A 144179-nucleotide genomic window follows, 5' to 3' on the forward strand; every position below is an offset into this window, starting at 1 on the left:
AGTTGGACCACCTATCTGACTCGGTGGTTGAAAATTGAATTCAGCCCCTGGTGGCATCTCTCAAATAGGCTCTCGGTTGTGGCAGGTGTCCTTCTGTTGGCCTCAGAGGCTGATGCCTATCGGGTGATCATCCCGCCCAATTTGCACCACCACATCCTTTGCTTGCTACACTGTGGGCACTGGGGGATATCCCATATGAAGACATTGGCTTGCTGGCATGTTTATTGGCCCGCCATCAATGGCGACATCGAATGCTTGGTCTGCGGGTGTACGGAGTGTGCCATCACCAAGCCAGCCCTTCGCAATCATTTGCATCCTGGCCCACACCTCACCGGCCCTGGAACTGCATCCATCTCAATTTTACGGGCCCTTTCTTGGGAACACTGTGGTTGCTCATTGTGGATGCATACTCCAGATACCCGTATGTGGTGCACATGGCATCCTCCATGACTGATACCACACTGAAGGTCTTGGCTCAGGTTCTCACCGTTGAAGGGCTGTCTTTTACCTTGGTCTCAGATAATGGCCCACAATTCATGGCAGCCTTCTTCCACACATTCTGTGAGGCCAACGGTATCAAACACATCCGCATCCTTCCATTCCATTCGTTCTTCAATGGCACAGCAGAACAACTAGTTAGGAAGTTGAAACATCAGCTGACAAGAACACTCAAATCATCTGCCATCATGTCGGTCCTTGCCTTTTTCCCAAGCACTTATTGTACCACACTGATTGATGGCCATAGTCCAGCCAAACTCCTCCGTGGACGGCAATTGAGGACTCTGCTCCATCTGCTGACACTGTCGCCTTCTGAGTCCCACTTCTGACCTTCTTAGTGCTACACTCTGGGCACAGCTGTGTGTGCCTGCTAGTATAGGAGCAAGGCTGCTTGAACTCCTGCCACAGTAGTCGTGACCCATGGGCAGCATGTGATGTCAATACCGACACAGAAGGGGCTCGAGTGCCACCACCATAACCAACTCTGGTCTTGTACCCCTTTGTGGCACCTCACATCCTCCAATCCCCAGCCTCCTTCTGGTGTGCACGAGGCCCTTGAATCAGCCCCACTGCTGACATCCACTGGCTCCCCCACCCTTATGCACAGGTTCTGGGGGGGAGGGATCTGGTGTCGGAAGGCATGGAAGTTGAATGCGTGCTAGAGGTTATGGACCTGGGTACCCACCAGGGGTCTCTGTGCTCAGGTGCGCGCCTGCACCGTGAGCCTTGTTGTGCGAGTGAGCCACTTTCTTACCACATGAAGTCCATGGCCAGTCATGTTTCCCATGATCATGTATTTAGGCGGCCACACGTTGCTACCCCGGCAGTCTGGTACTCGCCATAGTTCACATGTGAATCTCGGTCGTACTGCATTCCAGTTCCATGTGTTGAGATACATCCTGTTGTTGTTTGGAGTGTTTCTGTGTTGTTGTCGTCTTGCCATGTTTATCACCTTAGTTCTTGCTTGCTTTCCAATGTCCTGTCAGTCATAGTGTCTGTCGAACCCCACTTGTTCATCTGTCCTGTCTGTTCGTTGTCAGCGATACCTCCAGCAGCTCTGCTGCCTGGCACCTTCACATCTCCATTCTCTGCCATGCACCGCTCACTGGTTGCTCATGACTATAACAATTTTGAGATACAAAAATTCCTGCTCATGTAGTGTCAAGCACATTGGAATCTTCCTTAATGGTAAATTCCACATGGGCACATTTGCTCATCATCCCCACAGAAAACATACATCCATAAGTATAGTGGCACTAACAGTTCATTTTTAGACACAGTATTTCCAAAAATGATATAGTAGTCAAGAGTCAAAGACAGTAAGCAAATCTGACAATGGAAGTATCCCAGATTGAATGGCTAAAATGGAAAAAAAAAAAAAAATATTTTTGACCCACCAAGGTCTTTACTTGTGAAGCTTTGCATTTGTGTACAATCAATGTTTGATCTGAAAACTTCAGAAGCACAAGTTGTTGGACAAAGAATACTGTGTGACCAGCAGATTCTCAAGGGATATCAGTGAAGTATTTTTGGCAAAATCTAAATATTTGATAGAATTATATATGTTAACACGTGCAGCTCTTAAAGAGTTGTATTTCACAAAATAAAAATTTCTGTGTTATAATATACTCTTCGCTTACTTGTCACTGAAATGCAAATGTGGAGTTTCAATTGAACGATTAAAGACACAGTGTAAGGGAACAGTGTGCACAGTTGACAAGAGCAACATCTAAAAATGCTACGTACATTTTGGTAGATCCACTCTGAAGGCGTCCAACATCAAAATCCACAATGATCACATTATGAAATGATGCTACAGAAATGTCTACTAAGTGGCCAGACTTTGCTATGCATGTGACAACATAGCTGTACATCATGGTGCAACAGGTTGGTTGTAGGTAACAGAGTGAAAACTGATGATAAAATATTTGCCACCAAGAAACCGTTTGGTCTGCAAACCCATTGACTTTGAAAAAGAGCAAATTGTTATGAACTGGCGCCCAGGAATGAGCATTTTGGAAATGGTGAAGCTGTTTGCGTGCTACTGTCATGAGTATCTATAGAAAGTGGTTGAAGGATGGTGACAAGGTGTTGTTATGTCCTCCACATCATTACAGAACGTGATGAGCCCATGCTATAAAGTAAGATAGGCAGTGAACTGAGACAGACCTTGACAAAGTACAATGTTGGTGCAGGAAAAAGACAAGTGCTTTGGAGCATGTCTTCCCATGTTGACGTGGTGACATTGTCAATTACAATTGGAGTGGGCATGGGATTGTGAAGATTGGACCACGGATCAATGTAAATGTGTCACTTGGTCACATGAATCACATTTATTGCTACACCAGGGTGATAGTCATGTCTGGATAAGTTGTTATTCAGGTAGACAGCTGCATGAAACATGCACTGTGCCATGGTTGCAGGTTGCTGGGGGCAGTATTATGCTGTAAAGGACTTTCACTTGGAATTCCATAGGACCTGTGGTAGTAATTGAAGACAGAATAACAGCAGTGGGCTAACTGTAAGTTAATATGGGCCACCTGCATCGCTTCATGCTTGGTGTCTCACATGACAGTGATAGCATCTTCCAACAGTATAAGGCAACAACTCTCACAAGGCCATAATTGCATTACAGTGGTTTGAGGAGCATGATAGAGAACTCATGTTGGTGTCTCTGCCACAAAATTTATCTGATTTAAGCTTGATGGCTCACATCTAGAATGCTGTTGGGCACCAGCTCAGCACCCCGAAACCAGAGGCCCATAATTTACAGGAAATGAGTGACTCGTGCATAGCCCTCTTATGCCGCATACCTCTGGATCCTACCAACTACTTGTCGAATCCATACTGCACAATCCTGCTGCTGTATACCTTTCCAAAGGTCGACCAACATGCTACTAAGCAAGTGGTCATAGTGTTTAGACCGATCGGTGTATATAATTGTCTATTACACAATATTGTTTCTCCAGTACATATGCATCTGTAGTCATTAGACCTGTTAACTTCCAAACATTTATTGTACACAAATACAGAATTTTACACACAACTGACTTTGATGGGTGATAGGACAGTCTCACTGCCATATTTTAAAAGCATTTTTATTCCTTTTTAGTTGTTTGACTGATGTGCATCCCCTGTAAAATCTCCACTCGCACTCTCATCAATTGAGTGGACTGATTTAATTAATTGTTGAAATACTGTGCAGTAATATGAACTACTGACATGGCTTTATACCCACAGATAAGGATTGCCCCTTTCATATAATAATGATCTGGCACCTAAAGACTTTTAAAGTTTTAAAACTGAAGAAGCTGTGTTAGTACTTTGCTAACAGTATTAGTGTCTACAGTAACCTATTGTGGATTCATGAAAACTACCAGGCCATCATATAGTATAATAAAGAATAGCATCTTGATGTCCCAGGTAAAATTTAGGATGGATACAATATTACATTAACAATCAAACAGTATGAAACAGGTTTTACTTTGTGACTATGTATTAAAGAAAGACATGAGTCCAATGAACTTTTCTGCAAAAAGAGATACAAAGGCACTTATTTATGTAAAATATTTATTTTATAGCTTTAATAAATATCACAATTCTGCATTTCTGTTTTTCAACACAGCAGATATATACAAATTAAAATTAACACGACTGCCTATGAGTTTCACATGTTAAACCACTTTAGTAATAATGTTGGTAACTTCATCAAACTTTCTGCTGCTCAGCCGCATTTGTCATCATACTTTCTGCTGCACATTCTTCTGTTCTGAAGCTCTTTAGAGGAAGAACTTTTCACAGCCATGTATTGGATACAGTTTTGATTTCATGTTTCACATAGTTTCTTTGACTAACTACATGACTGCATGTGTCTATAATGCACCATGATTTTTAACTTTGAAATTGTCAGTCTTCTTTGATGGCAAAATGTAAAATTAACTGAAACCTAACTGGTTATCTGTTGGCTCTGTTACTTGAGGCAGAGCACGGAAGACAAATGCACATTGCACTTTACACACATGGTCTCCAAGAACAGCTGCATGACTGAAAGATCTTGCAAGATTGAAGCAGTTGCCGATCTTCAGAGACTGGCAAATTGGCTGTCAAAATAAATGTAATATTAGACATACAATGCAATGTAGTGTTGATTATTCAGTGGAAGAGTTATCAAATTAGCTGCAGATATTTTAAGTTTTTTACATTTTATTTCACAAGTGAACAAGTTAAGCACATTCAACTGTCATGTGTTGTGAAATGAACAGAACGTAGTCTCATTTGCAAGACAAAAAGCAGGTCAAACAAGTACAGCAACTGCTTGGTGTAGTTTTTCATAATGCACATCATGTGTGGTTGTGATTAAGTAACATAGCATCCATTCTTCACTGCATGATAAGGAGAAGAAACTAGATATAGACAAAGGTAAGTAAAAGAATCTTCACAAGACTGTGATTGCTTGGCAGAAAAGCTCAAACATGAATACTAAATGAGATTTTCACTCTGCAGCAGAGTGTGCGCTGATATGAAACTTCCTGGCAGATTAAAACTGTGTGCCCGACCGAGACTCGAACTCGGGACCTTTGCCTTTCGAGGGCAAGTGCTCTACCAAGGAAGTTTCATATCAGCGCACACTCCGCTGCAGAGTGAAAATCTCATTCTGGAAACATCCCCCAGGCTGTGGCTAAGCCATGTCTCCACAATATCCTTTATTTCAGGAGTGCTAGTTCTGCAAGGTTCGCAGGAGAGCTTCTGTAAAGTTTGGAAGGTAGGAGACGAGATACTGGCAGAAGTAGGGCTGTGAGACCGGGCGTGAGTCGTGCTTCGGTAGCTCAGATGGTAGAGCACTTGCCCACGAAAGGCAAAGGTCCCAAGTTCGAGTCTCGGTCGGGCACACAGTTTTAATCTGCCAGGAAGTTTCATGAACACTAAGTCTGTCTGGGACTTTGTTCTTTAGATGATGCAGGTGATAGAATACTTTTGGTAGAATGAGCTCAAAATCTAGGTCAAAGAAGGTAACATGCATAGGGAGAATATCAACCAAATTATGAGTATAAATGGAATTCCAAAACAAATTGCTTAACATGACTGAAACAAAAAAATCAGAAGTAAAAACAGGATTTCATTTCTTTCCTTGATGCAAATAAGTCAAATGGTTACCATACCCTCTAGCATTTTGATTCATTATGTTTAAGACGTCACCAGTGACACAATAGAATTAAGCAAGAAACAAACTCTATTACCCTATGGACTTGTTTCCATTTTCAGGCATCAACAGTAATAATGAAAAATACTGTTGCAAGGTCATGTAATTGCAGTTTAAACACAGAGTTACTTGTAATTGTCTGTATTTAAGAGAGAGAATTTTCATGGACTTGATAGCTATTCAGTGAAGTTTAATTTGATTTTTTCTGTAAATCTGTTGATGAGCAGATGATGTTTATTAATCCTAGTATCTAGAATAAACTAGAATTCACAACAAACATGAAAAACTGACCAAGTAAAGGAGCTAGTTTTACACTCTTTCATTACCAAAAATGAAAGTTAAGCAGCTGTAATCGCTCCTCTGAAAGTTCTGTCTTTATTACTAGTGGCTTGGCTGTGCCAGTTCAGTTGTTATCTACAAGGCAGAGGATGCAGAAACAGCAAAGCTGGTTAAACCATAGTTTCCTCACTGTACAACAAGGCCAAAAACCTCATGTGACGCAACTGGGAACCTCTTGTAGATGTGTATGATGCATTACACATAATGAACAACACTTGACAGACCATACTGTATTCAAAAAAATCTGTTTTGCAGAGTGTCATAGTGACCAAGCAGTTGCTTTGTCAGACTGCTAGACTTATCTAATAGTATAGAAAAGAAAAAAAGTGCAGATCTAAGAAAATCAACATGAATCTATATTGAATGAATAAAAATTTTTATTGTTCCATGGTGAGAGTGGGTGATTACAAGATATCAGTCTCTTAATGGGCAGGAATATTGGAGATGCTGGCTGGTGAAATTTTCTTGAACTTGCCATGTATATGGAACATGAGCAGTGAATGAATTATTATAATACTCTCAGTGAAAGAGTGAATCCAGATCAATTTACAGCTCAAATCTATGGCGTTTTTCTCCATACTTTGTTAATTAACAGACCAGATTTTGACTTACACAAGTCAGGTTTGTTGTGTTTCTTGTTGGATGTGGCCCAGATATGTATTATATCTGGTATAATCATAAGAACCTATTGCAATTAAGTAGAAATGCATGCAGACATACCCCTTCCGTAGTGCATGTGCACATGACACAAGGAGATATTCTTTCAGCTGTCCCAACATCTATTGTAGTGTGCCCAACATTGCATGAAAGTCTGTCTTTCCACAGCTCCAGGTCTAAAGATGGCAATGCACTGCATTTCACCCTGGGGTTCCTGTTACAAATATTGTACGTATTACTTGTTTGCCTCTTACAAAGAAAATTCATTAAATTTTACTACAGTAAAAGGTGCAAGTTATTCATACTTACAAGAAAGGTTCAGTTAAGTCAAGTACAGATCGCTGAATGTAGTCAGTATTCTCAGCATTATCGCATATGAGCTTAGCAAGTGTTGCTTTTCTGATCTCTGACAACTGGGCTTCTGTAAACCGCACTAAGGGATCATCATTTTCATACCTGGAAATGTTAATGAAAATTACCATAAAATGTTGGTTCTAAACTTCAGTATTATAATTACTGGAAATGCATGACTTACCAAAATCTATCACACCGTCTAAGTAATCTGAACTGGTGTCCAATAATACAGGCAAAAGTGGGTCCTACAACTCCACCGACAAGAGGAGTCTCAGCCAAGCCACCAGGAAATAAATCGATATCATCCACATGCAGATACAGCCGACGAAGCCTTTCGACTACTGGAGATGGTATTTCCCGTTTCAGGTCATCAAAATCACGGGCTAATGACAGGTTACATAGTTGTCGATACTGGTTGTAACCAGGTATACCATGATCTCTACCTGAAAAGTATTGGAAAGCATATATACAGTTGTCTAGAGTTTGCTTCTTCATTTAAGCTAGGAAAAAATATTGAAGTCTCTATAAAGTACAAACAGTAACTTTGTGTGTACCTCGTTGTATGTTAATAGCAGCTAGATCCATCCCGGAGTATGGCATACGTCTGTCTTCAAACAAGTGGTTTGTAACTTCATTTGTTATGAACTGATCAAGTGTTTCCATGGGGGTTGCTGCTAGGCCTCTGATTAGATCATCAATCATTCCAGCTTGATACAGTACATCGGGATTAAAAAAAGTATCCCTTAACCGTACACCAGGTCTCCTCTCCACATACCCTGTATCCATTCTGATAAGTGATGGCCGTAATAAACTGTGCCCAAACCGGAAAGCAGCAGCCGCAAATTCATTCACAATTGTGGCATCACATGTTGGATCATAACCTGAAATTTGTAGACCGTTAAGTTATCAGGTGATACATGATACTTTGTAATACTTCTACATGCCATTCAAAGTTATAATTAGCAATTATGATGTGTTCACTGTGTTGTATTTTCCTACCTTTGAAATAGCCTTCTGGTTCAAGGGAAAGCCCATGTTTATGTAACCCTTCCCATCCAAAGAGACGTGGAAGAAATTCTCTAAATGTTATATGTTGAGTAATGGCTGACAATATACGTCGTGCAGTATGATAGAGTTTTTCATCATTCCAATGTGGATTCAGAATAGCAAGTCGATCAGCAAGTCTGTTGTGCTCTCTTAAGAAAAGTGTATGTATTGCTGCAAGTCCAGGCTGTTCACTTGCCCTGGCATCACCTGTTCAATACCACAAATAATTAGCCATTGCATGTGCATTTAACAGCATTATTGCAATGTACAGTAAGATAAGGGATTTCACTTTTTACAAACTACTCTTTTGAAACTGTGCATTTAATACACTTTCGTATGCTCTGAATTAACTAAAAAATCACACAACTTTGTAAGCTAAGAAATAAAGAAGTATCACCTGCTCGAAAACAAATTTTTGTTGTTGACTTGCATTCTGGATGTGTCGTGATCTGCGGTAAAAGTGGTTTACCTCGATTTGGATTTTTGGTTACATTCATCTTACCACCAGTGAATGTCCTAAGAGCATTAGCATCACAGACGTCTGATCCATATACAAAGGAAGCATCAATGTATGCCGTCACCTGGTTCAGCTGCTCTCGGTACCCTGTTTGCACACATACAAATTCTTCTGTTTTCATTATGTAATATTGAGAGAATATTAAACATTAGCAGAAATGTAGATAAATACCCAGTGTTAGCTGTCCAGGCATTGAGCGTGTAACAGGAATGCACATAGCTTTCCCAGTGGTAATATTTACTTTAGGAAAGTAGGGGTCCCCTTCAGGTACTGGTATGGGAAAACACTCTGGATGGACTGTCTTCATGGCATCACATGGTTGGCAGTCTAGAATGGATTCTCCAACAAATCCTTGAAACACACATTACAATAACATGTCATAAGTTTGATGACACTTCTTTACCTTTCACAGGTATCAATGTATATATTGCTACATACCTTTCTAGTTTCCATTAGTAGTAAACAGTGGATGAACACGGCTACTGAATAAGGTGTTTTATTTTTATTTTTTAAAATTATTGCTTTCAAATACCAATTTACATAAATCAATGTCCTTTATTAATACTACGTAATCATAGCTTTCATTAACACTAGTCAGTTGATTTAGGATCCAAAATCAAGCCATTATTCATTTGATTTTAAATTTCCAAATTTTAGGAACAACCATAGATGTACCTTAACAAAATATTTGGATCTTCCCATCTGGTACTAATTTTCATGAATTCCAAAGATAGGAACTTTCACTCCAACACTTCTTCACATTCCAACAACCTCTTAGACTTAACCTCTATTAGTGGCTGTTGTGTCAAAAGAAAGGTTGTAATTATTACATTCAAGCTAATAGGTGTGAAGCGGCTAGTTCTTCACACAGAGCACTTTCTGAGGTACAGATTCTAGAGCTTTTAGAGGACTGATGTCTAAATGAAAATGAGAGAGAGAATGATTTTGACAACAATGATTTTGATAATGACAGTGATTAATTTGTAAATCATCATCATCTACATCATCTCAGCCTTTTCACACATCATGTGGGGTCAGTATTGCTTTGCTGGAGCCTTCTCTTCCATAAATACCTATCCAGTGCTGCTTCTATGAGCCATCCTTTCTCCCATAGGTCCCCTGCTACCTTGTCTTTCCATCTCAGCTTCTGTCTTCCTCTTCTCCTTGATCCTTCAATTTCTAGATCTTCACCTCTTCTCCCCACATAGTACTCCCCTCTTCTCTGCACATGTCCATACCATTTTGGCCTACATGCTTGTATCTTCTTCCCTATGGGCCCCACTTTCACTGTCCCCCTCATGTACTCATTCCTTAGTCTATCCTTTTATGTCACCCCCACTCATCCAGCTTAACATTCTCATTTCTGCAACTTCCATCTTTTTATCTTGGGCTGTTGTAATTGGCCATGTTTCTGTACTATACAGCATTGCAGGCCTCACCACAGATTTGCAAAGCTTTCACTTCGTTCTGCAGCTAACCTTCTTATCACACAGTACTCGGTTCAGTTTCCTCCAGTTCATCCATCCACTATTTATCCTGTGCTGTATTTCGGTCTTCAGTCCTCCATCACTTTGCATGCAAGAGCCTAGGTATTTAAATTCCTTAAGCATCAGTTGTTCTCCTTGCAGGTTAATATATAGATCTTTGGCATCCTTTGTACACATGTACTCTGTTTTCTCCCTGCTAATTCTCATTCCCCTTTCCTCTAGAGCTTTTCTCCACTGTTCAAGCTTGTCTTGAAGTGCCTCCTGGGTGGGTTCATAAATTACATCATCATCGGCAAACATCATGCTCCAAGGTGCCTCTTTTTTCACGTCTTTGACTAGTACATCCATGCCAAGGTCGAAGAGAAATGGGCTGAGAGGAGATCCCCGATGAAGGCTTACTCTCACTGGAAATGCCTTTGTTGCACCTGCACTGCTCCTGACTTGTGTCATTGCACCTTCATACATGTCTTCTACCACCCTGATATTTTTTTCTGGCAGGCATTTACTTCTCAAGACATCTCCATATCTCTTGCCTTGGCACCCTGTCATATGCCTTCTCAAGATCGATAAAGGCCATGTACAGTTCAGCTTGTACTTCTCTGTGCCTCTCTATCAGTTGCCTTAGTGCAAATATTGCTTTGGTTGTTCCTCTTCCCAGCACAAATCCAAATTGTTCTTCACATACTTCAGTTTCTAGATGCAACCTCTTCTCAATTATCCTTTTCCAGATCTTCATTGAGTTGGACATCAGTTTTATCCCTCTATAATTGCCACAGTTTTGGATATCCCCTTTCCCCTTATATTCATTTGTAAATAAATAGAGTGAAATGATGATCAAAACAATCCACCCTGAAGAGTTTCAAAATTTGTCACACAGTAAAAAGTTTTGTATTGTATTGCTTATGTAAGTAAATTTGAATGAAAGAGTACTTTTTTTTTTTAGTGTATAGCCTAATTATTGGTCAGGGGCCTCATGTTTCCACAAAGAGACTCACACAATTCTCTGTGATGTGCTTGCTGCCGAAGGGGGAGGGGGGGCAGTAGTGACAATTTAAATAAGGATGCATGTCCTTATTACAAAGTGCAAAGGATTAATACCCTTCCTCCTCATTTTTCATTATGATTATTTTTTGTCATTATGTTTTAACACATTTCATTTATATGTCACATTTAAGTAATTCCTTTACTGTTTTTATCTTTACATCTCTGTTATCTACTTCCTCTCTTTCTAATTGGACTTTTTTGTCCCTCCAAGTGGTTAATTACCCTGTTCATTTCTCTTCCTCCTGATTTATCTGTACTTCTTACTCTGTCCTGAGCATCCCTAGAAAGACTGTGCACAGTGCTCATCAGTGTGCTATCTCTGAGCTACATGCTCTGATACCTCCCCTGTCACCTTTGACTACCCTTGTTCTCACTACCGGTGGGTCACTCTCGTTCTGAGGTCTGAGTGATCTGCCCTTCATTTCTAACCTTTCATACCCTATCCCTCTCTCTTCTCTGAGGAAATAACTAATATTTTCAATAGTGTCATGTACTTTTATATGTGTACTGGCAGTACTATTTACCTCATCTCCTAAAGGTAAGAACTCACCAACAGTTCTGTCTCATAATTTATCAGTTTTCTTGGTTGAATTTTTCTTTTGATGCAATATATCTTTTTAAAACTGATGATGATCATATGATAAGAATGAGAACAGAAACTAATAACATAATATCTTTTATTGTGCAAATCTAGAGAGAAGAAGAAGGTTACTAAATTTAAAAAATTAAAAAAAAAATAGAAATACTGGGAATAAAATAATAATCTAGACTGATGAGGTGATGAAAAGGAAATATTTTGCAGTTTTGTTCAGAGAGAGAGAAAGGTTTGTGATTCTACTTGAAAAGCAGAAGAAAGGTTACTGCAAACATTGATATGCTGGTGCATAGAACATAACAAACACTTAAATTGTATAACACTAATATGGGAAAAACAGCGAGGATAAAAATAAAAAAAATAAAAAAATGTACAGAAGAATAACATATCCATAACTTGGTGTAGAAACTATTGTACTAAGGGCACTCACCTTTGTTGACAGGTGTGTGAGTAAGATCATGATCCAAGAGCTGACCAAACTGCATGAACATCAGAGAGTATTTAACATGTGGTTGACTAGTGTCAGGATGAACGTTCACTGAGATAAGACGTGGACTAGGCAATGGTTTTCCAGTAACTGACATAGCTCGAGGACTTCCGACACCTGAAGCCAAAACAATAATCTCACTTTGTTTTTGAAAAGAACAGTGTAGCCTATTTTGAAAGATATGCGAAAGTAAATCATATTTAGAGATTCATTAAAAAAATTAAGTTGCAAATCAACTGTGAAATTTGCTATCTTATTAAATAATGGTCTAAATCTGCTTAGCGTGACACTGAGTGGCTTTAATATTTATTAATTCATTTTTCATGTACTAAAGAACTCACTATGCAGGAAAACCTTCAAGAAAAGAGAGACATAACTGTCAGAAAGACTCCCCTACACTGTACTGGCAATTTACTACCATATAAATGTTACCCTTTTTCTCAGGTTTATGTATCAAGTTCAAATTTATATCACATTAAGCTCTATGGTCCCTTAGCTGTATAAAAATTTTATGCTTCTAAGTCAATTTACTCAAAAGATATGGCCATTTATGTCACATATTTTGATATTTGAAAACTCACTCATCAAAACCTATAAGGTATACTTGTTGACCTAGAATCATGAAATTTGGCAAGAAGCAAGGTTTTACAGTGCAGCCAAAGGAAAAACCTTTGAGCACTGTAAATTTGCAATTATAGCACATGAAAAAAAATTTCTGTTATTTGTTACTAGACTCAGTGTCTGTCCGTCTGTCTGTTAAGATCCCTTTTTCTGAGGAACAGGGAGACGTATTAAGTTGAAATTTATGTCACATACTAAGGTCTGTACGCCCTTGGTGGTATTATAAACGTTAGCTTGTAAGTCAAAGCAATCAAAAGGTAGGGTCATTTATGTCACACATTTTGATACTCGCAAATTCACGCATCAAAACCTGCAGGGTACTTCTCGTTGACCTAGAATCATAAAATTTGGCAAGAAGCAAGGTTTCACTGTATAAGTAATGGAAAAAATCCAAAAACTGCTAATTTGTAAATACATCACATGAAAAAATACTTCTTTTTTAACTATATATGACGGTAGTATCTGTTCCCGAAAGAACAGTTACCGTCGATGACCATGCAGCTTTGCTAGAAATGAAATGATAATTAAATGGACACCCTAGCTGCAAGCAGGCGTTGATACACTTCATGGGGGACATGTTGAAAATGTGTGCCCCGACTGGGACTCGAACCCGGGATCTCCTGCTTACATGGCAGACGCTCTATCCATCTGAGCCACCGCGGGCACAGAGGATAGTGCGTCTGCAGGGACTTATCCCTTGCACGCTCCCTGTGAGATCCACATTCCCAACATGTCCACAACACTACATTCGTAGTGCGCCTAATAGCTGTTTGCCCATCATACTCATTACTCGTGGAGGATTAATCTACCAAGTCCTGTACGAGTTCGGGCATAGCGTGTGCGTTCGCACGAGAAGGTTAAAGGCCGGGAACCCATATATTTTTTAACTATATATGACGGTAGTATCTGTTCCCGAAAGAACAGTTACCGTCGATGACCATGCAGCTTTGCTAGAAATGAAATGATAATTAAATGGACACCCTAGCTGCAAGCAGGCGTTGATACACTTCATTGGGGACATGTTGAAAATGTGTGCCCCAACCGGGACTCGAACCCGGGATCTCCTGCTTACATGGCAGACGCTCTACCCATCTGAGCCACCGCGGGCACAGAGGATAGTGCGTCTGCTGGGACTTATCCCTTGCACGCTCCCCGTGAGATCCACATTCCCAACATGTCCACAACACTACATTCGTAGTGCGCCTAATAGATGTTTGCCCATCATACTCATTACTCGTGGCAGATTAATCTACCAAGTCCCGTACGAATTATCAGTCATCGGTCTTGAAACAATCAGTAGTTCTGCATTCAGCATGACTGAATCTCAATGGTGAAAGTCTAACATCAAGCAAGGAATGATTGTATTGTTCAAATAATGCACTTTGGAATTTATCCATGATCAGATAGATATCCAGGAGTAATTGCTGCACGTAGATATAGCGTTCCAAGTTGTATGTGAAAAACACAATCGAAGATCCAAGTTATCATTTCCTCACCATGTGTTACACTTATTATTGGTGTAGTGCCTTTTTGAAATGAAGAATGAGATAATTCATAGATAATCACTCAGTAATACTTTTAAGAACATTGATTTATGTACATATACTAGTGTCATCTGCAAGAAGGAAGGTCATTTACATATATGTAAAACAACAGTGAACCTAAGATCGAGCATTGTTGCCCTTTATTATGAGAAGAAAATAGATAATTCTAATAATAAAATAAAAGCAATTTGGAGCATTGTGAAAAAAGAAACAGGAAGAGATACAACAAGTAAAGAAGATATAAATAATATCAGATATGAAGGTATCCTAGTAGATAACCCCAAAATGGTGGCTGAGATTTTTAATAAACACTTCCTATCAGTAACTCAACAGATTGGTTGCAAGCCCAATGATGATGAAGCTGTAACTCTTTGTCAAGCCGTATATTCAAACACAATTTCAGAAATGCACCTTAATCCTGTCACTGTAGAAGAAATTCAAAAAATCATCATGTCTCTAAAAAGTACGAATTCTGCAGGGGTTGATAATATATCTAGTAATTTATTGAAATATTCTTGTGTGTGGATAAGGGACATTCTCTGTCATATTTTCAATGCTTCCCTTCAGAAAGGTGTTGTTCCCAGTAGACTTAAGTATGCCATTGTGAAGCCCCTGTACAAAAAGTGTGATAAAGCTGAACTAACTAACTATCGACCTATCTCTTTGCTGACAGCTTTCTCCAAAATTCTAGAAAAGCTAATACATGTAAGAATTACTGATCATCTCATGAAGAACGGAGTTCTCAGCAAGAGCCAGTTTGACTTTCAAAAGGGCCGTTCAACAGAAGACGCAGTCTACGCACTTGCAAATGAAGTCCTAGAAACTCTTAATGGAAAAAATGCTAGCACTTGGTGTCTTCTGTGATTTATCCAAAGCGTTTGACTGTGTTGATCACCAGATTCTCTTGCAAAAAGCAAAATTAGTAGGAATAAGTGGTGTTGCAGGCAATTGGCTACAGTCGTACCTCCAAGACAGAAAACAAAAAGCTGTGTTGAGTAGCTCGGGTGGAGTATGTGACACTTCCTCAGATTCTGAATGGAGTTCCATTACATATGGAGTGCCCCAGGGCTCAATTCTTGGGCCACTACTATTCCTGATTTTTATAAATGATCTACCATCATTTACAAGCCTGCCGTGTAAATTTACATTATTTGCTGATGATACCACAATTTTTATGAGCTGTAGAACAGACAACAATCTTGAGGAACTCATTAATCACATACTCTCAGATATGGTTAATTGGTTCAAGGTGAATGGTCTCTCATTAAATTCCAGTAAGACCAGCTTTATTCAATTCTGTACAAAAACAGAAAAAGAGAGAGAGATAAGTGTGACATGTGGTAATCAACCAATAGTTAGAATGGAAACAACAAAATTTCTTGGAGTGCACATTGACAAGAAAATGAACTGGTCTTCACATATTATTGATCTCTGTAAGAGGCTTAGCTCTGCTACCTATGCTTTACGGGTTGTCACTACATGTGTTGAACCTACCACTGCAAAAGTGGCATATTATGGCTATTTTCATTGTCTCATTGAGTACGGAATTGTTTTTTGGGGCAACCAGCCATTAGCAAGGAAAGTGTTCATTGCACAGAGAAATAGTTTTCGTAATCTTAAAATATACACAACTACATGCCAATATATTTTTTCTCTCATGTGTTTTGTTTGTAAAAATATAGATGTATTTCAACCAAACAGTAATTATCATGAGCATAACACACGGAGGAAGAATGACATACACAGTGAACTCAGAAATTTGAGCTTGGCACAAAAGGGTGTCCACTACACTGGAGCAAAACTCTTCAATGCTCTTCCTCCCGAAATAAAGGCAAAGATTCATAACAATAGTGAGTTTAAGAAAGCTCTAAAAATATTTCTGCTAGAAAAAGCTTTTTACAGTCTAGATGAATTTTTAACTAAATAAATTGTAATATTTTAATATTATATAATACAAGTTGACATAATGCCACTATGAATTTTATTTAACCTGAGCTCTGTATCTGTGTGTGCTCCGTATCTGTTTTCTGTAGTGTTTTAATGATTCTAAGAAAATATGTATTTTCTTTTTCTGTATTGCTGCCCAAAGAATTTACTGTATAAATTTTTATATAATTATGTACTCAAATTTCTGTATATGCTATAAGATTATCAGATTGTATTTGTAAAAAACTGACTCGTTCCACGTCCTGGTGTATCCAACACAGTTGGACCTATGGAACATGAAATAAATCAAATCAAATCAAATCACCCTGTAAGTGATTACTCCCAAGTCAGAAGAATATCTCCTTCTTACACTGGTTATACATTTCCATCTGCTCTACTTAAAATTTTGCCTCTTGTTTCAAAAAATAGATATCTGCTTTGAATACCGTCATGATAAGCCGGAGGTAGTAAGCGAGCAAATGCTCTTAAGGATTTTCCAAGTTCTGGACGTCGGAGATTGTTACACCAGCCAGTAGTACTGCGATATCGGCTTGTGTGATCACATGGTAGAGTCTGCTCATCACAGCGGAATACGCGTGGTATCTCCAGAGTCTCAGAGAGGTCAACATTTGGCAGCACAGCCATCAACTCTCGCAGATCATGTGGTGCTACCAAGCTGCGCCCTGACTCTTGATCTTGAAGTTGTCTGTAATTCACACAAATTATTAATCTTACCCCAAAAATGCAAAGTTTCAGAAATGCATTTCATTAAATTTTAGAAAGGAAGCAGAAGTGTGGCTTGGATCTAACTTTTATAGTGATTGTTTCTAAATTCTCACAAAGATAATGTAAGGCATTTAGTATTTGTACTTCAAATTAATCAAATGCTCATACTTTTTCAAAGATAATGTAAGGCATTTAGTATTTATACTTCAAATTAATCAAATGCTCATACTTATTCACAATATGAAAATAATGGAGGAACAGTTGCTGAAATACACACATCAAAAAAAGTTTAGCATCACTCTGGTTCAGAACTCCTGAAGATAGACATTGACTGTGTACACTGTATCACAGACACAGTCCCTCTGACTGTTCAGAGATGTCACTAAACCCTCCAAAGATGTAAACAACAATGCAAAACTGTGCCTATTAGATGGAGGCGGTCCAACAGCCGATCAGTTCCAGTCATTCCACCAGGAAGGAGGTACAAGGCTCATGTTGCCTATAGTTCAACCATGCCTAGACGGTCAATACTGCGGTTCAATCACATCCGCATTGTTACTTTGTGCCAGGAAGGGCTCTCAACAAGGGAAATGTCCAGACGTCTTGGAGTGAACCAAAGTGATGATGTTCAGACATGGAGGAGATAGAGAGAGACAGGAACTGTTGATGACATGCCTCGCTCAGGCTGCCCAAGGGCTGCTACTGCAGTGGATGACCACTACCTATGAATTATGGCTCAAAGGAACCCTGACAGCAACACCACCATGTTGAATAATTCTTTTCATGCAGCCACAGGACGTTGTGTTATGACTCAAACTGTGCGCAATAGGCTGCATGATGTGCAACTTCACTCCTGACGTCCATGGCAAGGTCCATCTTCGCTTCCATGACACCATGCAGCGTGGTACAGATGGGCCCAGCAACACCCCAAATGGACCGCTCAGGATTGGCATCACATTCTCTTCACCAATGAGTGTCGCATATGCCTTCAACTAGACAATCACTGGAGACGTGTTTGGCGGCAACCCAGTCAGGCTGAATGCCTTAGACACACTGTCCAGCGAATGCAGCAATGTGGAGGTTACCTGCTGTTTTGGGGTGGCATTATGTGGGGCAGACGTATGCCGCTGGTGGTTCTGGAAGGCACTGTAATGGCTGCACAATAAGTGAATGCCATCCTCTGACTGATAGTGCAATCATATCGGCAGCATATTGGCAAGGCATTTGTCTTCATTTACGACAGTTCATGCCCCCGTCATGCACATGTGAATGACTTCCTTCAGGATAACAACATCGCTCAACTAGAGTGGCCAGCATGTTTTCCAGACATGAACTCTATCAAACATGCCTGGGATAGAGTGAAAAGGGCTGTTATGGACAACGTGACCCACCAACCACTCTGAGGGATCTACACCAAGTTGCCATTGAGGAGTGAGACAATCTGGACCAACAGTGCCTTGATGAATTTGTGGACAGTATGCCATGATGAATACAGGCATGCATCAACACAAGAGGACATGCTAGTGCAGGCTGTTCCAACCGAGCTCCAGGGAGTCGGAGCGCTCATTGCAGCAGCTTGGAGCCTGCGTGGAAGGGGAAAGTGAACTCGCTACCCCCTGGCCACATGCAGTGGCAACTGACACAATAATCCGTGTTCAATGATAGCTGTGACTAGCTGCGGGAGCCCTGTACCTCAATTAAGGGGGACAGTCATCTGCAGTGTGTTGTATGTCATAATGTATTTAATTGTGCGAAGAGGTACAATATACAACGGCATTATACACATCTTCACACAGTGCACTACGATCAGGTAGAAGGCGTTGCACGCAGAGAACTGGTAGCCAGGCTTAAGAATGACATACCAGGAGACGTAAGTTTAAAAACGGTTTCGTAATATGGAGGGTATCAAAACGTGCAACATAGTTAGTGTTCTGTAATGCGTTTATAATTTTCAGGTGCATGAGAGCGGAGAAAACACTACTGAATTAGCAATTCGAGCAAGCTACAGGGTCGCTCACATCATTGTGACGAGTGACAAGCCATTTTCGGTGGGACCACTTGTTTCGCTAGTGCTTGACGAAAGCACCGACATATCGGACTGTCCTCAGCTTTTGTGCGTGGTGTCGACATGGAGCTGCAAGTAACTGAAGAACTCTTGGATGTGGTACCACTCGATTACACTGCAACAGGACGCGACATTTTTGAAGCTGTTTGTGAATCAGTGGACAATATGAATTTGCCGTGGGATAAGCTCCATTCCATAGTGGCAGACGGTGCACCACAAATGATCGGGTGTCACCAAGGTTTTGCTTCTTGTTTGAAAAATAAACTCGGGGACGAATTCGGGAAAGACATTTTGACTTTTCATTGTTTTATTCACCAAGAGGCACTTTGTGCTGAAACAGTAGAGCTAGGTGGTGTCATTAAAGATGTCGTGAAGTGTGTGAATTTTGTGCTGCGTCACGGTATGAATCATCGCCAATTCAAAGGATTCCTGAAAGATATGGAAGCGGAGTATGGGGATATACCTTACTACACTACAGTACGTTGGCTGAGTCGGGGAAAAGTTCTTGATGTTTTCTTTGCCATTCTTCAGGAAATATCCCTTTTTCTCGAAATGAAGAAATGTGTTGTCTGAAAGATATAAAATGGATATCTGACCTGGCATTCCTAGCTGACATAACTATGCATCTGAATAATTTAAATCTGTCATTGCAGGGCAAAGGGCACCTAATAGTTGACATGCACGACCAGATCAAAGCGTTCATCGAAAAGTTACGTTTATTTGAGAGGCAGATGAGTAATGGACATTTAACGTTCTTCAATCTTCTTGCTTCTTTAAAACTACCTGAAGGTACTACTTTCAGCGATTACCAAGCTCATCACGTCGTTTGTAACATGATTCCGAGACCTCACTAGTTTGGAAATGGAACTTAAGGTGTTCAGCACTCCTTTTTCAGTTTCCCCCGATGGCTTGTCATCGTCACTTCAATTGGAGATTATTGATTTGCAAAATTCAACTTTTTTGAAAGAGAGGTACTACAACACGTTGGATTTGTCACTACGGTATCATTCATTACAGCAAAAAATATTTCCCAAGCTTCACAACAATGCCGCTCAGATCATGTGCATGTTTGGATCTACATATTGTTGTGAGAAACTTTACTCAGCAATGAAAAGAGTAAAAAGTAAGGAACGATAGTTTCTTCAGGATGCAACAATGAAGGCCATCCTTCGCATTAATGCTGCGAGCACTTTGACACCTGATATTTCCGATCTTGTAATGAAAAGAAAATGTCAAGCTACAGAGGCCCAATAAATTTAGTATGCAATTTCTTGTAAAACAGTCATTTCTTATTTATTTCCTGAACATCGTATTTCCTGGTGTAGCATGTCACCACGTCTTAGCAACTAAGAGTATGAGGTTGTCGATCTTGTAAGACGCAGCTGACATATCAGAACGCTTGCCTTGTCGTCTGCCTCAGCCAGCCATGCTACATGCCAGCCCACTTGAATGGTCACAGCGCACAGCGAGCGACATGGCTCCCTGGAGCAGGGAGCGCTCCGCGGCTCACAACGGAACCGACGAGCTGGAACAGCCGTGCTAGTGGGTATCAGAGGTACTGGTGTGTACAGCAATCTGGACCACCATCTCTGAATGTATTGCTGAATGGTGGTACATCATGCAATGTGTGGTTTTCATGAGCAATAAGAAGGGCGGAAATGATGTTTATGTTGATCTCTGTTTCAATTTTCTGTACAGGTTCCGGAACTTTCGAAACCGAGGTGATGCAAAACTTGTTTGGATGTGTGTAGAAACAACTAGGGTAAATGTGAATGATTTACAAATTGAATACAAAAAAAATCAATCTTACAACACTTTTTAAGACCACTTACACTCCAGTTGGGAGATGAAAAAGCTTGCACAGGATAGAGTAGCATGGAGAGCTGCATCAAACCAGTCTCAGGACTGAAGACCACAACAACAACACAACTCCAGTTAAGAAGCAGGTATAAAATAAGATATGATGTATGAGCTACCTTTTTAGCAGCTCTGCTATGTAGCTTGCCCTCTGAATCTCTCAAACTGGTTCCTTCCATTTGCTTCCTGTAATTTCTTTCCGATTATTCCTTCTTTCTTTCACTTACCAGCTGCCTGCATCTCATTACTCGTTATATAATCTCAGTCTAGTGACACTTCTGTTTCCTCTCTCTCTCTTTGTTTAGGATACTGTATGATCTTTCTTTGCCTGTGTATCCTGTATAACATTTCTTTACTTTTCCCCGTTTACCATCCATCTTCTTCAATCAATGAAGAAGCTGCTAAGAAGTTTCCAAAATCTAGAGAGTCAACACTTTATTTTTCATTTAAATTCCTGTTAGGTCCACTTGAACTGTTTCTGTTTCAGTAGTCAGTTAGTAGGTTTTCTTTCCCTGGCTCACAAAGAAATATCTATTTATCCTGATTAGTACTCAACAGTCTTGGGGGGAGGAGGAGAGAGATATTACTGAGAGTGGAGGAAGAGAATGAGTGGTACAAAAGTTGGTGACAGAAATTGTGCTGTGGAATATGTAACTGGGTTGGTACTTCAGTGTAAGTTGCTGTAATCCTGTATGTAATACTTGGATATATATCATGGCACCAGGCCACTGGTGCATTACACTTCAAATATTCTGCCAATGGCACCTGCATTGGCTGGCACCAAGAGGCTGCCTGTGGTGAGCCACATGACTTGTGCACATGGCACAGCATCTGGTGTGCAGTCTACCAGAGCCTTCCTCTTTATAAGTGCAGTGCAGAGCACACACTCACTCTCATATTGTGTTCACATGTATTGCAAGCGGCTGCTTATATCAGGACCTAGATTGTTTCTAGGTTTGTGTCGATCTTGTCAACTGCTGAACGCAAGTATGTAGAAGAAGAATAAATTTTGATTCGTTGTGGCCGTGCTGTTGTTTGTGTCTTGCAGCTCAATACATAAGTGTTGAAAAAATTAAAACTTATATAAAGAGATGTGTGTGTGTTTTCCAGCATAGCTCAGAAGTGCTTTGAACAATTTCTAGCTAATGTGGTACATATGAGCTAGGACACCCCTAAGACATCTAAGGTGTGAAATGGAAACATGTAAAAGAAACAGAGAATGAATAATGTTAGCATCAAGTCCACAGTTTAAGGAGTTTATAGGCTGATTGGTGATACTTATGATGAGGCTTAACACCAAGGGGTGACCTTAAAGTATCAATCTGGAATACTTGGAGCATCTTCAGACAACTTATGACTTACTGTCTGGAAAAAAGGCCTATGGGATTGACATTTCATTCCTGTTCCTACATGATATATAATGGGATAAAAATTGGTCTGGAAATAAGGTCATATAAAATAAAATACAACTGGCTTTTGGAGGATAATACCATACAGATAAACAGAATCCAAATATCCCTCAATGCCATAGGCATCAAATTGAAGAAAGAATGTACTGATTGAAAAACAAGGAAAAAAGGACATAAGCAACAATTTTGGGTTTAGTCAGATTAGTGTTAAACGCTTGGGCAAAATTACTTGTAGGAAATTAAGAATTCTATGTAGATGGACCTCCCCATGAACCATGGACCTTGCCGTTGGTGGGGAGGCTTGTGTGCCTCAACGATACAGATAGCCATACCGTAGGTGCAACCACAGAGGGGTATCTGTTGAGAGGCCAGACAAACGTGTGGTTCCTGAAGAGGGCCAGCAGCCTTTCCAGTAGTTGCAGGGGCAACAGTCTGGATGATTGACTGATCTGGACTTGTAACAGTAACCAAGACGGCCTTGCTGTGCTGGTACTGTGAACAGCTGAAAGCAAGGTGATACTACAGCCGTAATTTTTCCCGAGGGCATGCAGCTTTACTGTACGGTTAAATGATGATGGCGCCCACTTGGGTAAAATATTCTGGAGGTAAAATAGTCCCCCATTCGGATCTCCGGGCGGGGACTACTCAAGAGGATGTCGCTATCAGGAGAAAGAAAACTGGCGTTCTACGGATCGGGTCCCTTAATCGGGCAAGTAGGTTAGAAAATTTAAAATGGGAAATGGATAGGTTAAAGTTAGATATAGTGGGAATTAGTGAAGTTCGGTGGCAGGAGGAACGAGACTTTTGGTCAGGTGAATACAGGGTTATAAATACAAAATCAAATAGGGGTAATGCAGGAGTAGGTTTATTAATGAATAAAAACATAGGAGTGTGGGTAAGCTACTACAAACAGCATAGTGAACTCATTATTGTGGCCAAGATAGACACAAAGCCCATGCCTACTACAGTAGTACAAGTTTATATGCCAACTAGCTCTGCAGATGACGAAGAAATTGAAGAAATGTATGAGGAAATAAAAGAAATTATTCAGATAGTGAAGGGGGACAAAAATTTAATAGTCATGGGTGACTGGAATTCGGCAATAGGAAAAGGGAGAGAAGGAAACTTAGTAGGTGAATATGGATTGGGGGTAAGAAATGAAAGAGGAAGCCACCTGGTAGAATTTTGCACAGAGCACAACTTAATAATGGCTAACACTTGGTTCAAGAATCATAAAAGAAGGTTGTATACATGGAAGAAGCCTGGAGATACTGACAGGTTTCGGATAGATTATAGAATGGTAAGACAGAGATTTAGGAACCATCTTTTAAATTGTAAGACTTTTCCGGGGGCAGATGTGGACTCTGACCACAATCTATTGGTTATGAACTGTAGATTAAAACTGAAGAAACTACAAAAAGGTGGGGATTTAAGGAGATAGGACCTGGATGAACTGACTAAACCACAGGTTGTACAGAGTTTCAGGGAGAGCATAAGGGAACAATTGACAAGAATTGGGGAAAGAAATAGAGTAGAAGAAGAATGGGTAGCTTTGAGGGATGAAGTAGTGAAGGCAGCAGACGATCAAGTAGGTAAAAAGATGAGGGCTAGTAGAAATCCTTGGGTAACAGAAGAAATATTGAATTTAATCGATGAAAGAAGAAAATATAAATATGCAGTAAATGAAGCAAGTGAAAATGAATACAAACGTCTCAAAACTGAGATCGACAGGAAGTGCAAAATGGCTTAGCAGGGATGGCTAGAGGACAAATGTAAGGATGTAGAGGCTTATCTCACCAGGGGTAAGATAGATACTGCCTACAGGAAAATTAAAGAAACCTTTGAAGAAAAGAGAACCACTTGTATGAATATCAAGAGCTCAGATGGAAACCCAGTTCTAAGCAAAGAAGGGAAAGCAGAAAGGTGGAAGGAGTATATAGAGGGTCTATACAAGAGCAATGTACTTGAGGACAGTATTATGGAAATGGAAGAGGATGTAGATGAAGATGAAATGGGAGATATGATACTGCGTGAAGAGTTTGACAGAGCACTGAAAGACCTAAGTCGAAACGAGGCCCCGGGAGTAGACAACATTCCACTAGAACTACTGACAGCCTTGGGAGAGCCAGGCCTAACAAAACTCTACCATCTGGTGAGCAAGATGTATGAGACAGGCGAAATACCTTCAGACTTCAAGAAGAATATAATAATTCCAATCCCAAAGAAAGCAGATATTGACAGATGTGAAAATTACCGAACTATCAGTTTAATAAGTCACAGCTGCAAAATACTAACGCGTATTCTTTACAGACGAATGGAAAAACTAGTAGAAGCCGACCTGGGGCAAGATCAGTTTGGATTCCGTAGAAATATGGGAACATGTGAGGCAATACTGACCCTACGACTTATCTTAGAAGCTAGATTAAGGAAAGGCAAACCTACGTTTCTAGCATTTGTAGACTTAGAGAAAGCTTTTGACAATGTTGACTGGAATACTCTCTTTCAAATTCTAAAGGTGGCAGGGGTAAAGTACAGGGAGCGAAAGACTGTTTACAATTTGTACAGAAACCAGATGGCAGTTATAAGAGTCGAGGGACATGAAAGGGAAGCAGTGGTTTTTTTCAAAGGTCCTTTTCTTCAAAGGTCTCTTTAATTTTCCTGTAGGCAGTATCTATCTTACCCATAGTGAGATAAGCGTCTACATCCTTACATTTGTCCTCTAGGGTTGTACCTCTCCTCGATGTTATTCAATATGTATATTGAGCAAGCAGTGAAGGAAATAAAAGAAAAATTCAGTGTAGGTATTAAAATCCACGGAGAAGAAATAAAAACTTTGAGGTTCGCCGATGACATTGTAATTCTGTCAGGGACAGCAAAGGACTTGGAAGAGCAGTTGGATGGAATGGACAGTGTCTTGAAAGGAGGGTATAAGATGAACATCAACAAAAGAAAAACAAAGATAATGGATTGTAGTCGAATTAAATCAGGTGATGCTGAGGGAATTAGAGTAGGAAATGAGACACTTAAAGTAGTAAAGGAGTTTTGCTATTTGGGGAGCAAAATAACTGATGATGGTCGAAGTAGAGAGGATACAAAATGTAGACTGGCTATGGCAAGGAAAGCGTTGCTGAAGAGGAGAAATTTGTTAACATCGAGTATAGATTTAAGTGTCAGGAAAACGTTTCTAAAAGTATTTGTATAGAGTGTAGCCATGTATGGATGTGAAACATGGACGATAAATAGTTTAGACAAGGAGAGAATAGAAACTTTCAGAATGTTGTGCTACAGAAGAATGCTGAAGATGAGATGGGTAGATCACGTAACTAATGTGGAAGTATTGAATCGGATTGGGGAGAAGAGAAGTTTGTGGCACAACTTGACTAGAAGAAGGGATCGGTTGGTAGGACATGTTCTGAGGGATCAAGGGATCACCAATTTAGTATTGGAGGGCAGTGGGGAGGGTAAAAATCGTAGAGGGAGACCAAGAGATGTATACACTAAGCAGATTCAGGAGGATATAGGTTGCAGTAGGTACTGGGAGATGAAGAAGGTTGCACAGGATAGAGTAGCATGGAGAGCTGCATCAAACCAGTCTGAGGACTGAAGACCACAATAACAACAACAACATCATGTAGATAGAGTGTAATTAATTTGTATTTTAATTTTTTACCATGGTTACTGGGAGAACAGGATAAAAAATATGATGTTTATTCAATAATTGGATGAACTAACATACATAGTGAAAGCAGCACATAATTCAGGGAATTGAAATTTTTGTAAATGTTAGTTGGCAACCCGGCAAAGAATGCTGTAGTTTGAGCAATTAACATTTATTTAAACATAAGTTCTAATGTCTTAGGATGGCTTGCTCACTCAAAGAGAATGCTTTTGGAGAACAGCTTTCTGTGATCCAGTTTTTACTTTAGGAAAGTGTACAACTATCAAAAACATTCTCTCCAATGAACAAACAATATGCCAGCAGTTGCATGACACATTTGAGTTTTTGTGTGCAGGTGAAAAGTTTAGAAATGGCTGCAAAAGCATAACTGACAAGTACTACTCTTGTACTTGCATTGCTATCTCATATTCATTCACTTACTGAAGAAGACCAATGACTTACAATAGAACATATTGCTACAAATGATAAGTTAGTGTCGGTACAACTCATTTCATCATTCAAAACAAACTGAACTACCATATGATTTGTGCAACATGATTTCCCAGAGAGTTTATCATTCATCACAAAGAACACAAACACTACAGTTGCACCAAGCTCAAAAATCATTTTAGTAGTAAAGTCATATGGTATGAAAGGCTGAGAGACCCTGAAAGGCAGGTTCAGCTGCCTTACTGAAAAGGTTTTACCTATCATTTGCACCCATAGGCACCTTTCCCTAATGAAGTATGAATGCTATGTATGAAAGAGTATCTGTTAAATGTAGTGACTTTGATGAGTGTGAGTGTAGTGTAGGATCATGTTTGTGTTGAAGATGATGACAGAGCCCGAAGGTGGCCCCCGAGTTCAATGACCAAGTCTGATAGGTGAATCATCACTCACAGTGTCGCATGCCTTCACTTCATGATTGCTATGCACAGATTTTGAATTGAATCCAGGATGTCTGGTGCAAAGACTGATGATCAACAACTTCATACCACCACCCCTCCTGTTCCCTCTGCTGTAAATGCAAAGAGGAAAATGTCAACAGTGCATGGCTTACCTGGACGGTCATGCATCCAAGTACTGGCCACACCTGATGGTGCTTAACTTCAGTGATGTAACTGGAACCAGTGTATCTATCTTTGCATGGCTGTTGACATTTCCGTAGTGGCAAAGGTGATACAATTTTGTGCAGTATTTTACTTGCAATCAAACTTGTATATATCATTTTGAGGCCGAATCCAAGCATTGAGGCATACAGTGGAAGCTCTGTGAATCACCTGCCTGTAAGAAATTCAAACTGCAACCACTGGCTAGTAAGGTCATTTTAACAATCTTTTGGAGTGCTCAAGGTCCAATTTGCTGTGATTTTTTGGAGGAGTAATGCAATGTCAACAGCCTATGCTACTTAGAAAAGATTGAGAACAGCATCAAGATACGAAAATTTAAAACTTTTCCAGCACACAGATTGTTCTTCATAATTTTGGAAGAACTACCAGATCTCTGTAACTTGCTGGTACAATATTTTCGCACAGAGTCTTCTGGCCACTTTCACATTAATACTGACGAGCAATACGATAAGCTTCCCTATTTAAGATACCACTGGCACATGTGTGGTGTTCCTAGTTGGCAATGTGCATGCATTGCTTGAGCGCATGTGCTTCTCCTGTACCAGATGTAGAAATATGAAACCAGAATTTGGTTGCAATAATTACATATCAATTGTTTGAAACTGATAAACAATATTTTATTCAAAATTATCAACATTGCTATTTACACATTTCTCCCACCTCACCAGCAGGCTGCCATGCCAAAAAAAAAAAAAAAAAGAAAAGAAAAAAGTTCTTCATTTGAAGTGAACCAGTTAGTGAGCCATTTTTGTACATTCTCATGTGAACTGAAGTGTTGTTCAGCAAGGGCGTGTCCCAGTGATGCAAACAGATGATATTCAGATGGAGCCAAGTCTGTAGAATAAGCTGCATCCCCTAGTATTGCCCAACTGAACGGCTCAGTCATTTCCATCACTCGTTTTGCTGTGTGTGATTAGGCATGGAGCAATATGACTTTGTGTTGCCTTTTTCCATATTCCGGCCATTTTCCATGTAATACTCAATTTAAATCAATCATTTACTGTTGGTATCAGTGTTAATGGTTTCACCAGGTTTTAGCAGCTCATAATAGGTGACACCCTTCTGATCCCACTAAACACAGAGCATTGTCTTCTTTCCAAAGTGATTTGGTCTTGCAGTGGGTGTCGATGGTTTGCCTGGATTCATCCATGGCTTATGACACTTAAGACTCTCAAGATATATCTATTTTTCATCACCTGTCACTATTTAATGGAGAAACGACTTTCTTTTGTATCTGGCAAAGCAACATTCCACAAGTGGTCTTTTGATTTGCTTGCTGTCTCATTCATTTAGTGTGGAACCCATTTTCCCACTTTCTGCACCTTTACCATAGCTTTAAACCAAAGAGAAACTGCTTTCTGCATCACATTCGATTGTTTCATGAGTTCCTGCCGAGTTTGAGTATTATCTTCATTCAATAAGCCTGCAGTTTATCGTCTTTGAACTTTGCCAGTGTATTCCCACACTTGACATTTCTCTCATGTCAAAATCACCACTTTTGAATTCTTTGAACCACTCAAAACACTGTGCTTTCCCACAAGCATGTTTTCTGAAAGCTTTGACAAGCATTCAATGTGATTCAAATGATAATACATAACCAATGCTATCTGTAAATCATAGTTTGCAGGCACAAAACTTGACATGTTTATGGGTTTGAAACAGATATGGATGTATGGAACTTGGGTTACTGTGTGTCGACATTTGTCATTAGTTGTTACAGGAAGCACATGGCTTGGAAGACGTGGTCTCAAGGTCTATAGGTAAATTCCAGTTTCATACTTCTACACCTGATAAGTCAGTGCACTGATCTGCATGCTCTCTGGGGCGAAAGCTCGCCTCTATGATATCAGAACAATTGTCTTCACATTGTAAGAGCGTGGGATGCTGCCAGTTATGCAGAGCATGAAGTTTTTCTATAATTGGGTCCAATACAGAATTTAATTGGAAACCGTCATCTCAGTTAATAAGGGAGTCAGACAACCATATTTCCACCGAGTCATTGATGACTGAGCTCCAAAAGTTTGACATATGGCCACAATTTTTGTTTCATTATATTTCATTGAAAGACCAGTGGAAATACAGTGTTCAGTGATGGTAGACTTATCTGCCTGGTGAAGGTGAATGTGCTGCTGGTGATCTTGAGTGCGATTCTGCACAGTGTGCATTGTTTGCTCTATATAAGATTTGCCACATTCACACAGAATCCTGTAAACACCTGCTTTATGCAACTGTAAGTCAAGTCCAAAAGCGCTGATATTTTGGAAGGAGGTCTGAAACATTTCCATTATATGATAGACAAGCAGTCATTTGAAGGCCTCATCTTCTTCCTTGTTCTGTCATTTCCACATCTGTAGCACTCTCTGTACTTGTTGAGACAAATATCCATTGTTCACAGTCACAGTTTCCAGGTGTTCCAGTTGGTTTGGAGACTGTCAGAGAGTTCCATCATCACCTGAACTTGATAGAGGAAAAAATAAAATTTGTTATGGAGATGGGGAAGATAGTTGCTTGTCTTTTTTAGACGTCTTGGTGTGACATAATGGTGATGGCACAATTGGACATTCAGTGTTTCAGAAGACCTTTATATATAATCTACATCCTGCACAAATCATGGGCATTGTAAAGGCCTTGACCCACAAAGCCAATACCATCTCAAATGCTGATACAGAGAGCACTACACACATACAAACGACAGAATGAGGAAGAGGACGAGGCCTTCAAAATGACTGCTTATCTACCACATATTGGAAATTCAACAATGGAAAATCCAAGATGGAATGTAACAATATTATGAAAATGCTAGTTGCTACTCACTATATGCCAGAGATGCTCAGTCATAGAAAGATACAACAAAAAGACTGTCAGAAAATCAGCTTTCAGCTAACAAGGCCTCATTGGAGATAGAAAAAACACACACACACACACACACACACGACCGCAGTTTCTGACTAGAAATGTTTCAGCTAAAATAGGCAGAACAGAATATTATGAAGACATAAAGTAGTCCATCCGGTAGCTGAGCAGTCAGCGTGACAGAATGCCGGGTTCGATTCCCGGCTGGGTCAGGGATTTTTTTTTCCACTCAGGGACTGGGTGTTGTTGTGTTGTTCTCATCCTTGTCATCATGTTGTGTTGTCTTCATCATCATCTCATCCACCGGGGTGGCGACAGGAAGGGCATCTGGCCACCACTTAAATTAACCTTGCCAAATCCCCTATAACCATGCCGATCTTGTGAAGGTGTGGGATGAAGGCGTAAGGAAAAGAAGATTATGAAGACATAAAGGTGAAGTTATCTTTCTGCCTCCTTCCATAACATCAGGGCTCTTGAGATCTGTTAAAGATTACTTAAGAGTTGCAGAAAGCAGATGTTTACAGGATTCTATGTGAATGTGGCAATATTATACAGAGCAAATGATGCACCCTGTGCAATATCGCATTATAGAACATCACCAGCATACTCGCCTTCTCCAAGCAAATACGTATGCTATCGCTGAACACTATATTTCCACTGGTCATCTCATGAAATATAATGAAACAAAAATTCTGGACCATAATCAAACTTTTGAAGCTCAGTTATCAATGAATCAGTGGTCAGTTATCAATGAATCAGTGGAAATATGAGTGTCTGAATTTCTTGTGAATCAATATGGTGGCTTCCAGCTAATTCTGCATGGGACCTGATTATATAAAAACTTTGTGCTCTGTGTAGTTGGTGTCATCCTGCAATCTTACCATGTGAAGACAACTTGTTTTGATATTGAAGAGGCGAGCTTTCACAATGAAGTGCATGCAGAGCAGCACACAGGCTTACAGTGGAAGTACATGTCTTTAAGCAATGCATGTGCAATGCCAACTAGGAACACTACACATGTACTGGTGGGATCTTAAATAGGGGATCTTAGTGTATTGCTCATCAATATTTACCTGAAGATGGCCAGAAGATTCTGCAGCAAAATACCAGCAAGTTACAAGACATCCAGCAGTTCTCCCAAAATTTTATGATCATCAAGACTCGTCTGAAGATAACATGTCAAAGATGGAGAGGAAAAGCATGCTTCTTCTTGAAGAGAACACTCAACCTCATATGGCACAATTGATGCTGGAAAGTACTGGTGAAGTAGGCTGGGAGCTCCTACCTCATCCTTCTTACAGTGCTGTCCTTGCCCATTCAGATTTTTAATCATTTGATTTGATGAAAACAGCTTTTACGCATGACATCAACGGTAACAAAGAGGTAAAGAAAAATGTACATAACTGGCTACAATACCAAGGTAAGGAATATTTTAATTTAGAGGATAACGAGACTTGTAAGAATATGTGAGAAGTGCATAGAAGTAGGAAAGGATTACACAGATAAATAGACACAAAACTGCATTGATTTAATAAACTCTTTTTTTCTGCTGGTACAGCTATTTTTCTGTTTCATTATTTAATGGCCCTCGCAGAATTCAACATCTAGCATGCAAGACTGTGGTGGAAATAAATGTACAATAATTTAGTATTTTAAACTGAGAATGGTGTACTGATTCCTGAAAGATATGGACAAACTCAAAAGATAGAGATCATGCACATTTTGAGCTCGATTGTTAAGTGACATGCTGCTTGTCAGGAAAATAGTTGGCTGAAAAATGCTGCTCTTGTTACCATGAATGTTGCTTGATGCCTGAGTTCAGATGCTATCTCCATTTGCTTTGGACAGAAAGTGTTGCACATGAGATGGATTTATGGCTCTCAGTTCACACCATCACACCTAGAGCAGGTTATGATCCTTTCTTTTGGAGATTGGTGAAGAGTTTAAACAAGAGGCACAGATGATTCTGCAATGACCTCACATGCAGATTTGCTGAGCTGTGCTGTGATATGGGGAGTTGCAGGGTCACCCTTAATAGTCTAGGACTTCACTAGATACAGATGCAGTTGTTTAAACTGCACATGTTTATGTTTTTTTAGGACATAGTCAGTTATGTGCCATGTTCAGAAAGTGTAATGGATCAGTTACATTACAGGAATGTCTGCTCTTTCATGGCATAAACAGAAAATGTTTATACGGTATTTGCTGAGTACCTGGAATTGTCCAATTACATATTTATCCAAATGCTCTTAGTCTATCTCCTCTTCTCCACCCTCTCCCCATCTCCTTCTCCCCCCTCTCTGTACATCTCCTGCACCACCCAGTCTCTGTCCATCTCCTCCTCTCCCCTCTCTCTGTCCAGTACCTCTTCCCCTCTCTGTCTATCCATCTCCTCTTCCCTTTCTCTTACCATTTCCTCCTCCCTGTCTTTCTGTCCACCTTCTCCTCCCCCCCCCACTCTCAGTCCATCTCCTCCTCCCCCATCTCTGTCCATCTTTTAGTCCTCCCTTTCACTGTCAATCTCGTCATCCCACTTCCCCTCTCTGCACATCTCCTCTTCTTCCTTTCTCTGTCCGTTTGCCCCTCTAATCCCTTTGTCAGTCTCTTTCTCCCCCATACCTGTGTCAAGGTCTTCCTTACCCATCTCCATCTTTCCCTCTCTTTTTCCCCCCTTTCTCACCACCACACTAATAGGAGGTTGCTGGATCTTATGCCCACAATATTTCTTTCCAGATAATAAGTAATGTGTGTACCAAGTTTGGTTGAAATCGATACAGGGGTTTCGAAGGAGTTTTTTTACCCACAGCTTTGCCCGCATACAAACATGTCATATATATTTCACATGTATTTAACATATTTCACACATATTTATATGCATATTTCACCTGGATGTCTAATGAATTTCACCCTGCAGTTCATGCAGCTCATTGTTTATGATGTCATATCTCCTGAACTTTTCAGGTATATCCACTGGTATATGTGGACAAAAGCTGTGAAATGTGTTATGGACAGATTTAGTAGTAAAGAAGTAAAATGTCATACATTATGTGACAGTTTTTCACACATCTCAGTTTTTATGATGTCATATCTCCTGAACTATGTTTCCTACAATAATATATTTTTGCAGGTATGTTCAGTGATATATATAATTACTATCTGCACATATGTTGGGAACAGAGTTATTAGTAAAGAAGTAATTAATTAAAAAGTCATGCTTGATGTGGCACTTTTACTGCATGAACAGTGAAAATGTAGCAAGCAACAGACTTTTTCCTTTCACCATTTTGTGGGATGTCTGAGTGAGAAAAGGTCTTGTAAACATTTGAAATTACACATAAAGTTTGTTGCATGTCACTAAGTGTTCTCATTTTTAAATATTGGATGAATATAGTCTGGCTGTTTGTGCATCATGAGGTATGCTTCTTTTTCATCTCCACTCCACACTGTTTTCAAAGATAGGTGGTTCTTACCACCATAGTGATTCTTTTGAGACGGCAAGTGATTTGTGTATGAAGTTTGGTTGAAATTGCTCCAGTGGTTTACGATGACATGTGAAACATACTTGCATACATACACTTCTATAATATGTATAAATTAGTTATTTGTACGAGCCAAGGCCCACAATTTATTTTTGTTAATGGTGGACCTAATAAGGCCTATGCAGTACCTCAAAATGAGAAATAGCTGTATTCAGAAGTAATTATCATCAAAAATCTTAAATTCTAATTTAAATATATAACACAAGGTGCTCAGACTACTACCATTAGATCTCTTATTTAGTTTCAACATTGTTCTCTAAATAAGTTACTCCATAAGACACTCATAGGCAACAAATTCTGAGAGGAGCATTATGGCACTTTTCAAATACGTGCTTACTTCCACAGTGTTTTTTATTCAACATCCAGTACTTTGAGCAAGTAGACTAGATTGCTATGAGGTCATTCTGTCTCCCAAAGTGGCCAGTAATATTCTGGGAAGGTGATCTTTTAAAATCTTCCTGCTGTTGGTGATCCTGAATGAATGGCATGTATGTAGTGTGGCCATACGGAGCAGAAACACTACCCATACTCCTTTAGCAGTTACATTTACTCCATCTAGATATTCAGTCTATGATGATGGAATTTCAATTATGTAAGAAAAGGATACACTGTTATGCACACCTCACACATACGACCACCAACTCTGGCAACTCAGACCACAACAGCATTCTGGTCCGAGCTGCTGGAATTGGCAGTCATGTGTGCGTGAGGTATGCTAGCTTTTGTGAATGAGTGGTGTGTGTTTCTCTTTCTTTTTCTGCCAAAATCTGTAGCCAAAATCTAATCTGTAAGTGTCTTTTAATTGTGACTATCTGCAATATAATGTGTTATCTTTGCTGTAATTAGCAACCTGTCCTTTCCCTTACACTGCTGACATTCCAATCTGGAGTTTCCATTGTCCAATTTGTGATGGAGATGGAAACAAAGGGGACACCTTACTTGGTGTTTTGATATGAAGGAAAGTCAATGGAACTCGAGGGCATCATGCATATGACAACTCAACTCACATCATTCTACATTTGAAGGCTATGAGTTGTCATGATTATACAAACTGATAATGTGTTGCACACACTGGTATGTACTGCACATCATTTCTGATGCTGAAAGCCTGTCATGCAAGCTTCAGCAATGAAGATGGTTGAACAGACTGATATTCAGTTAAATAAATTCATTGTGCACTACAGACATAGTGAGTCCAGACCAGTGATCAAAATGAGGAAGCAGACAGTCACTATCACAGCCCTCTTGCCATACTTCAGTGACGATTCTTGAAGAACTGAACATCACACAATCAATGAGAAACTCAAGATTTGCATGCCAGATAAACTTACTAATAGTAATTTGGGATTCCAGCTAACTACACCATGGAGTACTGTGCTTGCTGCTATCAGGTTGCAATGGGAAGAACAAGAATTTCTGACAGTGACAGTCACAGCGTAAGAGATGTCTCCAATAGCTACCAATTTTGTTACAACATCCAAACACAGTGACTCCTCAGAGCAGCACCAGTGATCCTATGCATATACAGAAGACCATGATTCAGTTCCCAGTACAGAGCTCTCGACATGCAACTGTTGTCCTTTGGAAGCAACTCTGTCACATGTGAACAACTTCTGGACAAGGTCTCCACGTGGAGCCTACCACAATATGGACACAAGCAGTTGCGTTAATTTGGGCAAATTCTGTCGAACTTACACAATATTATCAGGTGTAATATTTGAGAATTATGTATTCAAATTTGATATTAATATCATCTCTAATACAGCAGCAAGAGGTATGCAGTACACAGAAGCCATTCACAAACATCTTACAGGGTGACCAGAGTATATACAAATATGAGAAAATGAAGTGAATAATGCCCCTGATGACTCAGTGGCAGGCCTATGTCATGACTGTCAGATGACTGTGATGTACGCAATTAGTAGCATTTTGTGAGAACACTGTCTGAATGCTGCTCATTAGTTAACTGAAAATTTGACACTCAAAAAATTCTCGATGTCCTTCAGCCACAACATTTGCACCTTAGCATCCCTCTAGCACTCTTATAAAAAACAATGCTTCCATCTGAAAGGCATCACATTCAGTTCCCTTCATACAGAGGTAAAAGACTGAATCCACTTTTGCTACATGTGTGTTGCGCTGACATGGAACAGTGTGTCACTGAAGCTCCTTTAAATGCTGATTGGATTTAGAGGAATGTGAGGGACTACATTTCTGTAAAAACAGGAATATGAGACTTCTGCTTAATGACTTGAATCACCACTATCACTGATGTTATTCAGAGTAACTACAGAGTTCTCCATTCATTTCCTCTAGTTTTCCATTTATTTTAGTAATACATAAATATGTAATGTATTTCTTACCATTGAAGAAAACTATTGACAAATCTGATAGACGCAAACTGTAACAGCAGTGATGTAGTTCCTCTAGTTTTCCATTTATTTTAGTAAAACATAAATATGTAATGTATTTCTTACCCTTGAAGAAAACTATTGACAAATCTGGTAGACGCAAACTGTAACAGCAGCGATGTATTCGCTATCTCTGCTGCTTGTCTCTTTGGCCGGTTAAATCCGTAGGCTGTGCCAACAGGTGACAGTGGATCTGCTACTCGCCCTTGAAATAGATTAAGAATGCCTGACGCATGTGTCTGAAGTTTTGCTCAAAAATCAGTTGAAAATTTACTACAATGTTAAGCACTGGACGGATTTGTTCCTTGATTCAGTCAGATCTGCCTTTGCTACAAAAAAATATTTTACTCACTTTGTTCCCACAGATCAATCTCTTGTTGCATGATCTTATGAACATCTCTCTTTGCCCTGGCAACCGACTCAGCTAAGAGTCTTCCAGAGACAACAAAATGAGGACTTGTGGTACCCCAAGCACGCAGATCCAGGTGGTTCATTACATCAGTTTTGCATCCACACATGGCATTCCTGTAAGATGATTTTACTCGTTTAGATAACATATTTATGAGTGACTATTGTATCATTATTGACGGAGGTAACTGTGACTACTTACAGGAACTGATCTTTGTCTAGAAAAGCTTCTGGTTGAATTTCTCTTAAACCATCACTGTTGTCACAAATAACTCTTGCAAGACTCACTTTTCTAATTTCATTCAGTTGTTCTAGTAAAGCAAAGAAGTTACTATTTTAGCATAATTACTCCCACAACATGAAAACAGGAAAACAGTAATACATCATAGGTATGTAGTTACCCTTTGTGAAAGATGATGGTGGCAAGTCATTTTCATACCAGTAACGATCACCACGCCTGAGATAGTGAAACTGGCGTCCCAATAAACAACCAAATGTTGGTCCCACAACAGCTCCTTCTATGGGAGTCTCACCAAGGGCACCCGTAAAGAGATCAATGTCAGTTACATTCCTGTGAACACACAAAATGTTCATGTCTGTGAAAATCAGTATGCAGCCACAGAAAATGCAAGAGTACTTCAAAAATCTCAAAGGGAGCCATACAAATTAAATTATGTGTAAATTAACCTGTAAACCTTCTGGAGAGCTGAAATAACTGCAGGGGACATTACATCTGCTAAGTCACGAAAAGACCTCACATCAGGAAGACTGCAGAACTTTCGCCACTTTGTGTAATCAGGTAATCCATGATCTCTCCCATGTTGTATTATTTGTGCAGCCAGATCTAGGCCTGGACCTATCAGATATAGGGCACAGAAAAAATTAAATGTTCCTAATAAGCAATGGCACTATTTTATATGTAATCATTAATAAAAAGTGGACCTTTGCTTGGATCTTGAAACATATGATTAGTCATCACTTCATTAATAAATTCATCTTCTTTCTGTGCAGCACCATGTAGCATACTCTGCAACATTTTATCCACTGCTCCCACTTCGTATAACTGAAATGGTGCATAAAATGAAGATGCTATTGATTTCTCTCCAATTCTCCTTCCCGACTGTAATAAAGAACAAAGCAAACACAATAAAATGAAGTTTCCTCCTCAATTCTTGTTCATAGGAGGTACATTTTCAACAAAATGCTTTACACTACATTCACAGCTGTCACTGGTACTGTAGTTTTGGTGTATAGTCTTATAGCTAAAAGAACATGTTAATAGATACATGTCTAACCTCATCAAATAATTTCATAGTCTTGGGCATCAGGGAAGCTATAAACCACATTGCAGCTGCGGCAACACTGTTGGCAATGCCAGCATTCAAATTGATGTCATAACCTGTGAAATGTCCTGAAGCTTGGGTTCTTAGCCCATATTTGTCCATGATGTCCTACAACAGTATATTACCATCAGTCAAAAAAATTATGTACTATAGTGTACAACAGATTAACAATACCACTTTTATACATTTATATTTGACAGTTTAATACTATTTGTTACTGTAATAAATACATTATGAAGTAATAACACAAAAATTAAATTGAAAATCATAACTGCAGTGAATAAATTGATAAATGCGACCCAATTAAGATTTGGGCTCCAAATTTGCAATTCTCTCTTCTAGGAATAGACACAGGAACAAATGGGAATTTACAATCAGTATTGTAGCAATACTCTGCCTCTTTTAACTTTGGTTTATTTCTTGACTAGTTACGTAAGACAGCAAAATCTAAGGTTTGTGCTATTTAGAGTAAGCATCTCATTTCAACGTACAACTATGATTGGAAAGATCAATTTTCATTTGTCATCTGCAATATCGTAATGATATTTTATTACAATGAAGATAATACAAAATCATTCTAACCTGTCCAAGGACCATAGGCAGGAACTCAGTATATGAGATGTGCTGTATCTCTGCTCCAACAATTCTCCTGGCCTCCTGAAAAAGTGTCTCATCACCCCAGTGTGGGTTCAGCCGGGCTAGTTCAGCTGCTAGGCGATTATGCTCACGTAACCATATTGTGTGCAGGGTTGCCAGGCCAATATGTTCATTTGCACGTTTGTCACCAGCTTTGAAACACCTGTGTTGGAAAGTAAACAAAATGACTTTAATCTTAATTGTACACAAGACTTGAGTTGTTTTTGTCTCGTTGTGACAGGTACTTATTGTTAACAATCATCACTAGAACTGTAGAGCTGCTGACAGTCTCTGGCATGCACAGTGGCATATCTGCATTTTTTGTTTTGTTTTTGTTGTTTTAGAGGGTGGGGTGGGAGAATAGGATGGGGGGGCCTCTGCCTTTCATTTTACTGTAGCTGAAACTGAAAATTAATTTTATTGATCCATAGTAATTTAATGCACAAAATTATAAAAAATTAAGTTTGTCATTGGTTTACATTTGTGTGATCATAACACTAATGACATAACAAAGAGAGTTTACTGATGTTATGAATTATATCATGAAATTAATTTTATAAGGTTGTCAAGTTTTAACAATTTTAATAAAACATAATCCAGTTGCTAAGAGAATTTTCTGCACAACTTCTATTAATTACCTATTTTTATAGGCTAGGCCCCCATTAGTTTACATTGAAGTACATAAAAATCTGATACTTTAATACACATAAATAACACAAATGATTAAGCCGTTTACTAGATTTCAAAGTAAAAGAGGGAGAAGGCAGTCTCTTTGTTTTGCCATATCACTTATCACAGTTTCGACATCAATCCCTTCTTCTCAATGAATTGTCATCATGACAAGCACATTAAGACATGCCTTGCTAGCTGTATTCCTTACGTATGTTTCGATTCTCTTAAGGGTGGAGAAACTGTGCTCATTCATGGCTACTGTCACTGGCAAGATTGCCAAGAGCTGTAAAAACTGAAATACTTTAGGAGGATTTGACGGTCACAGAGAGACAAAGCTTCCATTGTGTTCTTAAGCAACTGCTGCAGTTAATTCAGACATTGATGATAAGAGTTTCAACTCAGCTGTTGTCATTGTTAAATCAGTGACTAATGGATTTGAAGCATAAAATGAACGGGGTTTTGTAATTCCATCAATGATACCTATGTCTTAAGTTTTTCATGGTAGAAGACAATTAAAGCTGTTAAAAAGTTCACACAGTCGAGAACCAATCCTGCAGTGAAGTAATGAAGGCATCCAGAATGGGTATGAACACAGACACTTTGTAGTAACCCTCAACATCATAATCGGTATCTTCATCTGCACGATGTTCTTGCTCGTTAGAAATGTGTGATTGCTCAATTTCAGCTTCAGAACTAATTACTTGGATTCTAAGCAAACCCAGCAGAAACTAAAAGGGGGTACCCAAAAAAATAAATATATACATCAATAAATAATTGAATAACATTATCGTGGGCTGAGTTTGTGTAGTGTTCATTTCTGCTGCTAGGCGTGTATGGTGCAACTCATGCCAATTTAGTGTTGCCTGTGTTGTTGACTTCTGTTCATCTGCAGTGATTGTTTTTGCTAGCACTGTTTTGTTCTTGTTTTGTTTTTTGTGATGGCAAGTTTAAGTGAACAACATACAGTTGTGAAATTTTATTTTCTACTCAGTAACATTGCTGCTGATACTGTTTCAGTGTTAAAAACAGCTTACTGAGATGATGATATTGGAAAAACTCAAGTGTACGAGCAGTTTGCTTGATTTAAAAATGTTGACTGATGACAGACCTTGTTCTGGACATCCATCAACTGCCCAAACACCAAAAATATTGAAAAGATTCGAGAGTTTGTGCTCACAGACTATCGACACACAGTTGATCAACTGTTGGAGATTAGTGGGTAATCTTGGAGCTTGGTTCAGTGAATTTTAATGGAAGATCTGGGAATGAAAAGGTTTGCGGCCAAGTTTGTTCCTCAAAAGGAATGTCGAATTGAAACCTGTCTTGCTTTGAAACAACAGCTTGAAACTGATCCAGATTTTCTGTCAAAGTTCATTACTTGTGATTAGTCATGGTGTTATGGATACAACCCAGAAACAAAGTAACAGTCAAGCGAACAGAAGATGTCATCGTGAGCCCATCCAAAAGAGTGTTGTCAAGTCAAATCAAGCATCAAAACAATGCTGATTTGCTCTTTTGATGCCAACGGTGTAGTTCATTCAGAGTTTGTTTGACGAGGTCAGACATTCAATCAAGTCTTATGTGGAAGTTTTAAGAAGATTGCACAACAGTGTACATAAAAAGAGACATGATTTGAGATAGACAGGAGACTGGTTCTTCCACCAGGACAACGCACCTGCACACTCAGCCATCTCTTATTAGACAGTTTTCAGCTAAAAATAGCGTGATTCCTCTGCCCCATGCACCATTATTTACCTGACCTGGTTCCATGCCACTTTTTCTTATTTCCACGAATGAAAAGTGGCATGAAAGGACACTGATTTTAAAACATTGAAGAAGTCAAGAAAAAATGAGGGAGGAGCTGTCAGCCATTTCTGAAGACGAATACGAAAAACGTTTCAGACAGTGGAAACACCAGTGGGACAAATGTATTAGTTGTAATGGAAATATTTTGAAGGGGATAAGGTTGTTTTGTAAACAATATTTCCGTTTTTCTCTGACTGCCAGCAGTTTCAATTTCAGATCCCTGGCAATGCGGGTTAATTCTGCAAAATCTGTATCTCGGTGCAGAAGCTAAAGGCAGACGGACTCACCAAACACAAAAAGTTCAGAAAGTATAGCCGAGCAGATGACAAAATCTCCCATGGTGATGGCTGCTAACAGAATCGTGGCATTGTGGGATGTGTTCTTGTCAAATTCTTGAATCTTCCCCTAAGCCACAACAACATAATCATATATCTCCTCGAAGTCTTGTATGCTGCAAAGGCACTAAATCCATTTAGTAAGTGTAGCATGTTTCAAATTCCTGACTCGAACATTGGTTAATGACTAAAGGGCATCATTTAATATTTTTCTGTGATTTGGTGGCCAAAGAAATTACATACGACTTCCAGTGTTCCTTGTGAATTTCTGATAAGTTGAATGTTGGATGTGTCAGTGGCAATGAAATAGAAATTATAAACTGCACAATGAGAATATACAGCTAAAGGACTGTTCTGTTATATGAATGGATGAGCCCCAAAGGCATTTCTCAACATGGATGCAGCAACGTCATAGCTCTGTACTCGTAAAAATGACACATCAACAACAAATTTTACCAAGTGTTCAATTATAGATCTAGCTAATCCTTTGCCATTCATATCAAACACTTGAACAAATTGCAGGAAATCTTTACAGATCTTGAGATATAGGGAAATATAACAGGCTCAAAGAAAAAGTTGCTCTATTACAGCAACATCAGCTGTTTCATCTGCAAGAACTGTGAAAACTAGGGTATCATTAATGCACAGAATAACCCTTTCAACTGTAATAGACCCAAAGTCTGGCATCACCAGCCAGAGACTGTGGTCCTATGTGCGTGAATTGCATTTGTGTGTGTGTGTGTGTGTGTGTGTGTGTGTGTGTGTGACTCACCATCTCCACTCTGTGGTAAGTAGCACTCTATCCTTTTCATAGCTTTGTCATTATTTCATCCTGGATTTTCCACTGTTCAATGTTTTAGATATTTTGTCTTGCTCATCATCATGTGAACAAAATTGTCACTATTGATCACAGCAGCCTTATGGAAATTGTTGCTTGCATAGACATTGAAAACTTGGAGGTTACCAGGGCTCCAACATTTTGATGACTACCTTCAGCTGAACTTGTCTTAGTGAAAAATGCACATTACTTGTAGTAGGCCCCATCCTCTTTGGCAGAGTATACTAACCAAAAATATTTCTCCCTACAACTTAGGCTGAACTTACAATATTGGCCACTTTGCAAAGTGAGGGGAAATTTGTAAGTTGCATCAGACACAATAAAGGTTTTGGAAATGTTGTAGCTTCATGTGGTCATCAACTTATTCATTATTTGATAGCAAACAATCACTAATGTCATACTTACAACCTAGTGGTGGACTGTCTGAGTTTAATGTGTCAATGAAAGATGTTGATTTTGCTTCAGGATTTGACAAGGGTGATTTTGAATTACCAATAACACTTCTATTGTTTGAAACCAGCAGTGGTGGCACTTGTGGTTGATCATCCATTTTCTCAGTCTGAGAGGACAGAGTTTCTTCTAGTTGAGGTGTTTTGGAGAAGCAGTTTACAATGTTCCCATTTTTTGTTTTCTGATGCATTGTCTTAGCTCTCAAACTGTAGATTTCACTATACTAGCTTCAATAACACTCATTTTTGCAACACTGTTGTCTCAAGAGTTTAACAACTAGTAATGCAGAGAATCATGTATGAAACAAACTAAAACATTTACTGCTCAGTGCATGCTCCAACAACTTGTCCACCACCTCTATAGCACACATTGGCCCTTCTTTCATTAACATTCAATTATGGATAATGTAATATGCTGAGACTGAGCTTGTAAATTTTGTTTTTAATTCTCCATTGATGTTAAATTGATATGTGTTACTAGAAGAAAACTGAAAACATGCAATGTTACTATGTTTTGGAGCATGTTGAAATAAATAAGCTTTAATGTTTTAAAGATCTCTACTTACTATTAACCAATCTCAGTGTACAATAATGCCAGTTATCAGTTATTGTCTTTTGTGCAGGGATTCATTTGGAAAGAGTCTGTCATTAGCGTACAACCTGCTTCTTCACATACTGAAGCAGACGTGTTGTTAGCCCTTGTTTTCTACTCTAGAATTATGATATTGCAAGCAGCTGTGTAAGAAAAACATGTCTATAATTTTACATTTCAGAGAGAGGAGGTGGGGAGGGTGTTAAAACCATAATCCCCTATTCTAATTACACCACTGGGCATGCGTATTGAGTATTTATTATCCATCCATGGAATCTTAATGGGTTTCAACCTTAATAATACTGTTACCAAAAGAATAATATTTATTGTTTTTTTATTTAAATGACTATGATTATTATGATAGCATTCACATCGTATTTTCTGAAATAAATGTCTGTTGGAACTATAAAACATTTAAGTAACACAATATGTACACACTAGCTACATTAGTTATATGCTGAACTGTTTTTAGAAGAAATAATAATATAAATTTTAGTGTCATAACTTACTTGTACAGACCCTCATTACGGCAGTCCAGATTGCTGTCATCAGATGGCATAAGTGCCCTCCCACCTCTGCTGATCTGTGTCTTCATTTGGCCTCTGCTAAATGTTCTCAGCTGATTTGCTTCCTCTCTTGAGCTACCATATATCATGGAGCCATCAATAAAAGCAGTTACTTGATTCACCTGTTCTCGTGGTCCTAATTGAGTTTTTAAACATTTTACTTGTCTTTTCAGGTATAAAATGTTAATCTTCTAAAGTAATAATAAAAGTGGATGATTCCTGGGTATGTTACGATAGTTCAGCAACTGATATGAGATAAATTTGACATTGATATTTCATTTCAAAAATTTTACTACCAGTAAAAGAAAGGGAACAATTTTTCACAATACCCAAATTGTATAAAAAGTGCAGTTTCTTGAAAACCAGTGACTCATGATGGTACTACTAGTTATCTACAGCTACTTAGAACCATAACAATTACTGTACAAGGTCTTAAATCTCACAATTTTTTCTACAAGGTGTACAACTTTGCTTCCGCCATTTTCTCCCCCAACATTTGAGGCTTTAATGAAACAAATTGGTTACACAAGTATCATTCAAAGTATTTTCCATCGCTGGCCACTACTTACTCCCATCTTTCAGGCAGTGTATGAATCCTGCACTGAAAAAATTGTTCATTTTTTGAAGCGATCCACGAATCGATCCAATTTGTGACATCTTCATGAGATTGGAAGTGTTGGTCAGCCAGGCCATGCACCACTGATCTAAACAGGTGATAGAGGGGGCGATGTCTGGAGAATACGACGGGTGGGGTAGGACTTCCCATTTTAACGTTTTCAAGTATGTTTTGATCTCTTTTTGCAACATGGGGTCGAGTGTTGTCATGCTGCAAAATCACTTTATCATGCCTGTCACTGTATTGCGGCTGTTTGTCTTTTAATTCTCTGCTCAAACACAGTAATTGCATTGGATAACGAGCACCTGTGATTGTTTCACTTGGTTTTAATACCTCATAGTACACAATGCTGAACTGGTCACACCAAATGCAGAGCATGATCTTGGAACCATGAATATTTGGTTTGGCTGTTGACATGGAAGCGTGGCCGGGATATCCCGATGATTTTTTGCATTTAGGATTATTGTAATGAACCCATTTTTCGTCCCCGGTCACAATGCGATGCAGAAATCCCTTCCGTTTTTGCCTCTGAAGCAACTGTTTCGCAAACACACAAACGCTGTTCAACGTCTCTTGGTTTCAGCTCTCAACGGACCCAAGTTCCTTCTTTCTGAATCATGCCCATAGCCTTGAGACTCTTCAGAAACATTCTCTTTCACCACTATGTCAGTCTATGGTGTTAAAATCACTGTTTTTGAAGTGTTGAAACCACTCATGATACATTATTTCACTAATACCATCCTTACAATACATACTTGAGAGCATTCGATGAGACTCGGCCGCTGTTTGCTTCATATTGAAACAAAACAGTAACACCTCCCACAAATGACAAGAATTAGGCTCATAAACTGACATTTGCAATCAACAACAACTTTATGATGCAGACACAAATCGACTGATGTTTGAATGAAGTTATGTTGACCAAGGTCCCAAGCTAACTGAATGATGTCTGCGATCTGATTCTTTCGACTGCTACTTACCATTGTCACCACCTATTGGCAAATGGTGGAAGCAAAGTTGTACACCTTGTAGTGAAAAAATAGAAATTCTTTGAAGTTAATTTATATTCCTATTACATGCAGCAAATTTTTGCAACATTTCAGCATTACACTGACTGTAATATAGTTAGAAAAAATTGACTTTAAAATAAACAATAAAAATACAGAACTACATTCATAAAGATAAAAAATCTAGCCTCTGAATAAAGCATGACTATGGAAGTGCTAATGTTATTACCATAGTGGGAAAAACAAATATTGGGGTGGTGGTGGGTATTGGAGTTGGGGGGGGGGGGGGGAGGGAGGGGTGGTTAATGCAGGGAATATGGTAAGAGTAAGAATGGTATAATATACAAAAATATCAAAACCAGACAATATTAAAGTAAAAATCACAATGTTCAGGTTCTCTAGGCTGACTGACTGATGACAGTTCTTATGACATTTCATCCTAGGCATGGGGTATGGTTGAAAGTAACTCTGTAGATCTATACTGAATTTTTTAGAAATGAATAGAAGTTGGAAAGGCTCTAGAAGGAACTACACATTAAATAAATTATTTTCCTATGGTTTTATGTCCCAAAAAATGTTTCATCTCCCTTTACACCTATATAAGAGTAGTACTCACAAAATTTTAATTCCCATCCCCAACAAATATGTTACATAATTATTTTTTATTTATTTCTTAGGAGGGACATACCTGCAATCCTGGTACCCATTGAGAACCCCATGCCACAGTACCAAAGCATGTCACCAGAAAAGCCAAAAAATGGTGCAGCCTGCTAGTGAAAGGACATATAGCATGGTAATTCATTTTCAGCAGCAGTGCTGATGTTGCAGCTGTCTCAAGCCAATCAGCATGAATTATTTATCCATTTAGGTTGGACTGACACACAGCTGCAAGATTTCTGCTGCTGCTGCTGAAAACTAGCAGACAAATCTCCTCTGCCATAGCCACACAATCCCCAAATCCTCCAATCACTGGCACATACCAGCTACTAAGAAACACCTATCCTGATTATGAAATATCATATCAAACTTGAGTAACTTAATCAAGCCCTTTGCCAACGTATCACTGGGCCCTGGATGTGAGGAATATCCTATCCACTGTCCTCCCACCTCACCCAATCTGGTATTTCACTGCTCAACCACTCCACAGAATAACCTGGTTCAGCCTTAGGCTATACCTACTCCCAACATCTTACCACATGTATCATTTCTGTGGAAGATCCGGGTGCAAGACATCTGCTATGGATACATTCTGCACATCCCATTCCAGTCCTATCATAGGCATATCCTACCTGATCAGAGACAGGGCCATCTGCAAAAACAGTCACATCATACACCAGCTCAGCTATAATTTTTCTTCTGTAATTTATATGCATATGGCCACCAACTAACTGTCTAGGCAAATAAATGATGAACACCAAACTGTGCCCAATAATATAGCTGATTGTCCAATGGCAGAACATGCTGTTGACACAACATCCTTGATATAAGAGACTGCCTCACCACTCATGTGGATCCTCCACCCACTCTCCTCCCACCCTACACTAGAATTCTCTGAATTACAACATGTACTTTCACTTCACAGTGCTCCTGATCTCAATCTCTGCTCGATCCCTCTAAAATGAAACACTCACTCCTGTAGCATTGCCCTCCCTCCTCACACATCCCTCACCCTACATTCACTCTCACCTCTCCACAGTCTCTTTCTTCCTTTTCTCTCTCTCTACCTTCAAATCGGCTTCTTTGCTTCATCATGTGCCACATGCAACTACCCTGCCTCATCCAGGATGATCTCATTGTAGTCAAATCACTATCCTAACCCTTGCTACCTCTCCTACCCATGTATCAGTCAACTTTCTCTCCTCTCCCCACCATTTTTCTCTTACATACGAGGGTTGCCCAGAAAGTAAAGCAATGCTGTGAATGCAAAAGGTTATGTATGTATGATATGAAGTCACTTGAGTGAGTGTACCAAGTTTCTGTCACTTCCAACAGATAGCGTAGCTGCAGGATAGTTTCAATATGGCGTCTGTAGGTGATGTACATTACAAGCAACATGTTGTCATTTAATTTCTCACTGCAGAGGAATAAACTGTGGGGAATACTCACAATCGCTAGTGCAACGTCTATGGAATATCTGCTATTGACAGAAGTACAGTTGGTCACTGGGCATGGAGGGTGAGGTCATCAGAAGGCAGTTCAACAGAGCTCCACGATTTGCAGCGGTTGAGGAGACCATCCACGGCTGTCACACCTTACATGTTGCACTGAGTTGATGCCATTTGCAAGCACAGATGTGTTATAACTTAGCAGTTGGCTCTGCATATGTCAATCAGCAAAGAAAGTGTGGATACAGTTATCCACACTCTGGGATATTCAAAACCGTACGCAAGATGTGTCCCACTGTGTCTAATGTTGGATCACTAATCACACAGAAAAAACGTTTGTCTTCATTTGTTGCAAAGTTTTGAAGCTGAGCAGGAGCCTTCTCGTCCCGGATTGTGACGGGTGATGAAACCTGGGTTCATCATTTCAAGCCCAAAACAAAACAACAGTTGATGGAATGGTGCCATTTGCACTCCCCACAGAAGAAAAAATTCAAAGCAACTGCTTCCGCCAGTAAAGTCATGATCTTCATTTTCGGGGAATGTGAAAATGTGATTCTCATTGATGTGATGACAAGAGACAGTACCATTAATTCAGAAGCATATGTCAACATATTAACAAAACTCAAGACACACTTCCAGCGACTTCAGCGCCACAGCAACCCAGGAGATGTTTTGCTGCAACATGATAACGCTCAGCCCCACACAAGTCTGAGGACTGCTGAACACATTGCAAAACAGGGTTGGACAGTGTTACCACATCCACTCTATAGCCCTGACCTAGCCCCCTCGGACTTCCACTTGTTTGGACCATTAAAAAGAATGCCACATGTGGAAGACTTTTATAGATGATGATGAGGTAATTCACACAATGAAGCACTGGCTCTGCCACCAGGACAAGGATCGGTACCAACAGGGGATGCACGCCCTTGTTTCACACTGGAGGAAGGCCATAGAATGGGATGGAGATTACGTGGAAAAATGAGTTTGTAGATAAAACACGATTCTTTCATGTGTGTAATTCTCATTATGTTCAATAAAGAATTGTTGAAGAAAACACATGCAGCATTACTTTCTGGGCAACCCTTGTACTTCACTGGACACAACCCCTCACTCCAGCTGAGCTGTTGAGCAGATACAAGATAGTAGGTAGCTCTCTCTCTCTCTCTCTCTCTCTCTCTCTCTCTCTCTCTCTCTCTCTCTCTCTCTCTCTCTCTGTGTGTGTGTGTGTGTGTGTGTGTGTGTGTGTGTGTGTGTGTGTGTGTGTGTGTGTGTGTAGGTTTTTTTCCTTTGTCAGTCATCTTAAAAACTTAGCAATGTTTTCAGTCTTGTTTATTGACTCTTTCTAATATTATGCCAGGTGTATCACTTAACACATTTTGAATTAAAACCACATACGTTTTGTAATTGGACCAAATCTTGGAGGAGGAGGAGAAGGGAGATTGTGGTTTAACATCATGACGACACAGCTGTCAGTAGAGATGGACCAAATGTTTTCCTGTTTAGAAGACTAAAATCATTACAAGCCAACAAGACTATAGACTATAGCCACAACAAATTTAAATTAATTATCTAATGAGCTTCTATTTATCCCTCAGTTCGTTCCTAGTAACTGCTTTGCTTTTCTTTATGTTAAAACGTAATGATTTTATGAGGCATGCAGTTAAAATTAGTATACATTTATTCAATTTGCTTTGTGAAGAAAGTTCTCTTTCAGGCTTGAGAATCTATTACTCACCCAGTGTGCAACCAATTCGTGGTGCAGTTCCTGAACGAGAGTACTCTTGACATTTTTCACCTGTCTTACTATATACTGGGTCATTGTCAGGAAGGCGAATGGGAAAACACTCTGGATGAAAGTCACTGATACTCACACCACAGCATTTCAGACGTTCACCTTGGTAACCTTTAAAAATGAAGTGAACATTTTTGACTGAACAGTACAGATAAGTCATTGAGTACAGCTATAATTTTGAAAATGAAGGTTTGTATTGGCATGCCAAAGTACATTTTAAAATGGGCTTTCTGACAGGCACTGACAAAATTATGCTATAAAATTTGTGAATGAGATGAGCAAACAAAGAATCATAATTCATAACAGATATTGAAGGCATTCATTTTGTTTGAATTGTAGTTCATGCTAGCCTATGACTTGGGGTATAAAAACTTGGATTGTGGCTCAAGTTATTGAGTTTCTTCCTTGGAAACAAAGTTAGTAATGTTGTACTTGACAAGATATAGAACATTGTTTAACAGAAGGGCAACTACACTACTGATCACTAAAATTGCTACACCAAGAAGAAATGCAGATGATAAACAGGTATTCATTGGACAAATATATTATACTAGAACTGACATGTGATTACATTTTCACGCAGTTTGGGTACATAGATCCTGAGAAGTCAGTATCCAGAACAACTACCTCTGGCCGTAATAACGGCCTTGATACTACTGGGCATTGAGTCAAACAGAGCTTGGATGGCGTCTACAGGTACAGCTGTCCATGCAGCTTCAACAAGATACCACAGTTCATCAAGAGTAGTGACCGGCATATTGTGACTAGCCAGTTGCCCGGCCACCATCGACCAGACGTTTTCAATTGGTGAGAGACGTGTGACCAATGGCAACCCATACCATCACTCCGGGTGATACGTCAGTATGGCGATGATGAATACACGCTTCCAATGTGCGTTCACTGCGATGTCGCCAAACACGGATGCGACCATCATGATGCTGTAAAGAGAACCTGGATTCGTCTGAAAAAATGACGTTTTGCCATTTGTGCACCCAGGTTCATCATTGAGTGCACCATCGCAGGTGCTCCTGTCTGTGATGCAGCGTCAAGGGTAACCCAGCCATGGTCTCCGAGCTGATAGTCCATGTTGCTGCAAACATCGTTGAACTGTTCGTGCAGATGGTTGTTGTTTTACAAACGTCCGCATCTATTGACTCAGGGATCGAGACGTGGCTGCACGATCTGTTACAGCCAAGCAGATAAGATGTCTGTCATCTTGACTGCTAGGCCTTTGGGATCCAGCATGGCGTTCTATATTACCCTCCTGAAACCACCGATTCCATATTCTGCTAACAGTCATTGGATCTCGACCAACACGGGCATCAATGTCATGATACGATAAACCGCATTTGCGAAAGGCTACAATCCGACCTTTATCAAAGTCGGAAACATGATGGTACGCATTTCTCCTCCTTACGCGAGGCATCAGAACAACATTTCACCAGGCAACGCCGGTCAACTGCTGTTTGTGTATGAGAAATCAGTTGGAAACTTTCCTCATGTCAGCACGTTGTAAGTGTTGCCACCGGCACCAACCTTGTGTGAATGATCTGGAAAGCTAATCATTTGCATATCACAGCATCTTCTTCCTGTCAGTTAAATTTCACTTCTGTAGCACGTTGTCTTCGTGGTGTAGCAATTTTAATGGCCAGTAATGTATTAGTCCTCTGAGCCATGTAAAAAGAGAACTACAGTACAATGCATGAGCAGCCTTACATATTATATGTACATTTACAGATGTACACATTACTAGTCCTCTGAGCCATGTAAAAATACAACTACAGAACTATGCAGGAGCAGCCTTACATATTATATGTACACTTCCTTCAGTAAAGATAAGATGTTATTATTATAAAGAAAATGTCCACATGCCAGTAAATAGTACAAAATGTTTAATTGAAAAGGCAGGAAATGTGTCATGCGCAGATTAATGTTAATAATTACATCTCTCATATCCTGCACGAGGCAGAAGGCACAAAATAACATTTTACAGACATTGATAACATACTATGGATTTAATATAAATTTGTAAAAATTTGATACTTTTTTGTTTCTGCTATACAGGTGTAACAGAAATGTGCGACACAAATTGCATGACACATTCTTCACATGTAGACAAAGAACTTATATGAACATGGCTCTGGAAATGCTTTTTGTTTCCATGATACAACTCATTTTCTCCAACTCATTAATAGTGGGAAAACACAAGAACAGAACATTAAAATCATGGAGCATATGCACTCTTGATGTCATCTGGTTATGTTGTGCACCACCAATGTTTTGTTTTACATGTTGCTGTTGCGCTGTTGCCATGTGACGTGTGTCATTGCTTATTTGCAGGTAACATCAACTGTTCTAGTGACCAGTACGATGGTTGCAAGCACACAGATTACTATGTAGAGTTAATCACAGCCTTGGCTCATGCAATGGCAGTGTACACAAATGCAGAGATGGCAGATGCCTATTTGATGTATGGATTAGCTGACGGCGATGGTACTCTTGCTCAACATTTGTACCAGGAGAGATTTCCAGGACAAATGTGCCACAATTGATACTCGCAAATGGGAAGGCCTAGAAGGATGAAGACACTGCAATGGGAGGCAGCAATTCTTCATGCAGTTGATGATAAAGTACAAGACATGTAGCTGCAACACTGAATGTTCATCACATGACTGTCTGTCAAGTGTTCTATGATGACCAGCTGTATCCATATCATTTACAGTGTGTGCAGGTACTATCAGCAGCTGATTTTTCTGCATGTGTACTCTTCTGCGAATGATTTCTTCAACAAAGTGTCAACCATAATTTTAGTGCAAGGGTGCTATTCACAGATAGGTGTCATTTCCACAAAATCAGATTGTAAATTTCTGCATGGGCATATGTCAATCCTCGCGCACTGTTGAAGCAAGTTGTCAACAAAGACATTCTGTCAAAGTTTGTGCTGTTATTTTGGTGACTTTTTTAGACGAGGCCGAACAGACAAAGTTACCATAATTTCGTACAGAATTTTCTACCTGATCTGTTAGCCGTTGTGCCTTTAGCTGTGCAACAAACATGTACTTCAGGCACAATGGAGCATCTCCTCACTTTAGTGTTAATGTCCATTGGCTTCTAAATAACAGATTCGGTGACTGATGGATAGGTAGAGATGGACCAATTGCCTGGCCTCCACACTCTCTGGACCTAAACCCAATGGACTTTTGTTTGCAGGGGCATTTTAAAGCCCTCGTGCATGGAAACCCAGAAAAAGATGTTCCGAGTCTCTGTGGCCATATTGTGGAAAGCTGCAAAACCATACGCTATAGTCCAGGGATATGCCAGTGTGTCTGAAATTCACTTCGATGATGGGTTGATGCATGCATCAATGCACACAGAGAGCATATTGAACATCATCAGTGAAAAAGAGTTGTGTGCGGTATTCTGGAGCATTCTGTTCATGTGTGTGTCCCAAGATTAATGAGTTGGAAAAAATTAGTAGCAACAGGGGAGCAAAGAATTTCCAGACCCATGTTCATATAACATAATTTCTTCATATATATGTGAGCAATGTGTCCTGCAATTTGTGCCATACATTTCTGTTACACACTAAATATCATTATGCAAATATAGCAGAAGCCCTTAAGTTTAATCTGGCACAGAAAGGAATTTATTGGCTGCAAACTAATGCGATGTAAAATAAACTGATTCCTACACTATCTTATCCCCTTCTTAAATTCTGTGAAGTTGTACCATCAAAATAAGAGATTGATGGTGTACCGTTGAATTCACAGCTGTATTAAAGATACAAATACATAATATTTCAATTATTCTTATAGGTGTTTTCTTAGGAACTGTAAACTTTGTCATAAGTGTGATCACTGCCTGGATTCCAGCCATTCTGTGAGGTATGGATGGAGTCATACTTGGTCTTTAAATATGTCTGCTTGTGTTTGCATATGTGTGGATGGATATGTGTGTGTGTGCGCGAGTGTATACCCGTCCTTTTTTCCCCCTAAGGTAAGTCTTTCTGCTCCCGGGATTGGAATGACTCCTTACCCTCTCCCTTAAAACCCACTTCCTTTCGTCTTTCCCTCTCCTTCCCTCTTTCCTGATGAGGCAACAGTTTGTTGCGAAAGCTTGAATTTTGTGTGTATGTATGTGTCTGTTTGTGTTTCTATCGACCTGCCAGCGCTTTCGTATGGTAAGTCACATCATCTTTGTTTTTAAATACATTAATAGTTTGAGTTTGACTCTCTGTGCCTGATATGGCATTTGATGTGTATCTGTTTCCTGCATCTGTTATGTGCCATAGTATATGTTATTGATGTTATGGCTGATCATAAAAGTGGACTGGGACTAACAAAACGATATTTTAATTTGTGCTTTTTGTTTCATATTGTGCTTGAAATTACTATCTGTCAACATTTTTTTGCAAGTGCTTATACTGTTAACATTCAGCTGGCAGCTATCACATCATAATTTCATATTCTTCTATTTTTTTCTTTCATCCTGACTGACATTTATAAATGCCCTTGTTCTCAGTGTATGAGCCTTATTTGTCCTCACAAACAATGTAATCTTCCTGACAGAGGAAGTATCAGATATGGATGAAATCATTCATTGTGTGAACATGTGGAGCTACACTACAAAACAGTGGTAGCTGAAACGCTAGTTAAATCTCTGTTCTGTTACTTGTTTTTGTGTGCCATACATCATCAGCTACAGGTGAGTGATTGCATTTTCTTGTTTTTGTTTCTCAATGTTTGTTTTAACAGGAATACCAAAATCTAACCACCCATGTACTTAATGCTAGGGGAGGAGGGAGGGAGGGGGGGGGGGGAGGGGGTGCAGACACAAGCTACACCTACATAAATAGTTGCTGTTTCATGGGGAGACAGAAGCAGAGTATCTTCTGAAACAACATACATATCTGTTAGTAGAGTCTTATTTCAAACTGCAGATGTTCTGCTGAATTAACCAGTTATGAAAAACTAAACATCTGTACAAGTATTAAGTATTCTGTTTCAGAGTAAATGAACATAACATAAACGTTGTAATAATACCCCACGAAGTCAATGAGATAAGGATCCCTACCAGTCATCTGTGGGGTATGTGACATATCGTGTGCTAAGAATTCTCCCCATACAGCTGTCAGAGTCATTAAATGAGGATGTGGCAGATCAGCATCCTTGTGAACAGCTAAAGACACCTCACGTGGGCTCGGCAGTGAACTGGAATCTGCAAAATGGAAATAGAAATGTATACTCTAAAGACAAAATTCAGAACTAAATTATGTGTTATGAAGGTGTAGACACAACATTTCCACATGCACAACGATTGAAGTAAGTATCATATAGCTGGCAATGGCATGTCATTAATTTAATAAAACATTATTTTTTATTGTGAGTTGAAGTCAGATAAGCAATAAAGAGGAGGAGGAACAAAAGGAGATGAAGAGACATCAAAAAGATAGAAAGAGAAGTCACCATGAACACACCAGGAATAATGGTAAAATGAAGAACTTATGTTTAATCAAAACAAACATAAAGAAAACAGTAACAAAGATATTAATAATATGAGAAATAATTAATGTAAATCAAAGTGAAAATCTGAGGGATTAGGTGGTGAGAAATAATTAATGTAAATCAAAATCAGAGGGATTAGGAGGAAAAAAAGTAGGGAATTATCAGCAGCTGTGTTACAATTGTCTTATGTGTTTCTTCATAACTCCAAACCTTTGAAAAATCTGTCAGCCCCCTTAGCTGAAGGGCCAGTGTATTTGACTGCCATGCAGAGGGTCCAGGTTTGATTCCCAGGTGGGTCAGAGATTTTCTCCACTTGGGGACTGGATGTAGTGCTGTCCTCATCAGCATTTCATCATCATTGACATGTGGTCACCTAATGTGGCGTCAGCTGAAAAGATCTGCAACTTGCCACCCGTACTTTGCCAGGTGGAGACTCCTGGGCATCAATGCCAAATGTTTTCTGATGGTATCAGTAAAAATCTATGTGTTTATTTTCATTTTCTTGGGAGGGGAGAGAGAGAGAGAGAGAGAGAGAGAGAGAGAGAGAGAGAGAGAGAGAATTCATAGTAAATTACTGTTACGCACAGTAGGACACGTCTAGATTATAGGTGTCAGGCCTTAACCCTCGAGCAGGTGCACCATATTTCCATTAGCTGAGCAGCCACATGGGTTATTTTATACCCTTGTACATGATTTACACAACACAGTCTCAAACTTTGATTACAGTTATTGCAAGTGTAAAGCAACTGTCACATGTTTCTTACAAACAAATGTTTTGTGTATATCACATATAATGCTTGTTGATACATCTTTTGCTCAGCCTCAAATTACACACCTCCCATGTTTCTTGTTTGCTAATTGTTGGGAAGCAGATGGACATATGCCATTCTTTTCCAAGGGTTCTCAATGTTTAATCAAGAAAGTCAAAATGTCACTAGGAAGACGAATTATTTTGGATCTTTCAGTCAGATGTCATTGATAAATTCTTCAAAAAATTATTCTTATATGATGTGTTTCTTTTTTTTTTATTTCAGGAATACAAAATCTGTGCACTGATTCCTGCCACATTCATGGGAGAGTAAAAGACACATTGGCCATCACCTTATTATGCAAAAGACAATTTACACATTGTATAATTGATCCACAGTGTCAACCCCTCTTTTGTCACATTGTAGTCCTTTATTATTTCAGGCTTGTTGGTTTTATCATCAAGTTTTCATAGTTCATGCATCATTGATAGCAATATCACTGATTTGTTTTTCTTTGCTACATATGATGTGAGAGTGATGTCTTTGCGCAATTCAAAACTTGAAGACCCATATTTTCAATTTTTGCCTGTCTGAAATTCAGCAGGTATTTCTCTTTTGTCGTTATCCAGTGTGCAAATACAAGTAAGCTGCTTCTCTAGGAGAGATGTTGCCAAAGGGTAGCTGGTGTACCAGTTGTCTAATGTAACATTACTATTGCTTCCTTCGATGTCGGGAATCAGGCACATCACTACCACACGTGGCTTGTTTGAGGTCTGATATGGGCAGTCCTTTTGTTTTCCACAGTATACTTCCAAGCTACTTGTAAAAAATGTTTTTAGTCAAGCAGAGCAAAGATCTTGATTTTCGATCTCATATTTTGTTGACTTGTTGCAAATATACTATGTGAAACTGCAGCACCTGTGAAAAGCCTCCAATTTCTCATCCATATTGGCCGAGGTTGTATGAGTTTCTGCAATCGAGAACAAACAGCTGCAAGAAAGGATGAATGGCAGATAGTTTGTCTGTTTTTCTTCTTTCAGCACATGTTCTTGTCATCACATTGCATACATCGGAGTAAAAACAAAAATCTCTTCTTACTTGTACGTGATCTTAGAACTTGCATTCCTGTTCTGTCTGAGTTCCATAGCTCAAGTGCATTATTGTAATGTCCTTTCTTTATTTCAGTAAGATATAGACATCCCAGTAAAGCAAATATTTCAGATTGTGATGTCAGATAGATGGTGCAGTGGTTAGCACACTGGATTCACTTTCGGAAGGGCGACAGTTCAAACCCACGTTCGGCCATGCTGATTTCCCTAAATTGTTTCAGGTAAATGCTGGGATGGTTCCCTTGAAAGGGCACAGCTGACTTCCTTCCCCATCCTTCCCTAATGTGATGGGACCAATGACCTTGCTGTCTGATCCCCTCCCCCAATTCAACCAACCAATCATGATGTCTCCTTTGCTTCTCTATAAAGAGAGTACTGTAATGATTCATTTTTCTTCTGTATACGTAAATTTGTATGAGTGGCACAAATCTCACTACTCAGGTCATCTGCACTGCTGCTAGGACCAGGAAACACTTTCACTATATTCTTATTTCTGACTTTACTCTGATTGAAGTATTCACAATTTTCTTCACTTTGTAATGTTATCTTCACCAATAACAGCTCCGCATTTCCATCATTATTTGAATCACTATTGTCACCTTCAGGAGGAGGAGGAGGAGGAGATTGGTGTTTAATGTCCCGTCGACAACGAGGTCATTAGAGACGGAGCACAAGCTCGGGTGAGGGAAGGATGGGGAAGGAAATCGGCCGTGCCCTTTCAAAGGAACCAACCCGGCATTTGCCTGAAGCGATTTAGGGAAATCATGGAAAACCTAAATCAGGATGGCCGGAGACGGGATTGAACCGTCGTCCTCCCGAATGCGAGTCCAGTGTGCTAACCACAGCGCCACCTCGCTCGGTAGTGTCACCTGCAGTCACAGTCAGTATGTCTTGTTCAGAATAACTGCCATGTTCACTTTCTTGAATTATTTCCATCTTCTTGTCCGACTCCCCACTGCTACTACTGCACAGTTCATGACCTGTCCATCCGATATATCTGCAACTACTGCAGAATTTTGAGTCTTTCTTCTGGTGACAGTTCCCTGAATAAGTGATAAACTAAGTAATTTTTCAAAGCTACTTATCTGGTATAAATATCTATGCACATCTACAAGTATATACCAAATATGTATTTTCTTGCAGGACCAGGCACATGGGGTACTTTGTACATTGGTAGCATTCTGCCAACAGATTCATGGGACCACAGGCACACAGAAAGTGACAGAGTGAAACTAACTACAGCAGTTGGTACAACAATAGTGGAATAGCTAGTGTGCCAGTAATCTCTGAGAAAAAGCAGTGTTGCCACTAGCAAGAAACTAAATGTGGGGTACTCTATACCCCAGTGTGCCTGCTTGAGGATTAATTTAAGAGGAAACTTTGACTAACCAATTGATATTTGAATTTGTACTTTTGTACTAGTTACTGGATCAAGCTGTGCTTGAAATTACTATTCATCAAATTTTTGCAACTGTTCATACTGTTAACCATACAGTGCCAGTTATCACATCATAATCTAATATTCTGCTTTGGTTGTTTTTCTTCACCCCAAGTGACATTTATTTATTTATGTATTTTAAATATGTGAGCGTTACCTGTCCTCACAAACAATGCAATCTTAATGCAGCTGGGGTCCTTATATAGAAACATCAATGGAATTATTCTGTATGTGAGAGTATGGACTGACACAACAAAAGAGTGGTAGCTAGAAAACTTCTGTGCTGTTACTTGTTTCTGTGTGTGATACGCTATTAGAAATAGTGATAAAATGAAGAATTTCAGTTCTCAATTCCAATGTACTTTGAAGAGTGGTATTGGTAATCAGGAAGTAAGCATGTCTAGTAATGAACAATTTTCAGGCAGTGGAGTGGCTAATAATGTAAATAAAAGGAAAGAAAGCAGTAAAACAGATATAATAGTATGAAAATTAATTAATGTAAACCTAAAATAAAATCAGAAGGGGTTAGATGAATATAAAGTAGGGCGTGACTAGACAAACCTGTAAAATTACGATGGAATAGCTGGTTACAAAATTATGAGACAAGGTGGCTGGCACAGTGAACACAAAGAAAGGTCATTGCACATGACAAATATATCACAGAAGACACAAAAAAATATAAATTATAAAAAAAGATGGCAGGTAATAATTTCAGATAACACATTGACAGAACAAGAAAAAGAATGTTAGAAAGGAGGTACATTTAACATGGAAAAAAAAAGGATCACTGAAGCTGTTAGGAAGAGCATCAAGTTAGGAAAAAGTGACAAGCATGTGTTACACATAAAGTACAGACAGGAAGGATAAGAGTGCCAGAAAGGCAGTGCAGAGAGTGTAAGATAAGTTGGAAGATGAATAATTGCAGAGGAAGAAAAATACAGGTGAAGAAAAAGGAAAGTATCAGACTGTTAATTCAAGCTCTGAAAGAAACAAGAACATCATGTATGATACAAATACATTCTGACTTTCAAAATTCAGAAACTTTGGTAGTGACAATTTAGTTCATCAAATTCAGAAAAACAAGGTAATTTGGTCTCATTTCCTCTACTCATGTTGATATTAAATTTTGAAATGAGATATTTACCTGCTGCACCTCCTCTAGGAAGTGATACTCCATCTGCATATTCAGCAGGCAGAAAACGTAGATATCGAGTATTGGCATTGCCCCAGTGTGGATTTTGAACATTGTTGCAGTATCCAGAAAATGCACGGTATTTACGAGGTTGACAAGGAAAGTCAACTTCAAGAGGACATCTCTCCCCAAGTGACGTGCTGCGTATGTCCATGAGAGGCAAACCATAGGTTATTTGGTTGCCATTTAAGCGGAACCTGAACCACACAGAATATTAGGTAAACACAATGAGCAATTTAAGCTACAATATAAATTTATTGCCTATTCACACTGAATACCATGAAAAATCAGGCAATTTCTTCTTACAGGAGGGAATGACAAATGATTTCTACACTTATTAGCTGCCAACTGATGACTAAATGATGATGTCTTGAATAATATTTCGAAAATTATTTTTAGCAATGGTAATGTCTGCAGAAATAATCTTTACAAGGAATGTGTATTATTTAGTTTTTATTTTTTGCCATAGTATCTATCAGATTTCAACTTTCTGTCTTAAATGTGCTGGGTACTTGCAAAATACATTATCACTAAAATATACAAAGTACATGATAAAATTTGTTCCTTCCATTTTACACTTTATGGACCCACAAAATTTAAAAAGGGAAACTGATAGGTTAAAGTTAGATAGTGGGAATTAGTGAAGTTCGGTGGCAGGAGGAACAAGACTTCTGCTCAGATGAATACAGGGTTATAAATACAAAATCAAATGGGGTAAAGCAGAAGTAGGCTTGATAATAAATAAACATATAGGAGTGTGGGTAAGCTCCTACAAACAGGACAGTGAATGCATTATTGTAGCCAAGACAGACACGAAGCCCATGCCTACCACAGTAGTACGAGTTTATCTGCCAACTACCTCTGAAGATGATGAGGAGATTGAAGAAATGTATGATGTGATAAAAGAAATTATTCACATAGTGAAGGGAGATGAAAATTTAATAGTCATGGTGGACTGGAATTTGTTAGTAGGAAAAGGAAGAGAAGGATAGTAATAGGAGAATATGGAATGGGCGTAAGGAATGAAAGAGGAAGCCACTTGGTAGAATTTTGCACAGAGCGTAACTTAATCATAGCCAACACTTGGTTTAAGAATTATGAAAGAAGTTTGTTGGAAGAGGCCTAGAGGCACTGGAAGGTTTCAGATATATTATATAATGGTAAGACAGAGATTTAGGAACCAGATTTCAAATTGTAAGACATTTCCTGGGGCAGGAGTGGACTATGATGACTACAATTTATTTGTTATGAACTGTAGAATAAAACTGAAGAAACTACAAAAAGGTAGAAATTTAAGGAGATGGGACCCAGATAAACAAAAAGATACAGAAGTTGTAGAGAGTTTCAGAGAGAGCATTAGGAAACAACAGACAAGAACGTGGGAAAGAAATACAGAAGTAGAAGAATGGGTAGCTTTGAGAGACGAAATAGTCAGAAGGCAGCAGAGGATCAAGTAGGTAAAAAGGTGAGGGCTAGTAGAAATCCTTGGGTAACAGAAGAGATACTGAATTTAACTGATGAAAGGAGAAAATATAAAAATGCAGTAAATGAAGCAGAAGAAAAGGAATACAGACAACTCAAAAATGAGTTCGACAGGAAGTGCAAAATGGCTATGCAGGGATGGTTAGAGGACAAATGTAAGAATGTAGAGGTATATATCACTAAGATATAGATACTGCATACAGAAAAATCAAAGAGACCTTTGGAGACAAGAGAACCACCTATATGAATATCAAGAGCTTAGATGGAAAACCAGTTCTAAACAAAGAAGGGAAAGCCGAAAGGTGGAAGGCGTACATAGATGGTCTATACAAGAGTGATGTACTCGAGGGCAATATGATGGAAATGGACTAGGACACAGATGAAGATGAAATGGGAGAAATGATACTGCTTGAAGAATTTGACAGAGCACTGATAGATAGACTTATGTCGAAACAAGGTCCCAAGAGTAGACAACATTCCATTAGAACCACTGATAGCGGTGGGAGAGCCAGCCATGGCAAAACTCTTCCATCAACTTTAAAAGGAATGTAATAATTCCAGTCCTAAAGAAAGCAGGCGTAGACAGATGTGAAAATTACCAAACTATCAGTTTAATAAGCCATGGTCACAAAATATTGCATACTTTACAGACAAATGGAAAAACTGGTAGAAGCTGAGCTTGGGGAAGATCAGTTTGGATTCCGTGGAAATGTTGGAACATGCGAGGCAATACTGACCCTATGACTTATCTTAGGAGATAGGTTAAGGAAAGGCAAACATAATGTATGATGTGATAAAAGAAATTATTCAGATAGTGAAGGGAGATGAAAATTTAATAGTCGTGGTAGACTGGAATTTGTTAGTAGGAAAAGGAAGAGAAGGAAAGTAATAGGAGAATATGGAATGGGCGTAAGGAATGAAAGAGGAAGCCACTTGGTAGAATTTTGCACAGAGCGTAACTTAATCATAGCCATTTGCAGACTTAGAGAAAGCATTTGACCATATTGACAGGAATACTCTCTTTCAAATTCTGAAGGGGGCAGGGATCAAATACAGGGAGCGAAAGGCTATTTACAAGTTGTACAGATATCAGACAGCAGTTACGAGAGTCCAGGGACATGAAAGGGAAGCAGTGCTTGGGAAGGTCGTGAGACGGAGTTGTAGCCTATCCCCACTGTCTTTCAATCTGTATAGTAGTAGTAGTAGTAGTAGTAGTAGTAGTAGCTTTATTCAACCATAGATCTCTTTTTACAAGGATATAGGACATGTCAAAATATTTACAAGTTTAGACCAATTTAAAATAAGCTAATTTGTATACACACATATTTACAGACTTCTAGTTAGACATAATCATTAGATTTACCCCTAGTATACAATACTTTTTTTTTACAAATAACTTATTAAATAATGTAATGACACACCATTCACTCATATCTCACTATCAGTCACTGCACACACTACACACACATTGTTTCATAACACTTCACTTCACTCACTACACACACACACACACACACACACACACACACACACACACACTGGTGATCTCTGGGCCATTTTCTGTACTGTTATCTTCCCATTTACTATCCTGAAGAACTGAGTCAGCATCCCTCCATGATGAGTGAGATGTTGAGCTCAGAAAGAGGAAGAGGTGTTGGTACTGTACTATGCATAGCTTGGGGGTAAGTATTTCTAGGAAGGAAAAAAGAAGGAAAAAACGTAAAGCAAAGGTGTTATGTGGAATTGGGATGTTTTATAATCATCATCATTATTATTATTATTATTTATTTGTACAACATTTTTTTATCAAACCCCTATTCTGTTTTATCTAAGTAATCCTTCAATGTATAAAATGTATTGCATAACAGGTACGTTGTAGCTGCCTTTTGAAATAAGTGTGTTTTTGCAATTTCTTTAATCTCTTTTGGTAATTTATTGTACAGTTTTGTTCATTGGTAGAAAATGCTGTTTTGAGTTTTATGTTTATTTTTTCTTGGTAAATGTAAGTTGAGTCTATCTCTTGTTGCATGGCATGGACACAGCTGTTTGTGCAGTAATTACCAATGTTATTTTTTATGTGTACAACTGACTGGTAAATGTATTAACATGGAGCAGTTAAAATCCCCAGTGCTCTGAACAGATCTTTACAATGAGCTCGACTAGTATTTTTGGTTATTATTCTTATGGCTCTCTTCTGGAGTTTGAAAATTGTGTTCATATTTTGTAACTAATAGACACTGCATGTTACACGCTGATGATAGGATTCTAAGGGCATAACATGCTGATGACATTCTGTTTGCAAGTACCTTTGCGTGTTCACACCACTTCAACTGAGAATCAATAATCTTTCATAGAAATTTTGCATTTGTTACACTGTCTATACAGCTGCCATCTACATTTAATTTAACATTGTCATTTTTCCTCTTCAAACTGAAATTCATGGCATTAGTGTTCTTTGTGTTCAGTGTCACTTTATTGCTTATTGACCAATCATAAACTTCCTTGAGAGTTTCATTTGCTTTCTTGGCAAGGAGTTCTCTTGTTTTCACAGTGACTATAATGTTTCTGTCATCAGTGAATAGAATTTTTTCACCATGATTAGCACTACAGGGAAACTTAATTGATGTATATCAGGAATAGTATTGGTCCTAATATGCTACCTTGCAGAACCCCTATATTAATGTGTTTTGGTTCTGATAAGTGTTTTGCTAAATCTTTAGATCTATTTGAAGTATGTGTTACCTCTACTCTTTGTACCCTATATGGAGCAGAAATAAAAAGGTTTGCCAGTGATATTGTAATACTATCAGCGACAGCAAAGGCCTTGAAAGAGCAGTTGAATGGAATAGACAGTGTCTAGAAAGGAGGATATAAGATAACATCAACAAAATCAAAATGAGGATAATGGAATGTAGTTGAATTAAATCAGGTATGCTGAGGGAATTAGATTAGGAAATTAGACACTTAAAGTACGGTAGTAGACAGGTTTCGTTATTTGGGGAGCAAAATAAATGATGATGGTCAAAGCAAAGGATACAAAAGTGTTTGTATGGAGCAAAGGATACAAAAGTGTTTGTATGGAGTGTAGCCATGTATGGAAGTGAAACATGGATGATAAATAGTTTAGACAAGAAGAGAATATCATCATCATCATCATCATTTAACACTGATTATGCCTTTCAACGTTTAGTCTGGAGCATAGCCTCCTTATAAAATTCCTCCATGATCCCCTATTCAGTGCTAACATTGGTGCCTCTTCTGATGTTAAGCCTATTACTTCAAAATCATTCTTAACCGAATCCAGGTACCTTCTCCTTGGTCTGCCCCGACTCCTCCTACCCTCTACTGCTGAACCCATGAGTCTCTTGGGTAACCAAGCTTCTCCCATACGTGTAACATGACCCCACCATCTAAGCCTGTTCGCCCTGACTGCTACATCTATAGAGTTCATTCCCAGTTTTTCTTTGATTTCCTCATTGTGGACGCCCTCCTGCCATTGATCCCATCTACTAGTACCTGCAATCATCCTAGCTACTTTCATATCCGTAACCTCAACCTTGTTGATAAGGTAACCTGAATCCACCCAGCTTTCGCTCCCATACAACAAAGTTGGTCGAAAGATTGAACGGTGCACAGATAACTTAGTCTTGGTACTGACTTCCTTCCTGCAGAAGAGAGTAGATTGTAGCTGAGCGCTCACTGCATTAGCTTTGCTACACCTCGCTTCCAGTTCTTTCACTATGTTGCCATCCTGTGAGAATATACATCCTAAGTACTTGAAACTGTCCACCTGTTCTAACTTTGTTCCTCCTATTTGGCACTCAATCTGTTTATATTTCTTTCCCACTGACATTACTTTCGGTTTGGAGATGCTAATCTTCATACCATAGTTCTTACATTTCTGATCTAGCTCTGAAATATTACTTTGCAAACTTTCAATCGAATCTGCCATCACAACTAAGTCATCTGCATATGCAACACTGCTTATTTTGTGTTCACATATCTTAATCTCACCCAGCCAGTCTATTTTTTTCAGCATATGATCCATAAATAATATGAACGACAGTGGTGACAGGTTGCGGCCTTGTCTTACCCCTGAAACTACTTTGAACCATGAACTCAATTTACCGTCAACTCTAACTGCTGCCTGACTATCCATGTAAAGGCCTTTAATTGCTTGCAAAAGTTAGCCTCCTATTCCATAATCTCGTAGAACAGACAATAATAAGAGAATAGAAGCTTTCAAAATGTGGTGCTACAGAAGAATGCTGAAGATTAGATGGGTAGATCACATAACTAATGAGGAGGTACTGAATAGAATTGGGGAGAAAAAGAATTTGTGGCACAACTTGACTAAAAGAAGGGATTGGTTGGTAGGACACGTTGTGAGGCATCAAGGGATCATCAGTTTAGTATTGGAGGGAAGTGTGGAGGGTAAAAATCGTAGAGGGAGACCGAGGGATGAATACACTAAGCAGATTCAGAAGGCTGTTACTCAGAGGTGAAGAAGCTTGCACAGGATAGAGTAGCATGGAGAGCTGCACTATACCAGTCTCTGGACTGAAGACTACCATGACTACCACCACCACCACCACCACCACCAAAAGAACAACAACAACAGTTTCACAAAACGACCTACTTTTAATGTCTAAGACATTTTACATGCTACTCTTTTTTCTTTCCTCTATTAGTTTAATTCGCTATTACCTGCTTCCTGTTCCCTCAGATTATTTGCTGCATTTTCTTCATCAAGATTTCAGTATTTGGCCTTTTTTATTCTATGAGGGAAAATTTGCAGTGACAGTGGTAAGTTTTTTTGAGAAAAATCATGTTTCTGCCATTCCTGAGTTCATCATGCAGCGACTGTCAGGTTGCATATTTTTGGTTATTTGTGCATGTCAGTTTCAAAAGTTGTCCTAGCAATCTTTGTCAATGCTGTGAGCAATGGCATTAGATGCACTAACAGATTAGACTCCATCCAAACTTCGAAACATAAGAGAGTGGAGCACATCCACTAATTGTGATATTACTCCTGTTGTTGTTGTTGTCTTCAGTCCTGAGACTGGTTTGATGCAGCTCTCCATGCTACTCTATCCTGTGCAACCTTCTTCATCTCCCAGTACCTACTGCAACCTACATCCTTCTGAATCTGCTTAGTGTATTCATCTATTGGTCTCCCTCTACGATTTTTACCCTCCATGTTGCCCTCCAATACTAAACTGGTGATCCCTCGATGTCTCAGAACATGTCCTACCAACCGATCCCTTCTTCTAGTCAAGTTGTGCCACAAACTTCTCTTCTCCCCAATCCTATTCAATACCTCCTCATTAGTTACGTGATCTACCCACCTAATCTTCAGCATTGTTCTGTAGCACCACATTTCGAAAGCTTCTATTCTCTTCTTGTCCAAACTAGCTATCGTCCATGTTTCACTTCCATACATGGCTACACTCCATACAAATACTTTCAGAAACGACTTCGTGACACTTACATCTATACTCGATGTTAACAAATTTCTCTTCTTCAGAAACGATTTCCTTGCCATTGCCAGTCTACATTTTATATCCTCTCGACTTCGACCATCATCAGTTATTTTACTCCCTAAATAGCAAAACTCCTTTACTACTTTAAGTGTCTCATTTCCTAATCTAATTCCCTCAGCATCACCCGATTTAATTTGACTAAATTCTATTATCCTCGTTTTGCTTTTGTTGATGTTAATCTTATATCCTCCTTTCAAGACACTGTCCATTCCATTCAACTGCTCTTCCAAGTCCTTTGCTGTCTCTGACAGAATTACAATATCATCGGCGAACCTCAAAGTTTATACTTCTTCTCCATGAATTTTAATACCTACTCCGAATTTTTCTTTTGTTTCCTTTACTGCTTACTCAATATACAGATTGAATAACATTGGGGAGAGCCTACAACCCTGTCTCACTCCTTTCCCAACCACTGCTTCCCTTTCATGCCCCTCGACTCTTATAACTGCCACCTGGTTTCTGTACAAATTGTAAATAGCCTTTCGCTCCCTGTATTTTACCCTTGCCACCTTCAGAATTTGAAAGAGAGTATTCCAGTTAACATTGTCAAAAGCTTTTTCTAAGTCTACAAATGCTAGAAATGTAGGTTTGCCTTTTCTTAATCTTTCTTCTATGATAAGTCGTAAGGTTAGTATTGCCTCACGTGTTCCAACATTTCTACGGAATCCAAACCGATCTTCCCCGAGATCCGCTTCTACCAGTTTTTCCATTCGTCTGTAAAGAATTCGCGTTAGTATTTTGCAGCTGTGACTTATTAAACTGATAGTTCGGTAATTTTCACATCTGTCAACACCTGCTTTCTTTGGGATTGGAATTATTATATTCTTCTTGAAGTCTGAGGGTATTTCGCCTGTCCCATACATCTTGCTCACCAGATGGTAGAGTTTTGTCGTGACTGGCTCTCCCAAGGCCATCAGTAGTTCTAATGGAATGTTGTCTACTCCCGGGGCCTTGTTTCGACTCAGGTCTTTCAGTGCTCTGTCAAACTCTTCACGCAGTATCTTATCTCCCATTTCGTCTTCATCTACATCCTCTTCCATTTCCATAACATTGTCCTCAAGTTCATCGCCCTTGTATAAACCCTCTATATACTCCTTCCACCTTTCTGCCTTCCCTTCTTTGCTTAGAACAGGGTTGCCATCTGAACTCTTGATATTCATACAAGTGGTTCTCTTCTCTCCAAAGGTCTCTTTAATTTTGCTGTAGGCAGTATCTATCTTACCCCTAGAGAGACAAGCCTCTACATCCTTACATTTGTCCTCTAGCCATCCCTGCTTAGCCATTTTGCACTTCCTGTCGATCTCATTTTTGAGACGTTTGTATTCCTTTTTGCCTGCTTCATTTACTGCATTTTTATATTTTCTCCTTTCATCAATTAAATTCAATATTTCTTCTGTTACCCAAGGATTTCTACTAGCCCTCGTCTTTTTACCTACTTGATCGTCTGCTGCCTTCACTACTTCATCTCTCAGAGCTACCCACTCTTCTTCTACTGTATTTCTTTCCCCCATTCCTGTCAATTGTTCCCTTATGCTCTCTCTGAAACTCTGTACAACCTCTGGTTCTTTCAGTTTATCCAGGTCCCATCTCCTTAAATTCCCACCTTTTTGCAGTTTCTTCAGTTTTAATCTACAGTTCATAACCAATAGATTGTGGTCAGAATCCACATCTGCCCCTGGAAATGTCCTACAATTTAAAACCTGGTTCCTAAATCTCTGTCTTACCATTATATAATCTATCTGATACCTTTTAGTATCTCCAGGATTCTTCCATGTATACAACCTTCTTTTATGATTCTTGAACCAAGTGTTAGCTATGATTAAGTTATGCTCTGTGCAAAATTCTACCAGACGGCTTCCTCTTTCATTTCTTCCCCCCAATCCATATTCACCTACTATGTTTCCTTCTCTCCCTTTTCCTACTGACGAATTCCAGTGACCCATGACTATTAAATTTTCGTCTCCCTTCACTACCTGAATAATTTCTTTTATCTCGTCATACATTTCATCTATTTCTTCATCACCTGCATAGCTAGTTGGCATATAAACTTGTACTACTGTAGTAGGCATGGGCTTTGTGTCTATCTTGGCCACAATAATGCGTTCACTATGCTGTTTGTAGTAGCTAACCCGCACTCCTATGTTTTTATTCATTATTAAACCTACTCCTGCCTTACCCCTATTTGATTTTGTATTTATAACCCTGTAATCACCTGACCAAAAGTCTTGTTCCTCCTGCCACCGAACTTCACTAATTCCCACTATATCTAACTTTAACCTATCCGTTTCCCTTTTTAAATTTTCTAACCTACCTGCCCGATTAAGTGATCTGACATTCCACGCTCCGATCCGTAGAACGCCAGTTTTCTTTGTCCTGATAACGACGTCCTCTTGAGCAGTCCCCGCCCGGAGATCCGAACGGGGGACTATTTTACCTCTGGAATATTTTACCCAAGAGGATGCCATCATCATTTAATCATACAGTAAAGCTGCATGTCCTCGGGAAAAATTACGGCTGTAGTTTCCCCTTGCTTTCAACCGTTCGCAGTACCAGCACAGCAAGGCCGTTTTGGTTAATGTTACAAGTCCAGATCAGTCAATCATCCAGACTGTTGCCCCTGCAACTACTGAAAAGGCTGCTGCCCCTCTTCAGGAACCACATGTTTGTCTGGCCTCTCAACAGATACCCCTCCGTTGTGGTTGCACCTACGGTACGGCCATCTGTATCGCTGAGGCACGCAAGCCTCCCCACCAACGGCAAGGTCCATGGTTCATAAGGGAAGATATTACTCCTAATTAAAAATGATATAAAGATTAGTATTTGTTTATATTACTCCTAATACAAACAAATACTAATCTTTATATCATTTTTAATTTCAGTGCTTCAGTTATCTTACATTTTAAAATTTGTTTATGAGTTATACCTTTCTGACTCTTATTGTTCAAAGTGTAGATTACATTTGGCTGATTACCATAATACACTCCTGGAAATGGAAAAAAGAACACATTGACACCAGTGTGTCAGACCCACCATACTTGCTCCGGACACTGCGAGAGGGCTGTACAAGCAATGATCACACGCACGGCACAGCGGACACACCAGGAACCGCGGTGTTGGCCGTCGAATGGCGCTAGCTGCGCAGCATTTGTGCACCGCCGCCGTCAGTGTCAGCCAGTTTGCCGTGGCATACGGAGCTCCATCGCAGTCTTTAACACTGGTAGCATGCCGCGACAGCGTGGACGTGAACCGTATGTGCAGTTGACGGACTTTGAGCGAGGGCGTATAGTGGGCATGCGGGAGGCCGGGTGGACGTACCGCCGAATTGCTCAACACGTGGGGCGTGAGGTCTCCACAGTACATCGATGTTGTCGCCAGTGGTCGGCGGAAGGTGCACATGCCCGTCGACCTGCGACCGGACCGCAGCGACGCACGGATGCACGCCAAGACCGTAGGATCCTACGCAGTGCCGTAGGGGACCGCACCGCCACTTCCCAGCAAATTAGGGACACTGTTGCTCCTGGGGTATCGGCGAGGACCATTCGCAACCGTCTCCATGAAGCTGGGCTACGGTCCCGCACACCGTTAGGCCGTCTTCCGCTCACGCCCCAACATCGTGCAGCCCGCCTCCAGTGGTGTCGCGACAGGCGTGAATGGAGGGACGAATGGAGACGTGTCGTCTTCAGCGATGAGAGTCGCTTCTACCTTGGTGCCAATGATGGTCGTATGTGAGTTTGGCGCCGTGCAGGTGAGCGCCACAATCAGGACTGCATACGACCGAGGCACACAGGGCCAACACCCGGCATCATGGTGTGGGGAGCGATCTCCTACACTGGCCGTACACCACTGGTGATCGTCGAGGGGACACTGAATAGTGCACGGTACATCCAAACCGTCATCGAACCCATCGTTCTACCATTCCTAGACCGGCAAGGGATCTTGCTGTTCCAACAGGACAATGCACGTCCGCAAGTATCCCGTGCCACCCAACGTGCTCTAGAAGGTGTAAGTCAGCTGCCCTGGCCAGCAAGATCTCCGGATCTGTCCCCCATTGAGCATGTTTGGGACTGGATGAAGCGTCATCTCACGCGGTCTGCACGTCCAGCACGAACGCTGGTCCAACTGAGGCGCCAGGTGGAAATGGCATGGCAAGCCGTTCCACAGGACTACACCCAGCATCTCTACGATCGTCTCCATGGGAGAATAGCAGCCTGCATTGTTTTGAAAGGTGGATATACAATGTACTAGTGCCGACATTGTGCATGCTCTGTTGCCTGTGTCTATGTGCCTGTGGTTCTGTCAGTGTGATCATGTGATGTATCTGACCCCAGGAATGTGTCAATAAAGTTTCCCCTTCCTGGGACAATGAATTCACGGTGTTCTTATTTCAATTTCCAGGAGTGTACAAATATTCTTCACAGAAACATTTCAATTAGGGAAATACTAAATATTTGACATTTGTAAATCAATGTATAGTCAAAACTTTGTACCCACAGATGCGATTTCTGTTGCAGGACGGATATTCATTAACTTATCTGAAAGCTGTACACAGAAGTTAACATTCTTTCAAAATTTTATAGTTTAGAAAATATTAGTATTCAAAAATATTGTTTTTGTAAGGAACATAAAATTGTAAAATTTGAATCATTTAACCCTTAAAGATCCTGTATTATCGAGTTGTAGCCTTTCTTGTGTGCCTAAGTACATATTTTTCCTGGGAAAATATGTTTTAATGAAATATAAGTATACCTACTCAATAGTTTGACAAAATAATTTTATTCATGTATGTGTATAAATATTGTCTGTAATCCTTAATACATAAATTCTTATTGAAAATACACTCCTGGAAATTGAAATAAGAACACCGTGAATTCATTGTCCCAGGAAGGGGAAACTTTATTGACACATTCCTGGGGTCAGATACATCACATGATCACACTGACAGAACCACAGGCACATAGACACAGGCAACAGAGCATGCACAATGTCGGCACTAGTACAGTGTATATCCACCTTTCGCAGCAATGCAGGCTGCTATTCTCCCATGGAGACGATCGTAGAGATGCTGGATATAGTCCTGTGGAACGGCTTACCATGCCATTTCCACCTGGCGCCTCGGTTGGACCAGCGTTCGTGCTGGACATGCAGACCGCGTGAGATGACGCTTCATCCAGTCCCAAACATGCTCAATGGGGGACAGATCCGGAGATCTTGCTGGCCAGGGTAGTTGACTTACACCTTCTAGAGCACGTTGGGTGGCACGGGATACATGCGGACGTGCATTGTCCTGTTGGAACAGCAAGTTCCCTTGCCGGTCTAGGAATGGTAGAACGGTGGGTTCGATTACGGTTTGGATGTACCGTGCACTATTCAGTGTCCCCTCGACGATCACCAGTGGTGTACGGCCAGTGTAGGAGATCGCTCCCCACACCATGATGCCGGGTGTTGGCCCTGTGTGCCTCGGTCGTATGCAGTCCTGATTGTGGCGCTCACCTGCACGGCGCCAAACACGCATACGACCATCATTGGCACCAAGGCAGAAGCGACCCTCATCGCTGAAGACGACACGTCTCTATTCGTCCCTCCATTCACGCCTGTCGCGACACCACTGGAGGCGGGCTGCACGATGTTGGGGCGCGAGCGGAAGACGGCCTAACGGTGTGCGGGACCGTAGCCCAGCTTCATGGAGACGGTTGCGAATGGTCCTCGCCGATACCCCAGGAGCAACAATGTCCCTAATTTCAGGGAAGTGGCGGTGCGGTCCCCTACGGCACTGCGTAGGATCCTACGGTCTTGGCGTGCGTCGCTGCGGTCCGGTCCCAGGTCGACGGGCACGTGCACCTTCCGCCGACCACTGGCGACAACATCGATGTACTGTGGAGACCTCACGCCCCACGTGTTGAGCAATTCGGCGGTACGTCCACCCGGCCTCCCGCATGCCCACTATACGCCCTCGCTCAAAGTCCATCAGCTGCACATACAGTTCACGTCCACGCTGTCGCGGCATGCTACCAGTGTTAAAGACTGCGATGGAGCTCCGTATGCCACGGCAAACTGGCTGACACTGACAGCGGCGGTGCACAAATGCTGCACAGCTAGCGCCATTCGACGGCCAACACCGCAGTTCCTGGTGTGTCCGCTGTGCCGTGCGTGTGATCATTGCTTGTACAGCCCTCTCGCAGTGTCCGGAGCAAGTATGGTGGGTCTGACACACCGGTGTCAATGTGTTCTTTTTTCCATTTCCAGGAGTGTATGATTGAGCTATTTTTATCAGTTTTTAAATTATTTGTAGATAATTTCTTTTCATGTACACGGTGAAAACTGTATATAAATAGATATAGCAAACAAAGTCCCAATTGGCCACAACTAGGAAATGTAACTGTGAAGAACTTGTGTTAATTTGTGAAAACTTATCAGTTGTAGAACTATGCTCATGTAGGCACAATGTCAGTCTATCTGTTAAGTATCTGCCATTTTAGATTAAACCAGCACCAGTTTAAATTGTAGACCGAACAAAATCAATTCACTGTGTGTTGACGCAAATTCCTGTTGGAAGTGCTTTTAAATATTTTTTAAATTCCCTAGGAGCATTTACTGTATCTTCCATCATTTTGAACCAATAAGAGGAACTCAAATGACACTTGCACACCAGCAACATTACAACTGATGGCCTAAAAACATGTATTCATGTACTAACTTGACAGCAGGCAAGGGAAATGGTATGCACTACTTACAGCTAAGAGTTTTACTAACTGCCTACAAAAACCAAAGTGACAAGTTGATTAATACTGACAGTAACTGAATGGAGATGCCTGCAGATTAAGAGCAATTTAAACAAACAATGAGTTATATAATTGAACTCTAATAGAGGGAAAGACAAATTTTACTGTTCAGAAAATGCTGACAGATCTATCTAAGAGCACTGAGAATATATTGGGTCTACTTCTACTTATGTGCTCATTTTATATGAGACCTACTTGTGCAATGGCTAAACTGAGTGACTAGAGCAGGTGCAAATTTAAAAAAAAAAAAAAAATCAATCTCAATCTGCAAAGTGAAAGGGAAGATTTCGTGTTAGTATGCACGTAATAAGAAGCTAAGAAAAGGAAGACGTACTTTTTTAAGTCCTGTTGACAATGAGGTTATTAGAATTGGAGCACATAGTCTGGACATGGATAAGGAAAGGAAATAGCCTGCTGAAAGAGATTGTTCTAGTATTCACTTTAAGTAATATAGAGAAACCAAGGGGAACCTAAATTCGTTGGATTGCCAGGAATTTGAATCCTGCTACTGCCCAGTGTGCTGTAGTAAGATGGAGCTGTGCTAAAAATTTCACAGTGAATTTCAGTTTAGGATAGATACACTATAACAGCACTCCAGACATTTATGGCATATGTACTGTTTAATTATACTTCCTGCCCTAATTATTCTGATCACAGGACATCTGTCTCAAAAGTTGCTTGATGCTTTTGGGATCATGCAGGTCTCTTCACCTCTAATCCCTCATGCTGACACAGTATGTGACTCAGGCTGTCAAGCAAGGATAACTATGAGACTCAGAACTCAGCAAGATTGGTTTCTTGCAAAATAATACTTGCAGTGGAAAAGTCTACCTTCTTCTGATGTTTCCACTGATGTGAAACTCAGTGCCACACACAGCAGTATTAATGCCATTATGAAATAATTATTGTACATTCTGAAAAAAAAGTAGTGGGTTTTGCTATATGGTACAGTACAGGGCAGAAAACATTCTTCAGATGTCAAATAGTTGGGGTATAGGCGTTGGGAAGTGACAGTTAATTGTGAGGAGAAGAGAATTAGGCCTTTCTGTCATGTCTGAACCAATCCCAAGATGAAGACTCCCACTATGCAGAAGAGCGTACACTGAAATGAGCCGTAAGCGCTCACTAAAACTTGGAATTCAGACCTGGTTAGATGCCTTCCAGATGTGTAAATTGTGATTCAGGTTTTGGTCTAGCACACAGTCTTATTTAGTAGATACAATGTATGTCACTCTGATTTCGCTACCTGTATACAAATTGTTCAGTTATGCTGCTTCAATTCCTGAAGGCCGTTTGAAGATTTTTCTGTAGTATAAAGGTCTGAAACTGGGTTCAGTGAAACTCGCGATGCAAAAGAATACCCTGTTTGAATAATAAGAAGCTAAACTGGCATACAGCTATGGAAGTGGCATCATTGCTAAGGAATGGAATTAGGCAAAATTTTTAGAACCAAATACTTTGTAACTGATAAAGAATTGGTCAGGGTTTACAGGTATCGCACTGCAAAACATTTAGCTTAATCCTGACTTTGCCTCACTTAAGATGAATACGTTGTTTACAATAATTACCATTATTTTTCTCTGGTACCGTTTCCGTTATAGATAGATTCGCTGGCAAATGTATCCTTTAAAAGCAATAAACGTGCGCCCGGAAAGAAAGAAAATGCTTTTTAGACGTTTTACATGCAGGAGGAAGATCGAAGTCAACATCATGTTACCAGCATGTGAGATCTCTCACTTTAGTTGAAATCGCAGTAGGTTGTCTACAGTATTAGCGGCAAGATTATTCAAACGGATTTTCCATTTGAGAAGATAGTGGCGACATGTAGACTCATATCTAAGGAGAATCTAGACAGTAACGTAGTTGAAATGCACATTCACCTAACACCAAATAAAACGAAATATTCAAGTTCTCCAACAATCGAGGCTTTTTTTGTGGTAATTTGAGCTCGCCCATTGTACGTAAAAGATGTAGCAGGAGAACAACAGTAGAAAATAAGGATTTGTATTTTAACTGTAAGTAACACAGTTTGTGTGCCAAGTCACATCGATGACAATAAAAATCGAGATATTATGTATATTTTGTAACAGGCTTTCGCGTGACGGATATAAAATACAACAGAAAAACTGCTGAAAAATTTATTTCTACAGTGTGTATGTGATTACATTGGAAAATGTTGTGAAACGACTATCATTTATCAAACATCGCCGAGAACTGAAAATTATTGAAAGAAATTAATATTTTCTGATGCAATGTCCCTGCTTAATTAATGTCACAGGGAAGTCTTCCCTGTTAATTCTTTCTTATAGCCCCCACAAACGGAGAAATTTTAAACACAGTCGTCAGATAGTGTCATAATAATAAGTTTTAAGAGAATTATTCAAATATTTCACCAAACAGTGCGTAAAAATACTGCGCGCAAATTATCTTCAGTTCGAGGGCTTTTAGTGCCGTTATCTATATAAACAAATACTTTGGTATTTAAGCCCATGATTACTATTACGAGAAATAAGCAGACTGTCACGAGGGCGAATGCAAATCGCTTGAGATTGCGGTGGTTCCGTCATATAGACCACGACCATTTGCTTCTGTCATCGTTTGCTCCGTCCTTGATGCCTTCGTCGTTGATGAGGCTGACTTAACCGTTCCCACCTCTAACGTACTCACTTAACCACGGTCGACGTGTTTCTACTCGGCCGTGCACTTAACTATCGTCTTTCTTTGTGAGACAACGAGTAGCTATGGGTTGCTCATGACATTAAAATTTCGTTTGAAGCCACAAACGAAGATCTTACACGATTTGGTTCGTTTTTTACGTTGGCGTAACGTCTGAGTGTTTCGTTTAGTCTTGACGCCCACGTCTCTCGCATTTTCATGTTCTGCAAAATGGCACCAGTGCGATGAGGTTCCTTTGTGAAGTAACGTTGGAAAGTATTTTTGATTTCTGCTTTCATCCCTCATTGCCACTGCACTTCTGAACGGCCCTTTTCTCACATGCGATACTGAAAGCCACTTATCAAGGGGATCACTTAGCTATCGTGTTTATTGACTTCCGAAAAACATTTGACTCTGCACCAGACCAACGTTTCTTAACAAAAATACGATTAGGGTATATGCGGTGTTAAACAAAATTTGTACTGGGATGAGGTGTTCTTGGTAGGCAGAACGGTACATATTATCTTAAATAATGTCTCATCGAATGAAGCAAAAGTAACATCAGGCATGCCCCAGGGAACTGTGTTGGGACCCTTGTTTACGCTGTGTATAAATGACGTGGAAAATGATATTTATAGCAACATAAGTCTTTTCGCAGATGCTGCAGTTATCTATAAAGAAGAAGTCTCAGAAAAAAGCTGTAGAAATATTCAAAGATATCTTAATAAGATTTCAAGGTAGAGCAAAGAATAACTGTTTAAGAAAAAATTAAAAAATATGGTATCCTATGGCTACAAGAGCAATGATCTGCAGTTATCTATAAAGAAGAAGTCTCTGAAAAAAGCTGTAGAAATATTCAAAGATATCTTAATAAGATTTCAAGGTAGAGCAAAGAATAACTGTTTAAGAAAAAATTAAAAAATATGGTATCCTATGGCTACAAGAGCAATGATGAACAACTACAATCAGCTATCTCATGCTAACATATATGGGTGTAACACCCTGTAATGATGTGAAATGGAAGGTTTACGTGGGCTCAGTCGTAGGTGAGGCTGGGGGCAGACTTCTGTCAATTGGTATGGTACTGGGAAAATGCAGTCAGGCTACGAAGAGGGCTGTTTACAGGTCGCTTGTGAGATCGGTCATAGGATACTGTGACGCACATAACAAACAGGACTAACAAGGGATACTGGATGTAGATAAAGAAGGGTAGCGCGAATGGTCGCAGGTCTCTTTAACCTATGGAGAGAGTCACGGAAATGTTGGAAAAACCTGAATTGGCAGACTCCAGAAGACTGACGCCTATTATACAGCGAAAGCATGATATACATCTCAGTAAATTAGCTTACCACACCTATTTTCATTCTCTGCTTTCTTATGGCATCATATTGTGGGGTAACTCATCATTGAGTAAAAGAGTGTTCATTGCACAAAAGCATGTAATCAGAACAATTGCTGGAGCTCATGCAAGATCATCCTGCAGACACTTATTTAAAGAGCTAGGGATCTTCACTGTAGCCTCACAATATACAGGGTGAGTCACCTAACATTACCGCTGGATATATTTCGTAAACCACATCAAATACTGACGAATCGATTCCACAGACCGAACGTGAGGAGAGGGGCTAGTGTAATTGGTTAATACAAACCATAAAAAAATGCACGGAAGTATGATTTTTAACATAAACCTACGTTTTTTTAAATGGAACCCCGTTAGTTTTGTTAGCACATCTGAACATATAAACAAATACGTAATCAGTGCCGTTTGTTGCATTGTAAAATGTTAATTACATCCGGAGATATTGTAACCTAAATTTGACGCTTGAGTACCACTCCTCCGCTGTTCGATCGTGTGTATCGGAGAGCACCGAATTACGTAGGTATCCAAAGGGAACGGTGATGGACCTTAAGCACAGAAGAGACTGGAACAGCACATTACGTTCACATGCTAACACCTTTTTATTGGTCTTTTTCACTGACGCACATGTACATTACCATGAGGGGTGAGGTACAATTACACACGTGGTTTCCGTTTTCAATTACGGAGTGGAATAGAGTGTGTCCCGACACGTCAGGCCAATAGATGTTCAATGTGGTTGCCATCATTTGCTGCACACAACTACAATCTCTGGAGTAATGAACGTCGTACACGCCGCAGTACATCTGGTGTAATGTCGCCGCAGGCTGCCACAATACATTGTTTCATATCCTCTGGGGTTGTAGGCACATCACGGTACACATTCTCCTTTAACGTACCCCCCAGAAAGAAGTCCAGAGTTGTAAGATCAGGAGAACGGGCTGGTCAATTTATGCATCCTCCACGTCCTATGAAACGCCCGTCGAACATCCTGTCAAGGGTCAGCCTAGTGTTAATTGCGGAATGTGCAGGTGCACCATCAGGCTGTACCACATACTTCGATGCGTTTCCAGTGGGACATTTTCGAGCAACGTTGGCAGATCATTCTGTAGAAACACGATGTATATTGCAGCTGTTTGGGCCCCTGCAATGAAGTGAGGACCAATGAGGTGGTCGCCAATGATTCCGCGCCATACATAAACAGTCCACGGTCGCTGTCGCTCTACCTGTCTGAGCCAGCGAGGATTGTCCACGGACCAGTAATATATGTTCCGTAGATTCACTGCCCCGTGGTTTGTGAAACCCGCTTCATCGGTAAACAGGTAGAACTGCAACGCATTCTCTGTTAACGCCCATTGACAGAATTGCACTCGATGATTAAAGTCATCACCATGTAATTGCTGATGTAGCGACACATGAAACGGGTGAAAGCGGTGACGTTGCAGTATGCGCATGACACTAGTTTGACTCAGTCCACCGGCTCTCGCAATGTCCCGTGTACTCAAGTGTGGGTTCATGGCAACAGCAGCTAACACACCAACTGCCCCCGCTTCTCCTGTGACGGGCCTGTTACGGACCCGTTTGCGTGCTACGACCATACCTGTTGCATACAGTTGGCGGTAGATGTTTTGCAATGTGCGGCACGTTGGATGCTCTCTGTCCGGGTACCGTTCTGCATACACCCTGCAGGCTTCAGCTGCATTTCGTGGACACTCGCCATAGATGAGTATCATCTCCGCCTTTTCAAAGTTCGAATACGCCATGGTCACAGTTCCTACAACACTACACTATCACAGACGTCTGGTAACACGGTGTACTACAGTTGGTCTGCGTGCGGAGACGAATGCAGAATAACAATAGCAGCAAGCGCTACATGCGGACACTGCGACAGCTAGACCAAACCACAACAGTGAACTACAGCCACACTCGTAAACACGGTCGTCATCGTAAACATGTCCGTGCAGATGCTGCTCGCCGACCGTGGCCCATGTTTGTTACAACACGCAACTGAACGTTGGAGGTTTCAAGCGTCAACTTTAGGTTACAATATCTCCGGATGTAATTATCGTCTTACTATGCAACAAACGGCACTGATTACGTATTTGTTTATATGTTCAGATGTGCTAACAAAACTAACGTGGTTCCATTTAAAAAACGTAGGTTTGTGTTAAGAAACATACTTGCGTGCATTTTTGTATGGTTTGTATTCAACAATTACACTAGCCCCTCTCCTCACGTTCGGTCTGTGGAATCGGTTCGTCAGTATTTGATGTGGTTTACGAAATATATCCAGCGGTAAGGTTAGGTGACTCCCCCTTTATACATGTTGGTCTATTGATCGTGACTGGGCCAAATATCTCACGAAATAAGCGTCAAACGAAAAAACTACAAAGAACCAAACTTGTCTAGCTTGAAGGGGGAAACCAGATGGCGCTATGGTTGGCCCGCTAGATGGCGCTGCCATAGGTCAAACGGATATCAACTGCGTTTTTTTTTTTTTAAATAGGAACCCCCATTTTTTATTACATGTTCGTGTAGTACGTAAAGGAATATGAATGTTTTAGTTGGACCACTTTTTTCGCTTTGTGAATGATGGCGCAGTAATAGTCACAAACATATGGCTCACAATTTTAGAAGAACAGTTGGTAACAGGTAGGTTTTTTAAATTAAAATACAGAACGTAGGTACGTTTGAACATTTTATTTCGGTTGTTCCAATGTGATACATATACCTTTGTGAACTTCTCATTTCTGAGAACGCATGCTGTTACAGCGTCATTACCTGTAAATACCACATTATTGAAATAAATGCCCAAAATGATGTTCGTCAATCTCAATGCATTTGGCAATCGTGTAATGACATTCCTCTCAACAGCGAGTAGTTCGCCTTCCGTAATGTTGGCACATGCGTTGACAATGTGCTGACGCATGTTGTCAGGTGTTGTCTGTGGGTCACGATAGCAAATATCCTTCAACTTTCCCCACAGAAAGAAATCCGGGGACGTCAGATCCGGTGAACGTGCCGGCCATGGTATGGTGCTTCGACGACCAATCCACCTGTCATGAAATATGCTATTCAATACCGCTTCAACCGCACGCGAGCTATGGGCCGCACATCCATCATGTTGGAAGTACATCGCCATTCTGTCATGCATTGAAACATCTTGTAGTAACAGTGGTAGAACAATACGTTGGAAATCAGCATACATTGCACCATTTAGATTGCCATCGATAAAATGGGGGCCAATTATCCTTCCTCCCCTAATTTCGCACCATACATTAACCCGCCAAGGTCGCTGATGGTCCACTTGTCACAGCCATCGTGGATTTTCCGTTGCCCAATAGTGCATATTATGCCGGTTTACGTTACCGCTGTTGGTGAATGACGCTTCGTCGGTAAGTAGAACGCGTGCAAAAAATCTGACATCGTCCCGTAATTACTCTTGTGCCCAGTGGCAGAACTGTACACGACCTTGAAAGTCGTCGCCATGCAATTCTTGGTGCATAGAAATGTGGCACGGGTGCAATCGATGTTGATGTAGCATTCTCAACACCGACGTTTTTGAGATTCCCGATTCTTGCGATATTTGTCTGCTGCTGATGTGCGGATTAGCCGCGACAGCAGCTGAAACACCTACTTGGGCATCATCATTTGTTGCAGGTCGTGGTTGACGTTTCACATGTGGCTGAACACTTCCTGTTTCCTTAAATAACGTAACTATCCGACGAACGGTCCCGACACTTGGATGATGTCGTCCAGGATACCGAGCAGTATACATAGCACACGCCCATTGGGCATTTTGATCACAACAGCCATACATCAACACGATGTCGACCTTTTCCGCAATTGGTAAACGGTCCGTTTCAACACGGGTAATGCATCACAAAGCAAATACCGTCCGCACTGGCGGAATGTTACGTGATACCACGCACTTATACGTTTGTGACTATTACAGCGCCATCTATCACAAAGCGAAAAAAATGGCCCAACTGAAACATTCATATTTATTTACGTTCTACACTAATATGTAATAAAAATGGGGGTTCCTCATTTAAAAAACGCAGTTGATATCCGTTTGACATATGGCAGCACCATCTAGCGGGCCAACCATAGCGCCATCTGGTTTCCCCCTTCATGCTAGACGAGTTTCGTTCTTTGTAGTTTTTTGTTTGATGCTTATTTCGTGAGATATTTGGCCCGGTCACTATCAATGGACCACCCTGTATATTCACTTATGAAATTTGTTATTAACAATCCGTACGAATTCAAAAGTAATAGCAGTGTACATGGCTACAACACTAGGAGAAAGGATGATCTTCACTACTCAAGGGTAAATCTAACTTTGGCTCAGAAGGGGGTAAATTATGCTGCCACAAAAGTCTTTGGTCACTTACCTTTGTTCACTTACCTAATAGCATCAAAAGTCTGACAGATAGCCATATAGTATTTAAAAGGAAATTAAAAGAATTTCTGAATGGTAACACCTACTCATTAGATGAATTTTTGGATATAGTAAGTGGGTAATTTCCCCACCCCCCACAAAAAATGTCATGTAATATTCTGTGTGATGTAATATCTTGTATAGACACCTTTCATTAATCTGACGCGTTCCACATCATTACAAAGTGTCGAATTCATGATCTGTGGAACAAGTACTAATCTAATCTAATCTATAAAATTCCAAGAACCAATGTTAAGTGAAGTATCTAGAGATATTCTTCGACCTTGTGTATATCACTACCGTAAGCACTGCGAAGGCAAAATTAGACTAATTACAATGTACGAAGAGGCATTTAACCATTCATTCGTCTCGCGCTCCGTACATGGCTGGAACGAGAAGAAATCCTACTAACATGTGGTACCAGGCTAAGTACCCTCTGCCATGCACTTCACAATGGTTTGCGTAGTAAGTACCTGTAGGTAGAGTAGATGTCGTTACTGCCATTTTCATAGGCATACATGTTTTACTTGACAGAGCTATCTGTTCAGCAATTTTGCTTTGCTTTGAAACTATTTCTATGAAGCTCGTTTCTTCAGTACTGTGCAAGCCTGGAAAAAAGGAGATGACAATGACACTGCTGTCGTAAATGGGAAACAGAGAAATAAATAAATATTTACAAATTTTGCGATACTATGACCGCAAAGAAACACTTGACATCCTTCTGAGATACTCGGGTCAACAGATCACTGTCAGCTGTATTGAGAGGCTGCTTGACCAACTGTCGAGCAGCCATAGCCTACGTGTGTCCTACGAGGATTGGCCAAGGGAGATGTGTTTCGGGCTGAGCTGAGAAAATGATGCAGAAATGCTTCGGAGAGACACGTCTTTGATTTAATATTTCCACACAAACGCAGCTTGGAGTGGCGTTATCACATAATAGTTCTTCTCATCTTTTTATTTTTGCGCGCTTTTCAGTGTGATGCATAAGTATGAAATGTTAATCAGTTTCCTGTATCATCGTTGAAAGACGTATCATAAATTCACATTATCCTGATGATCAATCATAGTGATTAATGTCGTTCTACGATAGGGATAGCCAGTTTAAATCCAAGTGTTGTATGATTTGTATTTTTTTCCAAAGATCAGTTAGATAACTTCCATAAAACTCTTACCTTTACTGCGACGTCCCGCAAAGCAGTAACGGAAGAAGATACACGCAGCGCTAATAGAACAGTTCTGTTTATCACGAACGAAATGACGCGTCTGGCAGTCACTCCTGATTTGTGATTGTTTTGTTACCACCATTACGAAACAGGTTAGCTATCATTTATACTTACCAGTTCCAAATCTTTATTTCTGCCTTTTAACTTTTGTTTTATTAACGTGACGTAGCTTCTTTCGTACATTCAGAATGACATTATACAAATACGAGGGTTGGAATTTTAATAGTGGCAACTATTTATTTACAGTTCGTTCAAAATAGATACATGTTTCAAAGTTTTACTGACCTTCAAAGCAGTCACCTGCATTGTGTGTAACCTTTTGCCGGCGATGTGGAAGTCGTAGGATACTCTTAGCAGTGCCAGTTGTGGTGACAGTTCCAGCAGCATGGTCTATTGCCCGAAGAATTTGTACCAGTTCTGAAGTGAATGCCGTGAAGTTTTCCTTCAGTTTAGAAATCGAGTTGAACTCACGAGGGCTTCAGTCAAGGGAGTACAGTAGGTGGTATAACACATAAGCAGCCCCATCAGTCAAACAAATCAGTAACCGCTTACGCTGTGCGTGCTTGAGCATTGTCCTGCAAAATGATGGCCAGGTCCTGCAGAAAGTGTCATCACTTCTGTCTCTAAGCTGGTCGTAGGTTGTGTTCCAAAAATGAACAGCATAGAGACAGAAGTGATGATACTTTCTGCAAGACCTGACCATCATTTTGCAGGACAATGCTCAAGCAATTACAGTGCAAGCTGTTACTGATTGGTTTGACTGAAGGGGCTGCTAAGTGTTATACCATCTACTGCACTCCCCTGACTTAAGCCCTCGTGAGCTCAACTCGATTTCTAAACCGAAGTAAAACTTCACGGCATTCGTTTCAGAACTGCTACAAATTAGTCAGGCAATAGACCGCGCCGCTCGAACTGTCAACACAACTGGCACTGCTAAGAGTCTCCTACGACTTCCACATCGCCGGCAAAAGGTTACACACAATGCAGGTGACTGCTTTGAAGGTCAAAAAATCTTTGAAACATCTATCTACACTCCTGGAAATTGAAATAAGAACACCGTGAATTCATTGTCCCAGGAAGGGGAAACTTTATTGACACATTCCTGGGGTCAGATACATCACATGATCACACTGACAGAACCACAGGCACATAGACACAGGCAACAGAGCATGCACAATGTCGGCACTAGTACAGTGTATATCCACCTTTCGCAGCAATGCAGGCTGCTATTCTCCCATGGAGACGATCGTAGAGATGCTGGATGTAGTCCTGTGGAACGGCTTGCCATGCCATTTCCACCTGGCGCCTCAGTTGGACCAGCGTTCGTGCTGGACGTGCAGACCGCGTGAGACGACGCTTCATCCAGTCCCAAACATGCTCAATGGGGGACAGATCCGGAGATCTTGCTGGCCAGGGTAGTTGACTTACACCTTCTAGAGCACGTTGGGTGGCACGGGATACATGCGGACGTGCATTGTCCTGTTGGAACAGCAAGTTCCCTTGCCGGTCTAGGAATGGTAGAACGATGGGTTCGATGACGGTTTGGATGTACCGTGCACTATTCAGTGTCCCCTCGACGATCACCAGTGGTGTACGGCCAGTGTAGGAGATCGCTCCCCACACCATGATGCCGGGTGTTGGCCCTGTGTGCCTCGGTCGTGTGCAGTCCTGATTGTGGCGCTCACCTGCACGGCGCCAAACAGGCATACGACCATCATTGGCACCAAGGCAGAAGCGACTCTCATCGCTGAAGACGACACGTCTCCATTCGTCCCTCCATTCACGCCTGTCGCGACACCACTGGAGGCGGGCTGCACGATGTTGGGGCGTGAGCGGAAGACGGCCTAACGGTGTGCGGGACCGTAGCCCAGCTTCATGGAGACGGTTGCGAATGGTCCTCGCCGATACCCCAGGAGCAACAGTGTCCCTAATTTGCTGGGAAGTGGCGGTGCGGTCCCCTACGGCACTGCGTAGGATCCTACGGTCTTGGCGTGCATCCGTGCGTCGCTGCGGTCCGGTCCCAGGTCGACGGGCACGTGCACCTTCCGCCGACCACTGGCGACAACATCGATGTACTGTGGAGACCTCACGCCCCATGTGTTGAGCAATTCGGCGGTACGTCCACCCGGCCTCCCGCATGCCCACTATACGCCCTCGCTCAAAGTCCGTCAACTGCACATACGGTTCACGTCCACGCTGTCGCGGCATGCTACCAGTGTTAAAGACTGCGATGGAGCTCCGTATGCCACGGCAAACTGGCTGACACTGACGGCGGCGGTGCACAAATGCTGCGCAGCTAGCGCCATTCGACGGCCAACACCGCGGTTCCTGGTGTGTCCGCTGTGCCGTGCGTGTGGCGTGTGATCATTGCTTGTACAGCCCTCTTGATGTCCGGAGCAAGTATGGTGGGTCTGACACACCGGTGTCAATGTGTTCTTTTTTCCATTTCCAGGAGTGTATTTTGTACGAGCTGTAAATAAATAGTTGCCACTACTTAAGTTCCAACCCTCGTATATAACAACGAAAGCGTTTATTTGCGAAACACAAGAGTAGCTTAAACATGATATAATACTTTAGTCCAGCAGTGAAATACTCACACTATTGCAAGATGAAAATTTCATGGCAAGTCAGTGAACGGCTGTATCTATCACGTCAAAAATGTATTGTTCGAAATAGTCCTTTTCTAAGTTAATGCAGTCCATCCAGCATTTGTCCAGTGACTGCGATTCAGGAAAGTCAGAAGAACAACCGCCTACGGCAATCACGATCTCTTCATTGGTATCGAAATATTTTCCAGTCACAAATTTATTTAGTTGTCGCATTAGGTATAAGTCAGGCTATTGGAGATTAGAGTCAACCTTCCAATTAATCGTACTTAAAATCCCTAAGTCTTCCGTCACAGAAGCACCATCGTTCACAGGCGCATTGTCATGAAGAAATATATAAATTTTTTCTTCAATCCATTTCCGTTGTTACCGCATTTTGTCATTATGTTGGTCCGAAATACCTACGCAGTATTCTGTGTTATTGTGTTACCGTTTCAAGGTAATCAATAAGAAGAATCGCTTTTGTATACGAGAAAGAACTAACTATAACGTTTTCGGATGATGAAATCGACTTCGCCTTGTTTCGCTAGTGGCAATCACTTTCCGCTCAATGGTTTGATTGCCGGTTCGTTTCAAATCCCCACAAAAATCAGTCGAATTAATTTTGAGCCGGTGCGTCCGAACGTGGCCGAGCGTTGCTGAATGGCCACAGTTCATGGAGTTTGAGGCCAGTCAACAAGCTAGTATTTACATAAATCTCTGTGCACACAAGACGTGTGCTGGTAAATCATTGTCAGTGGACTACAAATCGCCGCAGAATTGTCCAAAAGGTCGAGCGAAACATGTCATAGGCTGTTTGTAGTTTTTTTCCGGGATCCATTCCTTTTTGTGGAGGTGCAGAGTAAAGAATATTGCAATGAAGGAAAAAAAGTTGTGCTGTAAGAAGCAACAGGTCCCCCTATAAATCATTCAGGAAAATAGCGATTTTATCACTCACAAAAAAGGTAAATGCGCGACTTATCGATTAATCCTATAACTCACTAGAGCATTTGGACTTGGGAATGCAAATTCTGATTAACCCTAATGTTCATACTGTACAGATTTTTAAATTTTTTCTGTTATATAGATAGCCAATAGTCTTCTCAGATACCGGTAAGACGGTATGAACGCTTAGTATGAACTAATAGATAAAGTCACAGACAAGTGATTTAAGAGAAAGCGCAGAGACTTCTGTCAAATTATAAGTAATTTACTATTAAATCCCTTAAATAACAATGAAGTGGGCAAGCACTAGTGATAATTGGTTACTCACTTTATATAAATAACTAGCAGTGGGTCTTTCTCCCTGTTAAATTGTAAATTTAGTTGTTTCACAGCCGTGAATGCTTTTTGGCGCAACATGTCCTTGTTAGTGAATGAATGGGAAAAAATGAAACCATCGAAGAAACAAGTGTTACTAAAGTTTAGGCCACAAGGCAGTCTTTGACACGGAAAATAAATTCTTGAGGGCAGTTATACCGCAATGAGTTGTGAATTAAATAAGTCGGTCGAATAGATGTAAAATATATTTGCCTGGGAAGAGATCTTCACAAAGTGTATGTGTATTTTTGGGCTTTGAGCGCAGAGAGAAACGCATTTCTTTCTACAATATAAGCCGCGTAATCTATATTTGAGCGCCATCTGCGAGTTACAGTTACACTAAAAACTTCACCAGAAATATATAACATAACTGTTTACCTAACACGTGCAATATTTCCACATTGCTTTCCGCTCATTGATCAGTATGTTCTAAGGAAGTGTTTGACAGTTATGATCAGACGTAAACATAGCTCTTAGAAAGCCTAATGCTATTACATAACAGAGTATTCTGCGCCTATTATAGCTGCTATATCATATTGCTTTTAGTTTTCCCTTCCAACATTAATATATTTTGTAAATTTCCTCTATTTTTGAGTTTGTTGGTAATCATAAACCAGAAATAAATCAAGACTCAGAAGTTCCAAGTAGCTTCTGGGAATCAATATTTTACAACGTGGAGTTAGTTGCTTCAGTTCTGAAAGGGACATTGTAATTTTTGTAGTATAACAGATCCAGTTAAAGTTATATGTGTACTGTTTCGTTAAAAAAAACTGGTCCAGACCAAATGCAACCCCACTGTGAATGCCGTTCTTGTGTGTACAGAATGGAAAAGTTGCCATTCGTAAGCAACTGGAAATCATTCTGACTGATGTTAAGCGACTGGAAGCTGCTAAGAATGGGTATGTCACACGAACTACCGAGAGGCGTATTGGTTATTAGAGATACCAAAGGTATCTCAAGTACTGTCCTATCTGGTGGATACAGTCTCATCTATAGGAAGTACCGGATCTATCACCACTCATCCACTTCGACTGTGAGTGGCTTGTGATTTGTGGCCCACTGAGACTGAAAACTGAGCAACTTAGGCACACTTCTTCTCTTGGGAGACCTACTGTCTCTCATGTCACGGAGAGACAAGGCCAAAGGATAGGCGTATGTTAATCGCCGGCATTTAAACGTCTGGCGAATAATGGTACCCCTCAGGGAAATTGCAGCAGGGGTTGGGAAGGAACACTATATGCACTCATTGTGCCATCGTGCTGAAGTGGAAATGGCTGTTCCGGCAGCTACTGAGGAAGCATGGCGCAACAAACTGCAGACCGTGGTGCACAGTTTGAATGGACGTTTCCTATCATCTTTACTCTGAGGTCATATTTGGGTCATATCAGCGTCTGGCAACGAGGGTGAGAAGACCAACCTCTCTCACATAACTACAACAGTGCTTACAACCTGTGGTATTGTCGCTGGAACTGATCGTGGGCCTCAGATTCTGAGTGGAGTTGAAGGCGTTTGTGTGTGTGTGTGTGTGTGTGTGTGTGTGTGTGTGTGTGTGTGTGTGTGTGGTCCAACCGGTTCAGATAACGATAGTTGCAAAATACTCCGAAGTATTAGTTTAATATATAAACAAATGCCGCCCCCCTCCCCAAATCACACCACACACACACTCGTCCGAGTAGATTATCAGAATAACAGTGATCAACTGCCAAAACATTCGCAATAAAGAATAAAGTATTAGATTTTGAAGCGCTTTTTAAAAAGCAGTGAATCTCTCATAATACAATGCACAGGAAGTTGGTTAAAACCCGAAATTGTGGGAACTGATAGCATTGAAATTTCTGGGGTGAATAAGGGTGTGTATCGTAAAGAGAAGCAAATGGGAAATGGAGGTGGTGTATTTGATGCAATGGACAAGAAATTCAAATCTACCGAGACAGATATTGACACTGCTTGCAAGTTTGTTTTGGGCAAGACTCAGTACTCAGACATAAACTTTGCATCAACGTCGACCAACAGATCATCTACAGATGTAGTAGAAAACTTAATAGAAAGCCTCTTGTAGCTAGTTAACTACACTCCTGGAAATGGAAAAAAGAACACATTGACACCGGTGTGTCAGACCCACCATACTTGCTCCGGACACTGCGAGAGGGCTGTACAAGCAATGATCACACGCACGGCACAGCGGACACACCAGGAACCGCGGTGTTGGCCGTCGAATGGCGCTAGCTGCGCAGCATTTGTGCACCGCCGCCGTCAGTGTCAGCCAGTTTGCCGTGGCATACGGAGCTCCATCGCAGTCTTTAACACTGGTAGCATGCCGCGACAGCGTGGACGTGAACCGTATGTGCAGTTGACGGACTTTGAGCGAGGGCGTATAGTGGGCATGCAGGAGGCCGGGTGGACGTACCGCCGAATTGCTCAACACATGGGGCGTGAGGTCTCCACAGTACATCGATGTTGTCGCCAGTGGTCGGCGGAAGGTGCACGTGCCCGTCGACCTGGGACCGGACCGCAGCGACGCACGGATGCACGCCAAGACCGTAGAATCCTACGCAGTGCCGTAGGGGACCGCACCGCCACTTCCCAGCAAATTAGGGACACTGTTGCTCCTGGGGTATCGGCGAGGACCATTCGCAACCGTCTCCATGAAGCTGGCCTACGGTCCCGCACACCGTTAGGCCGTCTTCCGCTCACGCCCCAACATCGTGCAGCCCGCCTCCAGTGGTGTCGCGACAGGCGTGAATTGAGGGACGAATGGAGACGTGTCGTCTTCAGCGATGAGAGTCGCTTCTGCCTTGGTGCCAATGATGGTCGTATGCGTGTTTGGCGCCGTGCAGGTGAGCGCCACAATCAGGACTGCATATGACCGAGGCACACAGGGCCAACACCCGGCATCATGGTGTGGGGAGCGATCTCCTACACTGGCCGTACACCACTGGTGATCGTCGAGGGGACACTGAATAGTGCACGGTACATCCAAACCGTCATCGAACCCATCGTTCTACCATTCCTAGACCGGCAAGGGAACTTGCTGTTCCAACAGGACAATGCACGTCCGCATGTATCCCGTGCCACCCAACGTGCTCTAGAAGGTGTAAGTCAACTACCCTGGCCAGCAAGATCTCCGGATCTGTCCCCCATTGAGCATGTTTGGGACTGGATGAAGCGTCGTCTCACGCGGTCTGCACGTCCAGCACGAACGCTGGTCCAACTGAGGCGCCAGGTGGAAATGGCATGGCAAGCCGTTCCACAGGACTACATCCAGCATCTCTACGATCGTCTCCATGGGAGAATAGCAGCCTGCATTGCTGCGAAAGGTGGATATACACTGTACTAGTGCCGACATTGTGCATGCTCTGTTGCCTGTGTCTATGTGCCTGTGGTTCTGTCAGTGTGATCATGTGATGTATCTGACCCCAGGAATGTGTCCATAAAGTTTCCCCTTCCTGGGACAATGAATTCACGGTGTTCTTATTTCAATTTCCAGGAGTGTATGTTCCTCATTCATACTGTCTTCGCTGTAAGAGACTTTAACCATTCAGCAGATCATTGGGAGAGTTACAATTTTGTAAGTGTTGGATGTAAGATAACATCCTGTGAAACAGGGCTAGATATCTTCTCTGAAAACTACCTAGAAAGGACAGCCCGAAAACCCCTTCGTGATGGGGATGTGTATTAAGCCTATATTCAAAGCAACAAGGAAACTTGTGCTGTTTGAGGATGCCCACATTTAAACCGGTATCAGTGGCCATAAAACGGTTGTTGCAACTATGATTACCAACATACAAAGGGCGATTAAAAAAAGTATAAAGAGGCAGTAGTGTTAGTGAGAAAGTCGGAAAATTTAACTCTAGTCAAGAGCACGTGGAGCAACTGTGGCTGGAATTTACAAGAATAGTTGACTATCACTAGATACACAGGTACGAGTAGAACAGTTTATGGTGGGAGGGACCGACCACGATATACAGTATCTGTAAAGAAACTTCTAAAGTATCAGTGACTACTGCACAATAGGTTTAAAACAAGGCATAGGGATATAGAGAGAGTGTTGGTAAATGAAATGCGTTTGACTGTCAAAGGGCAATGCATGGCGCCTCAAACAAAACCTGTACAAATTCTGGTCATGTGTAATGACTGTCACTGGCACTAAAGTTAAGTGTCCAAACATTCCTGGATGATACAGAATCTGAATGTGCCCAGTAGTTGGAAGAAAACACAGGTCACAGCCATCTACAGAAAGGATAACAGAAGTGATTCTTAAAACTGCTGTAGAATATCGTTGACATCCATTTATTATAGAATATTAGAACATACAAGCTCAAATGAAATGAAATATCTCCAATACATCGATCATGTTCAACACAACTTGCGCTTTTCTCACGTGACATCCTGAAAATCACGGTAGTCGGGGGGGGGGGGGGGGGGGAGATGCAGCATTTCTTGACTTATGAAAAGCATTACACTCAGTACCACACCTACACTTATTATCGAAAATAGGACTCTGAGAGGATATCAAGCGAAATGTTTTGACTGAACTGAGGATTTCTTGGCAGGAAGGACGCAGTTTATTATCTTGGATGCAGGAGTAGCTTTTGGTGTACCCCAGGGAAGTGTGTAGGGTCCCTTGCTATTCATGTTATCTATTAATGACCTTGCGGGCAATATTAATGGTAACCTCTGACTTTTCACAGATGATGCAGTTATTTGTAATGAAGCACTATCCAAAAAAAGCTGCACAAATTATCAGTCAGATCCTGGTAAGATTTCAAAGTGGTACAAAGACTATTACTTTCTTTAAAGTGTCAGATATGTAAAATTGTGCGCTTCACTAAACGCTGAAATGTAGTATCGTATGATCGCAATAACAGTGAGTTACAGCTGAAATCATTAAACTCAACACTGAGTATAACAATGTGTATAGGTATGAAACGGAATGATGAGAGAGGTTTAGCCGTAGGGAGACTTTGGTTCATCGGTAGGATACTGGCAAAATGAAGGAGGTCTACAAAACTAGTTGCTTACAAAACACTTGTGTGACTCATCGTAGACTATTAATGTATAACAAATATATGGGTGTAACAATTTGTAGGGATATGAACTGGAACGATCTCAGTTGTAGGTAAAGCATGTGGCAGACATCGGTTTATTGGTAGGACACTGGGGAAATCAGTCTGCAAATGAGATCATTTAGAAATCGTTGGTACGCCCCTTATTAGAAAATTGGTCAGATATGTTGGGCCCATGACATATAGGACTATCAAGGCTTATTTAATCTATGGAAAGAAGGGCAGCGCAAAATGTTACAGATTTGTTTGAACCACGGGAGAGTGTCACTGTGACGCTGAAAACCTAAAATGGCATGCCTTTGAACGCTATCCCACGATAGTCTTCTTACGAAGTTTTAAAAACCTGCATTAAACGAGGAATCTAATTGAGGATTCTAACAGTATACTACAATTCCCTAAGTAAGTCTCCCCACTCCTGAGGGGACCTTGGATTAGATTAATGTCGCCCACATCGGCAATACCCGTTCCATATGGGAATGAAACGTGAAGAAGACTTAACAATAAGTAGTATAATCGGACTGCCTTGTACCATGCACTTTACTGTCGTTCGCAGAGTACAGATGTAGAGCTTGTCTTCAGTCTGTCTTACGGCTTCTGTAAACTATCAAACCATTTGTCAAACTTCACTAATCTTGTCAAATATTTGATGCTTTGTCTGAAGCGTTTGCCAAACATAGATCGTAGTTGAAGTGATGGAGACGAATTTTGATTGACGACAGATCTGACAAGATGGTGGACGTTGTTTATGTTGTTGTTTAATGAAAAAGAGTTTTATTACGATTTATCTCACGCTATCGTAAGGTTCCGCAATCGTGGAAACTACAGTGACAAATAAAACAAAAGAGCACTGGCAGTAACAAAAATGATAGGGGTGTTACGTCTTTCTCAGCCATATATTATGCGGGGACACTTTAAAGGAAATCAATATTTTATGCGCAATATATGAGCGTGACTGCAGTAAAATAAGTTCTCCGGTTTCTACCAACGGTGTATACATGACCCCACGTTGTGGTATACTTTCAAGAGAAGCAAGTAGAAGAGAATACATTTTCGCGTACCAGTGTCTTCTTTTGCAATGTGATGTAATTCTAACACGTTACTGAAAGTTTGTCCATTCGGAGATAAGTAATATGATAATCAGTTTCCGGTGTAATATTTCCTTTATCAGATTCTGATAGGTGTATTTATTACTCTGTTTCGTCCATTCCGTTAGGATTTACATCAGGCGAATTTGGTCGCCGAGACACCAACGTGAGTCCACTATGATGCTCCTCAAACCACTGTAGCACGGTTCTGGTCCCGAGATACGGACAGTTATACTGCTGTGAGCAATGGTCATAATGTTTGACTTATCAGTGTACATACTGCGATACTGTAGTTACAATATCCAATTACTTAACCAGTTGTTTAATAGGTGATCGAGGGCGAATGTCATTTACGAGCGTCCATAGATTGTCCAAGTTGGTTTAAGAAACATTTGACATAAAAGTAACGGTTGTTCAAGTTGGATTAAAAATTAAAATATATAACACGCGAAATAGGACAATTCGGCGAATAACACCATATTGTATACAATGTGGAATGCATAATGTAAAGAAGTAGACGAATTCAAGATTTTTAATAGAAGACCGTTTGGAAATAAGCTCTTCTATTGTTCTACATTCTAACATTTCCACATCATCCAGTGGGTGAACGATTTTTGCTTTCGCTTCTTTGTTACTGGAAACACGTATTTTAATTATAGGTCCAACAAAATACTGTAATACAAATATGGTACCGGAAAGATCACATCAGCAATAATGATACGTAAACTGCGAGGTGCAGGCGGAGTCAGTCACAGAGAGACAAACGAAGGCTGCGGTACTTACGCATGCGCAACGTATCTGGTGGCCTCCTCGGCAACGAGCGCCACCTTGGTGAGGTTCCGCGCCCAGCTCTTGCTGGCGTGCGAGGCGCCCATGAACCAGGCCGCGCTTCCTGGCAGCTGCCGCACTCCTGAAAATACAGCGCACGTCGTAACGGGGACTTCAAAACTAGTCTGCTGCTTGCCACAACGGTTTAATTTACTCTCATCCATCATCACCACCACCACCACCATTTCAATCATCATCCAACCTGTTTCATAAAACTAGAGCAACTGAAATGTTTCCAACATTCAGATTTCGGTCTCCTAAAAATCGTCAGTCGCACTTTCTCTCGTGTCTCGGCAGATATTTGCAATTTTTTTTTTTGCAATGTGTAGCTGGAGCCGGCCCAAACCAATACTGCTCGTGACATGTTTCATGCGACCACCACTGTCAACGGAAAGTGTCAGTTTGTTTCCAATTACAAACAAAATGATTTTTAAAGCGGAATTTTACGTGCCCCTAAGATAGAGCGATCCCAGGTTAGTCTACTTTGATTTCTGTTTTGTAGAAGTGTATTAACAGGGACACTTAAACATGAAGAGTATCCAGTGCTCCAGCAGCGAGACACCGCGCTGGATAGCGCTGACTGCTACCGCCAAGCATGCAGCGGTCCAGAATCGCTGCTGGATTGCTCTTTATTCTTCGTGCTGTACTGTCCCTGTTAATAGACAGGTATCGACAAACCACATACCAATCTCGTGGCCAGCTTGGAAGTATGTTGCAGAGCCTATTAAGAACTGTGTCCCGCTTTTTGTAATGTGCAAGGAATCACAAAAAATCGTGCTCACTTCAGTGTAATTACTGTCTTTAAATAAAAGTGTCGTTTCTGTTCGTCCCACTGCGTATTTCTTCCAGTTTTTTTGTGCTGTACTGTAGCAGTTCTTTCCACATATGGTCCAAGTTTCATCGAGGTATTTTATTTGGCAGTGACACATGTTGAGAAAGTTACTTTCATCCCTAAGTTTTGCACACTAATGTAATGTGAGCAACTTTGAGGTCTTGCACGTGTGCCTATGCAAGAGCTAAATATCTTACTGGGTTGGGGTTGTTTTGGGGAAGGAGACCAGACAGCGAGGTCATCGGTCTCATCGGATTAGGGAAGGACGGGGAAGGAAGTCGGCCGTGCCCTTTGAAAGGAACCATCCCGGCATTTGCCTGGAGCGATTTAGGGAAATCACGGAAAACCTAAATCAGGATGGCCGGACGCGGGATTGAACCGTCGTCGTCCCGAATGTATCTTACTGGCTTACTGATGTTTGACTCAATACTGTTTTTGTGACATCGTTCAAAGATGGCCGTGGCACATCACAGTCGGTAAGGCACATCGATACGACAGACATTAGCAATATCTCGCTGCAATTCGCAGGAACGAATGGGAGGAGCTACAGAAGATTTACCCTATCTCTCAGCACAGCAGCGCCCTCACAGGGTGGTCAATAGGTTCGTGAACTCAGCTGAAACAGTCAACTCCTTCGAGTGGGACTAGAGAGTTATTCAGCTCTCACATGGAAACGTACTTTTGTAAACGTTGAATACTGTACTTGAAGAGAACAATTTGTTAATCCATGAAGTGATGCTTCGATAGTCTACTACAGTTGTAAATTTTCAAGTACTCCTGTCTCAAAGAATTGTATCAAATTAAGTGAATGCTTTTATCATTCACGTAATAAATTGAACTAATATTTTATACACTGGTGTCCAAAATTAAAGCAACTAACAGAAATTTTGCAAAGTTCCGTTTATTTTGCCGGAAAATAATATAAAAATGTGATAGTAAAGTAGAAACGATGTAAACGATTCAGAACGTAAACGACAGCAACGTTCGTAACAGTAGACAAATAGGTTCTTCCTTTTTTTCATCTTAACGGATTTGCACACACATTGCGACAACTGGTTAATGTACTCAGTAGGGGGTATTACCACCACAGGCATCAGTACAGGCCTGATAACGTCGGGGCATGCTGTGAATGATGCCTCATGTTGAGGCAATAACGTCCGTTCTTCCTGCAGAGCTACTTGCAAGTCCTGAGGAGTGGCTGGTGTATGCTGACGTCATGCACTCCGTCTCCGTAGTGCATCTCAGACATGCTGTATGGGATTCAAATCGGAAGAGCTAGCAGACCACGTCATGCGTGCAGTATTTTCTGTTTCCAATAAAAAAAAAATCCACCACCTGTGCTGTATGAGATTCAACGCTATTATCCATCAATACGAAGTCTGGACCCACAGTACCTCGTAAAAACCTCATATGAGGTGTTAAGATCTCGTCACGATACCTGGCATGACTTAAACGTTGTTGATTGACCCGTACAATTTCATGAAGGGCTATTCGAGTGGTCAACATAATTCCTGTCTACACCGTTAGGGATCCTCCTCGATATCTATCGCTTTCCACAACGTTTGGGTCACGAAATCGTGTTCCACGGGCCCTCCAGATCCGAATCCGTCGATACTCACCCTCCAGATCAATTCAGGACTCATCTGTGAAACGAACATTGGCCCACTGTTCGATCGTCCAGGTGACATGTTCACGACTCCGCTCTAGACGTTCCCTTCTAAGAAGACGCCTCAGAGGTAGACATACAGCAAGTCTCCAACAATAAAGGCACTCTGCGGAGGCCTTCTGTAGACATTTGCCTCAACACAACACGTCCAGGTGATGCTGCGAAGTCAGATGCCAGTTGCCGTGCAGTACTAAGGCGGTACCGTCGTGCACTTACAGCCAAATAATGGCTCTCTCCTCTGAAGTCGCACGTGCACGGCACGGTCCTGGTCTCCGGGATGCAGTTTCAGTGTCTGTAATCAGTCGCCACATCCGAGAAACAGTAGAACGATTCTCATTAAGCCATCTGGCCACACCAGTTTGGGACTGTCCTGCTTCCTTTCTTTCTATGGTACTCCACCGCAGACAGTCCGGTAGGGATCTTCTCTGTGCCATACTGCACCATATGTAACTGTGTACACAGCGATTGTGGATGTGGGGCTACCCAGGAAACACTGCCACGTTTCGTAGGTGCCCTGACGTAATCCTAGGCGTGGTTGTCCGTCGACCGGAAAGCCATCTTCCGTGCAAAACACGATCGTACGTATATCTGTTGACAGTTGGTATGATTATATCGTGACTTAGACACGGGACATCTACATCTACATTTATACTACGCAAGCCACCTAACGGTGTGTGTCATTACTCATTACCTCCCTTTCCTGTTCCTGTTTCCTGTGCGCGCTCGAATCTAATTTTACATTCGTGATCTCCTCGGGAGGTATAAGTAGGGGGAAGCAATATATTCGATACCTCATCCAGAAACGCACCCTCTCGAAACCTGGAGAGCAAGCTACACCGAGATGCAGAGCGCCTCTCTTGCAGAGTCTGCCACTTAAGTTTGCTGCCGGCCGAAGTGGCCGTGCGGTTAAAGGCGCTGCAGTCTGGAACCGCAAGACCGCTACGGTCGCAGGTTCGAATCCTGCCTCGGGCATGGATGTTTGTGATGTCCTTAGGTTAGTTAGGTTTAACTAGTTCTAAGTTCTAGGGGACTAATGACCTCAGCAGTTGAGTCCCATAGTGCTCAGAGCCATTTGAACCATTTGAGTTTGCTAAACATCTCCGTAACGCTATCACGCCTACCAAATAACCCTGTGACGAAACGCGCCGCTTCTTTGGATCTCTCTATCTCGTCTGTCAACCCGACCTGGTACGCATCCCACACTGATGAGCAATACTCAAGCATAGATCGAACGAGTGTTTTGTAAGCCACCTCCTTTGTTGATGGACTACATTTTCTAAGGACTCTCCCAATGAATCTCAACCTGACACCCGCCTTACCAACGATTAATTTTATATGATCATTCCGCTTCAAATCGTTCCGTACGCACACTCCCAGATATTTTACAGAAGCAACTGCTACCAGTGTTTGTTCAGCTATCATATAATAATACAAGAAAAGATCCTTCTTTCTGCGTATTCGCAATACATTACATCTGTCTTTGTTAAGGGTCAGTTGCCACTCCCTGCATCAAGTGCCTATCCGTTGCAGATTTTCCTGCATTTCGCTGCAATTGTTGCAACTTCTCTGTATACTACAGCATCATCCGCGTAAAGCCGCATGGAACTTCCGACACTATCTACTAGGTCATTTATATATATTGTGAAAAGCAATGGTCCCATAACACTCCCCTCTGGCACGCCAGAGGTTACTTTAACGTCTGTAGACGTCTCTCCATTGAGAACAACATGCTGTGTTCTATTTGCTAAAAACTCTTCAATCCAGCAACACAGCTGGTCTGATATTCCGTAGGCTCTTACTTTGTTTATCAGGTGACAGTGCGGAAATATATCGAACGCCTTCCGGAAGTCAAGGAAAATGGAATCTACCTGGGAGTCTGTATCTAATGTTTTCTGGGTCTCATGAACAAATAAAGCGAGTTGGGTCTCACACGATCGCTGTTTCCGAAATCCATGATGATTCCTGCAGAGTAGATTCTGGGTTTCCAGAAATGACATGATACGCGAGCAAAAAACATGTTCTAAAATTCTACAACAGATCGACGTCAGAGATATAGGCCTATAGTCTTGCGCATCTGCTCGAGTACCCTTCTTGAAAACTGGGACTACCTGTACTCTTTTCCAATCATTTGGAACCTTTCGTTCCTCTAGAGACTTGCCGTAAACGACTGTTAGAAGAGGGGCAAGTTCTTTCGCGTACTCTGTGTAGAATCGAATTGGTATCGATGGGAATAGAGATTTGTTGCTTTCATTCTGGACACCAGTGTATATTTTAGTTGAGATGAGCCATCACCCAGAGCAATGAGATAACCCATAGTAATGGCCGGGAGAGTGTGGTTTCGTCTGGTCATAACAATTTTTGTCCGTAAGGAGTATTAAGAAATAAGCCACTCTTTGCACTAGTAAGTTGCTTTCAGGTCACGGGAGGTAAACTAGCCTCGAGGGCTTCAGAATAGCAATTGTTTCGTCGTGTCTCCATTATGTTCCATGACAGCGTCACGTTTTAGGTCACAATAATCAGTAGTAGATCATTTCAGGTGTCAAGAGAATTACCGTTGAGTTACGTATGCGTGCCTGTGACGAATCCTTACGGAGAGTAGTCAGATCACCTAATAGTTTTGTTTCCTCTGGGTTGAAGCCGTTTGTAGAGAGGGCATGTTAAATCAGGGCAATTTCGAGTGGCAGCTTAATGCCCATTACTACTAGACATCGTGTAATATTTCTGAAGAGCCGTCGTATAATTTGTCGATGGGTTTAGCGGCAGCCGCAGGCGGACTCACCCCTGGAGTGTATGGCGGGCTCGAGCCGGTCGAAGCGGTCTGCGAGCGCGGCGCCGGCCCTGGCCACGTGTCCGGCCACCTCGGCGGCGGGGATGGCCGGCATGAGGACGCGCGGCGCCGCCGGCAGCGGCGCGATCTCCACGGGAGGGTGCAGGTGCTGCGTGTGCGTGTGGCCCGGAGACGCGCCCGCCAAGGGGAGCGGCCACAGTGCCGCCACCACCACCAGCAGCCACCTGCAACACCACCTGTCTGTACACCCGCTGCTCTGCACCGCGGAGGCGTCGCCAAGACAAACACACAGTGCTCGATCTTACACCCAAACCTGCAGGTGTCAGACACTCAGACCGGTAACAAACGTTGTATGTGGATACAGTATCAACCGAAACACCGACTTGGTTCGTGCTATGTGCGTTACTCCTGTAGAACATGCATGAACGGTAATTAAAAGTAACACCAGAACTACGGAGCACAGAAAAACGGTTTTTGTGAGACATTGTTTCATAGATTTCAAGCGGGCGATCTGGTAGAGCGTACGGTCGTCGTACCAGAGTCCCGCGTTCATACGGCGCTGATGAAAATTTGTTTTAACTCTTTACGCATGAAACTCTTATATGGGAGGACATTTTCCTGACATGTAAAAGGACGCTACGGACTTTGTAGCACTGTTCTTTTGGCAGTCTGCTTTCGCTTCGTTAGTTGAAAGTAGCAAACATACAGGATACATTTGTATAGACAGGTGTGCTGTTTCGTCGGACATGTGAGACAGAAGACACCACTCGTGATGAAGCAGCTAGTGCATTTGTAGTTTCACAGGATAAACGTAAACAGTCGGAACTTAGAATACAGAAACAATTACATCACACGTGCGGAAGTATTGACAGTCCCATGTTACACACTCACTCATAATACTGCAAAAATTGTCATCATTGGGATACGAACCAAAGACCCTTGCTGCGACGATCTAACACTGTACCAACTTCCCCACGGAAACTATACATATTATTCACTAACGGTTATGCTTCTCCTGTGCTCCGTAGTTCGTGTGTTGTTTTTAATTAACGTTTACGCCCGTTCTGCTCGACGAGAGCACCTAGCACGAAATAAACCGGAGATTCGGTTGATACTCTATCGCCATACAACATTTGGTATCGATCTTACTCTCTGATTACTGGAAGTTTGGATGTTAGAATAAGAAAATCAACCGACCTCATTTCACATTACGCAATTCAAGTGAGGAACAACGGCCTTTCCAGACAATGGTAATCACGGAAGTTAGACAACTCTATGTTACTAAACTGCTATCCACGAACCAGCTACAGGATGCCTATCCAACGTCCTCCAGGAGCAATAAAAAATTCATTTTCAATATTTCACATAATTATTGAGCGAAGGGATAACGCAATAAGAGAAGTATTACAGTTACAAAACGTGTGTTTGCCTCGAGGCAACGTAACAGACGGCGCGCTAATACCCCTTCTGTATTCAGCCAGTACCTGAGACTAGGAGCGTTTAGTATCTTCCAACAGACTTTCCACATAATTGCAATCATTTACGAAACTTTTTTTCGCTGACGCCCTTCACAAAACCGTGAAAAGGAAAAAAGTTTTTCGCTTGCTACACTTTCACTGCTTATGCAGTAAAACTTCAGTATCAGAATCGACGTTTTAACTTATTAGTTCTTTACTACCGAATCTACTCGGAACACACTTTGCACACAGTAACTACACAATATAGCTCACAAGATATGACGCCATAAACATTTAGATGTGTGAAAATCTAGCTTTTCCTGAAAATGGAGCGCAAACTGCCTAAACGTTTTCTCGCTTACAAACTTAAACCCTGCTATTTAACATATTAAGTCATTTTTGAACTGATCAGTCTGTTGAATCTGTTTTATACATGCGAGTTCGATGCTTTAAAGACTCTGTCGTTTACTGGTAATGGTATCACAAACGTATCAACACAGAAATTCCGGATAACGGAAGAAATACTGTAGCTGATCAATGAAACAGGGTAACACGAAAATTTTGATACGAAATCAGTAGAGCAAAGAAGCTAAGCCGAAATAACTGCAGGAAAAATTCGAAGAAATTGAAAAGGAGAGGACAGATTCAGCATACATATAGCTGAAAATAAGTTTCATAAAACTTAAAACCAAAGAACTCAACTTTAAGAGTGCGGAAGGATATTCCTGCTACACACAGAACAGGTAGCGCTTATGCGGCAAGAGTACATTAGAATCTTGTGCTAAGGTGCTGAACTGTCTGCAGAAGTGAAGATCTAGTCAGAGACCAGGAGGAGTTTTGGAAGGCTTGCGATAAAACAAGGAATACATAACAGCCCTTTGGAAATTTCTAAAATATTTGTAGTGAGTAACTACCAAACGGTTATTCACGTTATGGTGTAGAATTTGTGAGACTGGACAGATATTGCTGGACTTTGGATGAACATCATCTACACAATTTACAAGACAACAAGAGCGAGAACTATCGCACATTCAGCTGACAGCTCATGCATCCAAGTTACTGACAAGTATAATGTGCAGAAGAATAAAGAAGAAAATTAAGGCTCTGTTAGATGACAACAAGTTCGACTTTGAGAAAGTTAAATGTGCGAGAGATGCAGTTCTGACGTTACGCTCGACAATTGAAGGAAGACTTAAGAAAAATGAATAAACGTTAATCCGACTTGTCGAGCTAGAGTAAATGCTCGAGAATGTAAAGTGGTGGAAGCTGTCTGAAATCCTCAGAAAACATAGATATGTGTTCTACTGTAGGGGAAGACGGATAATATACTATAGCTGCAAAACCCAAGAGGGAACAACAAGAGTCGAAGACCAACGGAGAAATACTCGGATTAAAAAAGGCGTAAAACAGGATGTAGTCCTCCTGCACTACTGTTCAACCTCTTTGTCGAAGAAGCAAAGAAGGAAGTGAAAGAATGGTTTAGAAATGGCGCGTAAGAATATCAGTGATAAGATTCGCTGGGATACTGCTATCCTCCGTGAAAGTGAGGAAGTATTGCGTAGACTGGAATGTATACAACAAATAATTGAGGATGATGGATGTGTTGTTGTTGTTGTGGTCTTCAGTCCTGAGACTGGTTTGATGCAGCTCTCCATGCTACTCTATCCTGTGCAAGCTTCTTCATCTCCCAGTACCTACTGCAACCTACATCCTTCTGAATCTGCTTAGTGTATTCATCTCGTGGTCTCCCTCTACGATTTTTACCCTCCACGCTGCCCTCCAATACTAAATTGGTGATCCCTTGATGCCTCAGAACATGCCCTACCAACCGATCCCTTCTTCTGGTCAAGTTGTGCCACAAACTTCTCTTCTCCCCAATCCTATTCAATACTTCCTCATTAGTTACATGATGTATATGCAATTTTGAGATGAAGAGATTTGCGCAGAAGAAGAAAAGAGAAAGAAGAACCGAAGTTATACAAGGCACAATTTGTGTCGCTGTATGGTCCTGCAGATGAGGTCAACAGTGTAAAAGCTGAAAATATGGCAAGACGTTTTGTGACTATATGACTGGCACTTCAGGGTGTTTGATTTTCACCACCATACTTACAAAGTGCACCACGTTCTTGCGACAGACATTTCGTAACACAAATTTAATCATTCAGAGCTATGTAGACAAACAACTAACACCGAAAGAATTATCGACAGGGTGCTAAATGTGTGGTGTAAGGTAACAGAGAACGCATAATTTCCATATGAAATTTTTTATAAGCAATTTCTGCTTAAGTTATTATTTCCGAGCACGTGTCAAGCTATGCAAGCAATTTCTTAAACTGTGTGTTTATTTATACCTACTAACCATACTAAAGGAAAATGATGGAAATGAATCCTTTAAGAAACTATAACTGCTGAACACTCGCTCGTTGCCTCTTGAGGTAACGCAGGAATCCGACAACCGTTCAGTGAAGGAGCCGCAGCTGCTATTGTACATTAGCCTTGCCGTCTCCCACGCAGACTCTCACTACGACGTTCAGGTCGCGGAACGAGAAATATAACATCTGGAGGAGATTTGCATCTGGTGAAGATGGTCACTGCGACAAAAGTTCAAGGACGCTATTTCACAAAGCAGCCGCTTGCTCTCCAGGCTTAACTCATCGCCGCAAATGTCGGGCAGTACCATTACGAAAGGCCAAGGACCAGCGGAGAGGAATCCCGTTAATCAGGCTTCCCAGTGGACCGAAGGCAACTTGCAGTACTCGAAATAATGGTTCGTGCATGCACCTCAGTTCCGTGCGAATCCTTTCAAAGCCAGTACAGGGCTTGATCCTGGAGAGCAGAAACCGTTCGGTATTGAGGCTTTGGAGCCCTTCCATTGACGTGTTTACGGAACGACGGAGACAGTTTTTGTTCCTTTAGGCTGAAGTTTTACGACTGATCTGATGCAGAAATCCCCGCTAGTACTGAGCGAGTTGGCGCAGTGCTTAGCGCATTAGACTCGCCTTCGGAAGGACGATTCACTAACTCGTTGTCTAATGCTTTTTTTGAAACTCTCAACAACCTGCGGTTCTTCCAATTTATACAGGAATCGTTTTGATTTCGTGCCTTCCTACTATTTCTTTAGCTCTAATCTGCAGTTCGTAATCAGTAAATTACGGCCAGTATCAGCATTTCTCCTGGAAATGTTTTGCAGTTTAAAATATGGTTTCGAAATCTCTCTTACCATCACGTAATGCAATATCTCCAGGTCTCTTCCACATATACGTTCTTCCATAATTCTTAATCCAAGTCTTGGCAATGACTGAATTTTGCTCTTCACAAAATTCTACCAGGTGGCTTTCTCTTTCATTCCTCCATTCCCACCCTCAGTCCGAATTCACCTACAAATTTTCCTTCGCTTGCTTTTTCTGATATCGAATTCAAGTTCCCCACAAAACCACTAAATTTTCGTCTGCCTTAACTACCTGAATAAGTTATTTTCTCTTCATACATTCTTTCAATCTCATCATCATCTACGGAGGTAGTAGGCATATAAATTCGTACTACTTTCGTGTGTGTTGGCTTAATATCAAACTTTGCTATGATAATACGTTCACTATTCTGTTCATAATAGCTTACCCGCGTTTCTATTCTTCCTGTTCGTAACAAAATTTAATCATTCAGAGCTATCTGCACACACAACTAACACCGAAAGAATTACAGACAGGGTGCTAAATGTGGCGATAGCCGTGTGCTCACATGGCCGGGAGTCCTGTTCTTCTTTCTTCTGCACTTCACTAATCCCCAATATATCTAACTTCAACCTATCCATTTCTCTTTTCAAGTTCTCTAACCTACCTACCAGATTAATGGATCTAACATTCCGCGCTCCGACCGGTAGAACACTAGTTTTGATTTTGCTGCTGATGGGTACTCCTGAGTAGTATTCACCCGGAGATCCGAATGGAGGACTATTTCACCTCCGAAATATTTTATCCGAGAGGATGTCATCATCATTAAACCATCGAATAGAGCTGCATGCCCGTGGAAAAAATAACGGCTGCTGTTTTCCTTTGTTTTCAGACGTTTTCAGCACCAACGTAATAACACAAAGTTGTTTAATTTTACAAGGCCAGCCTTGCCAACCATCCATGCTGTTACCGCCGAAACTTCAGAAAAGTAAGCTGATAGCGACCGTTACGGACGGTGGTTGTAAAAAATCGCTTGAAATCAGCGGAGGGATTCAGTAGTTAGTTCCAAAATCTACCAGCAGTCCAACTAGCAGAATGACTGTAGCCAAGGAGTAGGGTACAATAGTCTAGCAGCTTCTCATGAGCGACGGATTTCTGTAGAAGCTTGAGGTGGTGTAAACAGTGACGCCACTGGACAGTGGATGACTGTAAACGAGTGACTAGGAGTGGTGAATCACGCTGTAGCCTGCGACAATACGGAGGAAGGGTCTGCGTTTGGCGAATACATGGGGAACGCTATCTACCGTCACAGGTACTGTCAAGAGCGTAGTACGGAGGTGGTGGTGGTGTTACTGTGTGGGGGGTGTTTACCGTGGTTTCCTCTACATCTGCATCTACACACACACTGCACGAGCCACCCCCACGGTGGGTGGCGCGGAATACCTTGTATCACTACTACTCATTTCGATCCCTGTTCCACTCGCAAATAGAAAGAAGGGAAAACGACTGCTTAGTTGCCTCCATAAGACCCCTAATTTCTCTTATTTTATCTTATGTTTGTGATTCTTACGTTAAATGTACGTTGGCGGCAGTAGAATCGTTCTGCATTTAGCTGTCAATGCCTATGTCTATTTTCTCAATAGCATCTCGCGAAAAGAACGCCGTCTTCACCCCAGGGATTCCCATTTGAGTCCACGAAGCATAACCGTAATACTAATCTACCAGAACAGATTAGGGTGCGGTCCTGTTAGTGCGCTTAAGGACACGCTAGATGCGAAGGATATGAACACATTTGAAGCGTTGTGTATTCTTTTGCTGTGGAGGAAGAGTTCGGAGAGATGATTGTTTGTATTAGCAAGGAAATGCACTCTGTCATAAATGATCTCCCGTGTGGAAATCGTTTGTTATTCCTGAAATGGGTTTAGCCTGCCGAGAGTTCCGACGTGAAGCGAATGGAACACTTTTAAGATCAGATAGAACGTGGACTTCGCTCCAGAACGCAGCGCCCAACAGCACCTCCTTTGCTGGTTTCGGCTATTCAGAAAGAATGGACTACCATTCCCCCATAGATATTTAGACACGCCATTCAAAGTGTTGCCAGCAGAGTTCAAGCTGTCATAAAGGTGAATGGCGGACACACCCCGTGTTAATGTCCACTAAAAAGTGTCCAGATGCTATTGATCACATAGTGTAGATACGGGAGGAAGAAACAAGACAGACGCAGTAGCAGAGACTACACAAGGGAAAAGCGTATAAAAATAAACAGTCGGTAATATCCAAATATTATAAACTTTGAGACCAGAAAAACATGCATGAGAAGCTATGTTTGGAGCACAGTCTGTATAATAACGGGACATGGACAGTGGGAAAGACAGAACTGAAACTATTAGAAGCCTTTTAAATGTGAAGTTACAGGAGACTGACAAATATTCGACGGATCGGTAGGCTCAGGGGTGAAGAAGTCTTGAAACGCTTCATAGAGAAAAAGTTCCCAGTGAAAATCATAACGCATCGAAGGGATAGAATGGTTGAGGTCATGTCGCGACACGAATCGTTACTGAAAAGTGTAGCTGGAGGGATGATAGATGTAGTGTCGGCAGACTTGCCAACACTACGTACACTAATAGAAAGAGGCGGCCAAGATGCACGCGCTAACTCACGCAGGGTGGCGTGAGGTCTGAAACAGGATACTTAATGAATGCTATAAAGAAAAGTACGTAGCTGCTGGAATACTTAACTTTAATCCATCATTTGTATACAGCTTTCTTGATGATACAAGTGAGACTCTCTCTAGATAAATGCAATGTAATGCTAATGGCGCCTTGCTAGGTCGTAGCCATTGACTTAGCTGAAGGCTATGCTAACTAGCTGCTCGGCTAATGAGCGATGCTTCGTCCGTGTAGTCGCTAGCAAAGTCATCCGTACAACTGGGGCGAGTGCTAGTCCTTATCTCGAGACCTGCCTTGTGGTGGCGCTCGGTCTGCGATCACTGACAGCGGCGACACGCGGGTCCGACATGTACTAACGGACCGCGGCCGATTTAAAACTAACACCTAGCAAGTGTGGTGTCTGGCGGTGACACCACAATAGACGGCATACCTGGATGTGCGTATACGAGGCATGTCATCGGTGATGTGGTATGCAGCAGTAATGGTAGAATGGAGATGATAGCTGGCAAGTGGCAGGTATTGGGGACTGCATCAAAGTAACTTTGTGGTTCGTGGGCGAAACAAGACGAAACGGACGAAATTTGTGCTCGCGTGTTGTGACAGTAAAGCCCTGTGAAGTGACGCCCAGGGCCAGCTGGACGGGCCTTCCAGCAGCTGGGCGGCGCGTGATTTGCGAGCCTCGCGGGGTGCTTGCTGCTCCTGCTTTCGTCACGAGGAGCGTTCCCAGGGGTCTCGGCTGCCACTGAACTGAGCTCGTGACCGCTCACCGCTCTCCGCTCAGGTAAAGCAACTGCACGGGCGTCCCTAATTAGGCAACGCGGCTCTGCAAACCCTCTGCGCATTTCTAGTCGCGCTCCCAAACAACTGCACGCACAATCAGATTACCCACATATTTCTCAACACCATGTGAAGCGAGTTACAGCACAGAGTTTCTACTTATCCAAGTTGTGATTCAGTATCAGGTGTTCTCTGGCATACAGACAGCCTGGTTTCAGTACTCTAAGGGAGTACTTTATTTTAATGTTCTTATAGAAACATTTTTGTTGTAAATGTTCTTGGTGGTACCATAGATGGTTTCTGACCTCCGAACCTTTTCCTCTTAAGCAGATTTTTCTAAACCCCTTTTATGGATTATTTCTCTGAAATACTTGAATTACTTTTACTTTCTCTATTTGACCAAAATCAGTGGCTAAAATTTTTAGAGAATTCATTATGTTTGTGATAAATTGTGTTCTCCTACAGATATTCTTAACCATGTTCTGTTGGCTGCCACATCCTAGAGATTACTTTGCACCACCGCGCTTGTTAGACTGCCTCAAGCGACAATAGTAAGGGAAAACCAGCCAGTTTACTCGAGCACCTCTATTCTTTATGTCCAGAATGTAAGGACAAATTTTATGTTCTGGTATTTTTATTTGATTCGTTAGTTGAGCATATAGCTTACAATCATGACGACGCTTATGTTCAGCCAGATCTTTTTCATCAGTGCACAATGTGTACCACCGGAGATTATCTGAACGTCTGGCACCAGTTGTTCATTTTTCGTCTCAGAAAGTCCCAGACATCATTGCAGCTGTTCTGAAGATGTCTCGGTTTTGCTTGTCCTCCGGCTGTGTGCACATTTTCTCTAGATCTTTTTTGACTTTCGTGTCCCACGGTATTCTAGTTTTGGTTTCCAATGAAATATGTTAAAGTTGTGTTTCGTCCATTTTGAATAATTCATCCTTCTTACGTGCCCACAAAACCAAATTCAGTGTTTGCGCATTCTTTCCGTATTTTTTCCGTTTTACAATAAATCTCTTATTTCGTCCGTTTTATGCAGATACAACTTTTTAAAATCATTCTCTTTTCTTTTTAAAACTGGTAGTAGACGTCTGTTACTGAGGTTGAGATAAAGGATGCATATGCTTTTACGACATACTTAGAATGATGAATTTTGGTATATATATCGAAAAGCACTTTCTGCTGAAAATATTTCGTCTGTCTTCGAAAGCTATTTCCATTTTTCTGGCTCTTTCTTTCAAGACTTCTTTTCTTCGTATAGCCTACTGGCTGAAATCCATTCGCATGGAAATTTAAAGCTATTCACACGTTTTATTTTTGTGTATTTGGTGTCTATCTGCCGTTGTATCGTCCCTGATATTTGCCATTACTTTTTTCCCCAAAAGGTATTTGCAAGCCAATTCGTTCTGCTAACTCCTTCAATAGATTAATTTGTTCAATTGTTGTTTCAAAATCTTATGTTATTATGACATTATCGTCTGCAAAAACTAAGCAATTATACCAACACCATTCTACTTACTCCCAATCCGTATGGGGTGGAATGTGTCCCGAAGGTTTAATTCTGTGCGCCGTTGATGTATTATTTATTCCAATAAGCAGCTGAACAATAGAAGCGGGAGCCCTTCTCTCTTCTGACCTCCTGCTGTGATTTCAAAGAGTTTCAAGAAACATCCTTGAAATTTTATTTGGCTGGTTGGTTGATTGATTTGAGGTAGAGGACCAAGTAGCGAGGTCATCAGTCCCATTGGATTAGGGAAGGATGGGGAAGGAAGTCAGCCGTGCACTTTCAAAGGAACCACCCCGGCATTTGCCTGAAGCGATTTAGGGAAATCACGGGAAACCTAAATCAGGATGGCCGGACGCGGTCTTGAACCGTCGTTCTCCCAAATGCAAGTCCACTATGCTAATCACTGCGCACTTCGCTCGGTGAAACTTTATTTAAGACCTTGTGTAGTCACGGTTGCTCTCATAAACCCCAGTAGGTTTTTCATCAACCCCCACATCTGACGGTATCTTGAGTAGCGTATTTTTGTTGATGGAGTCATAGTTCTTTTTGAAATCATCCTCTCGGCGTAAAATATTGTACTAGTGTTTTGAGATTCTGTTCTTGTTCTGCTGACGACCGACTATCTCGGTATCCTGCTCTACATTCTACTAGTTTATGCTCGGCTGGTCGTGTTAAGAGGTGTAGCGACAGGGTCTTGTAAGTTGCTGGGACTAATAAGAGGCCATCATAATTATTCGCCTTTGCATTATTTCCTTTCTGATGCAGAGGATGAACTTTGTAGTCCTTCTCTCTACTATGTTTGCTATAGATTTACGCAAATTATCCGTTGATCACTCGGGCACAAGCTTCTAAAATTTCGCTGTTATGTAGTCTTCTGTATCAGCACTGTTGACTTTTAAACTGCAGATATTGTGCAATACGGGGAGGATACGGCCCGTTTTGATCTATCGATTTATTAGATCTTGTTGGATTTGTTTATAACTAAGCAGTTTGTTAACGTATTCGTCATGGCTTCGCGGTTTTCTTCGTATGACGCTGCTAAGGTTCAATATTTCCCTTTTTTAAATTTCTATAATGTTTATTATCATTATTATTATTTATTATTATTATTATTATTACGGCGAAAAGTCAAACGCCGGCACGCCAGTCGGGAACGATAGAGAAGGATTGGCTGTGAGAAGTCGTCAGCCAATCGCTCGCTGACAGACCCCCTCTCCAGGACGACAACGCGACAGCAGCGGCTCCTATGTGGAGAGCACATCAGCGCCGCGACAGACAGGTGACGGCCCAGCTGAAGAGTAGCTTCAAGACTAGCGACTTAGATAGAAGCATCTAACCGGTCACTTCGCTTGTATGTAGCACAGACTTGGAATTGTTTACACTGAAGAAGATTTATTATTTCGTTTGCCGCCCATTGCTTGCGTCACATCTGTGTAATTGCGAAAGTTAAGTATTGTATCTTTTCTTTTTGTAACAAAACTCATTAATACGACTTGTTTGAATGTTTGTCTAGCGAACCGAGTAAGCAGGCTTCCTAGACACCATAATTAATGTTATTTATTATTATTATGTTATGAAGGAATTTCAATAATTAACGAGCGTAATTTCTACAAAAAACCACAAACTTATCACCGAAATTAAATTTAAGAGTTTTTAAAAGTGGTCACTACCAACACTTAAAAATTGATTCCAGCGCTCTGTGAGCTTTTTAATCCGAGCTGTTAGGAGTTCTTGACTTTGGTGTCCGAGCCACTCGCTTGTGGCATCTCACTCTTTGAGTGAGATGGACAGACAGTAGTCACCTTTTGTGAGATCGAGACTGGAAGCCAGATGTGGCAACATTTGCCAACCCAAAGTTCTGAAAATTTTTCACCTTTCATCAGCAGTACGAATCGAGTGCTTGGACTCCAGCTGCTCGTACAGTGGCTACCAGAAATTTTGTTCGAGAGCGACGTTGCCTATTAAATGATCAAATGACTGCAACTACTGTACACGCCTACGATACACGCCACTCTCGCGACGGCCTCGGTGTGGTGGTAGCCTATGCGAGGAGCTTTAGGCGTTCTCACGGTTGCTTGTAGTCGAGCGTTGCTCACTCGACACGGTAAGAGACGACGAGAGTAAACAAACATCAGATGCTGCCTACACACCGTTATTAACACTTCAGCAGTGTAATTAGGGTCACAGTTAAAGTACATGCCAATCCTTTATCAAGAATGAGGCGCTAACTGTCGACTATTGTTTTCCGCGGTGGTATGTGGGACAATACGTGTGTGTGTGTGTGTGTGTGTGTGTGTGTGTGTGTGTGTGTGTGTGTGTGTGGAGAGCGAGAGTTGTTTGCGGCAGAACAAAGGAACGTCCCGGCTGGGGAGGGAAGTGGACCGCGGCTGGCCGCTTCTGGGTCAGCGCGCCGCCCGCCCACGCCCTACGCCGGCTCCCAGCAGAAGACGCGGCCAGAGGAGGCCTCGGTGAGGCGTAAATACCGGAGCTCGTTTCCCGATCCGTTCGAGGCCCGCTGACTGCATCTCGCATTATAACTTCTACTGGCAGCTCATCTCAGAAACGATCCAGAGGTCTACGATCCTTGCGGCAGTATCCTTCCGAGTTCGGACCCTACAGATATCCGAAGAGGACGAGTACTGGAGGCCCGTTTACTTAGCGCATCTGCCACAACAATCGCGTACCTATTTCTGGCATCCGTACCTACTGCGCCTGGTGACAAGACGTGACACAGAGTTGATGAAATTAGTTGGTCTGCTTGACACAGTAGAGGAAGAAGACTTAACACAACGTGCATTCAAATATGTGGATGTACTGAGCGAGCGCAGATGGCAAAGCAAAATATAGAAAGTACCGGATGGAAGTAATTAAAATGCAGCTACTCGCAGAAGCCCAGCGTAGACAGTAATCGTCGTATGGTAGAGGAACTTGGTAGATATGCTAATGCGTTAAGGTGGAGCTGTTTCAAGCTAGAAAAAAGTTAGTTCCAACTTTGACCACTAGGTGCAAATCTTATGCCGTGAAAGCGAAAAAAATTCAGGAATGGTTCCATATGTAATTGATTAGGAACAAGACATGGGCAGAAAAACTTAGACAACTGAGAAAGGCATAACGTTGATTTTACTAACCGCCGCTCATAGGATGTGTTCAGTATGACAACTGAAGTCGTCGACGATATGCTGCGTACGTAAAACAAGTAATCGACATTTGCAACGGCAGTTCGGGTGGAATCTGAGCAACGTTTTTCTGTCTACTGGCCTTCAAATCAGGTAATGGCCGGACATTGGTAGACGCGTTCCCTTAGATATCCGCACAACCAATGGTTGAGTGGATTCAGATAATATGATTTTACAGTCCATGCATCTGCAAAACCTCTGGAGATAACGCGTCTGTGGAAGCTTCCACTTAGCAGATCTTTCACCAGGCGAGTGACATGAGGTATTACCCATCTCTCTTACATTAACACAAACTCGTCATTAACTTCCACCGGGATATGACGGCCTCCTCTTTCAGATGCCACACCAAGGTCACCCGCGTTTTTAAATTTCATTGTCATCTTGTTTAAACCATTTAATGACATTCGGCCTCTCCTCAGAACTTTAATTCTCAATGTAGCGCTGTAATTGCTGTCGTTCTAATAAAATAGTTCCGCTAACAGCGCACGGTCTCTCTTCTCGATAACCATACTGTCCACTCAGGTTATGGCTTGTCAAATGACAGGGTGAAAGTCATTGGCCAAAACTGGAATTTACTTTTTCAGTGTAAATCGGTTTTGCATTGACCCATTAGCATGTCTACAGCCCGCACTGCTCCTCTGTGGATTGCTGCACTTTAATTATAACTACCCGGTAGCTGTGGGAGGTTCGTTAACGTGTACCAAAATATTCAGTTGTTTTAAGGTAATGTAATTATGCCTCAAAAGCATCCTGAATGTGTGCTTTTTCTGTGTTCTTTGACTACTAGCGGTTTCTCGAACCAGGAGCGCCTGTAACTACACTCCTGGAAATGGAAAAAAGAACACATTGACACCGGTGTGTCAGACCCACCATACTTGCTCCGGACACTGCGAGAGGGCTGTACAAACAATGATCACACGCACGGCACAGCGGACACACCAGGAACCGCGGTATTGGCCGTCGAATGGCGCTAGCTGCGCAGCATTTGTGCACCGCCGCCGTCAGTGTCAGCCAGTTTGCCGTGGCATACGGAGCTCCATCGCAGTCTTTAACACTGGTAGCATGCCGCGACAGCGTGGACGTGAACCGTATGTGTAGTTGACGGACTTTGAGCGAGGGCGTATAGTGGGCATGCGGGAGGCCGGGTGGACGTACCGCCGAATTGCTCAACACGTGGGGCGTGAAGTCTCCACAGTACATCGATGTTGTCGCCAGTGGTCGGCGGAAGGTGCACGTGCCCGTCGACCTGGGACCGGACCGCAGCGACGCACGGATGCACGCCAAGACCGTAGGATCCTATGCAGTGCCGTAGGGGACCGCACCGCCACTTCCCAGCAAATTAGGGACACTGTTGCTCCTGGGGTATCGGCGAGGACCATTCGCAACCGTCTCCATGAAGCTGGGCTACGGTCCCGCACACCGTTAGGCAGTCTTCCGCTCACGCCCCAACGTCGTGCAGCCCGCCTCCAGTGGTGTCGCGACAGGCGTGAATGGAGGGACGAATGGAGACGTGTCGTCTTCAGCGATGAGAGTCGCTTCTGCCTTGGTGCCAATGATGGTCGTATGCGTGTTTGGCGCCGTGCAGGTGAGCGCCACAATCAGGACTGCATACGACCGAGGCACACAGGGCCAACACCCGGCATCATGGTGTGGGGAGCGATCTCCTACACTGGCCGTACACCACTGGTGATCGTCGAGGGGACACTGAATAGTGCACGGTACATCCAAACCGTCATCGAACCCATCGTTCTACCATTCATAGACCGGCAAGGGAACTTGCTGTTCCAACAGGACAATGCACGTCCGCGTGTATCCCGTGCCACCCAACGTGCTCTAGAAGGTGTAAGTCAACTACCCTGGCCAGCAAGATCTCCGGATCTGTCCCCCATTGAGCATGTTTGGGACTGGATGAAGCGTCGTCTCACGCAGTCTGCACGTCCAGCACGAACGCTGGTCCAACTGAGGCGCCAGGTGGAAATGGCATGGCAAGCCGTTCCACAGGACTACATCCAGCATCTCTATGATCGTCTCCATGGGAGAATAGCAGCCTGCATTGCTGCGAAAGGTGGATATACACTGTACTAGTGCCGACATTGTGCATGCTCTGTTGCCTGTGTCTATGTGCCTGTGGTTCTGTCAGTGTGATCATGTGATGTATCTGACCCCAGGAATGTGTCAATAAAGTTTCCCCTTCCTGGGACAATGAATTCACGGTGTTCTTATTTCAATTTCCAGGAGTGTATTATGGCGTATCGTGTTGTCACCAAAACCTAGCTGGTCGAAAGTAGCCGTAACCGTAAGGGCAGGAAGGTGGAAAGGATTTTGATGCCGACTGGAAAATTAATCAACGAGTAGGTATTATACGTAAAATATTCATAGGTATTATTGTTTATTGTTCTTCGACATTACCTACGAAAATATCTCTGCCATAATCACTTCATGAGCATTATCCTTCTGCAAAGTACATATAGTTGGGCCTACTGAAAATATATGAAATACTGTTCCAAATTCTCAAACAAAAGAAATCATTTCTGAACTCAAGTTATTTGATATATATATAAATATAATGTACTCTCGTGAAATTTTGATTTGTCCTTACATCAAGTTCTGTATAGAGTACTTTTACCAGAAAAAGACACTTGAAACTGATGTGTTTTACTATTAACAATTTACAATGTGAAAATCACGCATCTTTAATACTACATATTTAACAAATATTTGTAGCAAATGTGCTATGGTAAACTTTTTATCCAAGCACTACAAAATCAAGAAGATAAGCTTGTCTACTATTGCAATTCTCCTATGACTGTTCTACGAAGGGATTAAAATTGTCCGTTAATCAAACAGCGACCCTTTCCAGAATACGCTTGCAATGTCTGGTACCTATAGGCAATCAAGAACAAAATAGTTAAGTTTAATCAGTGGATGTCAGTGTGAACTACCACTGACAGTGAGGATAGATAGTTGTTAGGCCTACCGCTTCAAAGAAAAATGTAACTTTTGAGCTTAATGTACTTGATAAAACAAAGCCTCAGTAGTGTGCGTAGTAAAATACTCATAGTAGAGTTTCTACTGTCAAACAAAATGTAAGTGTAGTTTCAGTTGTAGAACGTTTACAAAATATGTTATATGGTCGAATGCAAGCTTATGCTTACTACAGGACGGGTTTTTGAATACAGAACACCAGCGGGAAGTTGTAATTGTAAAATCGCGGTGGAAATATAGTAATGCTTTTCAGTGGATCCTGTGGTCGCACTGATGGAGAAGCTGACCGCAGTCAGTGGCGGAGGTTTGGTCTCCAGCACGGCAAGCCGTTATTTTGGAGGATGATGGTCCACTCACGCAACAAGTAATGTCCAGATTAGATCGGTGGCGATGAGGATGAAATTGTACGTCATCCCTTATCTCTACAGTCAGAGGGTTGGGTCTCCAGTCCATTACAGCCCGCACTGCGAAAAGCAATTACGGCCCGTAAGCTTTTCCCAATTACCCTTCGAGGAATTGTAGTTTCTGTTTGAGGAATGGTATATACCTTATTGAGCACCATTAAGAATTCTTATGTGATTATCGCCAGAAAGGATTTCGATTGTTTAAGATGATTCTGCACATAATTATGGGCGCATATCACTGACATCATTCTGGTGTATAACTATCGAACATGCTTTATGCTCTCGTATTCTGACGTGTGTGCAGAAGTCACCAGGGATTCCGCAAAGAGGTATCTTGATGAATACATCTCCATCTGTTTGTCATGACAGCAAGGGCATCGTAGTCAAAGGTGTTGCTTGACTTCCGGAAGGCATTCGATGCAGTTCCACGCTGTCGTTCAGTGAGCAAAATATTTCAGGAAGGCCTGCAGAGGTTTGGAGATTGGTGCAGGGAGTGACAGCTGAAGCTGGACATAAATAAATGTTACGTCCTGCGCATAAGCGGGTGAAGAAATTCAGTAGTGTTCAATTACCCTACTGGCGAAAAATCTCTGGAAACAGTAACTACCTTACAATACCTAGGAGTAACCATCCGGAGTGACCTGAAGTGGAATCGCCAAACAAAACAAATAGTGGCAAAAGCGGACGCAAGTCTGAGAGTCTTAAATAACTATAATTTTTTTATGAAAGAAGTGGCTTACATAAAAGTTGTAAGACAGATACTTGGCGATTACTCATTAGTCTGTGACTGTTGCCAGGTTGGGTTAAAAGAGTGAATAGAGAAGTTCCAACGAAGAGCAGCGGGTTTCGTCACGAGATTATTTGTGTGTGGATGCTGAAAAGTCGGTTGGTTCGTCCACGCGTGGAGCATCGTCTCCATCACGACAATGCCAGACCACACGTGAGCGCTGAGACGTCTGCAATAATCCGAAGCCTTGGATTCACCGTCATCGGTTATCCTCGATACAGTAATGACTTGGCCCCGTCCGATTCTTACAGAATACCTTTGAGGATTTCGCTTTGATAGTTTTGAAGTGGAGCAAGCACAGATGACGTTGTGGCTCCATCAACAAAGTCAAACATTCTACAGTGACGATGTCACCGAACTTGTCTCTGGTTGGGAGGAAGGTACCCTTCGCCACGGTGGCTATGTTGAGAAATAAATATGTAGGGATGAAGAATAAAGATTTAGAATGCTAATAACCAATGTTTTATTTAAAAAGCCTAAAGAGCTTGCACACAAAAAACGGAAGCATTACGTTTCAGCACGCCTTCGTAGAAAGCTGGAAAGCGTTATGGAGCTGCTCAGCTAACTCGAGTGGCAGACGCTACATGAGAGGCGTTGTGGATCGCTATTGGAATTCCGAGAGAGTAGGTTCCAAGAAGAGCCGGATAACGTATTACTTCCTCCCACATACGTCTCGCGAAGTGACCACAGCAAGAGCCGGCCGCGGTGGTCTAGCGGTTCTAGGCGCTCAGTCCGGAGCCGCGCGACTGCTACGGTCGCAGATTCGAATCCTGCTTCGGGCATGGATGTGTGTGATGTTCTTAGGTTAGTTAGGTTTAAGTAGTTCTAAGTTCTAGGGGACTGATGACCATAGATGTTAAGTCCCATAGTGCTCAGAGCCATTTGAACCATTTGAACCACAGCAAGAAAATTGAGAGATCGCACAGTGGCTTATCGAGAGTCATCTTTCCCTTGCACCAATCGCGAATGGGAAAGGAAAGGGTAGAAAGGGTAGTGACACCAACAGTATTCCCCGCCACACACCTTAAGGTGACCGGTTGAGTACAGATATATGTGTAGATTAAAAGCCTCTACATCGTATTAGAATGGTGTTCATGCTATTTGTGCAGTCCGTACGCCGCTGTTGAGATAATCAAAATATGTTTAGTTTAGCATTTTGAGGTGTGCGCGTACTTTGTAAGGCATTGTCATGCAGCTGGATGACTGGGCGCCAAGGAACTTGATTCCCTGCTTTCTGCTATTTTAGTTCTTCTCGCGCTGTTAAGGGCGTAAGAAAGCGTCCGTGCCGCAGCAGACCTTTCATTCTGCATTGACGGACGACGTGAGTGTGGAAGCAGCCCTGTGTCCGGTTTGGTGACGGCGCAGGAGACGGGCAAGTTTTTACCTCCACTCGCTCTCCGTTTAGCAGTCCATAAATTATTTATAGTCGCAGCAAGTCGCAATTTACTTGCGTCGCAGACTCGAGCTTGGCGGTGCCGAGGCAACAATGACTGTGATACGTGATCCGCGGCAGGTAAGAAGATTGCTAAATATGGGCCTGGACACCTCGTCGGAAAGAACGGAAGCCTTTTAGAGATGGTGGGGAGAACGATCGACCACGTATAGAACCTGATGGTTATGAGAAGATCATCAAATGATGTTATGGCGTACTAATATTTACTACTTGGCCTGAGTTCCTGGTTCTTCTACACGCCTCAGTCGAGCCTTTATGGCGGAAGATAGAGTTTCTGGAGAAGCTACTCTTTTCATCACAACATAGATTGAATGGATGGCAGTTTCGTTGGGGCGCTATGAGTACTGCGACGAATTCGTGTTTTATTTTGCCGCTGTTGAGGATAGACTCAGTATCAATAATTTTGATCCTCCTCGAGGTATATGGACCTACTGACATGTTACTGACTGTATCGAAAATATATCAATCACGCGGAATGTAAGAATACAGCAAATCGTGAGATGGGAGAATACAGTTCTGCTGATATAGAAGGGATCGAATTTAGACAGTTCTTTTCCAATCTGCAAAGGGATCGAATTTAGACAGTTCTTTTCCAATCTGCAAAGGATCGTTGAAGATCTAGATATATTAATATTATTGCAAATCGCGTATGAAGCAAGCAGTTTCTTCTCTTATGGTACCTAAAGTCAAGAAGTTCTTTGGAGTAGCCACCAAATATTAATGGCACTGGTGAATGAATTCAGCTGAGAAGGATAACAAAAATTGTTAGTTCCACAGCAGTAACATGGTCACTAGGATTCAAATTTGAAATTGCAGTGTAAATTAAAATAGTGAGGTTGTTTTTGCGTAAACTGTCCATCCTCATGGGAATGTATAGACTTGAGGCCCGCCGAGGCACACTTGTTGTGCCGTACACCATAATATACTCGTACGTGTTTTCCCAAGATGGTCAACATTGAGGGGTATGGAAGGAACGATCATTCAAAGCATGAAGTCTAGGAAACATGGGCTTTAAAATGCATACCTCAAGAGCTACGAGCATTTCATCTTGAAGCATTTATCTTCTACTGTAAGCTCTTTCCTCCACATGTTTTGAGAGGTGGCAGATTGGACCGAAGCAATAAAGAAATGATCAGTCAACACGAGCTCTAGACTGCATATCATAATAGATCTGTACAAGAGATTTTGTTACCAGCAACGAAGATGTCTGAGAGAAGTATACTTGGTGCCGGTACCTTGTCCCGTCATCATACAACACAAACAACACACTACACTACTCACACTGTAATAATAATAACAATGATAATAATGCAAACAAGAATAATAGGAAACTTCCTGCACAGTCTCCAAGTTTACGGTTTGTATCCAGAGTAAGCGACCGCATAGGCAGAATTCTTCGGGAGAATGATTTAAGGACTACATTTTTCAGTCAACACAAGGCTAAAGACTTTTTCCGACTTGCAATGGACGCCCCTGACCACCTCTATTTTGCGGGAGGGTGTGAAATAGCGTGTGATAGTGGCTAAACAGGTACCGATGAAACTGCAAGCATAGTGAAAGAACGCCTTAAATAATTCGAAGACGCGTTTAAGATAAAACGTAAAGTCACCAATAGCGGAACACCAAGAAGAATGTGATCAGATTTTAGATTTTAAGAACATACGCATGCCAGTCAGAGAAAGCAATATCTATAGACGAAAGTTTATGAAACACTCATGAATATAATTTCAACCGAGATGAAGGCTATAGGCTACCATCTTCGTGACTCTTCGGTATTACGAAAATAACACCCAATCCGGTGAGCGAGGAACATGAACAGCTACCAGGAAACAACCGAGTCAGTACAACAAACATAATATTTTGGATTCGTCCTCTTTCAGTGATTACTGTATAACGATGGTTCATCAATTAGAGCCGGAAGATTTTTCACCTAGTAACTCAGCTTCCCCGAAAAAGCGTAGCAAGAGAGCATTGTATAAGAATGTTATCGTAATCTAGTCATTAAGCGATATAATCTTACGTTGAAGGCCTAACCCAGTAAGTCAAGTATCAGAGTTAGAAACTGTGCGTATGTCTTGATGCAGCATAACTCTAGGCGCGCAATTTACCCGGACTATACTGATCCACTATTTGGGAATGAGAGCAGTAAACGACTTTCCACAAACTTTACACGTAACTTCGAACCTTATAGAAACTTTTTCTCGCTGACATTCGCCACAAAATAATGATATCAAAAAAGTTAATCATTTAATAGAATTTTTGCTGTTCATACAGTAAAACTACAGCATCGGGTGTGACGTCTTAATTTACTACTGCTCTACTACTAACGCTCTGCAGACAGTAGCCACATTTACCACCCAACGAATCTGCACAATTATGTTAGTGTATGTCGCGTAGGTCAGGAGGTGTGACGTCATAAAGATTGAGACGCGAGAAAAACTGACGTTCGTAGTTGTTTTATGCTACATGGGAGTCAGATTCTTTAAAGAATCGGGGGCTGGAAGAATTACTCGTTGAGAATAATCTCAGCGCTGTGACTGCTATCAAAGCACTTCACTGAAAATTTCTCTATAGGTTGTGGAAGGTCTAAGTTCTCGGAATATATACGGTGGGCGAGAATGGAGGAGAAAATGAACAGGTGACAATCGAGAATTCAGATACCTTGAGAGAAGGTCGACAACAGTCTTAGGAGGTACGTGCTTCTGAGAAAGCAGAGAATGTGAGACAAAATACCGCCAAGTCGGGCTCCGGATTCGTCGACACGGCTCGTGCTGTGTGCTCATGCGAGCAGGCGGAGGTAAATTTGCTGAAGGCTCCTTCCTTTCCCCTGAGCTCCGCGTCGTTTTGTTCTGCGGCAGCGCGTAGGAGTCGCTAAGCCAGGCGAGATACACGACGAGGCGTCCTTCATCACTGTCTACAGGTACAGCCACACAACGCAGACCACTGCGCGCTGTAAGGCAGAGGAAGCACCCTGTCTCCGCTCTAATGATTGTCTACGAGCTCCTACAGGCGGTGATTCATGTTCATTTTATCACTATACAGAAGAACCTCTTATATTACAAAAAAAAAATACACAATTTACACACAGTACGTCTAAGTATTGTGCTGCTCCTATAGGAAAGATATGAGGGACGCTGTACGCTATCCAGAGAGAATATAGACTAGTTTTTACACGTAAGGCAAAACCACGGCATGACAAAATACACTAAGGTGACAAAAGTCATGGGATACCTCCTAACTATTGTGGCGGATATCCTTTTGCCCTGCGGAGAGCAGCAACTCGGCGTGGCATGCGTTCAGAAAGTCGCCGGAAGTCCTCTGCGGAAATATTGAGCCACGATAACTCTATAGCCGTTCATTGTTGCGAAACTGTTACCAGTGCAGGATTTTGTGCACCGAATGACTTCTTGATTACGTCCCATAAATGTCGATCGGGTTCACGTTGGGCGATCTGGGTGGGCAAATCATTCGCACGAATTGTCCAGAATGTTCTTCAAACCAATCGCGAACCGCTGACATGACGCATTGTCGTCCGCAAAGATTTCACCGTTGTTTGGGAACATGAAGTTCATGAATGGCTGCAAATGGTCTCCAAGTAGCCGAACACAAACCACTTCCCGTCAGTGCTCGGTTCAGTTGGACCAGACAAAACAGTCCATCCTGTATAAACACAGCCCACATCATTATGGAGCCACCACCAGCTCGCACAGTTCCTTGTTGACAACTTGGGTCCATGGCTTCTTTGAGTCTGCGCCACACTCGAACCCTACCATCAGTATTACCAACTGAAATCGTGACTAATCTGACCAGACCACGGTTCGCCAGTCGTCTTAGGATCCAGCCGATAATGTCACGAGCCCAGGAGAGGAACTGCAAGCGATGTCGTTCTGTTAGCAAAGGCACTCGTGTCGTTCGTCTGCTGCCATAGCGCATTAACGCCAAATTTCGCCGTATTGTTGTAACGAATACGTTCGAATTATGTCCCAATTGATTTCTGCGGTTATTTCACTCTGTGTTGCTTGGATGGCAACTCTTAGCAAAAATAGTTGCTGTCGGTCGTTAAGCGCAGGCCATTGGCCATTCGTTATCCGCGGTGAGAGGTAAGGAAAAAAAAGCACTCCGTCTTCAGGCCTCGAGTGGCCTACCGGGACCATCCGACCGCCGTGTCATCCTCAGTAGAGGATGCGGATAGGAGGGGCTTGGGGTCAGCACGCCGCTCTCTCGGTCGTTATGATGGTATTCTTGACCGAAGCCGCTATTATTCGGTCGAGTAGCTCCTCAATTGGCATCAAGAGGCTGAGTGCACCCCGAAAAAAGGCAACAGCGCATGGCGGAGGGTCACCCAGCCAAGTGCCGACCACGCCCGACAGCGCTTAACTTCTGTGATCTCGCGGGAACCGGTGTAACCATTGCGGCAAGGCCGTTGCCGATTACTGTGGAACTCGGAATATCGAATTCCCAAACGATTTCCGAAATAGAATGTCCCAAGCGTCCAACTCCAGCTATCATTCCACTTTCAAAGACTGTTAATCCCCATCGTGGAGCCATAACCACGTCGGAAATGTTTCCACATGAATCACCTGAATACAAATGATAGCAACACTACCGCCACACTTTTATGTGTAAATCGCTATCCCATGACTTGTGTCACCTCCGTATACATTACGTTCAGGAGAATGCCAGCCAGAATGATGTTGTATATTCGCCTCTAGTCGTACACTCTCCTAATGGGAAAACTGGAGTGTTAATGTTGTACCTACTGTCAATACCAGACTACACCCAAAGCCACGCGTTAAACAGACCTTTCCACAGCGTTACAGAATGCTTGTGAGTACGCCGACGCAGATCGACTTTAACCGTGGTGGTCCTCTTTGTGGATTTTTGGAAACGTAGGCTAAATACATGAATGAAAACAGAAATTTTCCTGGTCTGGCAGTGAAAGATTCATTTTCGGTTGAAAATGCATTTCTTTTTGGCAGCAGCCCCTTTTTAAGCGAGCCCAACTTTTTTACAGGGAGCACATTGTGCTCATGTGGGAACGATCCAGATGCTTGTAAAACAATAAACTGGTAGCCAAGATCGCAGGAATTCTTTTTATTCCATGATTACCCACAGCCTCAAACGCAATGTGTATTTTATCGGTATGTTTCTTAATATAAGACCAGAAGGATACGCATTTGTGTAACCCTGCAGTGTTCTTAAATTTGTATATGATTTTTGGTAGGCTCTATACATGACCAGACAGATGTGCACTTGTCTAACTCGGCAGTCCCAGAAAATTTGCATTTCTTTTCGGTATGTTTTATATGTAACCAGGCAGATGTGTATTTCATAGGACCAGAAAAATCTGCGCTTATACGCAAGGTGTGTTTTATTGGTATTTTTATATATGACCAGACGGGTATGCACTGTGTAACCTTGTAATGTTCTTCAAATTTGTGTATACTCTCTGTAGATTTTATGTATCACCAGACTTATGTGCTGTGTATAACGCTGCAGATCCCATAGAATATCTATATATGTTTGTATCTTATTACGTGTAGGACCAGACAGATGTACATTTTTGTAATTCCGCAGTTCTCATGAAATTTGCATTTGCATTTCGATACGTCGTATACGTGACCAGGTAGATGTGCAATTGTGTAGGTCTGCAGCTTTCATAAGTTTTGTATATGTTTACGTGATACAGTAATCTCTAGAATTATGTACAAGCCCTAATGACGTACACACAGAGCCTGTTATGACGCGGGCTGTGACATTCATTGGAGCCTCTTCTGCTAGCGCCATCTCGCGACGCGTCCTGCAATGTAAGAACAGAGCCGGAGTTGCGGTAGTACCTAGCTTGCGCTTGTATGTGATGGAGACACTTAACATTTATAATATCATCTCCCTTGGACGCATATGTGCTATTTACGACAATTTTGCAAGGCCTGCGTGTTATAGGCAACTATTAATATCACCATTGTTTGCCTTGATGTTGTAACCTGTATGTGTCCTAAGGTATGTCACTAAATTTATATGTATACATGTTACATAAGTGGAATTTAAGGCCACTTTTATAGTGTTTTGTGTCCTCCCTACATCCGATGATGGCGGCTTTAGTTTCGACGAAACCGGTAATCATGGAATAAAAAGAATTCCGGCGATCTTGGCTATCAGTTTATTGTTTTACAAGCCCAACTTTTACCAATAAGCAACCTCCATCTCTGAACTGAAATTATGGATTTTTTTCCAAAATATCCATCTGCAACTGCTATAATCCTTTCGACCCATAAATTCCTGTAGAAGCACAAATAGGTGATAGACGGTGTCAAATTACTGATCGTTGCAACAATCGTTCTTAAATTCTCCATTCGCTCATTATCAGAGGTCCTTGGATGGACAAAGTACAGTACCGTCAGATGAAAGATATTTTTTGTTTTGCGATTCTGGATTTTTCAAAGGTTAACCATGCGGTGAGTATAGAGGAATAGTATTGCCCACTTATTATTTTAATCATTGTAAGGTAATGAAATTAGCCAATACGATCATACGGAGTGTCTTCGCTGATGTGTCACTGGACTAATGAATATTTGACTAATAGAACACGTTACGTTATTCCGGTCGACTAATGTCAACAATCACTTGGGTGAGTCAGGAGAAGTGGAAGACAATGCGACAATTCTTCAGCCACCATCACATTTCTCGCGCAGGTCTCACGAGAATAAAGTAAGAGAGATTAGGTCACGTACATAATCATATAGACAGCATTTTTCCCTCGTTCAATATGTAAATGGAATATGACAGAAAATCACTACTACAGGTATAAAATATCCTCCACCATGCATCGTACAGGAGCTCCGGCGTACACAGCGTGTTTCAGAAATAGAGGGCACGTATTCCCTATAATTATGCAAACAATAAAAAAGGTTCATTACGACATTTGTCTGGAAAAGCTTGATTTCCGGCTTATGGAGTTCAAAATAGTGAAATTCACCGCAAAATTTTTCTTCCCGTAGGTAGTCGCCGTGACATTTAATTCCGAAGCGACCGGTACACTGACTGTAGCGTTTGGCGTTCGGCATATGCCCAAATCAACAGCTGTCACAAGTGCACTTAATGTGTGCTGCTTTCTCGCTGTTTGTACCAGGAGGGGTACCCGCAGCGAAGATGTCCAAATCGGAAGATATCTTAACATCTCCATTGCCGTCTGTGGTCTCATGGGAAGCTCATATCTCCTGGTTTGGAGAGCGGACCACCAAGATCTACAGCTCCAGATGTACGGGAGGAGATTCTGAGTTTTGTGCACACGTCTCCATGCATCGACACAAGAAGGCTAGCGTTGCAAGTAGTTGTTCCTCATACGACGTCTGGTGACGATTGCGAAAGCAAAAGACTTGTCATTTACAGCGTTTACAGGCTCCGCCAGTAGCAGATTAATCTTCACGAGTTATCATAACTCTCTGCTCACCAACCAACCAACCTTCCACTTTATGTGCCGGGAAGGCTCCAGCTGTGTCTGCTTCGGCGTTAAATGATGCACCCAAGCCCTAGTAAGAGTGACAAGTGGCCGCACTAAATACACTCCTGGAAATTGAAATAAGAACACCGTGAATTCATTGTCCCAGGAAGGGGAAACTTTATTGACACATTCCTGGGGTCAGATACATCACATGATCACACTGACAGAACCACAGGCACATAGACACAGGCAACAGAGCATGCACAATGTCGGCACTAGTACAGTGTATATCCACCTTTCGCAGCAATGCAGGCTGCTATTCTCCCATGGAGACGATCGTAGAGATGCTGGATGTAGTCCTGTGGAACGGCTTGCCATGCCATTTCCACCTGGCGCCTCAGTTGGACCAGCGTTCGTGCTGGACGTGCAGACCGCGTGAGACGACGCTTCATCCAGTCCCAAACATGCTCAATGGGGGACAGATCCGGAGATCTTGCTGGCCAGGGTAGTTGACTTACACCTTCTAGAGCACGTTGGGTGGCACGGGATACATGCGGACGTGCAATGTCCTGTTGGAACAGCAAGTTCCCTTGCCGGTCTAGGAATGGTAGAACGATGGGTTCGATGACGGTTTGGATGTACCGTGCACTATTCAGTGTCCCCTCGACGATCACCAGTGGTGTACGGCCAGTGTAGGAGATCGCTCCCCACACCATGATGCCGGGTGTTGGCCCTGTGTGCCTCGGTCGTATACAGTCCTGATTGTGGCGCTCACCTGCACGGCGCCAAACACGCATACGACCATCATTGGCACCAAGGCAGAAGCGACTCTCATCGCTGAAGACGACACGTCTCCATTCGTCCCTCCATTCACGCCTGTCGCGACACCACTGGAGGCGGGCTGCACGATGTTGGAGCGTGAGCGGAAGACGGCCTAACGGTGTGCGGGACCGTAGCCCAGCTTCATGGAGACGGTTGCGAATGGTCCTCGCCGATACCCCAGGAGCAACAGTGTCCCTAATTTGCTGGGAAGTGGCGGTGCGGTCCCCTACGGCACTGCGTAGGATCCTACGGTCTTGGCGTGCATCCGTGCGTCGCTGCGGTCCGGTCTCAGGTCGACGGGCACGTGCACCTTCCGCCGACCACTGGCGACAACATCGATGTACTGTGGAGACCTCACGCCCCACGTGTTGAGCAATTCGGCGGTACGTCCACCCGGCCTCCCGCATGCCCACTATACGCCCTCGCTCAAAGTCCGTCAACTGCACATACGGTTCACGTCCACGCTGTCTTGGCATGCTACCAGTGTTAAAGACTGCGATGGAGCTCCGTATGCCACGGCAAACTGGCTGACACTGACGGCGGCGGTGCACAAATGCTGCGCAGCTAGCGCCATTCGACGGCCAACACCGCGGTTCCTGGTGTGTCCGCTGTGCCGTGCGTGTGATCATTGCTTGTACAGCCCTCTCGCAGTGTCCGGAGCAAGTATGGTGGGTCTGACACACCGGTGTCAATGTGTTCTTTTTTCCATTTCCAGGAGTGTAGTTGTATTATTTCTATCATGCCCTTGTAGAAAATCGTCTTCGCACTTGCAATTGGTCAGTACAGTACTCAATATAGGCTGCACTTTCATTGCACGAAGCCGTGTCATATACTCGTAATTATCCTCACGTACTCGTAAAATATGCCGTCCGGTTGGAGCTTTCTGGCCGATCCCGAGACCTGTGTGTCGCGGGCAGTGCTGTCCAGCCACGCGTCACGACACGTTGTGACTGCTTCACCCCTGCCAGCACTTCTCTCCTGCTTTCCCACGATAGCCTTTACTCCAGAAATGATAGTCCTGCTAAGTATGAGGGAGAACATGTGCAAAGTTTGGGGGCGGGGTGAATGTGTACTGCTGGAAGTAAAGCTATGAGGGAGGGACTGTGAGTCGTGACTGGACAGCTCAGTCGGTGAAGGCAGTGCTCACGATGGGCGAGGGCAGGGATCTATCCAGAGAGTTCGAAAGCACTCATCTGAAAGATTCATTCGTAACCGCACTATTTCGTATTATCACACGCCTATGGCGTCAGCTTTTAACACTTTTAATGGATGATTGTCTAAAGCTTTGATTTACACAGCAGCCAATGGCAGGGAAGACAAACGAACGAGCATTCACAGACAGTTCGCCAGCGTTCGCTGCCATTCGCTTGCGTCTGTGATCCAGCGTTTACGTTAGAGGGAACGGGAGACAACGCGAGATAACTAAATAGCCTATGAACGCTACGTTATTCTTTTTGGCTCTAATAACCGGCACACAGCCTACACCACTATATAGTAAGAACGACGACGCGTAACTTTGATATTCAGTGAGGATTTTTTTGCATACCGAGCACACTATTTTTCGCGAACGGCATATGAGAAAGAAATTTGTGTGTCTGAAATTGTTGTTAAGAGCGAAATACTTGGAAATGGTAGACTTAACAGTGAATTGCAGTTCTAGTTTTCCTTAGCATTATTCCAAAAGTTGTAACATATGTTGAGTGACGCTTTTCGCTGTCATTACAATAGGGGAGGAAAGTTAAAAGCAAATTACCGACGACCAACACAACTTGGAGAAGCCCAGCTCTTACACAGCCATTGTTAGCAACCGGAGACGTTTACGTTAGTGACTGTTTAGCATTTCAGTAGTTGCTGGATCTAAGATGGTTTGTAGTGTTTGCAGCGACATTAATGAAGAACTTCAAGGATTTTAATAATTTACGTACTAGAAAGACGTCAATAAAATCTGGTAAAAGAAATGCGAAATATAGCTAGGATTTGTCTCACAGACCACTTGATTAAGTCTATTATACAGGATGTAACGGGTATAAGGGCAGATATTTTTATATGTCGTACGTTAATTTGTACGTACATCAGTGTCTACGTTGTTTTTTCTCTGCGTCGAATAGTTTTCCCACAGGTACGCCACAAACCTTATGCCATGTTTCCTGCACAGTCGTACTGCGCCACTACGTGGGCTATTCATGTCAGTATAGACTCACCGTTTTCTGTCCATGCATCCACACTTCAACATCCGACCTGCTGTCTATGGGAAAATAAGCATTAATGGCTTACTGCTGTCACATGTACTTGGAGGTTTTACCAACCTAAAAACATACGACTTGTAATGACTGTCATTATTAGTCTGACGTGAATATTGTTCAGTACATCGCCTCAATCATCAATAGAAATATTTGCCCTTATGCCCGTTATAGCCTGTATAGTTTCTTAGAGGGGAGAGAGGCATAGTGATCCCGGGTGAACTGTCTTTATTTATCGTCAGTAATCTGTCATATAAGAGTTATACTTCAGCCATGTAATTACAGCTATCATTAACTGCAACAACAAAAATGATAAGTGATTAAAATTCTTCTGGGTATTATGCCGCGTCATTGCTAAAAACTAACAACAATAATAAACTAAAACCGACGTTTCGGTCGAATTGCAAAGGCCTTCTTCAGGGCACTACTCAAAATTATAAGCCCTTTAGTATATTTTTAATTTTAATCAACATACGCAGCTTGTTCTTATTCACTCAGTTCCCACTTGGTGCAGGCACGTAATGATTTTATCGTCTTTCTAACGGTCCGAGTTGCAACTTTGAGTGCGTCAGCAATTTTCTACCAATCATATTTATTTTTCTTCAGCACTTGTGACGTGGACCTGTTGGAGCCCAGAGGCACTAGTGACGTCTACGTTCTCGTATCAGTAACATTACCTCCCGCTCATACCACTCCATCAGTCGCGCAACTCAGGTCATCAAAAAAGTTGACATAACAGAAACGAAATCTTTACTTAGTGCTAGCGTCGAAGCGAAAAGGACCTGAACATGCTTTGCTGGTTCGCTAAAAGGCCGTCAGGCAGCGCAACACGAGCGAACACTAACGAACGCGAACCGTACCCGACCGAATGCAGTTCGCTCGCACTCACCTACCGTTTACACCAGAGATAATTCTCGTTCGTTAATTATCGTTCTCGTGTGTTCGCTCCGAAGTAAGCAAGGCTTGGTGCAGATAGAAATCAAGAGGTGTTAGCTAAGGTGAGTGCGCTCGTCATTTTCTGTTTCCTGGACGACCCATCCAACAGTCTCTAAATGTCTGACACGAAGGTCTCGGTAGAACATCAGTCCTGTTGTTGTCTTATGTCTAGTGAGATGTCTTCCAATAACTACGCCAGTATCAACAAAACAGGCACCAATGATACGATTCTTCAAAAGATCACACGTCGACATACGAAGAACTACGCTTTTCAGTTATTCTATGTCAGCGTGGATTTTAAGCTGACCAATAGTGCATACATGAAAATTGATTTGCCTATAGTTTGTAAACTTCAGCCGCAAACAAATATGACATGGAAACGCCGCATCACTTTGCAGTTTTCGTAGACACTATTTGGAGAACTCTCGCCGATTTTGAAATTCACTGCGATGAGGCTATTAAAGGATCGAAATATGGAAAGAATGAAATGTTTTGGAATATCGTTTAGAAGGATCAACAAGTTGTGTATTCAGGAAACCGGGCGCTCGTTTGGAAACATTACTCAAATGAACATATAACCACGAGAATATCCATCTGATCAAAGCCAGTTATGTACAATATATTAAATTCACCGTTCAAACTCCTAACGCTTCTAGCTCCCTACATAAAATTGACGATTTGCACAAAGTTGCTTTAAATACGAGGGGGTTCAATAAGTAATGCAACGTAGTTTTTTTCTCAATCAAAGGGAGAAATAAAACTCAATCAATTTCGAAAAGGTGCGGAATTTATTGCGGAACATCGTGGAATATTCCCGCTTCAGCCCCTATAGTTTCCGATAGGTGACGACGCTATACTGATTCTTATAAATAGCGTCTGTAACGAAGATACGTTCCACGTAGCTGTCATTGTTTCTTTTGGCAGAAGACCAGAGCGCTGGTACACAAAGTACCCTCCGCTACACACCATAAGGTGGCTTGCTGAGTATAGATGTAGAAGCTATGTTTAAACTCGAAGAATTCGGTTGAGTGCATTGGGATTACGTGGAATCGGTTCATAGTTTTAGCTGACTCAACAGTCTTGTGTAAATCTTGGGAAACAAAGACCTTGGTTACCTTCTTCTCTTTCTCTATAAATTCAGAATCTCTGACGGAGCTCAAAAAGCTATTCACACTCTCCAAAAACTTGGGTGGTATTTCTTCAAACCATCTCAGACTAAATGGAGGAGAACTTGATGCAATGATCTTGGCACTCCGGAGGGAAGCACAGCTTGATGAAACGACAACGCCGTATTTAATAATAATGGTTTGAAACATTTTCTCCACGATTTGACACTTGGAATATGTCTAGGGACATGCAACAGAGTACCGACAACGCACTAGCACTGAAAACTCATTTCTGGGAAAAAAACAAGTAGAACGTTTGACATTTCGACTCTTCAAGTGATAATAAAGGGAAAAATCTGGAAAACTCGATCTCGTATGGAAAGTTACTGGCAGTCTTTCTTCTGCTGACCATTCTAGGAACAGGGAAGAACGCAGGGTGGGGGGAGTATGTTGCTTGCGAAATGTGTTCTTCAGCAGGTGAGAGATTTGCAGAACGGGCTGGCGACGACGAAAGTCGGACATCCTCTACATCGATGCACGTCAGGACAGCACGGGCCAGATGCGGTCTTTCGATATGACGCAAAGACCAGTGACCGGCGGACAGCAGCACCGCCATTTCACAAAGCCGAGAAGAAGAGAAGGGGACTGTCATATATTTCGTCTATTGTTACGACCAGGTCATCAAAGAGACGTGCTGACAAAGTCGCCATTTGGCCCATCGCGAAGGTGTGAAACTGGATAACGAAAGGAGACGGGCGTATGTGGGACGGGACAAGGAGGATCGGTGGCAGGTACTGGCGCGAGCATAACGTGGTGCCCTCAGGTTGAGCAATGGGGGCAGAGGGCACGCCGCCAGTTGCGCCAGCGGCGCAGCTGCGGAGGCGGCGGGGGGCGGCCGACCAGCTAAAGGTCGCGGTGGCGGCGCGCCGCGCAGGAGGGCCGGGGGAGAAGCCGCGGCGGGGGCGGGCCGTCCAGGGACACGACCGCGGGCTTCCCCGTAGCGTCACACTACTGGCCGCTGAATCTTCCACACCGAGAAACTACTGTGCGTATGCAGTATTGTAGGAACAATACACTATTTGCAAGAGGCGTTCAAAAAGTAATGCTGTACTTTTTTTCTCGGTCAGTTTCGGTTGAAAAAATGCGCAATTTGTTGTGAGACATGACGGAATATTGGCCCTTCCACCCCTCCAGTTTCACGAAGCTCCGGTAGGTGGCGACCCTTTACGTAGCCTACAAAATGGCGTCCGTAACGGAGGTGCGTTCCAAGCAGAGAGCTGGCATTGAGCTTGTTTCGGCGGAAAACCAGAACGTCGCCGGTATCCGTAGGTGCTGGTAGAGTGTGTACGGAGATTTGGCAGTGAACAAAAGCACGGTGAGTCGTTGGGTGAGGCGTCTGTCATGATCGTATAAGTACGCGCAAACATGTCCGATCTTCCACGTGCCGTCTGACCGCATACTGTTGTGACTCGTGCAATGTTGGAAGGCGCAGACGCTCTCATTCGAAGTGGTCGACGGATCACAGTGAAATACATCGCTGCCCTGTAGGTACTGCTGAAACACCTTTCCACAAGTGGACGCCTCTGTTGGTAGCACTGACACACTCGTCCACCAGTTGGAGTATTCAAAGATGTGTGCTCCCCTCCCTCCTCCCCCACTGGGTCCCTTGCCGCATACAGAAGACCATTAACAGCAACGAAGGAACATCTATGTGAAATTGATTACGAACTACGAGGCTCATCGTGAAGATTTTTTGTCGAACATCGTCAAAGACGATGAAACATGGGTTCATCACTTCGAACCGAAAACAAAACGGCGCCACACTATGCCTCCTAAAAAAAAAAAAAGTTCAGATCCGCACCCTTAGCTCGTAAAGTCATGGCAATGGTCTTCTGGGACTGTGAAAGTATTCTGTTTCGTGTTCTCCTTCATGGTGCAACGATCAACTTGGAAGTGTATTTTGGCACCCTCAGGAAATTGAAAAGACGACTCAGCTGGGTGGTTGCTACAAAAAGGCAAACTAAGTTCTTCTTCATGACAACGGAAGGCCTCATACATGTCTGCGCACCAGAGAGGAGCTCACAAGATTTAATTGGGCTGGTCTTTAGCATCAACCCAACAAACCAGATCTCGCAGCTTCCAACTTCCATCCGTTTGGCAGTCGAATGATGAACTACGGGGTAAGCAGTATACGGTCGATGGAGAGGTTATTGAAGCAAACGAGACGTTGGCTTCGACGTCGGCCTGTAAAATGGGACAGTGCGCGCCTCGCAGTAAAGTGGCGCAAGGCCGTCGCATTTAACTGAGATTATGCTGAAAAACAGGGTTTTGTAGTCAAAAGTGAGAGGAATAATATGGTGTATCGGAATCCTGACTAAAACCAACCTACTTTCAGAGAAAATGTGTTGCATTGTTTATCGAAAGCCCCTCGTCAATTTGTAGGTGCTTTGGGGACGTACAGGATGTGAGATTTAGCACACAGGGCTGCTACTTACGACAGCATCAATCGCTGCAATCTAGATGGGCATCGTGTCAAACTGAGATACGCCATTCCATGCTGCTTCATCACTATGTCACAAAACACCACTCTTAAAGCGGCTGGCGAGCGGTGGTGTGGAAGTCTGTCGGCAACCCGGGGCCACACGTCTTCAGTGGGTGAGTGATCTGGAGGACAGGCTGGCGAGGACAACCGTCGAATATCCTCTGTATCGACGCACGGTCCACATGTGGTCTTGCGGTATCTACAGCTACCTCTGCATCTACACTCCGCAAGTCACCTCATGGTGTGTGGCGGAGCGTACTTCGTGTACCGCTGTCACTTTCCTCCTTTCCTGTTCCAATTGTGAACAGTTCTCGTAGAGAACTATTGCCTGTAAGCCTAGTGTGGGCTTGAGTCTCTCTAATCTTACTAGGGAGGATCGGAAAGTAACGAATAATAAGTCTTTTTTCTCTTATGTTGCAGTTTGAATGTTGAAATTTGCGTTTTCACGGTCAACTCTAGTGAGAGATGGCTGGCTCTGAGCACTATGGGACTTAACATCTATGGTTATCAATCGCCTAGAACTTAGAACTACTTAAACCTAACTAACCTAAGGACATCACACGACACCCAGTCATCACGAGGCAGAGAAAATCCCTGACCCCGCCGGGAATCGAACCCGGGAATCCGGACGCGGGAAGCGAGAACGCTACCGTACGACCACGAGCTGCGGACTAGCGAGAGAAGCTTGAACTACCAAACAAACGTGGCACATATGTTACTGTCGTCAGTTTGTGAAGAGCAGCGAAGTTTTGTTCGATATTTGTGGGCCAAAGGGCATAAACCGAGAAAATTTATTCACATGGACATGCGTGGCGTATATGGGGACGACTAAGGACCGTAGCAAAATCTCCAGGTAGCGTGCAGCCCTCCAAGAGGGCCGTGGGGACCCTAGTTCTTCGCCACATTCCGGGCTGCCGGTAACTGTTGCAACCGCACAGAATGCCGGAGCCTTCGTGGCAGCATTTTCTAACGACTGGCGTGTGCCAACCTTATCGCAGGAGTTCAACACTTCCTACGGTGAGATGTACGATATTATTGCTGACATGTTGAAATTTCGTAAAGTTAGTGCTCGCTGGGTGCCTAAGAACCTGACAGGCAACGACGAGGGCCAGCGACTAACGACAAACTTGGATCACTTTAACGCGTTACGCCGCAGAAGGTCATGACGTTCTGAAAGGAATCGTCGCTGGTGACGAGTTGCGGGCGTTCCACTACACATCCGAAAACAAGCGTGCCTCTATGGAGTGGAAACATGCTGTTTCCCCAGTACGAAAAAACTCAAACTCAGTCTGCTAGGAAAGTGCTTATGACAGTGCTGTGGGATATGTCCGGTGTCTGGACACGGGACGACTGTGAAAATTGCAGTCTACATTGAAACTTTGGTTAAGTTGTATCGTGCCCTTTGTGACAAACGCCACAAATTTAATGCTTCCGGTATCAAACTTCTTCATGATAATGCTCGTGGCCATGTCGCTGCTCCTGTTCGCGAGAAAATCGCCAAATTTGGGTGGGAGGTGCTCCAGCATCCACTATACACTCCGGACCCTACACCCTCGGACTTTCATCTGTTTTGTCCCATGAAGAAATTCCTGGACAGCCAAGGTTTTGCGACAGATGCGGTGACTACGCCGAAAAGTAGATAAAAGATTTAAGTTCATTATTGATTTTTTTGTTTAGTTACCTGTTAAACTTCTCGGTAGGAAAATTATTGTGTATTATTTTGCGACCTTCCCTCGCACCTTCATTGTCCCTACGTGAGATATACGCGGGAGCAAGCAGTATTTTGTTGACTTTTCTAGGAACGTACGCTCTTTGAACTTCAGCAACAGACCAGACTGTGGTGCAGAACGCTTCTCTCGCAGCGTCTGGCACTGCAGTTGGCTGATCATCTCTGTGACGCTTTCGTGCTTACTAAATGAACCTGTAACGAAACGCGTCGCTCTTCTTTGGTTCTTTGGGTCTTCTCTATTTTCTTAATCTGATACTGACGAACCAAATTCTAGTATTGGTCGAATGACTGTATTGTAAGCCACTTCCGTTGTTGGTGGACTACATTTGCTGAGGATTCTTCCAATGAATCTCAGTATGGCCTCTGCTTTATTCGCTATTAATTTTATGTGGTCGTTCCGTTCAAAATCGCTCCGTACGTATACTCCTAGGTATTTGTGGAACTAAGTGCTTGCAGTGATTGCTCTTCAATTTTGTAATCGTGCAAAAAAGGGACTCTCCATCTATGCATTAGCAACACGTTAATTTGCTTATGTTGAGGGTCAATTTCCACTTCTTGCAGCAAGCGTAAATCCTCTGCAGATGATTCTGCACTTCGCTACAATTTTCCATCGTCGTGACTTCTCTGTGTACAATCGCGTCATCCGCAAAAAGTCTCACGGAACTTCCGACGTATAAGTACTGGGTCATTTATATATAACGTGACAAGTAATGGTCCTATGACACTCCCCTGGGGCACGCCCGAAGTTACTTTTACGTCTAAAGTATCCTCTCCGTTCAGAATGACATGCGCTGTTCTATTCGCTAGAAACTGTACAGTACCGGGCGTGGTGGGGCAGTGGTTAGCACACTGGACTCGCATTCGGGTGGACGACGGCTCAAACCCTGGTCGGACCATCCTGATTTAGATTTTCCGTGATTTCCCTAAATCGCTACAGGCAAATGCCGGGATGGTTCCTGTGAAAGGGCACGGCCGACTTCTTTCCCCATCCTTCCCTAATCCTATGGGACCGATGACGTCGCTGTTTGGTACCCTCCCCCAAATCAACCGACCAACCCACCTGTTCAGTCCAATGACGAAGTTGGGCTCTGATATTCCATACGCTCCCGTTCTGTTCATCAGACGACAATGCCGAACTGCATCGAATGCCTTCCGGAAATCGAGGAACGCGGCTGCTACCCGGTCCAGTGGACTTGTCTCTGTTGTGCGATTTCAACTGCTTTTCTATTCCGCGGCCACTTATTTCGGTATCACCCATTTTCTGGTTAGTGCGACGGTTTAAAATACGCACTAAAGTGCGATCTTCCTCTATGAAACAGTTTCGGAAATAGACGTTTAGTATTTCGGCCTTTTTTGTGCCACCCTCCGTTTTGCTGCCATTGTGATCACAATGTATCTCGACAGAGGGCTTCGATCCGTTAGCTGATTTAACAGCAAAACTTCTTAGGATTTTCTATCAAGTCAGTGGACAGAATTTTACTATAGAATTGCTTGAACGCTTTACGCGTGGCTCTCCTTACTCTAATTTTGGCTTCTTTTAACTTTCGTTTGTATGTGAGACTTCGACTACATTTAAATTTACAGTGAAGCTCTCTTTGCTTTCGTTTCTAACATGTTTGCTGAACCACAGCGGGTCTTTTCCATTACCCGTCTCATCGAAACCTCACAGAGACCTCCACACATGGATACGTTCTGCTGCACACAGAATCGGAACTCGTCGAAAAACGTGAAACGGTGGCCGCACTGACAGTTCGTGGTGCCTCCGACATTGTCGCACTGTCCGCTGATACTTGTGTTGCTGCAAACAATCCGATTTACTGACTCAAAGCAGGTGACGTGGCTGTACGATCTTGCACGGCCAAAAGAACGGTGGGTCTGTCTTCTCGTGAGATGGCTGCTTCGGGTCGTAGAGGTCTTACATGATTTTGAGCGTGGCCTTTTTGAACGCACCTATTCCATATTTGCATGACAGTCTCTTCCAGTGCGAACACCAATAACGTGGAACAGCTCTCTTGACAGACAACGATCCTGCCGCTGTGGAAATCCGATATGTGCTATTGAATATTTCTTCTTTTTACACAAGGCATAACATGATCCTCTCACGAACAACCGACATTTAAATGCGATTATTAAGTAAGAGACCCGCTGCGTAATCTTTCCTTATATAGTCTGCATACGGTGGTATTTCTATCTGCGTTGTGTGCTGCGCTGAAATGCCGATCATTTGCATACCCAGGCATGTCGAATACGATATGCCAATTTGTCGTTTGTTGCACGCCACCTTTACGGTGCTACAATGATAATCGGCAGCATTTTATATTAATAAGTTTTACGCTGTGTCTGTCTACGTAACACTGAATAAAAGCAACTGACCCTTTGCCTGACGCAGGTCTTACTAGCGTGATGAGTTATATTCAGTGGCTGTGTGTATTGTGCGCTTGCTGTCTGCTGATGACATTGTTCATCTGTCTACTACGCATGCAATGAATAACTGATGTCAGCATAGGAAATATATTGTACACACATCTTTTCATCAAATTGTTTTCTTTATGTACAAAAAATCAATATATATACTCTAATCGTAAACATAATAACATGCTGTGCTGACAACAATCCTTGTGTCTTCAAGTTTTAGCGGCACAATGAATGAACGCACTACATCACTGAAATCCAAATCCTTCCTCTGATATTTTGGCCGTATATGTTTCGGCCGTATTCCTAATGAGCCGACACACTGCAGCTGCAATAGTTGCACAGGTCTTTTAAACCTCCCGGATTGCTCCAGTGCTCACGCGGAGACAAGTGCACCGGCGCCAGAGGTATCATTCTGTGATAACGAGCTATGTGTAAGCTCAGTGTGTCGTTGGGTATTTCATACATGCTGCGATATCGATGTTGCTGCACTACAGCGACGTCTTTGAGAGTGTATATAAAAAAGCGCTGGATTTCATATTTTGTCCATGCTGTATCAGCTATATCTATTAATTAAACTTTTCGCCAGACGAATTCGTACTACTTCATTCACATCAAGTCCCAAAAAGACGAAATTTTACCGCAGACTTCGTGCAGGCACCAACCACATCGCTCCGCCGTAAGCCACGATAGGAAATAGCTTTTAGGAATAGTTCGTGCAGATGTCAGGCAACACTTTCAACAGAAGATTTCTCCGTGGTCAACACTTTCAACAGAAGATTTCTCCGTGATGGACAAAGTTTGTCTTGCACCGCCTGTCACTAGAGTTTGACGACCATCTCCGCGAAGCCTTCGCGCTTACGAAACGATCCCGTACCGAAATGCACCGCTATTCATGGCATTTTCGTTATCTCCTAAGTGCCCCAGACTAATGAACAGTAAAACTGATCGAAGGAGTGTTTTGTAAAGTACATCTTTCTTAGAGGAAAGAAGTTTCTTCCAATGAATCTCAGATTCGAATCCGTTAATCCTGCAGCTAGTTGTTCGTTCCGCTTTAGAATGGATGGTTGCTCCTAGGAATCTTACGATTGATTGGCGACTCCATGGAGAAACAGCCTTGGTCGTATTTTTTTGTTTTATTATCCGCAAAATCGATTTTCGGTCACTTAGTGACCATCCTCAGTGCTGTAAGATACAATTAAAATTGTTAGGCACTGGTATTAACAAGCTTAGAGCGATCACATAAACTCTTACGATTTTTACTGTTTCCGTTATCTCAGTAACTTTAATCTAATAATAATGGGTGTTTGCTCCTTGTTGTCTGCTCTACGCTGTAGTTAGAGGGGAGTGGACAAAAATAAGGAAACCCCAAAAATACAAGACATTACCATGCTTAATACGGTGTAGAAAACCCGCTGGCATTCAAAACAGTTCATCGTCGTCTCGGAATGAATAAATACAGATCCTGTGTGGCTGTCAAGGGAATAGTATACTATTCTGCCTCCAAAATAGTTACAGGTTGAGGTAACGTTGATAGAGGTTAATAATGGTCACGCAGCCTTCCCTCAAGAGCAGACCACAATAGGCTAAATAATACTGAGAACTGGTGACTGTGGTAGTCGTGCTCACAAAACCAGTCAGGGACGTACCGAGCTGCGCGAACAGGGGCCCTGTCGTCTTTCAACACCTCATCACCAGTGGAGAACAAACATTGTACAACGGGACGGCAGCGATCAGCTGAAACGGTCACATAATTCTTGGTAGTAATGTAGTCTTCCCGAGTGACCATCGAATATCGCGCTATAGCTGCTCAAATCATCACGGAACCCCCGCCGTATTTCACTCTCGGGAAGTAAACTTGCCCAATATTTAGAAACATTGTGAAAGAAGACTCGTCCAACTAAAGAACTTTCATCTACATCTACATGATTACTCTGCAATCCACATTTAAGTGCTTGGCAGAGGGTTCATCGAACCACAATCATACTATCTCTCTACCATTCCACTCCCGAACAGCGCGCGGGAAAAACAAACACCTAAACCTTTCTGTTCGAGCTGTGACTTCTCTTATTTTATTTTGATGATCATTCCTACCTATGTAGGTTGGGCTCAACACAATATTTTCGCATTCGGAAGAGAAAGTTGGTGACTGAAATTTCGTAAATAGATCTGCCGGGACGAAAAACGTCTTTGCTTTAATGACTTCCATCCCAACTCGCATATCATATCTGCCACACTCTCTCCCCTATTACGTGATAATACAAAACGAGCCGCCCTTTTTTGCACCCTTTCTATGTCCTCCGTCAATCCCACCTGGTAAGGATCCCACACCGCGCAGCAATATTCTAACAGAGGACGAACGAGTGTAGTGTAAGCTGTCTCTTTAGTGGACTTGTTGCGTCTCCTAAGCGTCCTGCCAACGAAACGCAACCTTTGGCTCGCCCTCCCCACAATATTATCTGTGTGGTCTTTCCAACTGAAGTTGTTTGTAATTTTAACACCCAGGTACTTAACTGAATTGACTGCCTTGAGAATTGTACTAATTATCGAGTAATCGAATTCCAACGGATTTCTTTTGGAACTCATGTGGATCACCTCACACTTTTCGTTATTTAGCGTCAACTGCTACCTGCCACACCATACAGCAATCTTTTCTAAATCGCTTTGCAACTGATACTGGTCTTCGGATGACTTTACTAGACGGTAAATTACAGCATCATCTGCGAACAACCTAAGAGAACTGCTCAGATTGTCACCCAGGTCATTTCTGTAGATCAGGAACAGCAGAGTCCCAGGACTCTTCCCTGGGGAACACCTGATATCACTTCAGTTTTACTCGATGATTTGCCGTCTATCACTACGAACTGCAACCTTCCTGACAGGAAATCACGAATCCAGTCGCACAACTGAGACGATACCCCATAGGCCCGCAGCTTGATTAGAAGTCGCTTGTGAGGAACGGTGTCGAAAGCTTTCTAGAAATACGAAATCAACTTGAGATCCACTCTTCCATTGTTCCATAGTCCAAGTTTTATGGCTGCGGCACCACATTTCCTGTCACGGGCAGTTCATCACTGATTGCTTTTGGATTTCAAGCTTGCCCTGAAATTCCTGCTTATGGAGCACCCTCTGTGTTGTTTTGATTCTGACAGGATTCACCTGTGCGACATTCACTTCTGCAGTGACTTTCGTAGCTGTGGTAATTTCACTTTTAGTTCAAAAATGGTTCAAATGGCTCTGAGCACTATGGGACTTAACATCTATGGTCATCAGTCCCCTAGAACTTAGAACTACTTAAACCTAACTAACCTAAGGACATCACACAACACCCAGCCATCACGAGGCAGAGAAAATCCCTGACCCCGCCGGGAATCGAACCCGGGAACCCGGGCGTGGGAAGCGAGAACGCTACCGCACGACCACGAGATGCGGGCCCACTTTTAGTTACTATCCTCTTCAACTACCGTCTATCACGATCATTCAATGCAAACTTTCGTCTGCGTTGTGACTTAGCGGATGGTGTTGTTCTGCTATCTCCGTATGCGGTATAAATCTTCGATATGATGCCTCTTAAAACACCAGCGTTTCATCTGCCTCGCCTACGGAAGCACACGACGTAGGAGCACCGTCACTTTGCCCACTTTCGAATTCACTTAGCGCCGACACAATGCACTCACAGCCACACAGAACACTGACTGCGGCTGACATTTTCAACTTGTTGACGGCACTGCAGAACACATCAGCGCAACCTGAAGGCTGGGTTAGCATCTGCATTTGCGTTAAAGCACGCATCTCTCGCGATGTTTCCATATATTTAACCAACTCCTGTATGTATGTTGGGAGTCCCTCCACCAGCAGTCGATGCTTAGCAGGTTTCGCTGCATATTGGTACAGTTTTCTGGCTTTGCGACCTCATCGTTCACAAACTGTCTCACGGAGTTTCCGATGTTTTCTACTGGATCGCTTATACAGGGTGATTGAAAGAAAGTCCAGATAAATGTAAGTATGAAAATCGAACGTTTCCGAGTTTTTAATGGAAGTTTACGGTAAACGGTTTTTCAGGTGCAACTCAACATCACCAGAGCACTGGTGGTGTGTTGCACTCGCTGATAGCAGGCTTTGACCATCCAAACGGCTAGAACGATCAGCCAATCCTAGTTGCAGGTTGCCTACCTAATGGCTTTCAGGGGCAACAAAGAGTTGATTGTCAGTGTTTCCATATAATTACTGCACGAATTTAAAAGTTTTAAAATCTTTAACGATCTACTTATTAAGAGGAACAATCTTACATTAAAGATTTAACGGAGTAAGTCAGGTATTAACTTCAGAAACTCTGTACACGTCTTGAGGCATCGTAATCTGCAGCGCGCAAATTATCCAGACTACCTGCGTCCACCATTTGAGTATAAGAGCAGTTAGCGACTTCCAAAAAACCTTACACACAATTTCAAAGCTTTTCGAAACTTTTTTTCGGTGACATCCCGGGCAAAATTATGAAAGGAAAAACTATATCGGTTACTACGCTTTCATAGTTTGTGCAGAAAAACTCCAGCATCAGGCTCGACGTTTTAATGTATTTCTTCGTAAGTACCAACTCAACTCGGAACACAGTTTTCAGACAATTTCCATCCAAAGGCCTACTACTGGATGTAACAGCAAAATTATGTTACGACGCGACGCGTAAATCAGGAGGTATGATGTCATAAACATTGAGATGAGTGAAAAACTAGTTGAATACATTAGATCAAGAGCGATCAGACGTTTGAAGCGGTTCTGTACATGGATGTTCGATTGTTTAAGGGATCGGCGTGAGGGAGTCACTGGTAGCGTCATAGACGGCGATGTGGTGCCGTGGGCACTTATATTTATCATTAGTCTGTCTTTACTGTTCTCATTATGTACCTTTGTGGAGTTAACTGGAAGTGTTACGTTCAGCGATGACAGGAGATTGATTTCCTGAGTAGACAGACCTCACTGGCTCTAATGATAATAGACACGCGGCTCCGGTAGATGACTTTTTCAGGCCAAAACGACCGGGTCGTCCAACCTTTGCTGCTTGTTATCGTCGCATCACTGTAATAGGATCGGTAGCACCAGATACGATTGATTGAGAAAGAGCAAAGAGTCGTCTGTATGCCTGATTGGGAAGCACGCGTTCGACGAGCTTTCTAATAAGATCCAGATGGGAGGACGCAACATGTGGCCGTGGCATGTGATAAACCTCAAAGTCCATTACGAACACGATCTTCTAGGTGTATGGGGACTTCCAGCTACCGATCATCCAGCACGGGAGAACTTTCGCCGGTGTTTTATGTAAATCGAGGGTGGAGAGGAGAAGAAAGGAAAGGAAAGGAAAGGGAGGTGATCACTGCTGTCAGCTGCATCGGGACATGACGAGGAATCAGCGTCGACGAGAGAAAATGTGTACCGGACCGGAATTCGAACCGGGGATCTGCTGCCTACTGGGCAGGTGTGTTAACGACTGCACCATCCGGAACACAGCGTTACCACAGCTGCGCGGACTACCTCGGCTCGGCTCACGCCCGATCCACGCTCCCATCGAGCGCCACCTATCTGCAGCCCCTGTCCATTTCCTCCATGCTCGCTCTCTCCCACACGGGGTCGGACGTACTCGTATTTGTGCATCCACACTGAAGAAACTGTATTGATTGCCCAGCTGTACCAATCAAATTACACGAATGCGTGGTGTCTGTTGTTTCGTACATGTCCGAAAGAAGAGACACCACGCAGAAACCAGAGCTGTTGTACACTGAAGAGTCAAAGAAAATTGGTACACCTGCGTAATACCGTGTAGAACCTCTGCGGGCACGCAGAAATGCCGCAACACGACGTGGCATGGACTCTACCGTCTGAAGTAGTGCTGCAGGGAACTGACACCGTGAATCCTGCAGGCTGTTCATAAATCTGTTGTGGTTGTGGAGATGGCCGGCCAAAGTGGCCGAGCGGTTCTAGGGGCTGCAGTCTGGAACCGCGCTGCCGCTACGGTCGCAGGTTCGAATCCTGCCTCGGGCATGGATGTGTGTGATGTCCTTAGGTTAGTTAGGTTTAAGTAGTTCTAAGTTCTAGGGGACTGATGACCTCAGCAGTTGAGTCCCATAGTGCTCAGAGCCATTTGAACCATTTTTTTTTTTTGTGGAGATGTCTTCTGAACAGCACGTTGGAAGGCATCCCAGAAATGCTCAATAATGTTCATGTGTGGGGAGTATGGTGGCCAGTGGAAGTGCTTAAACTCAGAAGAGTGTTCCTGGAGCTATTCTGCAGGTGTGGGGTGTCGCATTGTCCTACTGGAAAGTCCGTCGGAATGAACAATGCACGTGAATGGATGCAGGTGATCAGACAGTACAGTTACGTACGTGTCACCTATCAGAGTCGTTTGTACACGTATCACGTGTCCCATATCGCTCCAACTCCACACGCACCTCGCCATTGCAGAGATTCCACCAGCTTGAACAGTCCCCTGTTGACATGCAGGGTAAATGGATTCATGAGGTTGTCTCATTATCCGTACACGTCCATCCGCTCGATACGATTTGAAACGAGACTCATCCGACCAGGCAAAATGTTTACAGTCATCAACAGTCCAACGTCGGTGTCGAGGGACCCAGACGAGGTGTAAAGCTTTGTGTCGTGCAGTCATCAAGGCTACACGAGTGGGCCTTCGGCTCCGAAAGCGCATATCGGTGATGTTTCGTTGCATGGTTCGCACGCTGCCATTAGTTGATAGCCCAGCACGGAAATCTGCACCAATTTGCGGAAGGGTTGCACTCCAATCGCGTTGAACGACTCTCTTCAGTCGTTGTTGGTCCCGTTCTTGCAGGATTTTCTTCCAGGCGCAAGCTGGATGTCGGAGACTTGATGTTTTACAGGATTTCTGATATTCACAGTGTGGTATCGATAGCTACGATGCGACGGCGTAGGTGCAAGTTCTTAAGTTGGCACTACGTCAGACACCGACGACAGCGCCCCGTAGCCAGTGCTGTGGGGCTCTACGAGCTCCGCTCCAGATTCAGCCCATTTGATCAAGAGCAGACGGCCTGGAAACATGGCTTCAACTTCAGAGGGTGTCGGCTTGCTATTGAGACTTTGTGCTACTTACGACGGGTTTTAGACTTGCTCATCACTGCAAAGTTACGTAACCATTTATTGTTTTTGCCTATAATAAACATCTATAATTCACACTGCAGTACCGAGAGATTTTCACCTTTTTCTGCTCCTACTCACTTCCTGCATTCGGCCAACCTTTCACTTTCAGGAGCAGACCCACGCGCCGCGTTCCACGCGGGATACAAAACACAGTACACTCGTCAAATGGCCGTACGGGAAAATCCCCACTTCATCGCCACCTCGGTGATGCTGTGTCCCATCGCTCGTGCTCTGACAATAACACCACGTTCAAACTCACTTAAATCTTGGTAACCTGCCGCCGTAGCAGCAGTAATCGATATAGCAGCTGTGCCATGATAGCGCCGTCTTCTGGCTGTTTACATTTCCCTGTATCTTTGTCGGTTCAGTGTACATTGTATGTAAATGAAAGAGTATCGAGCGTGGAGGAAACTGACAGGCGCTGCGGACGGGTGGCTCTGGATGGGAGCGTGGATCGGCTGTGAGGCTGCCGATACATCCGCGAAGTTGCGATAGCGCTGTGTTCTGGATGGCGCAGTGGTTAACGCATCTGCCTAGTATGGTGGAGATACCGGGTTCGAATCCCAGTCCGATGGACATTTTCACTCGTCGCCACTGATGCTACGTAATGTCGCGATGGAGTTGACAG

The 144179-nt window shown here is 42.2% G+C and overlaps 1 protein-coding gene and 1 non-coding gene across 2 annotated transcripts; both read right to left on the reverse strand.

Annotated features, from left to right (window-relative positions):
- Nucleotides 1-4051: 4051 nt before the first annotated feature.
- Nucleotides 4052-114928, reverse strand: LOC126459141 (uncharacterized). Its single transcript, XM_050095843.1, has 25 exons — nt 114873-114928; nt 98763-98995; nt 93441-93567; nt 59074-59318; nt 54203-54346; nt 49073-49240; nt 43553-43745; nt 38298-38514; nt 37668-37823; nt 37315-37492; nt 37060-37228; nt 36774-36943; nt 36575-36683; nt 36317-36489; nt 36031-36169; nt 16763-17022; nt 12169-12342; nt 8784-8963; nt 8493-8699; nt 8048-8302; nt 7603-7929; nt 7230-7491; nt 7004-7150; nt 6758-6908; nt 4052-4598 (listed from the first exon to the last, which is right to left on the reverse strand). Exons 1-25 carry the CDS (start codon nt 114926-114928, stop codon nt 4434-4436), a joined length of 4605 nt encoding a protein of 1534 aa, XP_049951800.1. The 3' UTR covers nt 4052-4433.
- Nucleotides 13880-13954, reverse strand: Trnat-ugu (transfer RNA threonine (anticodon UGU)). Its single transcript has one exon. It is a non-coding gene; the product is annotated as a tRNA-Thr (tRNA).
- Nucleotides 114929-144179: the final 29251 nt, after the last annotated feature.

The sequence above is a fragment of the Schistocerca serialis genome, chromosome 1 (genome assembly GCF_023864345.2).
Source record: "Schistocerca serialis cubense isolate TAMUIC-IGC-003099 chromosome 1, iqSchSeri2.2, whole genome shotgun sequence".
Taxonomy (NCBI): Eukaryota; Metazoa; Arthropoda; class Insecta; order Orthoptera; family Acrididae; genus Schistocerca; species Schistocerca serialis.

Excerpts from the sequence above, each read along its gene's own strand:
- LOC126459141 (XM_050095843.1), bottom strand. The coding sequence starts at position 114,928 with ATGACGTACAATTTCATCCTCATCGCCACCGATCTAATCTGGACATTA. Across the intron at positions 59,319-93,440 it reads ACCAGATACGTTGCGCATGC|GTTCCGCTTAAATGGCAACC; the intron begins GTAAGTACCGCA and ends TGTGTGGTTCAG. Across the intron at positions 37,824-38,297 it reads TGCCTATGGTCCTTGGACAG|GACATCATGGACAAATATGG; the intron begins GTTAGAATGATT and ends ATACTGTTGTAG.